At 42.0% G+C, this 121,896-nt stretch overlaps 2 protein-coding genes across 6 annotated transcripts; both read left to right on the top strand.

Moving 5' to 3' along the window:
- The first annotated feature begins 1,611 nt into the window (after nucleotides 1-1,611).
- On the top strand, nucleotides 1,612-94,406 carry MAP3K20 (mitogen-activated protein kinase kinase kinase 20). Of its 5 annotated transcripts, none has more exons than XM_034065386.1 (20): nucleotides 1,632-1,747; nucleotides 8,211-8,400; nucleotides 32,582-32,669; nucleotides 36,633-36,734; nucleotides 37,482-37,547; nucleotides 38,518-38,546; nucleotides 38,648-38,785; nucleotides 44,890-44,976; nucleotides 48,545-48,619; nucleotides 53,920-54,026; nucleotides 59,445-59,580; nucleotides 70,647-70,691; nucleotides 71,624-71,654; nucleotides 71,764-71,903; nucleotides 73,073-73,135; nucleotides 74,141-74,233; nucleotides 85,214-85,330; nucleotides 86,856-86,930; nucleotides 87,947-88,097; nucleotides 93,439-94,406. In XM_034065386.1, exons 2-20 carry the CDS (start codon nucleotides 8,242-8,244, stop codon nucleotides 94,116-94,118), a joined length of 2,382 nt encoding a protein of 793 aa, XP_033921277.1. In that variant the 5' UTR covers nucleotides 1,632-1,747; nucleotides 8,211-8,241; the 3' UTR covers nucleotides 94,119-94,406. The 5 variants fall into 5 exon arrangements, with proteins under 5 accessions (XP_033921279.1, XP_033921277.1, XP_030908037.2 ...); XM_031052177.2 differs by lacking the exon at nucleotides 1,632-1,747 and adding an exon at nucleotides 7,760-7,948; XM_031052175.2 differs by lacking the exon at nucleotides 1,632-1,747 and adding an exon at nucleotides 7,830-7,961.
- A 9,476-nt stretch (nucleotides 94,407-103,882) lies between these two features.
- CDCA7 (cell division cycle associated 7) lies at nucleotides 103,883-113,531 on the top strand. The gene is made up of 10 exons (XM_005152598.4): nucleotides 103,883-104,029; nucleotides 105,557-105,679; nucleotides 106,233-106,343; nucleotides 107,831-108,082; nucleotides 108,335-108,412; nucleotides 109,144-109,332; nucleotides 109,741-109,881; nucleotides 110,328-110,477; nucleotides 111,064-111,200; nucleotides 111,415-113,531. The coding sequence occupies exons 1-10, from the start codon at nucleotides 104,009-104,011 to the stop codon at nucleotides 111,443-111,445; spliced, it is 1,233 nt and encodes a 410-aa protein (XP_005152655.2). The 5' UTR covers nucleotides 103,883-104,008; the 3' UTR covers nucleotides 111,446-113,531.
- The last annotated feature ends 8,365 nt before the right edge of the window (nucleotides 113,532-121,896 follow it).

The following is a 121,896-nucleotide window of genomic DNA, read 5'->3' as shown; positions in this document are numbered from 1 at the left end:
ACAATTACTGTATATGATTCAATGTGATGCTGCACAAGTCTTTGTGATTCACTGTGCTAGACAGCTGTTTTTTATATGGCAGATCTGCACATACATATAACAATAGTCAAGTATGAGAGATAACGAGGGGCCGAGGCTCTCTAGTGTGTGTAAAACCTGTGTACAGACACCAGTAGATGAGCTGGGGAGTGCACAGTAAAGCAGTGATGGACACTGAATTTGGCATAACACCTATACAAAAAGTGTACCATCTCAGCCATGTGATGTGTTTGCATTAGTAGAAAAATTGTCTGGCGCTGAGTCTTTTGAGTCATTTCCTTTAGGCATGACTGCTTATTTTCAATCTGCAACAGCAGAGTATATGCCATTGAAAGACTGGATAAGGAAGGGTCTGGGTTGTCTCTCTGTTGAGAGCTGAGGAATATGGATGGGGGAGCTTGTACTTGCCAGTCAAGCCATCATGGAATCAGAGTGGTTTGGACTGGAAGGGACCTTAAAGCTCATCAGTTCCAACTCCCCTGCCATGGGCAGGGACACCTTCCACTAGACCAGGTTGCTCAAATCCCCATCCAACCTGGCCTTGAACACTGCCAGGAATGGGGCAGCCATAACTTCCCTGGGAAGCCTGTGCCAGTGACTCACCACCCTCACAGTAAAGCATGACTTCTTATATCCAACCTAAATCTCCCCTCTTTCAATTTAAAGTCATTATTCCTTGTCTTACTGCTACATGCCCTTGTAAAAAAGCCCCTCTCCAGCTTTCCTGTAGGCTCATTTTAGGTACTGGCCGGCCTTCTCTTCCCCAGGCTGAACAAACCCAGCTCTCTCAGCCTGTCTTCATAGCAGAGGTGCTCCAGCCCTCTGAGCATCTTCGTGGCCTCCTCTGGACTTGCCCCGACAGGGGCACATCCCTTTCATGTTGAGGATGTGTTTCCAGAAATGGATGCAGTACTCCAGGGGGGGTTACAAGAGGAAGGGTTGAGGGTGAGAATCACCTCCTTTGAGGTCATGCTCCTTTCGATGAACCCCCAAACACCGGTGCTTGCAGAGCTGTGGCCATGCCCATGCAGCACCATGCCCCATCTCCCTCCACCTGCAATAGCAGGGCCTCACTCTGTGAATTGGAAACACCTCAGCCGACAGGTCTTGCCCAGTTCATAAGTCCCTTCCTAAACCTGGCACAGTTAACTGATATGCAGGCACCCGGCCTCCGTCGAAGCCATCCCCTCTGGTCAGCCCAAGCTGCCCCAAGCTCCCTCAGCTCACCTCACACCAGCCCAGCCACAGCAGCAGACACCATCGCTAGAGGTGTGCTGGCTGTGAGAGGCCAAGGTGTCCCATTACCTACAACGTGTTGGTGACTGGTGGTGGGCACACGGTCCCTCTCGCCAGCCTCCCCTGCATCCTGGGCCAGGGCAGAGGCGCAGCCTGGGCCGCATCCACACCGGTCCCGGTCACCCATCGCCCCACACGTCAGGCCCGTCACGTCGCCCCCTGCAGGCAGGGCGCCCGCGGTGCCCGCACCCCTGGGGCGGCAGCGGCCTCGCCTCCCCCGCGGGGCCCGGGCAGAGCGCGGGGTGGCGCCGCTGCGAGGAGGAGCGGGGGCGGCGGCGGCTCCGGCTCCCCGGCACCAACCGGAAGCGCGGAGGACGGAGCGGGAGACGCGGTCGCGCCGGTTCCAGCCTCCCTCGGCGGCTCCGGGATCGGCGCCGCTCGCGTCCCGCCAGCCCGGAGTCCCTCGGGAAAGGTGAGGAGGGCGACGCGCCCCTCGCCACGCCCGGGCGGGCGGGGGGCAGCGCTGGGGCGGCCGGGGCGCGTGTGGCCGGGCGGAGGGAGGCGGCGGGCAACAGCGCAGCGCGGTCGGGGAGCGGAGCGGGGCCGGGGAGCGGAGCGGGGCCGCGGAGCGGGGCCGGGGGGCGGAGCGGGGCAGGGCCGCGGGGGTCCCCACCGCGTTTCGCACCCGCTGAAGGAACTTTGAAAGTGCTCGGAGGGCAGCGCCCGCCCGTCCCGCCGCTCGGCCTGACCTTGCGTCGCCCCGCGGGGCAGCCGCGCCCGGCCGGACCCCCCTTGAAGCGCTGGTGGCCACGCGTGGCCGGGCGGGGGTCCCGCTGACTACGCCGCTGCGGGACAGGAGACGGACCGGCGCACGGGGGTGCCCGCCGTGGTGCCTGCCGAGGGGCAGCCGGGGCGGTGGCGAGCGGCGGCCCCGCGGACGGTGCTGACAGGGTGTCTGCCGTAGGGGTGGCCGCGGGACATCGGCGTCTGGCCGGAGCCGCTGTTCTCGGCCACCCCTCCGCTTCTCAGTCGGTGTTTGAGACGTGCACTTTGAGTGCACCTGCTGCGTTTTCATGTTCTTTCGGGCGTAAAATCCCTCAGGTTGGATTTTGAGGTGTGACTTCCCCTCCGTTTTCCTTTCGTTTCGCCCCCCTCCTAATTTTTTATGTAAGCCGTCTTTTTTTCTTTAATATATATATATATTCTTTTTCTATCTTTGTTTAAGTTAGTTCCTTTCCCCCAGTATCCGCTTTTTATTTAGTGTGTGTGTGTGAGCCATCGGTTACCCCTCTATCCAGCATGCTTTGCTGTGAGTTTTAGCGACAGAGTCATCGGGAAAGCCATGGATCATTACTTTTTCTAAATTCCAGAAGCAGAAATAATTTGAAAGCACTGGATTAACTGGGTCACTGCCTGAAAACATCATAGCTTTCCGCTGGAGGCATGCGGATAGATGTTTTCAGGACTTTGCCCTGAAATTGTAAGTCCTCAGAAGCCTACTTGTTTTATCTATCCATAATGTGCTTTGCATACCAGTGGCATTGTGTGAAGAATGGTAACCCTGGAGAGCCCGGCTCGCTGACGGAGGAGGAGAAGGCAGAAACACCGACAAAACCGGGTCCTGCAGTTGTGCCCGTGCAAGGACGGAGCAGCTGTACGGGCCGGGGTGCAGGGGTAGCTGCCTCTGTTTTGTGTGTTGTCGCAGGCACACTCCTGGCAGGCATCACTGGCGAGGTATAATGTAAGCGAAGTGAGCAGTTTAGGGTTTCCCCGAGATAAAATGTTTTCTATTTAAAGTGGAGCCTTTAAACCCTTCAGTCTCTGCCATTGACACAGCTTGAGTCGAAAATAGTTTGTTTCCTGAAGTACTCAAACTGTTCAGGCTGAGTTGAGCTCTTTTTTTCCGTAACAATGGTTGTATAAATTCAAATAAAATTAGAAGTGTTATTAATGGAAATTATATGGAATTTTTAGGTTCTGACAAAGGACAGGCTCAAATGTTGTTGCTCCTGTAACTAAGGTAGGCAGAGTCATGCGTGCCTCCAGTCTCACCATCTTCAGGGCTGCTGCTCAGTCTGGTTCAGAAAGTTGAGGAATTGTAGGGGTTCTTGACTTTGTTTTAATTTATTGGGAGGTTAGAACATTAGGATATATGTATGTAAGTTGGAGTTTGCATCTTATTCATCAGCAGTTCATTATATGCTGATAGGATCTTGTATTTATAAAAATGTATTTCTTCTGTATCACTTGTAGCTCGATATCACTGTAACTCCTTTCCTGTTTTGTGTTTAGACAAGACAGTAGTGACCCATGTTTTGGCATCAGATTATTTGGGGTTTTTTTTGTTGTTGTTGGCCTTTTTCTTTTTTTCTCTCTTTTTTTTTTTTTTAAGCCTAAATATATATGCTGCTGCAAAAATGCAGGTTGATAAGCTCAAGGACTGTAGGCCATGTTGGATACAAAGGATGATTTGGGTCTAAAAATGGATGGTCAAAGATCCTGAAAGCAAATGAACTGTTTTGCCAAATAAGGAAACTTGGCACATTCAGCTGTGTATTTTAAGATAGCACAAGTGTAGTGTGCTACTACTTTATTGGCAATATGTTGGCAGCATGCCTTCCTGAAAGAAGCTCTGAATCCTGCTCCATGGAACCATGCGGTGAAGTGAGGGCAGTGAGTTTCATGGTGGCTCCCTTTAGTAAATTACAAAGGGTTTTTCTGAAGTAATTGAACATCGAGGCAGCGTCAGGTGCATGTGCAACATGAGGGATGCAATTTTCAGTGCTGCAGCCACGCACTAAGCAAAATATGAGTTGCATTTACTGTGCAATTTGTACTAAGTTCTTTCTTGCCTCCTGTCTAACTTGTAAGTCCCTCTGTACTCCAGGAACAGTAGCTGAATGACAAACAGTAGAGTCTTCCGGCTTGTGCATGGAGTAAAGCAGAGAGTTGGGCATGGCAGCACTTCCCTTACATTGCAGACTGTTTGGGGGATCTGGAAGGTGCAAATGAATATGTTGGGTTCATCCAGCATCACTGTGCCAGGATGCAGGGCAGGGCAGCCTGCAGCAGGGTCAGTTTGCAACCCATCTGCTTGGGGGTTCCCTCACTTTGGAGGGGTCTCAGGGGAGCAGCAGTTGTGGGACCTCAGCAGAGTCCTGGGAAGGGAAGCCTGGGTGGGTTACTACTCTGAAGTGCTGTAATCACAGCAAGCCGTTGATGGTGGATGGTTTCCTACACTGAGCACTTACTGCTGTACAAATCTGAGCTTGTTTTGGCATAATAGGCTTGTTGCAAAGTGACTCTGTGTAATAGATTCCTGACATGCCAAATACTAATGTTAAATAATAACTTGATATGTTAAATACTGCCAAACCTGTCTCAGGTCTGTTTCTTTTTGATGTGAAATGAACTTTTAACAGTATGCTCAAAGAAGCTACTATGAGGAAAAAAAAAAGACACAGGAGAAGGTGGAGATGTTGTTGCAAGATTACAAGCTCATGTTAACCATTAGAAATGAAATAGAAAAAAAATTCTTCCCCTCCCTCCCCCGACTCCCAAGCTCCCATAGGAATAATTGAAATAACCAACAATTGGATAATTTCTTGAAATACCTGTTTCTGATCTGTCACATTTTCATTTCATTGACAACAAGGAACAAGGTCAGTCGACACAGCCTTCCTTACTGCTACATGAAGACAGTAGTTAAACACTCAAAACTGTTAGTGAGAACGGACAGTACTTGACACCAAACCTTAACTATGCTGTGTGCCTGTGTGTGGGGGGATTGCTGTAATGCCCGCAGCCCTGAGCCCTGTTGCAGAGGACTGCTCCTCACTGCAATGCAGAGAAGTGCTGTATGTTGTTGAATGATGCGCTTTTTTCAGATGCAAGTGTATGATTATGGAGTTTAATGAAATACCTGATTTTTTTTTTCTTAACCAGTGGTATAAACTCTGATTGTTAAAGATCTTTTAAAACAGGATGACAAGTTAATAACTGTGTGTGGATTTGTCATATGCAGTTGTTACTCTAAACAGTTGTTTTCTTAAACATAACAAAGAGATTGATCTGTCTAATTGTGGAATAACTACCTTGCATCAGAAAACATGGAGTGATACTTAAACAGGTCTGTTCTGCCATCCAGAAGGAGCAAATGTAGACCTAACTTAGGCTATCATTAATTACGGATCTCTAAATGAGAGTGTCCCATGTGAAACTCCTCTAATTTCTCTAAAGAGAGAAAAAAAGCACCAGAAGAACCCAACACAATGTATTAATTGCTCTTTAAATAATATTACTGTATTGGATGCTGGTGCCTGCAGCTGATTGCTGTAGATAAACTTGAAATTGGGAAGTTGTTTAAAGAATGAACAGCAGCTCCTGCAAATGCTTGTGTGCTGGGCACTGCACTATGATTGCATGAATGTTTAGGTAAAGTTTAGGTAAAGTTTTAAGCAGCAAGGCAGACCCATCAGAAAGTACTCACTTGCATTTATCAAGTGTCTGGCGTACATGTTGTACCATCTTGAGGTCGGTTTTTCTGTGAAATCTTGGAGTAACATCTTGTTCTGTGTTAGCCTCTCAGAATTCGACTTTACTTGTGTATATGGATGATTTGGTTCTTCTGGATGAACAATAAATTAAAATGATTTGACAGCTCTTCAGAACGATTGGATTCAGATAGAGAAGGCCAGAAATGTTTGTTTCCTGCGATGTATTTTTCTTTGTGCTTGGTTTTCTGTTCCTTCTGTCATCCCAAAGGCAACCATCTGTTATCAGCTGTTCACGCTTTCCTGTCAAAGTTATGGTCCAGTCAGTGCATATGCTTTTGCCTATGAGTAAGGTTATTCTTCTGAATAATTCTGTTGTCAGTAAGGAGATTATTCACTGGAGCGTAATTATCCACGTGCATAAACGTCTTCAGGGCTGTGGCCTTAAGTTGTTAGGTGTCTGGGTTGGGAAGCGGACCTGTTGTATTTGTCTATAAAGTGTCACATACGCGTGAGACAGCATGTATGTGGTGTTAACTTGAGGCAACTACTGGAGTAAATGAGCTGGAGTAATCAAGGCAAATGAGCTCCTGTTTCTGAAGATGTCCAATTGAACAGTACTGGGAAAGAGCAGAAAGTTAAACCAAGCTTTGCTACCCTCCTGGTTTACAGGAGTGACCAGTTTCCTTTCTCTTGAGCTTTCTTTCAAAACAATATGTGCAGTGCAGTGCAAAAGATAACTCTGGGATGGCAGGAAACCTAACAAGAACAGCAACCAGGTTAAAAAAGAACAAAAGGTCAGCAGAAGAGTACAGGTACTTGTACTGGGGAAGGAGCCAGCAGGGTACTGGAAGAAGGAACTTTATTTTATGTCACATGCTGGGGAAAGAGCATTCCTGTTCCCTCCCTGAGAGTTTTGCAGGCTGGTTGTCAGTAAAAGGCATGCTTGAAGTCTGCTCCCTCCTTAATGTGTTGTCTTCTGTAAACGTAGTAAAGTTGTTGTGGTCTGGTCAGCGCTTGCCTTTACCCTCACAGGTGATGAATTGATACAAAACAAAGCAGGCAGTTTCAGAAAAGGCTCTGTTATCTCACGCAATATGTAGGGAAAAGTTGGTGTCTTCATTTCTCATTGGGAGAATAGCTGCAACCAGATAGTGCCAGAAATTTCTGGTCAAATGATACCTCACAATTTTAATCAGATTAGCTGCACAGTCAGGAGAGCCAGTGAGGGGGGTTAGGGAATGATGTCCATATTTGTTACAGAAGGGACTGGTGTAAAGGGGTTTCGGGGGTCAGCAGTGCTAGTTGTATTACAGATGCATTTCCCAGCACCGGGCAACACATAATGTATAGACGTCATCTCAAAACCCCCTATGGATTGGAGGCTTCAGGACAATGCAGTATGCTTTAGTACAATAGTTATACCAGTATAATTGGACATAAAATCAGCAATTCAAAATCTCTGTGCCTTTTTCTAACTTGTTTTATTCAAATCATTCTCATTTTATGCCAATAAGTTTACTTTCATTTATTGCAAAATTAGTGGAAGTAAACTTAGTTTAAACTGGTGCATCAGAAACAGTCCGGCAGCAGGCTCGCAGCTGGTTCTGGAAGATGCCCTATCCTGCAGGCCCACTGAGGACCTGAGGCTTTCTGAACTTACACTATTAAAAAAAAAAAGAAACCTGAAATTACTCATTGTTCATGCATTTAGGTGATAATGTTCTTGAAATTTGCTACAGCGTAAGCTTTATTGCTGTGAAATCCCTGAGAAGGACGTTCTGTTCCCCTTGCCGCAGACATGGGATCATCTCTTGAAACTGCCGACACCGGTCTTGGCACAGGCTGCAGAATTTCACATATTGTAACCCAGATGAATTACTGCGTACTTGCACTGTGTTATAACATGCAAACAGAACTGAGTCACTCCGGAAGAGGCATTTACCATGGCCAGGTTTTTCCACATCCTTGCGCGAAGCACAGCCCGGCGTGCCGGCAGCGCGGGTGCGTGCTGCGGTGCGGCTGCCTGCGCGCCCTGTGCGCGGCCATCGCGGAGGGAGAGCCGGCGTGCCTGGCGTGCCTGAGCTCCGAGGCAAGCTCATAGCGGAGAGCAAGTTTCCCGTCTGTTGCTGTCCGGAGAAGGCAGCGACGCGCCTGCCTTTCCCAGAGCCGCTTCCAAGGTGTTCGGGAAACGTCGGTATCACACTGAGGAATACTTTTAGTTGTTTCTGTGTCCCAGCTGCTCCTAATAGCCCGTGCAAATCACGCAAACATTTGCGCAGCCTGTTGGAGTGAGAGTTCCCAGGCCTCCTCCTGTGCCCTGTGGATTTTACTGTAGCATGTTTATGGTGATGGTTCCTGGTTTTGGGGTGTCTTGAGTGCTGGTAAGAAATTCCATAATCCGTGGAACATACGTGCTAATGAAAGCTTTTCTCTTCGCAGGTTTTGCAGTGGTATATTTTGTCATTATGAGATGTCGTCTACCAGTGCTTCATTTGTGCAAATTAAATTTGATGACTTGCAGTTTTTTGAGAACTGCGGTGGAGGAAGCTTCGGGAGCGTCTACCGAGCCCGATGGATCTCTCAGGACAAGGAGGTGGCTGTAAAGAAGCTGCTCAAAATAGAAAAAGAGGTAAGAGTTTACTTTTTCAATTCACTGTGCTGCAGAAACAAGGACAGAAATTCTTTCCTAGTGTCTTCTGTCTGCTAATTGAAGTAAACTACCTTGGGCTTTTTATTCTTCTAATTACAAAACCCTGTAACTGGATGATGTTACAATAAAGACATACTGAGGGGGCCGTGACCCAGGGTGTCTCTGATTTAAAACGTTACTGTTTTACTCTTTACTGTCCTGCCTGCTTTTCTTGTCTAGCAGCTCCTCTCTGCTCCTCTCTGAGGAGGAGGAGAGATAGCTGCACCTGTGGAGCTAGTAATTTCCCTTTGATACTGCTGGGCATGTTGCTAGATAGGAAGAGGTAGTGTTCACTTTCTGCCTGCTTCTATTTTCTATCTATATGTGCACTGTAGGCTTAGCATGTTGCTCAGCGTTGTCTCTTCCCTGCCTGCTGCAGGTTTTGATCTGGGGCTCCACTAGCTCTGGATTAGTCATAGCCACACTTCAGCTTGGTCTCATCTTGCAGTGCGGTTTAAGTCTAGCTATTCTACGAGTCATCTTCCCTCACAGTATCCTGTGCACCTGGAAAGATGGACAGGTCCTTGGCAATCCTGTGGGAAAATGCTGCACCCTTACCAGCTAAGGTTGTTTTAAGTGGTGTTTTTATTTTTAAAAAAGATTTTTAGGTTTGCCTAAAAATCCTCTTGACCCTCAGCTGTGTACAGGCCTGGCACAGACACAGTGTAGATGGTCCTCACCATGCTCCAGTCTGCCCACTGGTCTGATGTAGCAGCGGGGAGACACCAGTATAGTGATGAAGAGCAGTTACTGGACTGCTGTTCCAGCATGACTATATCTAACTTGTGTACAATACCCTCAAAGGTGTTTTAGGAAGGCAGTTATAAGCTGGAGGACAGCAGAGCAGCTGGAGGGATGATACACCTAATCAGACACCAAAGTTCCTCCACTGCTTCTGCAACCAAGTTAGCAAGATTATGTTATGCTTAGTGATGTGATGAGTGTGTGTGACTGTGGTTAAGCAAGCTGCTGTCTATAATAATGTGGGAGAATCTCATTTTTACAGGATGATTGGAGATTTATTCCTTCTGTCCAATGTCAGTTTGTAATGTTCTCTTTATTTTTACTATTCGTTCATATCAAAAGATTCAGAAAGACAACTAAAATCGATGCTATGCAGTGTTAGTAATGCACTCTTTAAGAAGTCAGCTGACTGACGGATCTCATTAGTGGCCAGTGAAGTATCTTTATTGCATAGTGTATTTCTGGTGGGATTACACAGGAGTGTGTGCTAGACCTGCTGCTAGCTGCTAGCATTTTTGAAAGAAAACTTAAAACCAGTACTACTACATCTTGTAATGGAATCAATCTCAGTGGAATGGGAAATGATGGAGAAAGTAGGACAGTCGTATGTAGTGCTTGACACAGTTGGACTATTTTAACAAGTTTAATTTTTTTTTTAAACAGCTAAATACAATGTTCAGCTTGTAGTGACAAGAAACACAGGCTGTGCATTAGGAAAATTGAACTGTATGCTGGAAAGAATTTAGTATAATTTAAGGGTTTATTTAGGGATTAATGAAGACTTGCAGCTCATTAAGAGCTCATATCTTGGTACTGTTAGGCAAATTAGGTTACTGCCCTTGCATATCTAAGTGAGGATCAAGGCATTTGTAAGAACCAGGTGTGCTTTTACCTTGGCATGTGGCTCTGGGAAAATGGGTGTTAGGCAGTAGGTGCAGACCTGGTTCTCTTGTGTTTAAAAGAATGTAAATGAACCACAGGGGCAGCCCAAGGGGGACTGCAAAGCAAAAAGAGTGGAGTCAGAGGGCTGTGGGGGTTAGTTTGTTAGAATGGGGTGATGAACATCATCCATCAGGATAAGCTGACAGGAGGGGAGCAAGTGCCTTCCACCACAACAGTGTATTTTACTCTGGAATGGTCATTTTCTGCTTAAACTAACAAGATGGGTTATAGCTGGGACCAGTTTGGTGTGGGCACCTTCTCTTTTCTGGGGAGGCAGCAGGGAGGCAAGTGGTGATGCCATAAGTAAGTCTAGCAAATTTTGCCAGAACTTGTTTGTCAAAACCATAGAGAATTAAAAAATAAGAGCTTGTTTGCAAAAATTTTGTTTTCATATGGAGAAAATGCTAGTCTCGTTTAATCTAGTGCAGAAAGTTATTACAAGAACTAATGGTTGGGATCTAAAGCCAGGTGAATTAGAATGGGAAATAAAGAACAAGTTATAAGGAGTGAGGATGAGTAACGCTTGGAGCAGACTACAAACAGAAGGAGCAGAGATGGAGGATCCTTTCCATCTTTTCATGTCTGCACATTGGTATGGTTTGGGTTTCTTTGACAATTGTTATTGTTAAGTTGTTGAGCTCAAAACAAGAGCAGCTTGCTGAAATATAGTGGCCTGGGATGTACCAGAGGCTGGCCTCTGTGGCCTAGAAGTCTCTTCTGATTCTTACAGCTGTCAGTCTTTATATATCTAGTATGTTTATCTGTAATGATGGTAATAATAAACATCTGTGACTGAACTGCACTGAAAGTCATGGTGAGTCAATGGCTTTTCTGATAGCAATAGAAAAATAACTTGCCGTAACTGTATGTGTCTGTGTTTAGTAGATAGTTGGATGGTTTGCATTTAGTCCGGAAAAGTAATTATTACTTTCTTGCTTATTTGAAAGGAAGTGTCATTTTAACTCCATGACTGGTTGTGTTGTATTTCTGTTAACTGCTGCCAGTAATCCATAACAACTGATTAAAAAGAAAACAGAGGAGAGTGGGGAAAAGCTTGCTCAGAGGAATTTCGTGCTAGCAGAGTCCAAAGGCACAAGCCAAGTCAATAGAACTGTGGTATCATTCTGCAAATATGTTGTATCTGTGTTTAATTTTGCTAAACAAGCCAATGAAAACCAGCAAAGATCTTGGAGGTTTTATATTAGCCAAGTGGCTAGCAAGTTCTAACATGTTAAACAAAGCAATTTTTGTTTCAGTGTATAGCAGCATATCATACTAAAATATGTGCTCAGAAAAAACTTACAAATACTTGGGAGAGTGTTGCTCAGACAGATTTCTTCGAAACTCTTTAGAATTTGAGAAAAGGGAAGACCTCTGCAAGGCATTAATTTTTTATGGAGAAGCAGTAAAATGTGGCTGTATGGGAGGGGGTGTGTGTTTATGTGAATAAAATACAGCTAAGCAGATGTGCAGAGAAAAATAGATGTGCTGCAAGGCTTTGATTAGGGTATCAGATCTGAAACTCTGGAAAGACTTCTGATTAGGTAAACCATAGGAGTGTCTTGAGTGATTAAATAACAGCAGAACCAAAATTAAATTGACATTTTACCATCTACTCCAAGCCCTTTAGCAGTTTTAGTTTTTAAGCAAGGAACAGGAGTCCCCTTGTGAATTGTTTTATGGAAAAATTAAACTATCAGTGTGATGTTTATGGTGCATGTGGTGGGAGGTGAAAGATCTCTTGTAGTAGGATATGTGCTTGCTCCTTTTGCCCTAAATGACAATTACGTGCATTCATTGAGGAAAATCGTGTACCTGCTACTCAGGGAGTTATTTGGTATTTTTGTGAGTGATCTATATGATACTGGATAAGCCTGTAATTTGACTTCCACTGAAATAGATGGGAGAGATTGGGCCCAAAGGCCTTATTCGGCAAATTGCGTGCAGTTCTTTTGACTCCGTTATCTTGAGCAGATAACTGCTAGAGTGAAATGTTACAAACATTGGTTTATTCCTTGCCACATTAGTTTTTCACTGAATAGCACTCACCTCCTTCAGTTGTCTGTACATCTCTGAAGTTCACCTGCTCTTTGTTACTGCTTTTGAAGGCTGTACTTTTGGTGGCTGGTTTTTGACAGTTGGCATCCGGAGTGTGGTTCTTCACTGGAAGATTTATTACTGCCAGAATTTTACCAGAAATTTGAATTTAACTTTAATGTCACTGTTTTTTGGAGGTACTCCATGATCTATGAACTGCCTCGATGCTATTGATGGACAGCAGGATTGTATCTGATGTGCTTGCTTCAGCTGTCAGAACCATGACGCTTAGGTACAAGATTGTTTGGTTTCATGCAGTACAGCTGTCCCTGGATTCCTTCAAAATGCTGGAGGTGGTCTGTGCAAGCTGCAGGAGAGTGCTGGGGAGAAAAAAAACCCCAATAGCATGTAATTGTAATCTTACTGGGAAATTCTTCTGGTGAACTTACACAACTAACTTGTAGATAAAAGACGTTAAATTGAGCAGGATTAACTGTGCATGCTTTGTTCAGTCATGTCTGTGTGATGCATTTGAGTTTTACGAGACTCAACAACAGAAACATGTTTTTACTAGTTTTGATGCTCTATTCCTGAAGGCCTGACTACCGTAGAAATTAATTTTGTATTGTCAAGTTTACATGTATGCAATACATGTGCAGTAAGCTTTAGGGGATCTTTTAATGCTTCATAAAACTTTTCATATGGAATATAAGGTAGCTTGTTCACTTACTTGATTTTATGCTCCACTTCTGAAAGGGACTGTCCGGAAAACATGGATTGCACCCGTGCCTTCCGAAGGGGATGAGTTAAGTATAACCACATGCATGTCACTGGACTTACCTCACTCATGTTTGTAGTCCTAAAAGAGAGCATGTGGTATTTTTAATGTGGGTCATGAGAGTAGGGACTGGGAATGACTTTCAAGAGTAACAAGAGAAAAACAACAGAGTAAAATAGAGCAAATCAAACCAAACCAAACTGAAATTGATACTTATCTCTGACAGGCCTAAAAATAGCAGATGTTCTTTTTGCAGTTTATAGCTGGTATGGGTGCTTGGGTGCCAGCTTGAATGACTCTCCACACTGGGACCTGACTGTAATGAAGGTCAAGTTTGATGGTTTTTTTTATTATCTTACTAGCTCTTTCTAGGAGCTCCTACTCCCTTACCCCTCTCACGTCTGAGTCAGCAGGTATTGAGTGATTCAGGTAACAGCTGCCAGGAAATGGCTGGATTTACTTGGTTCCAGCTCAAAGTGGGGAGACCATAAACCCCATGTTTCCAACCCATGGTCCTTTGGTGCAGGTGCTGTTGTTAATGAACAGGGAAGGAGGTCTTAGACTATGTGCTGTATAAAGGTACATTAGGGGTTACAAGTTAAGTATATGAACTTCCCAGAGATATCAGTGCCTATATTGGGAAATTACAGAGTTTACAAAAAAAGAAAGATTGTATATCCCTAGAGTAAGTGATCTCATGGGAGCCCTTCCAACTCCGTATTTGTTTGGAGAAATATTGCTGTATTTTGTTAACAGCTAATAGTGAATAAAATTTCATTTATTATACTAGAGGGGTGTCTCAAAATGCCTTTGTGTCTAGTTTATGGAGTGGTTATCTTGCAGAGTTTTCTGTATATTTTTAATGTTTTGGTAAAGAAAATGGCTTAGAGTACTCCTCTTGGTGCTGACAGGGGTATTCCCAAAAGGTATCAAGAGGGTACTCTGTACCCTTTCTAAACTGTGAAAGTTGTCAAAATGGGTTCAGATGCTCCAACTGCTATATAGTCTATGTCGTGCAGAATAAACTAGTTTTGGATAGCACTAAAATAAATCTCTGAATGCTTTTGAGTTTGCCCTACTCTTGACTTTTATTTAAGGGATATTACTTTATATTTTGTAAGTGAATATCATGTTTTCAGGTGTCAAGAAAGTCACTGCCTTAGATTTTCTTAGTACTTTGTATACAACTGTATCCTAAGTGTGGAAAAACAGGCTTTGAGTTCATTTTGTGGTTTTAAGAAGAAACTTTATTCCCCTCCATCTCTGCTCCCCAGGATTATCTCAGAAATGTAGCAGTGCAGGCACAGAATCATCCATGTTTGTATTTTGCTACATTTTAGTGTAGCTGATTTTTTTACTTGTGTATTTAAACATTTTTATACCAAGTTTTTGATTTGATGAGTAACGTCTTTCAGATTTGCTTCATGTAAATAATGAGCATTTGTATTCTGAGTTGTATGGTTTACTCAGTTTTTTTCACGAGCTTAATTTGAGATTCTTACTTACGCAGACTTCTGTATACGCTTTCTTTTAAATCAAGCCAATTTTGGCTTAAATTAAAGTAGACATCAGCTTCAATGAAACTGGCGTGTCAGGACCTGGACTGGCAATCTGTGGCTTCAAAAGTTATTTTTGGCCAATTGAGACATAGTGACTGTCAGCATTGTCAAATTAGCTTGCCATGAATGAAAAGAATTTCACAAGTGCTGGGAATCTTGCTGAAGCCATACTTAAGAAGTTACCCTCTCCTTTTTTGTGTCAGCTAAGCCACCAGATTTTGTACTGAAATTGTAAAGGTTTGAGTGCATATGGCCTTCTGTTGACTGGTGGGCAGCTTTGCACAGTTACTACATAAGCAAGCTTGATAAACAGGTAAATTAATAAGCTAAAATGCACCAGGTTTGCTTCTTTTCACTTGGCTCTTAAATTGCCCTAAACTTTGCCAGCGTGAAGCAAAATTACCTTATGTGTGCGGCTGGTCAAGAACACATAGACAGTTGCCATAGCTTGATTGAGGTACAGGAAGTTACCACCATGTGCCTGATCCCCTGGGTTAGGAATATCTCTGTGAGGTTTAGACCCTTTTACCTCAATTATCTTTAATTCTGTTTTGGTGTTTGGTTTTATTTTCAGAAGGTGCAGCATGTGCAGGTGAACAAGTTTTTGTACCAGTTTCCTGCAAATTATGAACAAATTTTGTTAAGAATAGAGGGGAAATCTGTCTCTCTTGGTTCTTTAGAAAGCAGTCTTTCTTATTCTCTTTGCTATCCACGATGTGCAGCCTATTAGGATATTGTTAAATATCCTTTAGTTTCATAATTAAGTTTAATTCCATCGCATATAGTTTTAAAAATTATTCTGTCAATCTACTGCAAGTTTTTGATAGCGGGTTGCTGGAGTTGCCAGTACATACTTAGCTGCAATTATGGGCATTTTCCTAGTTTGGGGATTTTGTAGTTATTTATTTATTCTTTATTTTATTTTGCTGTAGATAATGTTTCCTTTCTGTTTCTTTTTGCATGGGCTCAGTTATTATTTATAATTTAGAGGAGAGGCTGTGTTGCTTATTTCTCCATGCCAGCAACCCTTGACATCAAAAGGCAGCTTTTTTCTTTCCCCTCCCACGACATTCTCTGACCTTGAGCTTCTGTTGAAGTGATCAGCTGCAAAATGGTATTTTGGGATGTTTAAGATGTGCTGAAGCTTCGCTGTAGAAGCCTCATGGATATGGAAGAGATCCTTTTCTCTCAAGGTGGTGTTTTAGGCTGTTGTAAGCCCAAACAGATGAGGATTAGTTCAAGTCAGTCTTTTCTCTATATTTAGTTAATTATATAGTTTTCTTAATACAAGATTACAGTACAAAATCACATGTCAGGTGAGATTTAATGGTAACTTTAGAGTATGGTAAGTGATTGCGTGTTAGAGTCTCGAGTGCTTTGAAGGACAGCTGACAATGTAAATGCCTGTGATCTGCAATGAAATTTGTTGGTGTTGCAGACCCGGGGGGCTCTTAATGAAATAATTTACATTGACTGCAGCATCTGAATGACAAGTTTTTGTTTCTGATAATACCAAAGTTGCTGTTGAGGTGTGAGGAGGTATTATTTGAATCTAACATAGTTTCTGGCTTGTTACACACTTGTGTGATGGTTCAGATGAGTTCAGGTATCTGTGCTGGAGTTGATGTGATCTGAGTCTGTGATCATTGGTCTCACTTGGAAGCTGTTTTTTCACAGGTGTGTTCAAAGTTGAGCATGGGGACCACAGTCTTTGGTCGGGGACCAAGCTACTCTTCATGCACATGGTAGCAATGGAATTTTGAACAACATGTTTTGTCCTCTTAAGAGGGCGGTAAATGCTCAGCAAGGCTAGATGTGCTGTCTTTTACTTCCTTTTTATTTCCCCTCCTTTACGTTCCTCTTTGGACTGTGCATGAATTGCATAATGGTCTGGGATGCAATATTTCATTGAAAACGAAGTGGAAGAAGAAAAAATAGATAAATAAAAAATATCCTAAATTAAGGGAAATATCAAAATAAATCTTTTTAATTGTAATCATGCAACCAAGACTGCAAAAATAATTTCACATTTACCTATTGCCACTTACTAAGGTGCTGATAGAGAAAGTTTCCTTTTTAAGAGGACAGTGTAAACAGTCATAGGGAAACATTCCGACCTGTTTATGTTAGCTGGAGGCTGCAGAGGAGCCCAGATAGCAGCTTCAGCCTTAACTCTTTCTCTCATATTTAGTTAATTGTGCTAACATGCTGGGAAAATGAGGCCAATAAAGGCTTTTCTTATCCAGCTGCCTCCAAACTGTCCTGTTTGTTTAAATCTGTTTCATCTGTTCAGCTACGGGGAAAGACTCATATTCGCAAATGCATGTTCATTTATTAGATTAATGTTTAGTGAATCTACATTCTGCATAATTTCTGTTAGAGAAAAGCAGCTCTGCAGGGAAACTGGGTGACTGGAGTAATAGTGACAGTTTCTGTGCCTCCTCGGTCCCTTCTCCAGGGTGACTGCCTGAGCCTCTAGCACACAAGGGGGGCTCCTCTGCTACCTCACCTCCTCAGTGAAGTAGTGCCTGGCCCCTGCATGTTGCTGAAAGGGGATACTGCCACACGTCTTCCACTTGTCATCTTCTGCCTCTAGTTGCTAATTTATTTTACTCCAAAACTTCTAAAAATTGAGGTTTCTTATGGTTAAATATTGTAAGCAGAGGAAATTAAAAATCGTGTCATGATGCACTCCTGGACAAATATCTGTGTGGTTTGTGTACTGGACATATAGTGAGTTTCCAATAGCTGCTTCAAAAATAAGCACAGTGTGTAAAAACCTTTGAGCTGCTGTAGGAGAAGTGAGGGAGCTATTGGTAGGCACAGGAAGACAACATGACATTTCTTTGTATGAAGTTCACCTTTGGAAGGTGGAAAACCCGAAAGGCAGACATGCAGCTTGGGTGGGTGTCAGCTTCCCAATGAAGGCTGAGGCTCTCTGCAGATTTTTACCTGGCAAAGGCAGACTCAGAGAGGTGGGTAGGCTGTTGTTCTGGAAACTTGCTAAAATAACCTAGTTGCTTCACCCTTGAGGGAGTGAGTGACATTTTCCAAGAGGATATGTTTTCCTCTTCCTTGGAAGAATCACAGAGCAGAGAAAACGTAGTGCATGCCTGTGTGCAGTTAGGGGCAGGGGAAAGCATGGTAATCACTTTTCATCTAATCATGTAATAACCATTTTAGTAATGTCAGATGCATTTGAGGCCATTGTATCAAAGATGATGGCTTAGAAGCAGTGATTGGTGGTTTTCCTTTTTGGTGAACTGTATACTTGTTATCTCATAAACCAAGGAAAAGTCTTTTTACTTCAATCTCTGTGATGTGTCCGTGTGTGCTGAGGTACTGTATGTGATAGATGTACGTAGCGACAGGGGGATAAAATTTGGAGCTGCTGAATTGCTCTTTCTTTTGGATGTTGTCTTGCCTGTACCCCCTGTAAGAGATTGAGAGGGTCCAAAAACAAAGTGCAAAATCCAGAGCCCTGCTCATTAGGAGCACATGTTTTGGAGTTCTGCTCTTAAGTTTTGCCTTTTCAGTTGTTTATGTGTTTGTACCAAAGTCTTTATTGTAAAACCTTGTCTCTAAGCCTGTGTCTCATCTGTCCTCTGCAGAAGTTGGCAGTAATGTGGTTTCTGGCACTGTGTCCCAAGTGGTTTACTCTGTTCCTATTGCAAACTGCTTCCCAGTTAGTCCTACAATTCTGGAAGGAGTCCTGCAATTTTTCGCTGGCTGGGAATAAAGCTTTATCCTCCCGGGGTAAACAAGCATACTGTTGTTACTTAATAGATTTGAAATCTGCAGTATGAAACCTCATGCTTTTTTATTACTGCGTTTCTGTGCTATACAGTGTGAGGGGAGCAGTTCCCTGCCTGTTGCGGCTGTTGCTGAGGTGAACGGTGCTAATGGGGTGCCTAGCTCAAGAAATTCAGGGCAGGTGACACTTGATGCTGTAACTGGCATTGGCTGTTAGCTGTAGTGACATGGTTGTTGTCTTGAAACTGACCTGAGTTCCCTTTTTGGGAAGGAAAAAACCTGCAGACCCATTTCAAAGAAAAGGGCAGCTGCTTTGTTTGTCTTTTAAAATCTGTATTTCTGCCTTTTTGCTTGGTCAGTGTTTAGAATCATTAAAAAAGTAAACGTGATATGGGGACTGAGATCCTGCAGCTTGAGCTCCTTTATAATTACATATTCAGCTACAACCGTACAAAGGAAAATGAGAGTCCCCTTTCCTTTATGTACCATATTTCAGTTTTCCCCTAGGTTTAAATTGGCATTTTGGACTATGTTCACTGGAGAGCCACTGAAGAGCTTATCAGAAAAGGAAGGAAACAGAGGGAGGGAAAGAAAGATAGATTTCCAAATGACAACCTTTTGAATAGGACAAGTTCAATCCCTAAAACAAAAAGTGGAATCTTTTTTTTTCTAAATAATGTGCTCTACAGTCTCACCTCTCATCTTGAGAAACATGAAAGAGCGAGTAAAAGAGATGACCCAAATCACAGAGTTCCTTTGAAAGAAGAAATTCAGCTGTTTTGAACACTTACAATCAAAGGAAGTGGTTTCCCTAATTACATGAGCTATGTGAAAGCTCTCAGAATAGCTCTTCCACCCCAGGATTCCTTGCACTTTAGAAGTTTGCATAAAAGCTCACATGGAGAATCAGATGCAAAGTGTTTGATTCAAATTTTATTAGGCAGTAGCGAGCATACATTCGTATCTGGGTTTGACAGCTGGTTGGGTTTGGACCACAATCCTGGGTTTGATGGATTTCAGTCCTGTACTTTAGAATCTTTCATTCTTCATGTTCTCTGGTGAGACACCCTTTTAAAGAGAAAGATGGAAATGAAAAAATGGAGAAGGGGTAGAGAGGTCCTTTGTGAGCTTTCAATTAAGGCTTCTTCACCCTGATTAGGCTGTTCAGTGTTGTGAAAATCCATCCCTGTACACAGCTTTTAAGAGTGAGGAATTTTGCTTCTTCTCATTTTTTTCAAGAAGCTCTATGTGTTAAAATACATATTTGAAGGAACTTGGATCTGAATTCTACAACCTCAGTATTATTCAAGCATCACTGTTTACTTCAACCTATCAATATTCTGAATTCGATAGAGACTTTGAACAAAAGAACAGTGTTTTCAGAAGGCTGTTAACACCTTGTGCTTTCTTTCTGTACATACGCAATAATAATAATAATAATAAGGTATGTTAGTCTAAACCAAACAGATAATATGAAAAGATGCACGACATTTCTAAAGGTATAAGATCACTGTTCCTCAGCATTTCCTTTCAAAAAGAGTTTTGGTTATTTGGGAGTAATGGGAGCAAGCAATGGCGAAATTTAAATATAGGTGCCTAAAATTAGACGCATCATTGACCCAATTGAATTGCTGAGTTTTTTCCAAATTTTGGCGAAGTAAGAGAGTAATTTTATTTTTGCTCTGTAGGAAATGGCTTCATTTCTCAAACAGTTTATTAGCTAAAAATGTAGTCAGATTTTTAGCAAGAGTTGCGAGCATTCATCACAAAATTGTCTGTCCTGAAAGTGCTGAAGAGAGGTATCTAATCTTTACCTAGCTAAAGCTAAAAATGATTCTTCCTTTGAACTAGCAAGGTGCTGTCCTTGAGGGTACAATATAGAATAATTAGTGGTTGAAATGCTAATAAGTAATGTTTGCAAGGTTTGCAGGAATATGCAAGACCATTACAACAGTAATCCCCAAATGGTCTTACGTTCTCCACTCAGAGCCAACTACAGTGATTATATCCAGATTTGCTAAAGACAGAGATAATTGATGAAATTGGCCGTGAGGAGAAATCTTGAAGTCCTCTAAACTGCATCAACTCAAATTCAAGAAGGAAAAAATGCAGAAGGGTAATGATTGCATTCCAGATATATAGAGTCAGCCAAACCCTCTTTATAGTAACACTGAATACTAATAACAAGATATTGCTAACTCTACAGTTCCTTCCAGACAGAAGGATGGACTTTCCCTGGAGTCAGGGAATTGTCTCCTAGAAGTGAACAACTTCAGCCAGGCCAGTGGTGTTGCAAGTAAAATGCACAGCACAGTAGCAGAACATGTGGAAAGGGAGGGGAATGTCATGTAGCCATGTAGCTCTCAGGGTAGAAAAGAGTTCTGGCTGTGCCCTCTGGACAGATATGTCTCAAGCACTGAAGCTTTGAGATCAGTATTGTTAGAGGATGATTTTGCTTGGACAAAGAAGAGTGCTTAAAGTCATCCCAATCTTGCTTGGTGTGAAGGTGGCATGGAAAATGACATTTGCTCCTTGGTGGGAGTTGATTTCTTCCTACATGTAAATTATAATGGTGCTCAGACAAGTTTTTGCACACATCTGGCAATGGAAAATAGAAAACTGTGGTATACGGGATGCTGTTATTCTTCCACACCAAAGGAGATATTGCAGGTTTGAATGTGCTCTGTGACACTTCAACAGCACAATTCATGGTGGTGAACTTTGCCAGTCTAATCAATGTTGCACTCAGAGTATAAATAAAACAGTAATTGTGCAAGAACTTTGGGAATTACTAGAACAGGAAGAGATGCAAATTCTTTCTTTCTGCTGTGCTCCAATTCAGACTGGAATCACCATCAGCTGCAGCATGATGCCTCCTTTTCTGCTTTTCAGGTACAGCCTGTGGAAGAGAGGTTTCATTGGTACACTGCACGACATGTCCCCAGTCCTGAAGTGCCTTCGGGCTCATGTAATACAGCTTTCCAACTTCCTCATTGCTGTTTCATTTATTGCAGGTCCTCGGGAAGCACTGTGCAGGGTGATAGAGGAAGTAGTGCAAGTCTGTTGTTTTGTAATCGCAAAATAGATGATCTCCATTTCATAACTGGTCTTAATTGAATTAAATTATCTTAATTTAATTAATTAATTAAATTATCTTAATTCGCCACTGGGAAACATGTGTGATGTTCCTCATGGTTATTTCTGATGTATCTGGGATTTTTCTAATAAAATGATGGAAGAGAAAATTCAGATTAAGTGAGAAGGTGCAGATTGCTGGTGTGGAAGTAGAAACTCACAAATGGAGAAATGCCAAAGCTGGATGTGATTGCAAGATGTTCGTTCCCTTTACATGTTTACCCTGAAATATATTGTGGTTATGTAGTGGATTATTATTGCAGTCATGTTATTTTTGCTTCCAACTGTCTTCTATTTACCACTTTTACTGCATTCTTCTGGGTTTGTTTTTCTGCTCATATGCATGAGTTAGAGCGGTTCTCAGAAACATGTTAGGGAATGAGAATTAATGGCATGTGTGATGCTGTGTTTTTTCCACATTTACACCTCTGCCTAGAGGAAATGCTCCTGGCTTGCATGTGGTCTGCTCCACGAAACCATTGCAAGGTAGTTGGAGCAGATCTCAAGCTTTGCATTCTCAGTTTGGCTCATTATTCAGTTTTGCTCTCCTGCTGGTTTTGAATCACAAAGCCAAGGTTGCAGCACAGACATGGATAAAAGCTGTGGTACCCCTGGTCATTCTGTTGGAAGTTTGGGGCAGGAACCAGCTCAGGATATTACTGTTTCACTGGAGAAAACCAATGGGAAAATTAGGCTTTTGACTTAATTTGGTATCTTGTGTTGGTACAAAAACTGTGCAAGCTTTCTGCTCCTTGTAAGTCTACTGTTCATGGAACTCAAAACCACTGCGTTCATAGGATACCAGGTCACTATGTAATTGTTCTCTGTCACTCTTCTGGATAGGTACTTCTAGATCTCCACTTTGTACAGAATTCAGAGATACTAGTAATCAAGGTATTGCCTTTTTTAACAATTTATGTTGAAGCTGACCGCTTGTATTTTCATATAGATATGATGTTAATTTAAGAATTAAAGGGTTTTATTTCTGATTTTTTTTTAACAGCAAGGGTTAGAAATGAAATAGTTGTTACATGTCTATGTAAGCAGAGTCTAGATAAGATGAGTTCTGTGTACAAGGAATTCATCAAAGAGAAGTAAGGGAAATGCTGAAGTTGGAAAGTCGAAAATGCGTATTAAAGTAATACTAATTTAGGGTTATGGCACTAAAAGCAGTTTTTAAATATTGCTAGCTTTTCTGTAGGGTTTTTATTTTAGATATTATTTTCTTGGAAATTTTTTGTTCCAAATAAAAAAAGACAGAGGTGTCATGAAGGTAGCCTGAAAAATCCCAAGAACAAAATAAGCAGTGGATCTACTTTACATAAAGATAAAATTTCAGTTTTGTCTAGTTTCATTTTTTGACCATTGCTACCCAGTAAGGGTAGCATTTGAGCCAATTTTCTAAGTAAAATACAATTTTCAGTCTTAGACAAATAGTAGCTTTTCTGAAAAGCAAGTAAGGAATTTGTGTCCTCCTGAAACTAGTTTTGTTGGGAATGGAGACTGAACCGTAGTGGGCTAGGTGTTAGTGTGGACATAGCCAGGGAGCTGCTGTGAGGTCTGTTGTCCTACCTGTTGCTTGATGATGTGCAATACTTAGTTGGAGAAGATGCAACTCAGATTTTGGTGGAGTTGGAAGTCCTGTGTTTCCAGAGGCTGTTCTTGCAAATCTCAGCAAGGTGAAAAGGAGATATGGCTGTAACCTGAGGAAGGATGCTTACTGCTTAAGTCATGATAAGGAGAAAGAAGACTTGCTAAGTCACAAGAGACAGCTTGCTGCTCTGGATTCAGGAAGGAGGGTTATCTGTCGCTAATACATGGTAAATCCCAAATGGGAAGCAGATTCATCATGAGAACTTCACCATGATTCATGGTGGATTCTTTGAGCAGTTGCACATAAAACCATGATATGCATCATTCAGATAATGCACAGCATTAGAGATTGAGATTATGGTGATAAATTATTTTGTGACCTAACACATCTTGTGTGTGAGGGAGCCAACACTTCTTGTGGTGTGCGGCTTTCATGAGGGTGGGCTTAGCTAGTCTGGTTGAGGAACATTTTCTGGAATTATAAAAATCACTGGGATTCCAATGAGAGGGATCCCCATCAAGTGCTGTCCCTATTGTTCGCTACAGTAGGTTGGGTTTATCTACTCTAAGACAGGCTTAAAGTGAGTAAAGATGACAAATTTTTTTCCTTGGTTAAATTACAGTTTTCACGATCACGAGTGAGAAAACAATTTAGTGGAAAGCTACTTTAGAAGAGGGGATCAGCATAGTATAGCTGCTGCTGTCTCTGCAGGAGACACCTTGGGAGGGGATTGATTTTGCACGTCTATCGTAGAATGTCTTTACAACAAGGTTCTCATGAAAGTTACAGCAACTTTGATTTTGGAAATAAGTTCCTTGAGCATATTCCCATTTGTTGGGTCTGGAAAGACTGAGGTGTTGCATATTAGCCATGATACTTACCTGTGGAGTAAGTAGGGAGGCAGAAAGTTTCATATTTTGTTATTCCCTTGTCTTTTAGATGTGTTATGGGTTTTGTTGCTGTACTCTATAGTCAAACCAGATTTGTGTTCAAAATGATTGTGAGTAAATGGGAAAATGTCCCAACATTGAGAAGAGAAATTATGATTGCTGAAAATAAACTGCTCTATAGGAGCTCAGGTATTTCAAGCCTGCTGTTTAGTCCACTCGTCTGTTGTTTCTATTCAATTGCTGGTATTGCTTTGCTGCTGGAGGCAGCTTCTTACCTCTAAATCTTCCTGAATGAAATATTTATAGTATTGAAGGACCTTGCTTATTTCTAAACTCTTACACCATTACAAATGCATAGTTTCTGTGTATTTTGATGGGTTTCACTAAGTGCAGATAACACTAGTGAAATCCAAACTACTCTTCTTGCTCTTGGCAGATCTCCTTTTATCAGGTACCTTAATATTAAATGCTTATATATTCTCAAGCTGAATGCTGCCAAATGGAATGTTCCTGTGGGATATGTTTGGATACTGTGGAATTCTAGCTGAAATCTGTGTTAAATGAGTTATTTGCCTGTGATCTTTGTGCCTTTTGGTTAGTTGAGTGTTTTTTAGTTTTGATTTGTTTTTTTTGGGGGGGCATGTGGTAAATGGCAGTGCAGTTGTAACTCAAGATGTTGGTTTTGAGATTAAACCTTCTGTAAGGATTTCCTGCAGAAAGTACACTTACTTAATTTTATCCTAAATATCACAGCTTCTGTTAAAAGTCTCCTCTCACCAACAGCAGGTTTTGAGACCCCTTTGTGAGGAAGACCAACACCATGATCCTGCAATTGATTGGGTACTGCTGGGTGGGCTCCATGTGGCTGTTGTATTGGGCTGGTGTATGTCAGCCCAGGATCGAGTCAGTTAGCTTAATCTAACTTACTGTATAAGGCAGAGGGTCTGCTGCTGCATCATAAGGGCTAATCTGCCTGTGATTTTTGGAGGGACAAGCCTGCTTTCCATGAGCTGGCAAGCCTTTACGGTGTCTTGAGGGGCATGTTCCAGATTCACTAGATAATGCTTCTGATCCCATAGCCTTCGAATTATCCTTAAAACTGCAAAATTATATGCAAAATTTGCCATAAAAGGTTATAGTGGTGTATAAAACTCAGTATTATTTTCAAATGGTCAATATCCAATACATTTTATTACATGTCCTGTAGAGTTCCTTACCTTCAAAATTACTCATATGCATTTTCTATTGCATTATGCAAATGAAATATTTTGAAATAAATTACGTAAGATGGGGTGAAGCTGTAACAGCACGTAATAAAATTATGTCCATATTCTTTCAGCGCAGTGTGTTATGACAGTTTAACAGAATTGAAGTGCCTTGGTAATGTGCTTTTTCTTTCTTTCTTCATGATTGCAACCTAGAAGTCAATACTAGGTATTTAAAGTACCTGTTTCTACCACAGGATTTCCAAAAATAAGAATTGTGTGGTGATATAAAGCAGATTTAAAATCATAAGATGATTATGTAGCAGTAAGAACTTATTGCTTTCCCTATTATTTCCACTTTTAATCTCTGAGACTTGTAATGGTGTAGGACATAATTTTGGATGCAAAGTTGAGGCTTTGAAACATGCTTAGTCAAAATGCTTAGGAGTACATGTTTTGTGTGTCACTATAGATGCATTTATGAGAATTTAATTCTGTTATTTGCAGAAGTGTTGGTGGCATTAATCTGAGAATGTAATTTAACTCTTCTGTGTGGTTTATGAGACAGTATCCTTGTAACACCAAATATACATGGATGTCTTCTAAGACAACAAATGCTGGCAGAATTTTAACTTGTTAACTGGCTATAGAAAATAGCTTTTATTTGGGATAAGTTATCCTCTAAATGAGTACTAAAATAGAGCTCCATCTTCACAGGGCTTTAAGTGATATTCAGCCGTAGTTTAAAGGACTGTGATTGCCTTCTAAAAGAGGTGGTAACTCATTTGTGCTGGGAGGGTGCCCACAGCACTCATCAAAGCATGTGATAACTGCTTATTTGCAGCTAAAAGATCTCACTGAGAATTCTTTGGCTTTGCTGTGTTTGTGTGGTTTTCCTCTTGCCTCGTTAATATCAAAGACAGTTTAATGAACATTACCTTAACTGGGTAACATTATGCCTTGCTTATTGTTAGCCTTCTTCTTGGGGACCCCAAAGCACAAAACCTTTCTAAGTTTTTGGTTCTTTTTTTTCTCTCAAAACTTTGAGGACAGACAAAACAATAGGCAAAGTCCTAAATTTTATTTTGTATCTGGTGGGTTTTATTTTTGATGTTCAGAACTGTAATAAAGGCGTAACAGCCCTGCTGTGTGATTCTTACTTGTAGTTTTATATTTCTACAGTTCTTTAAGTATCCCTTATTGCATATTGGGAGGATCATTTGTTAGCAAAGATAGAATGGTAGTTACCTAAGACTGTGGCATGATAATAATATAGAAAGAGCTAAATTACGTAAATTGTTTCTCTTTCTTGCTCATTAAGAATTGTATTCAGTGTAACTTTCAAAAGAACAGAAACAATGAAGTAATAAAAATTATCTGCTTCTGTCAAAACCTTAACGTGATTTAAAAAGAATCATCATGTGAACTCATACTGTTTACATTAAAGCATGTAAAACATAAATATTTTGTGGAAAAGTATGCCTTTTTTTTCTTTAATGCTTAATGATTTGTCAACATTACATCAAAATAAAACCCATAAGCCTGTAGGATTCTGAGTGCTTTCCTAGTGTGTTGTAACTGAACTGTAGCTTTAAATGCTGATTGTTTTAGTGTTATGTCTGTAAAATGATGGTTTGGGTTCATCTGTGTAAAGAAACGAGTGTATCATAAGAGACATCATCCCTTATTAGATATCAGTGAATTCACAGGAAAGCCTTCCTGAGATGCTGAAAATATCTGATACAGACTGCATATAATTTTGAGCAGGGACCTGAAAATAAAGATTTGGAACTGATTTCTATTAGCATTCCATATCTTTTTTTGGTTTTGTATGTGGTTGTCATTAATAGAATAATTTTAATAAAACCAACTGGCCTTTTCCAGCTCTCCTTTTATTAGACTGTAACCCCCTCTGAGAGTAGCTAAATTGCAACCCTCCCAAGAACATGGCAAAGGTCAAAGCCTTTAAAATGCTACAAGACTTAGGAAAAAAATGTCTTTCCAAAGCTGTCTTAAGTGTCTAAATATCCCTTTAATAAACATGGCAAACTTTCATTTGGAAAACCGAATAACCAAACTATTGCACAATGTAATAACAAATATTCTAAAGTAGTTAAGGAAGTTGTGTTAATCGGATTCCTTAAGTAGCTAACCATGTCTAACCCTGTAATTTTGCACAGAGCGAAGGTGCCTCTTGCTCTGCAGTTAACTGGTTTATTAACAGGAGAGTCGATTGGCTGCACCTCTATCCCATGTTAATCCTAAACCAGCGTGCTCAGACCAGGGTAAGGATGGCAGTACTTTGTCCTTTCTTGCCAGCTGCTCCAAAGGAACCTGAAAGAAATTGAGGTTCAGTTGCTGTGGGCCCAATTTGCTGGACCCAAGCAAAAAAAGTCTTTTTGATAATGAAGAACTCAGTGGACAGATGTTATTTTGCAGATCCAGCTATGCTACTTCTACAGGCTGCTAGCGCAAACCCTTGGTAGCTTCCCTTTAGTACAAGTGTAGCAACTTTCTGATACATTTCCTAGGAGGACCACAGTAACTCAAATACGCTCAGTTGTTCTGTCTTTGCTAACTTCAGCTGCCTTGGGGTAGGGAGCTCTAAAAAGAGCAGCTGTGGCTGGCACAAGTAGCTGACGGGGGACAACACAGCTGTACGCAAAGTGCCTCCATCCACATCCTTACTGCCTTTGCGGCTGCAATTATAGATGTGACGATATGGCCTTGTCTGCGTTCCTGAGTAATGCCAGCTCAGCATCAGGTGGCTGTTGCCCACATCTGCAGACAGTGCCGACCTTGAAGATCTCATCAGAGCTAAGCTGTGTCTGCTGCTCTTGCTGCGCTGCTGCTTTGGCACTGGACAGAGCAAAAGCAAGTCCTCCCAGTGAGCAGCGGTTTGTGCTGCTGCTCATAACAAGACCATGCTCTCCAGGTAGCTTGGTTTGTCCTCTTGTCTGCTGCTGGCCACATTCAGAGTCTACATGGTGGTTTGTTATCCAGCACTTGCTGAACACAGACAAGGCCTAGAGGAAAACATTGTTTTTGCCTGCTGAAAGTACTGAAGATATGATTATTCATGGATAGTTTTTTGTACTGGAAGGTGCAAAGAGCAGTACTAGGAGGTCCAGAGGCAGCTGCAGGGTGATGTCTGTCACAGCTGATGTAATTGACATTTTCACATTTTTCAATATGAAAACATGAAACAGGCATAAAAATAAATTGCCTTTTAAGCACTGTGATCCATGCCATGGCTCATAGGATACAATTAGTTTGTACACTGAGAATGACATAAGTCTCATACTGCACTTGTGAATTGAGTTTGATTTACAGTAAGGCCATAGGAGCCAGTGAGAATTAAACTAAAATGTTTTCAGTGTAATTTGCTCTGACCTTGGATTTTGTGAGAGTTTTCAGGTTATATAAACAGTCAGTTAGGTTTCTTTAGGCTCTTGAAACTTTACCTTCAAGAAATGACATGTAGTCTGTAATTCCCTTCAGCAGGACTCGATCAGGGGATGTAATATCACCCATACTTGTGGTGTAAGTGCAGGGTAAATGGCTTTAGTGTGATATGATCATCAGTACCAGGCTGTGACTAAGCTTATCATAAGACTAAGCCTAATATTCAACTCTGTTGCAGTCATCTTGTGTGCCTTGATGTTACATCCAAAGAGTTTATGTGTTTAGGTTGCGTCTTTCCTTCAGCTGAGTTCTAGTTCTAGTTCTGCTTTGATACAACATGTAAGAAATAAACAAAGTCTGTTCTTCACACAAAGAAGTGATGTAATGAAGTAATTGAAGACTTGTTATTTGCGATTGCCGTGGCTACAGGAAGGAAATTGATGCTCATTTAAGTTGTGTAAGATAGGTAGAAGCTTTACTGAGGGAAGTAAGTGTGTCATGCCCAAGCCAGTGAGGGCTGGCTTCTTCAGTGGCTTTTAAGCAGATACATGCATGGCAGGATTTTCTTGAAAGCATTGAAGTACTTTGGATTTAAGTATGAGTTTGATGCTAAAAGGTGATTCCAAATATTCTTGTATGTGCCTAAGAGGCCTTTGAAATGCTGGTCTTTAATCACCACTTTGTAATTTGCTATCTGACAGTCTTTTGTTGAAATATGGCACCTTCTTGTAAAAAAAAAAGTACAAAAGCTTCAAAGATGTGGATTGACTTGCATCTAGTTCTTATTGTAAGGAATAAGTGGTTTTAAATTGGCTAATAGAGTTCACAGCTGAGTCACACAACTGAAAAGAATAAAACATGAAAGGAATAGTCTAGAATCAGTAGTGCTAACAACAGCAGACTGATTAAAAGTGTTTAGAAAGAATTTCTTTTAGAGGCAGTGGATCTTAGAAAGAGTTGTCATTTTTTCTCCCCAGTGCTAATTTAGGATATCTGTGGGCAATTAGTAGCTGCCTTTCCTTATTCTTAGATGGAAGCTTGCTTCGGTGTCTGTTAAGTCTCAGTTTAGAGTATGAGCATCAATATGAAGATGATGGTATTGGGTATGGCAAGCACATAATTTCTTCATACTCCTAGAATGGGATCTTAGTGTGTAATATATTGTAAATAAGATAATCTTAGAAAGTAATTGGTTTTGAATCTCCAAATAATAAAACCACGGTGTCAGTATGCCTACAGCAGTGAAGGACTTGTCCTCTTAGCCTGGTGCTCCTGTCTTGCTTGTTGTCCATTTCATGGTAGCACTGGGTCATTGATAGGCCTGGGGTTTGCTGCTGGTGTTGCTGCAGTGCAGCCCCTCCTGTTGCCCAGTGGCTCTCATGGGCTTTAACTGAATCCAGCAGCATCCAGTGAGACAGTCACTGAGTGCTGCATGTTGCTGCAGTGGAATAGGGAGCTGTGGTGCTTGGATGTGTTCATTGTGTGGCATTTTTAATTGTTCTCTAAAAAATTAATCTAGTTTTATTCTGCTCCTCTTGACTAAGGTGTTCAAGAAAAGATGGTTTAGATAGCTTGTGTAGTGTTTGTGGACAGGTATTCCTGTATCATTTCTAACAACATTCAGATAGGCAGTCAAGGCGTATTAGATATCCTGGTTATCCAACAGGAATGCTGGTAGGAATTGGAGGACATTCCCCAGTTTATTATTTCCTGATGAAAAAATTACAACAGTTTTTGAAGAAGAGGAGTCTTGGGTTTGCTAACCCATGGAGATGGAGTTTTGAATGACTAAGCTGTCATCTGTACCCTCCAGGCTACTGACGAGGTCAGTGTCAGTGCTGCTGCTGCTGGACTCCCCTGCCTCGCGAGGCTGGTGGGGCTGCAGCTGGAGGGTAGAGCTCCTGCCACTGACAGATCCTGTGCTGATCTGACAGATCCCTTCCTGTTTGCTTAGATGGTTGCCAGTTAGATCATTTTGCAGGCCTGCAGGTGAGTAAGTCTGCAGTAAGTTCTGCTGAAAACAGTGAAAAATTACTTTTCTGGTATTGTGAAAAAAGATTACTCACTTCATGGTAGCATCTCTTCCCTTGCTGAGCAGGCTAAACAGCATGAAGAACTAGTGCAACTCAAGTTCAAAGCTGTACTTACAGATTTAATTGAATATGTGTAATTGTCAGCACATTAGCTAAGGATAAGGGTCTTAATTCAAAACTGTGTTGAAGTTACTCAGAAAAGGCTTTAAACAACAGCAGCAAAAAAAATGAGCCATATGATGCCTTCATCTGTAATAATGCGGTTATGCGTATGTACCATGGTACCAACTATAAAACATAGGTGTCATGGGTTCAGCAGTAGCAGTCATTTTTCTCCTTCTTGGTAGCTGGTGCAGTGCTGTGTTTTGAGTTCCGGGCTGGGAGCGGTTGCTGGTGGCGCGTACGTTTTGAGTTACTGCTCAAATGTTTGGTTTTGTCCAAGGCCTTTTCTGAGCTCATGCTCTGCCAGGGAAGGAGGGGAGGCCGGGAGGAGGAGAGATAGGGCGCCTGGCCTGAGCTATTTGGGGAGGTATTCCATACCACAGCACATCATGCTCAGGAAGGTAACTGGAAGTTGGCTGGAAGGGGGGGTTAGCTCTCTTCTGGGTTGGGCTCATTTTGGCAGGTGGTATCGTATTCTCTCTCCTTGCTTATTTCCTCTAACATTGATTTATTAGTGGTAGCAGTAGTGATTTGTGTTATACCTTAATTGCTGGATTGGTTTTTATCTCAGTCCATGGGAGTTATATTCCTCCGGTTCTCCTCCCCATCCCTCCAGGAGTGGGGAGGTGGGAGGGAAAAAGCGGTGTGTGGTACTGCGGGAGACTGAGGTGGGGTTTTAAACCATGACAACAGGCCAAAAAATACTGGTTTGCTATGGCTATACATTTATTACAGCAGCTAGTGCTAATGTACCATGGTTTTCTGCATCAAAACTGCTATAACCCATCTGTTTTCAGTGAAATCTACAAGGCCACACAATAATTTAATTGACAACTATATATGCAAATGTGGGAAGACTCCTCTGCAGATAAACAGCAATGCTTACCCTACAGTGAGTCGAGGAATCCGGGAAGGGATCTGTCAGATCAGATACTTTTGATAAGATCAGAGGAATTAATTGTTATTTTGATCTTGTTAGATGCTCCTGACTGGTATAGAGTTACCAGAATCTCAAAGTCTTGAAGTAATGTGTTGTAGAGAAAAATATATGATCGTTTATATCTTTGTTTGCATAATATGTATACTTGCATGAAAACGTGTTTAAAATCTCTAGAATATTTAGCATACTACAGAGGCAAAACTGCTGAGATCTCAAAGGCAATACCTCACTTTTTTTCCCTCAAAATCTGCTGGGACTGTATGTTGCAGTTTTGGTGGACACATTCTCATTGTCTTGCAGTCTGTTTCTCAGACCTTGAAACATTGTTCAAGTGAAGTATGAAGGTTTTGCGTATTTTTCCAGTTTCCCAACATCTGCAGCATGCTCCGAGGGGCAGTTTCAGCTGCACTGCTGGCTATTTGGCAATCTCAGGCATGCTTGCTGTGCGTATTCAATCAGACTGTACAGCGCATGACTGGAAACCCCACGTTTCCAGTAAACATTGGCTGGAGCTGTGTGTGCATGGTATGCTCCAACAGCCTCAAGTGCTGGACTTGCTGAACCCATAGTACTTTGTGCATAAACACAAATTCTGGGTAGGACTGCTGCAACTCTGCCAAAAATCCCAGCTCTTTCTTTGAACAAAGTTTTCCAAGGCCTTCAGTTTTTCCTAAGACTTCGTTTCTACATCTGCGCTTTGGCCATGAAAGTATAGTCTGAAAACTTTCCTGTTTTTTTTCTCTAACATACGAAGCATTCATCTGCCAAACTCTCTTCATTAGGCTTTCAAATGCCAAGCATTTGTGAACAGTCTTCCTAGATACGTGTGTTTATATATGTATATGTTATACATGTATATTTGTATACCCGCTTGGGTATAAAATAAACTATTGTAGTAAATGCCTCATTCTTAACTGTCTGACTTGTTTGTTTGTTTTCAACAGGCAGAAATACTCAGTGTGCTCAGTCACAAAAACATCATACAGTTCTATGGAGCTGTCATTGAGCCTCCAAATTATGGCATTGTTACAGGTAAGGACTTTTGTCTGACCTTTGTCTTGATTCTGTAAAACTCCAATGTTGCAAGGTGTTAACTTTACCCAGTTTCAGAGTTCTGCTAATTGTTCTGGTCTTCTTTGAATGTTAGAACACTTGGCACCATCTGCCTCAATGTAAATGGAGTGCTGGAGGTGGGAACCAGGCTGGGAGCATGGCTGGTGGCAGCACAGAGGCAGCACAAACTCAGCACTCCTTTAAACAGAAGCTTTCACTGTGTTCTCTTACCCTATTCTATGAATTGCTTTTCCATTTTAACTGATGTGTGACAGAAGTAGAGTTTTCATCATATGAAGTTCTGGCAAGTTATGTGAAAAGGGAAGGTTTGAGAGTCTGCTCAGAGCAAAGCTGCACTGTGAATTCTGCCTGTATTGAACATAAGAGAATCTGCATTGGGAACTTCCCAGCCATGGGAAGAGCTTGAAATAGAGCCAAGGGTCTATTAGACACCATAGGAGAACTCTTTATTCACAGGAAGCTAGGTTTCATTCACTCTGGCATTCCTAGAACTATGCAGAGGTTGAGGTTTGTGGTAGTTTGTTGGGTTTTTTTTTTCCCATCACCACTTCAAGCTTCCTTCCCTTATCCTGGGGGTTGGTCCAGATATAAAATTACATTACAGATAATGTAGTTTCTCCCTGTGTAGGAGAAACTAGGTAAGAGAGTAGTAGAAAATAAACCCATTTGCTGAAGTACATGTTTGGAGAGGTAAAAAACTACGAAATTGTGGATTAGGAGACACGTTTTGGTATGTCTGTAACACTTTAAAGAGTTTGGTGAGAAGTGTAGCCTTCACATGTGGCATAGTCTAATACCAGTTTGAAACATTGGCATTCAGGATTTTATTCCTTCTCAGGTGGTGGACATAACCTGTGAAAATTCAGTTATTTCTACCTGTCTGTCAGACATCCAATTATCACAGTAGATGGCAGTGTAATCTGGTGGGAGCACGTCTGAGGTACAGCCCAGCACTACTCAGAGCACAGGGAGCTTTACTTACAGGAGTATCAGCCTGCTGGAGCTCACTTACAGTGTTGCAGCCAGTACATCAGAGGTGTATGGGGGTGTGATCACAGTCTGCACCACTCAGAGGACGGACTGGTGATAGCATATAGACAGAAACTTGAATACCTTCTTGAAACAATAAAAGTAAGAGAAAGCTAATAAGTAATGTAATTATACTATAATTCGTAACATAATTGTGAACAAGGAAGCAGTGTAACAAAAGAGATGTGTAATCAACAACTTGGGGTGATGTCTGGATCAGACAGTCCTCAGTTTGTTCTCACAGAAGGTCAGTGTTCGGAGGGTATTTGACCTGCTTGCCAGTCACACAACAGATGGCAGCCGGAGTAGTTCATTATGTCATTGGGAACGGGGACTCTTTAACAATCTGTGAGAAGGAAACTGCATTGTGTAGTCTGACCACTTTGTTACTCAGGGAGCTCTAATTCCACCTTGGGTAAAGAAAAAAAGCCTTTTCTGTCAAACTGTATTGGTTCTCCCTACAACTTCCAAGGACAGTGGAGTCCCGTGGGGTGGAAGGGAAGCAAGGCTCCATTTCCCCGTGCCATTTTCACATGAGAGAATGGCTGCTGAGAGCAAATGTTAATTGCACTTGAAATCCATTTCTTATGAGGGAATATCCCAAACAAGAAGAAATCCCACAAAACAGACGTTTCTTCAGAGTGATGCAAATGAGGGCATGCAGCCAGGTACTGGCATGTATTGAGCATTAGCTGCACGTAACGTCTTATGTGGGATTGTCAAAGAGTTCTGTGAGAAAGGCTACATCTGCAATCAAAACATGTTTCCCTGATGGGATGTATATCAGTGTTATAACTGATCATCCTGTCCGGTAAGCTGCTAACATGGATCACGTCATTCTAGATGTCACTGCTGTCTCTGTCAACAGCAATCTTGATGTCTTTCAGATCTGTTTTATGACCACAGCTGCCTCCCAAAAGATTCTTGGAGCCTGTGCCCCCTGTCTGCACTGAATAATATGGTGTATCCTATAGTCCATCACAGGGTGGGTCCAGTCAGGCATTCAGAGCTTTTATTTCTAAAACAAATCTTTTCTGTTATTGACAGAAAATTATCCCTGCAATATGATTTTCAAATCCATAAGCTCCTAGTAAAAACCTGTAGCACAATAAATATGTAGAAGAAATACTAACAGATTGAGCTTAGTTGATTGAAGCTTGCTTGCCTCTGTTCACACAGTGGCAAAGGGCTCGGGCAGCTGAATTGTCCCTGACCCTGGTGGATCAAATTATGCATTGTAAAGGCATGCAAAGCGTGCAGCCAACCTATTCCTGAAGAATCCATTTATAAGACAGATGATGACATCATGGGTAAAAAAAGCTGATGTTTTAATTGCGGAAATGTGCAGGTCAGCAGCTTACTCCTCTTTCAGTGACATCAGAAGTGATGCTTCTGTCTCCTGCAGAGGCTCCCTTCAGCAGGAAGTCCTGCAGTAATGATCCAAACCTAACTTGCCACTAGAGTGTTTACTTCCAAGGGACTTTCTCTTTTCTTCCTCTTTCCTTTTATTTAGTTTTGGAATCTTCTCGATGGCCTGACATGTTCTAGGCCGCAAATTCAGTCTCATCCCAGAGTTTTCTTCCCCATACAGCTGTGTCCCAAGGGTTATGATTTTCTTGATGAGAAGCAATGTTTGGCTTTTATGCATTTAACTCATTATGTATCTTTCAAAATGATTTAATATCATGATTGGTATTATTATTAACAACAACTTGGATATATTTTATGTAGTCTTAGAGGGAATTGTTTCATGGCCTCTTTGAAATGGCTGAAATTAAGCATTTCAATTGTGCAACAGCTGGTTTGCCACCTTGGGTAAGAAGATTTTGTGAGTCTTGTAAGAAGGTTCTAAATTCTACCTAAGAAGCACACTGAATAACCTTGGGAGAGAGGAAAAAAAGGCTTGATTTTGCTCCTTGTATCCCTCTGGTCTTCGTGCTACTTCGGTCACATGGGGCAGCACATGCCTGCTCTGTCTTGGCAGCCTGATACAACAAGGTGTATCATCCACTTCAACTCATGCATCTCCTGTTGTGTTTTTGGTGAAACATGAATGAATACTAAATAAGCATAAAGGTTCCTTAATAAATACTAAGAAGAGGAGATACAGCCTTTAAACTGATGAACATGACCTACAGTATGTGGCATTCTGGCCTGCTTACCTCAGGGTTAGACTTCTAGTTTCATCCTTCTATTTTGTCATGAACAAAAGATCAGCTATTCTGTTCTTCCATGGGGAAATAGGAAAATAGAATTTTAATTTCCCTTCTACTTGCAAACCTTTTCTTCCTAACAGAACATCATACATTTAACATCTGGTTTTATGAATAATGATTATCCTTTGTTATGGAGCGCCATTTATACAGTGCTTGCTATGCCAGCTCTCAGCCCCATGAGCTCTGACAGTTGGATTGAATGCCATCTGCCACACTTGCAAACACCAACAGCCCCCAAAAGCCCTTGTTTGTTCTCATATAATCCTGCTGTGGGCTTCTTGTAGGTGTAGTTGAGAGAAGTTGAGAAAAAGGTCTGTTGATCCTGAACAAGGAACATCCAAAATGTTTTACTGTGGAATTTGAACTGCTTTGCTTGAGCTTTCTAATGCCAGACCTTTCTAATGTCTTTTCATTGTAGTGCCTCATACATATATGGTTGTATCTTTTGCTTTTTTGTTTCCCTTAGTAGTAGATTATGTCTGTGTTGAGATAATCAGAACAATCTACAACTCTCTTACTACACTACTGATAATATTAGTTGCTGAACCTAAATTCTCTGTCATTAAGCCAGAGGTTGACTGCTTTCTGGAACTGGCACAGTTTTCATTAGAACTTTCATTTGAGGTGCAGTGTTTTAAAATGTCACTTGAGATTGTTTGTTGTTGTTTTTTAACAGAGTATGCTTCTGCTGGCTCACTGTTTGATTACATTAATAGTAACAAAAGTGAAGAGATGGACATGGATCATATCATGACCTGGGCAACTGACATAGCTAAAGGTAAGCAAGAGGAGCAGTGCATAATTAGCCTACACAGCCAGCAAAGTGCACAGCTGGAGATGCTTTCCTTATGAAGTCAGGGAAACCTTCCTGTACTTGCTCAAATTAACAAAAAAAATCAACCAACCGTATGTAAAAAAAAGAAACCCCAGTCACAGTGCCTTATATGTTCCTTGGTTATTATTAATCCAGAATAATTTCTGGAATGAAAATGGCTTCTGTGAGGCAGTTTTACTTCTGGTTTGCCCCTAAGTCCCAAGAGGATAATTTTGCTGATGTAGAGTAATTATGAGGTAAAGTACATAATTATCATTATATTTGATTTGAATTGGGATGTTTAAGGAAGCTAAGGGCTTATTCTCAGCAAACATACTGAAATTCTCCATATAAAAATGCAAAACAAGTTGGTTTATCCATTGTGTTCTTTGTGACTACACAAGAATTAGTGTAAACTAATGAACAAACAGTAAATTAATAACTTGGGTTCCCTGTGTAGGCACCACCTTAGAGAAATGATGAAATAAGATGTTAAAAAGCATAAACATTGCCCATGTAGATTCTCTGAATAATATATGAGCTTTGCTTAGTATTTTTTACTCAAAGTAGATTATGAGAAGCTTTGCTTCTCCTGCAGCCTGTATGCCGATTCATAATGAGTGCAATTAGTGGGAACCAGAAAATACGACTGCTGACATATGATGGCCATGCTTAGCCTGCCTAACAAGATTATTCCCTTGTTTTGTGTAGGAATGCACTATTTACACATGGAAGCTCCAGTCAAAGTAATCCACAGGGATCTGAAGTCCAGGAATGGTAAAGTAGCAAAACACTGAAAACGCTCTGCTTTTACCTGTTAATGTAGCATTTAAATCTGTACCTGAGCTTTGTGAACAAGTAGAACTAATGCACTGGCTGTCATAAAGCTGCTCTTGTTGAAGCAGAGAAGGGCATGTTGACTCCTCCAAATCCTGCTCCTGTCTGAGCTTCTTTACAATCCTTGGTTTCATTCAGAGCACTGTGGAGGGCTCTTTCAGGTTGTGTCCTGCTGATCATGGTTTTACCCATCTTGCCATCTGTCAGCATTGCCTGGGTGCTCTTCACTTCATTTTTCTATTTGGAAAGGATGAGTACCAGGAAAGGCTGGTAGATGCCAGACAAAATAGACTGGATAAGGCTTATTATTTCTTATATGAAAATCTTGTCTTTACTATGGCCTGTTTTGAGGTTTGACAGATAGTTGTGCTTTTGAGTAATATGTAGTGTGGAACTGCACTAGTTAGTTTGCATTTGGTGGTTGACAACCATTTATGAAATTTGCCTAAAATTGCCTTTTAATTGAAACTTTTCTCACTAGTGGTAGTGGGATAGGAGGGAAAGAGATTTTAGTCATGCACATGGGGAGCTTATAGTCAAGAAAAGTCTAGATCTCCCCACAGTTGTAAGTTTTCTCCTTTTATTAATGAATCTTTCAGAGAGTTTCTTGTTAAGCATAGCTACATTGGGGAGAGTGGAGTTTATCTGTATTTTAGCAATAGTCATGTTGCTGTCTTTGAACTCAGTAAGGTGTGAAAGGTTTTGCATTTGTTCATAGGCTTGCAGGTATTCAGCAAACATTATCTAAAACTATTGAAAGAAGCCAAGACAACCGTGCATATGTGCATGTTCAAGCACTGGCTCACTGTAGGATAATTTTTCTTGGTAAAAACCAAAGCCTTTTGCTGTGAAAATGTTTTGTCTTTGTTTACAATAGCATTCTTGTAACATATTGTTTTTTCATTTTCAGTTGTTATAGCTGCTGATGGCGTATTAAAGGTATGAACACTAATTATTTGTAGAGAGCTGCTGCTTGACTCAATGTTTTGATGCCTAGTAAATGACATTGAAACTCTAATATCTGTTTATTTTTCTGCCAGATCTGTGATTTTGGAGCCTCAAGGTTCCACTCCCATACAACACACATGTCATTAGTGGGCACTTTTCCATGGATGGCCCCAGAAGTTATCCAAAGTCTCCCAGTGTCTGAAACATGTGACACATACTCGTATGGAGTGGTGAGTGCCTCTCATTTCCCTGCATCTAGTAGCGGCTGTCTAGTGTGACAGAATTTGTGTGATGTAAGAGCAACAGTTCCGAAGAACAACAAAAAAGTCACACTTTTTTCAAGGCTGAGCCGTAATTTAGAATTACATTATTGAAAACAAAAGGAAGAACGGTGCCTTGCCCAGTAAGATCCTTATCTAATTAGATTAGCAGCATGCCAGTGTGGGAAGTGCATGCTTTACCTCAGGTATTCAGCATATGTCTGAAGGTTTGCAGGAGCCACTGAACAATCTGCATCATTAATCTACACCTGTAGTTTTTTAGCGGAACAGGAAAGAGTTGTCTTGCAATAGGTGTGTAACAGGGTGAAATTATTAGGATTCCACTTTCCATAAAATGGAGTGTTACTGAAAAGTAAGCTGCTTCTCCATGCTTTATTGTTTAAAAGACCCTGCTATCACTAGTTGTGAGAATAGAGACTGCACCCCATGTGAAGGTGGAGGCCTCATCTAAAAATCTAGAAAGACCAGCATTTTTCTGAAGGGGGAACAATCAGTTATAGTTCGTCAAAATGTCAGGTTTGCAGGTACAGTAATGTCACTTGTTTCACTTGTCCACAGTTAATTTCTCATTTGGCTTTGCTCTGCAAAACAAAATAGGCTAGAAATAGCCCTACTGAGCAGACCAATTGTATGCCTAGCCCCATAGCCTTTCTCTGACAGAGAATAGTAATGAATACTTTTTTGGGGGGGTGGGGAGGTGAAGGAAAAGGATTGTAGTTGGGATTGTAGTTTCCATGCATATCTGAGTATTAACTATTTTTGGATTTGGATTCAATGATGGGTGGCAGAATGAGGAAGGAGTTCTTTCAGTACGTGTCAAGCATTGCCTCTTTCTCTTTAAGGGATGGGAGGAGATATATGTGGGCTGGCACTATGGTTCTAAGCTAGCACCTGTAGCTGTACATAGGTATGGTGATGTCCCAGTGGAAGATGATTTAAACTTGTTGCCAAACAGTTGTTTATAGTGAGGAATAAAACAAAAAGAGAAAGATATGCCATTGCTTATAAATGAAAGGTTTGCAAGGAGGGAGAAAAAGCCTGTATTGTTGGCAGATTCAAAATGCTTGCTTGCTTAACTGAACTGGGTCACAAACAGTAAGAGAACATAAGCTAACAAATGTAAATGTTAATGTAAACTGTTACTGGAAGCAATCATGTATTATCCACTGAAGGGCAACATTCCAGTTTCAAAACAAAGCAAAAACGTTAGAGGAGAAATTCCAAACATGGTCTTATAGTTCAAACTGCTCACATAGTTATCTTGGTGTGAACTGACTATAAGTAATGTTCTAGAAGTGGGAGAAGGTAAGAAATTGTTTAATATCTTATCCTGTCAAGTATTACCAGAGCCTTGGGAACAGTATGTCACACACAGTTTATTTTCCTTGTCCAGAAAGTAAGGATCCTTTGACAGCTCTGTGCTTGGAAGTAAAACTCAACTGCCCTCACATGAAAACAGCTCAGTGTTACTAGAGTATTTAATGCTGTTATGTGTGTAGAGTTCTAGTTTAGTGTGCCTAATAATATTTGACCCACATTTTTTAGTGTATTGGTTTTGAACTAATGTATTCTAATGTGGGTAGAAACTTATAAATTCATAAGCACTTAGGAATGAATTTGTCTTTTTATAACTCCAGTCTTGGAACACCGTCGTTGAGGAGATACAGGGATAGAAATGAAGAATGGCAGTAGCCCAAGTTCTCTGTTGATGAAATTACTGACATAATGGGGTTATACCAGCAAGAAATTGTGCTAATATAACATTGAAAGTTGGAATTTCCCTATAATAAGTGTTAGACTGTCAAAGAATTAGCTAGAAGACTGAAAACAAAAAAATCTTAGAAACAATATTTTTGTTTCTTCAAATTATTATCATCTAAGGAAACAAAATTTAAAGAATCTCTTTTCAAAGTATAACACTTACCAGCAGCTTTTGTGCTAGAGAGACAAATCTGCTTTTCTTCAGTTAAAGTCCTGTTAACAAAGAACAGAATCCTTTCAAATGTAAACTAGTAAGATGCTAGGAATAGATATTCTGTTTGCAACATATGTTGCCTTCCCCACAGTAGTCTTTAATTTCTTTTCTGCTTTTTTTTCCTGACTGGCTTTTCTTCCTCCAAACCAGTTGGTGATGTTAAATATTCTGCTTAAGGTGTGCAAGAGCTTTTTTTCATGAAGTGTCAAAGTCCTTCTGCAGCCTCATAGGTCTGAATTGCTCCTCAGCTGAAATGAATTTTCCTCTTTCTGAACAGTTGCACAGATGCTTATAGCTAACATTCAGATTAATTTGTCCTGCTCTTCATGAATAGTTAAACAGGCCCATATATTCTCTTTGAGATATATAGCAAATAATTTGTAATACTGCCATGAAATGTTAAAGCTAAATGTTCCAGATTTATTACAACACAAAGACTGGTCTTATGCTTTAGCTCAGCCATGCAGTGATTCCCTTTTTTAAACCATTTACCAAATCCATACTCTAAACAGCAGACACCAAGTATTCAAGTGATCAACCCAGAAATGGACTCACATGTCATTGTGTATGTTGCTCAAAAATGGTTCCTTGCATCTCTTCCAGATATGAAAGTGTATGTGGAATGATAATGTTCACTCTAAAAACTGTTTTCGAATCATGAAGATACATGGTCAAAATATGTTACACTGCAAAATTGTCGTGCACTGCAAAACAAAACTGCAGTGTGTGTTTGTGTATCAGTATAAATGCATTTAATCATAGAAAGCTTATGTAATGCAGCTGAACTATTTTAACACTTAAAAGAACAAAAACTAAAACCATTAATTGGCTATTGGTAGCATAGAGACTGCCGCTAAACGTAGCAGCTGTTATGCTCCTAGCAATAGCTCATACATTGCTTTAGCCATGAGAACATAAGTTATTTATAGAGGGAATGTTGGCCAGCTCCAAGGGTTATCCCTTACTCTTTTTGAAAAGAATTATGGGATCTTTAACTTCCACTTGGATCAATGCAGAGAAGACTGACCTAATTTTGATGCCTAAGGACAGTACCTCTAAGAATGCATCACTTTCTGCTCATGCTGTACTTCTACTAATTTTGTGGCTCCTGACCCTCATCTGTGAACACTTTCCTCCTGAGAAAGCATTTCCTTTTCTCAGTGAAGATGTTCAGAGAGTTTTCTTTTTGTCAAGTTACTCATTTGGATGTTCCTTCTCTTATATGGTCCTTCGAATCTTTATTGACTTTCCACTGGGGTGGGGCTGCAGGGGTTTTGTTGTTTTGGGTGTTTTTTTTCCTTTTGGTTGTTGTCACATAGTTGAGAGGATAAGAATTGAATTGCACAGCTGAGCTGACTGAATTGTGGGTATGAGCTTTTTCTGAAGACCATGTAATTGTTATTCTCAGCTTCATGTATAGCATGAATGTTCATACATTTGTCTCTGTTTCTCTGTGTGTAAAGAGAAGTCCAACATCTTCAGAGGCCACAGCTTACAAACCTCTACATTAAATGATCTTGCTTTGTTTTCCATCATTGCATCTAGCTTGGATGTTTCTCTGTGAGCACCTGCTGTCTGTCATCATAGGGATGTGATGTGATCAGGGAGGCAGGTGATCCTTACCATCTGAGATGGGAGGGGAAGTGTCAGTCTCAATTAAATTACACCAGAAATGGAGGATAGATTGATTTCCATATGAGGTGAGCTGGGTAGCCAGCTCTAAAAATGAACAGAGTGTATCTTGCAACAGAGAGGCTAGAGTAAGTCAGATTGAAATGATTTTTCTGCTGCTGAATGACCCTGGGAATAGGAAAAGTCAAATGGGAATATAAAAGATACCCATTTGCTCCTTTCTTAAAAGCCTGATAATGCAATCATCCACCTTAACTGATGATTCAGGGTAGCTAATTTATGAGATGGAGTTAAAGCTCCTATAACACTGAACATAAGAGACATGTCACCACTGGTGGTGGTACTTAGTTGCTGGCTGGGCTTAAACAACAGACAGAAAGGCTTTATCTATACCATTGGCCCAAATACAAAGTTTTAATTGTTATTAGAATATTTTCTAAACCCATACAATTAAGTACAAGGATTTCTGACAACCCATTTTTGTATCTTTTACTCTCTTCTACTACTGGTAAAACAATAGTCCATTAAGAAAAACTCTTAATGTTGTGTCAGATTGCTGTTTTTCTTTTGAACTATGTGCAGTTGGGAAGTGTTTTAAACTAGCACTGTTGGTTTAGGAAGGCAGTGATCTGTACGGGCAGTTAAAATAAACACTAAAGGTGTCATGATAAAGGAATTCAATGTAAAATGTTCTGCATGAACTTGTGTGCATGAATGAAACAAGACAACCCTTAATAATATCTTCTGAAAGAAAGATAGCAGACCAGTAAAGTTTGTCAGCTCAGGGCTTTTGGAGTCATTTAACTGATATTTCATTATGTTCTTTGCTTGAAGATGTGTTTAGATACTGCTCTGTCTGATATGCAAACTTGAGTTTCTTCTCTGTGGTTTCATGGTACAGCCACACAGACGATGTGGTTCTGCAAGGCTGCTAAACTCTAAGTTAGATTTGGTCCAGGGGCTTTTGTTTTAAACTGGCTGTTTTGTACACTGTTTTTTTGTCTGAAGTACATGGAATGGCCAAACTATTTCCTTCTCTTGCAGTTAAATTTCCTTCTCTACCAGTAGAGAGGTGATAATTGGCATTACAAATTCAGGTGCCTTTTTTCCTTCTAATAGGAATGAACTAAGCCAAACAAGATAGTTGAATACCTTTATGATAGCTTTCCCCAGATTTGCCTTATTCTCAGGAGAACTGACCTTTTACTTATTTTGCCAAGATACCTTAACCTTTACTAATCAGTCTTTTGACTCAAGCAGAATTAGTCAAATGGGTCTACTCATGTAGTACCCTGTTCATTTGATTAAATGCCCAGCTCTGCATTTTTTTTCTGGTTGAGCTGCATCTGCCAATATTCTTGCATTTTCTTTCCTAGCTGGCCAGAATCCATTCAGTATGATGTAGCTGGAATAAGCTTGGTACTAGCCCAAACAGTGAGGATATACAGACTTGGATATAGAGACTTGTATAAGAATCGTAATGCATTTGTTCAGATCCTACATAAATAATGTCAGAAATAATGTCTTTTTTGGTGTTATGCTTAGTATATGAGCAGAAGAAAAAGTCTGTATGTAGGTATTTATAATGATAAGTATAGAAAGGTTCTGATTAAAAACAAAGGGGGAGGAATAAATAAAGAGACATATTCAAGTGAAGGTACAAAGTGCCTGTTAATTTGGTTGAACTCCAATATGTAGTCCCAGTGGCAGAAAAACAAGTTGGATTCATTGACTTGAAGCCTTTTGGGTGATGCCAAACTCTTTTCTACAGAGTAGCTTAGATTCTTGGATACAGTGCTACCAAAATGCTAAAGGCATGTGAAATAGGAGATCATTCCCTATTTAAGGACAGCGTGTTTATAAGATATTGAGGAGAACAGAGTAATTTTCTATATGGTGAGGTTAACGTAATTGCATACTTTGAGATAAGGAATTACAATTTTGCTCAGAAAATTATATTTAGTGTTTTCATATGCATATCATAGGAGCAGAATACCTTTTGGATCATATTCTGACTACTGAGAAATGCTAGTTGCAATCATATAGAAATATTTTTAAATGCAAAATGACTACAAAGCAAAGATGTGTCTAGTTGGGGCTTAGACGGAGAGGAGGAATTCATTGTCTTCCCAAGTTTCACCAGCCACATGTGAACTTAATAGTGTACAAAGAAAGTAAAAAGCATTTTCCATGGCTCTCACAGAATTGCAGGCATTACACCCCACACAACCCAGTTTTTAATCTTATTTTTTCTGTGGAGGAAAAAGCGGAAACATTCAAATTAATTTAGTGAGAGGATCTTGCACACAAACACTGGCCCAAGTTCCTGCAAATGGAAACTGGTTGCCTGATAATTGGATACAGAATAGTGCTGTATCAAGGTTTAATAATGTATTTAAAATACAAAGTACAGAAATAAAAATTCTTTTCTTTTTTTCTGTTCCAGGTTCTCTGGGAGATGCTAACAAGGGAGGTCCCCTTTAAAGGCTTGGAAGGATTACAAGTAGCTTGGCTTGTAGTGGAAAAAAACGAGGTAAGACTACGTTTCTACATTCAGGTACATAGATCAGAAAACAGTATTGGGGTTTTGCAAAAGACTTTTTCATCTTCTTCAAATTGAAAGTAAGTTCACGCGTATGGAAAGATTAGCAGTAGGAGCTAACACAAAGGGTCAAAGTGATGTTATTCCTCATGAATGGACCCTTTACATCTAATTGTTGCAGCTTCACGTCGTGATGCTGTAGATCAAAAATTGTACAAGTACTGTACTAGTTTCTCAGTCTCAATTGTAAAACCTAGGGGTTTGTTCTTAGTGATGAAAGAAGCCATTGCGTCCAAGGTAGGGGAACAGTTTAACTCCATCTCCTGCGTTTAGGACATCTTTTTACTGGCCGGGAGTTGATATATCTGTAAGAGACCTTCAGCTACTTCAACTTAACTCTCCCAGCAGGAGTCACTATAGTACAAGAAACTGCCGCTTAGATGAAAATTTCAAAAATAAAAGAAGAAAAAATAGTTTTAAAAAAAGAGAGAAATTACAGTTTTGCCACCTACGTTCAACACTACATTGAAGATGAGCTCCTCACTGGTATCGGCAAGGCTGTGGCATAGCTGCAAGCCTCCTCATGCAGAGTCTTTCCATTTCAAAAGCACTTCAGTGGTGTAAACACCGTTTGTACAGTGTCCCCAGCCTCGCTTTTCTTCTTCTCACAAATTGAGGCTTTCAGTTAGTTGGACATGTGAGCCTATATCTGAACACGTAGTCCCTTGATATCAAAGACAGTAACTACATTTAAAAAACATTTAAAGTTGTGACTGTACCACACACAGACAAGCATGGAAATCCTCCACAAAGATGAAACCTCCTCTATCTAGACACAGCGGAAGCTTGGGAAACATTACAATGGTGAGGCAGTGGCTGTACAATACAGATTCCTATTATTCTGCATAAACTCTTTCTCAAAAATGTTTCAGAGTTAAACAGAAGAGTTAGGTTTCCTCCTCTTAGTTTAATATTTTTTATTGTTTTTTTTTTCACCACCCCACCGCACCCCCCCCCTCCTCTGTTTTTTCTTCTATTGGAGGACTTGATTAATTCCAGTGAGTGATACTGTGATGAACTGATTAGTTGGAAGGGCTATGCCAACAGCATGAGGACTATGAATGTGGTCTTCTACAGCATTTATCAGAGCAGGAGGCACAAAGAGGCTCTTTCTCCTGGTTTAGGAAAAGTCTCATACTTCATTTTGAAGGAGAAACCATAAAGTCTTCCATCAACAGTATTTGTTTCCTATGCCTACCACGTGCAGTTTTATGTAAGGAGTGCAGAGTAGCATTGGGAATGTTATAAAGAGTTGTAGTCATACTCTGAAAGATGTCAGAGGGTACAATACACATTTCTCTACAGTTTTTTTGGATCAAGGAACTGTGTAAAATGCAATATGAACAAGATGTGGACATGACAACTCTTTTACTCATGGCTGAAGAAACCTAAGGGGTGACATTTTCAGAGACAGCCTTTTCTCTGCCAGGTACCACTAGCCTCTTGCTACCATCTTCTTTGGAAGGGTGCCAGGGAGCTTAGGGGGCATTAACGCTTCTATAGTTGTTTTGGTTTTATTCTGGCCATGACTTAGTCAGCTTTTGCTATTTTCCTTCATAGTTTCTATGTCCCAAAGCAAGTGTGAGGGGTCATGTTCTGCTCTCAGTTCAATCTGTTGACATTGGTGGGGTTGCATGGTTCTAGTTCGCAACAGATTTCAATAACTGTTGAGCCAGTCCTTAATTTTTTGCACTGCAAACCCCTTGTTAAAACCAGTGTGGGACTGAGGCCAAACTGTAATTGCTTAGGGTGAAAAATCCCCCTTGCAAAGCCTCAGCCCAACAAATAAAGTGGATTCTAATTATTCTGTATGGGTCTTTTTTGACTCTCTGCATAATTTCAAAGTATTATTTTTATTCTGGTAGAGTTTCTATATAATTATATATTTAATACAGAAAAGGAACGTGAGAGTTCAGATTATACTAGGCGTGATCTCATAATAAATTACTACTGAGAAACGTCATCTTTATTATAAGATGACACTTTTGGAACCTGCTACCTCTGTATTACATGACAGATAACATTTTGTACAAGTGAGACACACATAAATGGTGACTGCAACTGATTTTCCACCTCCTAGAACAGTGAGGGTTACAAACAAATACTGTAGCAAGACTACCCAGTGTATTTTTAGGCTAGTGACTTAACCAGAGATCAAGCACCAGTACAATTTGTTTATGCATTGCATAAATTTCTGTGTATTTCTTGCACATAAAGCTTTGCACCTTAAGGTATTAGATTATTGTAATAATCATACTCCTGCAGTGTCCTGGCTCTGTATCTCTTGTTTTTGTGGTGTTCAAATGCTTGTGGAGCAGAATTTGTTAACTCATACTTTGGCTGCTGTGGCTTGTAAGGCTTTGCAGGTCAAGTTGCAATAATATAATGGTACAGTTTGTCACAACTTGCTCTGCATTGCTTCTGAAATGGCAGCAGTATGACAGATCAAGGGGTCTTCCTGGCAGGCTGGTCTGAACACAAGTGTAGTACCTGGTTCTCACCTGTTACAGGACAAGAAGCCTTTTTTCCAGCTTGACCCCTCTTACGTTTGGCCTTGCTTTCACTGAGGAACTGTTTCTCATCAACATAATTTTTTAATTTAGTATGAACATCTGAAGTCATCTCACTGCCTTAGTGAGAGCAGAGGCATCTCCTTATATGTGTAGTGTTGTTGCAATGCACATTTAAATCAACTGGAGAGGCTTCAGTATCCGTATGTGTGTGTATGGGAAAGGATTTGCTTTTAGGCTTTCCAGTCTGGAGGCAGAGCCTTTAAACTGAAAGTCCTCTAAGACAAGCTGAGGTAATCTTTTCATGGTTTAAAACTTGCAGCAAAGCAAACTAAACAAACTTCAGACTAATTCTCTGTAGTCAGTGGTTCTGGCTATAACCAACAACTCCTTGTCTTCAGTCATTATGAAGTATTTATATGAGTTCACTGTGCTCTCTGAGTGCTTTCTGAGATCTGTGTGTCCTCATTAATCCTTCTGACCACAGGCTCATGAAGTCTCTTGTGTCATGTAGAGTTTTACTTAACTCTTCCTAACTCCCTTATTTTAATATATATTTCAGCCATTTGTTATATCAGAAGTGATTATAGTATTGTACAGCTGGATCATCTATGTGGGAGAAAGGAATTAATGCAGGCTATGCATTATACCTATCTTGACAAGCATCTTGGAATAGCCTGCAGTAACCTGCACAAACTATTACGTTTTAGTATTAAAAGCTTTTAGCCTCGTTTTTACTTCTTTGTCTCCAAGCTTTCTTAAGGAACAACATTTGTGCATTTGTTCCATTCCTTCCTCATGGGTCAATTAATTATGTATCTTGCTAGTGTTAGTAATTTGATTTTTTTAATATTTCAATCCTCAGTTTTTATACTGTGTTAAAAAAAGAGTGTTTTACTGCTTCTAATTCCATTGCTCTTACAGTAAATCTTGTAGTAGCAGCTTAAAGTGAAATACTTCCAATAACTGGTACATTCTCTTTCCATTAGAGATTAACCATTCCAAGCAGTTGTCCCAGAAGTTTTGCAGAACTGATGCACCAATGTTGGGATGCGGATTCAAAGGTAATTTAATGTGTGTTTGATTTTCATACCGTGACCACTCACACCCCCCTCCTTGTTTTGGTAAGTGTGTTAATATTTCCTTGGGGAACAGCACTGACTGACCATTGATGCGCACTGATAGACACATTTCTTCACAAAGATAGTTGAGAATGTCTTTTTTTTTTTTTTTAAATGGGCTTACGTGTTTATACCTAAATGTCTCTCTCTTTTAATCAAGAGTTAACTGTGCTACTATTAACTTACCTGACCACTAAAGACAATGACAGTAAACAGGTGAGATAGCAAGGATGTAATCATTTTGGAGCAAGAGAAAAATTGTTCTTTTCTATTTTCTTTCAATAGTCTTTCTTGGATGTATGTGAGCATCACATATTTCAAGGTCCAATTTTGATGCCTTCCTTGTCTTGAAAACATGTAAAGTTAATCCATAAAATGTGGGTAGGAACAGCAGTCTAAATTAACAATAAAGCTTTCCTAATCTTTTCTGTTTGAAGGATATGCTTTATAATTATTATACTGTAATAATATAATGATAGAAGTTCTGTAATATACTAGTTAACTGTGAAAACACAGTAAAAATACAAGTTAAAGAGCCAAACCACTGTCAGCATTAATCTACCCCTGCAAGAATAAACTGAAAGGGAAATTGAAGAGAATATTTAGTTAAAGCTTTTGTAGATTATGGGAGTTACCTTCTTTAAATGGACTCTGCTTCCATCCTGGTATGTATAAAATGTCTGGAAAGAGCCTGTGGGCATCCTAGCTGTATTAACAAGGATTAGCATCTATTTCCTTTGCCTATGAAGGTATTTGAAAGAGTGAAGGATAGTTAAGGAAAGAAAATTATGCTTTGTTTCTCAAGTAAGGGCACCAGGAAGAACTTCATACCTTTAAACTCAGGAGAAAGTTAGCTACTACTTCAGAGAGACCAAGACTTATCCCAAGACAGATTATAGCCCTTAGATGCTCTAGAGCTAGAACTTGTTATCACCAGAGAGTAGCCATAGAAGAATAACATGAGAAAGGAGATTTCCCATCTTTGTCTCTTCCTTTTAAATTTCTTTGTTTTTAAGTGAGGTGTTGCTTTCCTATGGAATGAATATAGAAGGCTGAGATCCATCATCAGCATGCGTTTTCTATGTGAACACCCATTTAAATGCCATTCTCTTAGTATCTCCATCTTTAATCTCTCCTCAAAAGGGAGAGGAGAAAAATGCTTTGGGTCTTTGAATATACAAAGAGGCTGTGTAAGTTCTAGGCCAGTAATTACTGAAAAGCACTTTCCAGTGTCAACTGCGTAAGTACTCCCAAGCATCAGCATCACTAATACCACAGAGTAAAATTATTTGAGCTTCTTTTCTGTAATTGCAGAACATACTAGGTCAGCTCGCCCTCTGCCTTGCTCTAGCCACATATACACATGTCCAGAAGTCTGTTGCTGTCTTTCAGGGAGAGGAAGGGATCTGTCTTTTGTAGAAGAAGGATGCCCAACCAGCAGGCTGATTTCTGTCTGCCTGAATAATTCACCGGGGTGTGGGCTGGTTCCTGGGAGCACTGTTCCCAAAGGAGTCTCTGATGTGTGCAGAGAGTGAAATCTCATGTTATACGTGTTTTCCTTGCTACTTTTTCATGCAGCTTCTCTTCTGTTAAGCAATTATAAATGCTTTATTCACATGACTGAAATGGAGTAATCTCTGGTCACAGTTTAGGCATGTGACTGACTTACTCTGTCACACGTTGGGAAAGGATTGCTACTTGCAGCTCTCAGAATGCCTTGATAAAGGCTGTGTGGCCTGCATGAGCCAAAAGATGGAGCACATTCCTCTAAAATACTGCTCTGTGCAACGTTTCCTTTTTGCCAGGGTTAGCTTTAGAAAATCAGATAGTCAATGCATGAATAAGTTACTGAAGGTCAAGCAGGGGTGAGCTTCAGGATCTCAGCTGCTCTAAAGCAATCGCTAAGGTGCATACTTTTAGCCCACAGAAAGTATGAAGTATCTTTAGTGGATTACCCCTGCTAAAAGAGGGATGTGCATTTACTGTAGGACTAAGGAATGCACTGTAAGAGCTGCTGCAGAGCAGCACTGCTTCCACTGTACCTTCCTCATGGGAATGGGCACAGTTATTAACTTTGCTTTGAATTCTTAAGAATTTCTTCATATGCAGCAAAAAGTGTCCACAGTGCATTGCTCTGAATGGTATTTGTAATAGTTGTCTTTATACAGTTTAAACTCTGCTAGTTGAAAGAAACAGTACCCAGTCTGTTCAAAGTATTTTACTAAAATGTTAATTACTAATTATTTTATGTCAGTAATTATGAAAGAACAATCTCTGAGGTAACGAAGTGTCTTAAATAACTACTTCCGCATGTTAAAATCCCTACCAAACAAGCTGCTTCTGCTTGGGTACTAGATAATTGTGCAAACAGGGTCACTCATCACTGGTGCCTCTGTTTGCTGGGGATACTTGCTTTTGAAACACAGGTGAGTGGTTCTTTCTCATTCCATCTGTTCACTCAGTTTGTCCCCACTTTAACATCAAAAAAGTTTATAAATTACTGAATCTTTTAATGGAAGTCAGAAATCTGGAAGCAAGGAGGCAGCAAGGAAGCAAAGCCATATGGATTAAATATCCTGGTTTTGTGCAGAGTGGAAGGAAACAGCTGAAAGCATTAGCCAGAATTATTTCTAGAGGGACATATATTTTAAAAATTTTTGTATGAGACATCACAGATATAAAGGGAAACAGTTTTCAAAGGCGACTCATGCCTCGATATTTTAAGCATCTTTCATAAGGACTGACTTGAGATGCCTGACTTTCTAGAAAGTGCTAGGCACTCATCCACCAAAAATAAGACTTTTTTCAAAAAAAAGCTGCTCAGCTTGGGCTCCCAGTTTCAGCAGTCACTTCTTGCCAGTTTTAACCAAGCTGTCAGACTGCACTTAGCGTGCATCTATTAAATCTGAAATTACCCTTGCCTAGGGGCAAGAAACCAACAAAACCCACATAGCAGGGCAGGCTTGTGTCTTCCTGTCAGCTTTGCCTCCAGGGAAAGCTGGTACCTGTAAATCTGGCAGCTATAAAGCTGGCAGGGTAGCTGGTGGCTGTTCACAGAAATTGCACAGCCAGAGATGTATGGGCTTTGTCAGTACAGCGTGACTGCTTTGTTCCAGCTCCAGTTGCACAACTCAACAGCTCCTTTGCCTGTAATGTAGGACCTGAAGAGTTTGTGTTGCTGAGTCTCCCAGGTCAGTCGATGCTTTCACCTGTGCTTAGTAAAACCCTGGTTTCTGTCATTGTCTCCACTCCAGTTCCAGACAAGATGCAGTAGTGTTGACTGTGTCACTTAGAGTCAGCCCTGCCCTATCCTTTTCAGTACACCCACAAGAAAGAAGGAGCAAGCAGAACTCATGGAAGTGTTTTATAAAAGAATCCTGAATAAGCCATAAAGCATTGTAATTAATGCAGCATAGGGATGTTTGCCCTTAATCTCTTCCTGAAAGTAGAATTACTTTATTACAGCCACATTACACACCTGCCAGTCTGTTGGAGAGTACTTAGCAGTAGCAGTACCCTGGTGTATTGTTGGGGAACCACTGTCTCGTCTCACCCTCCTCATCATCTGGGATGGTCTTGAAATCCCCTCAACAGTTTGCACCCACTGGGGTGGTTACAGGAGATGCAGCTGTCACAACAAGAAGGGCTGTTGGAAGGTTCTCCTGCCCCTAAACTGCACCAGATTTTTCTGCCCTGGCTGGTGCCAGGGATGGACTTTGAGGTCTGTACCCCTGACGTGGCACAGTCCCTGACCAGGGAGGTTGGTGCTGTTTCAGAATGTGTTTCTCAGCCATAGCAGGTCTGATGGCATCCTGCTTGTAGGGGGAAGACTGCTGCTTTCCTCAGTGCCCCATAAATGTACGTTTCCACACTGGGACTGTATCAACAAGTGCAAGGAATGTGCTGCTAAATAGGCACCTGCTGCTTGATGCACCCAGGTTACCAGTCCATGGACACTGGGCTGGGGGCCAAATTGCATAAGTACGTGGTGGCTGGGGCAAGTGCTGTCTGTGTGAAGAAAATCTGCATAGCTTATCCAGCTGCCCATTGCCTTGAGTCATGGAGATGGACCAAAAATGACAGACAAAGCCGCCAGTTACAGCTGAACAGTGCAGCATTACAGTATAAGAGAGATTGTCTTTTTTTTTGTTATGCATTTGACACATTTTCATGCTGTTTGACATTTAAAATAAAGAAATTGTCTTTCTTTTATAATGTGGAAATCACTTGGATCTTCCAGGGAGAGACACCTCAGCATTGTTCCTAATTGTTTTTGTGCTTCCAAATTAAAATGCACGTTTTAATTGCGGCATCTGTAATTTTAGCAGAAATGGTATAATTACTGGCGGGATAGAGAGAGAATGTGCATCATCCCATTATTATGTATCTACGTTTTGTTTCAACCTTTTGTCTCAACCTTGTCTGAGGTCTGTCAAACAGACTAACAGAGTCAGTGCTCTTTCAAGAGACACATTTAACTGTGGCGTTTTCAGTTTTCACTTATTATCCTATTTCATAGCTTCCCTCTGGGGCTAAGGGGAAAGTAGAAAATACAAAGAAGTTTTAACCACTGTCCATGACCAGTGAGCACAGTGGGTGCTGGATGAAGAGTATCCATCAGTTAAGTCAGTGAGCCCAGGACAGAAGAGCACAGGCACCGCTGATGTGAGCTCAGCTGCCAGGCAAGACATCCTCGTCTGACCTCAGCCTTCACTTCTTTTCTGGAAAGTTTGTCATCATCTGCAAGAGGGGAACCGTGGCCAGAAACCTGTTTTTGATGGGCAGCTAAATACTTGTTCACACATTAAAGAGTGTGGGTTACTACCTGTAAAAGGACATCTAATTACCAGTTGCTAATGGGTCCGGCCTTCTCTTTTTGGCAGTATTTTCCTTAGCTTGTGGAATACTTTAGAATCAAGAATCTTGATGGTTATTTATGCTACTAATGTTGTTTAATGCTCTTATTGAATACCAAGAGGTTTAATGGTAGATATGGGAGACTGAGCTAAGGCTTGATTCCCACTAGTTTATGTGGCTCTTATCAGATGAACCTTTTCTTCAATGGGAAGAACAAAAAGAAAGAAAGTTTACACATTTAGAGCCCTCTTGCAGGATATGGTGTTCAGAAAGCAGCATCCCAGTTTCTGTTACTGCTAGTCTTTTAGTTGAAAAATTCCTGCAAATAATTTTGCACAGTAGTAGTGTATGAACATAAATGATGTGGGTTTGTTCTTTGTCTTCAGAAAAGGCCATCATTCAAGCAGATCATTTCAATCCTGGAATCTATGTCAAATGACAGTAACCTTCCAGACCAGTGTAACTCATTCCTGCATAACAAGGCAGAGTGGAGGTAAGTTTCCTTCTTCCTGAGATGAAATGATGTGGTTTTCCTTTTAAATAGTGTGAGTCCATATTCTTTTCAGAAAGACATCAGACTCCAATGATGTATTAGTAGAAAATATCTGTGCTTGAGGTATTTTTAGAACATAACTTACCTTGTTTTTCAGGAATGCTCAGAATGCTGTGAAACTTGTATTAGGAGCCAATACACTTAGCTGTACCCTGTATTTATTAGTACACTGGTTTAGGTATTATGATATTTATGGTTTTGTGATTCACATCTTAAAGCCAATTATGTGTTTTCAGGGAGCAGTGTGAGGGCAAAACAGCTCAGGTATAAGTGTGTTTGATGCAAGTTTCACAGAAAGTGTGTAGGCATATGTTAAAAAACCCAACAAAATAAAAACAAAAGGCATAAAAAGATTAATTTTCCAATCAAACCTCAGTTTGTCTTCACTTGTGTGTGTTCTGCCATTTTGTGCATCCTCTCTTTTGCATTGACTTTGTGTCCATGCATTCAGTGTATGCCCAAGCCAGCCCTGGTTTTGCATGGTATACCAGCATTGCTTGAGCATATGATTGCACCTACTGCTATGGTAATTTTTATTCATAAGTGATTATAAATGGAGAGCAGGTTTGAGAAAATGCTATTACGTGGCACTCTTTTACAGTAAAAGTTTCAGCCTGGTTTTGGTACATGCCAGAACTTTTAAAACCCTGTCCCCAAAGCGTGTGTGCCAGTCGGGAAGCTCACTGCTTCACACTGCATCCTTCTGTTTGGGAAAGAGAACTGACAACAGCTCTGCATAGGCAGAAGATTTTTACCAGTGCTCAGTCTATATTAAGCAGCGCTGGCCCTGCTCCAGGTGAGCTGGGAGCAGAAATATGGGACGGTTCCCTGTATGCAGTCGGAGCAGGAATGGAAGAACCCCAGCGCAGGAGGGCAGGGAAGACCCCGTGGAAGTGGGGCTCGTTTCAAAGCCAGCATCCCGCATTTCCTCCCCAGGCTTCCCTGGAAAAGCGAAACGTGTAGTTTTAACCGGGCAGTGGAAAAAGTGAGCGGCCCTCGCTCACATGGGCGGACTATAAATAGCCGGGGCCGGGGCCGCTCCTGCCCTGACTCAGCACCGCGCCGGCTGCAGCCCCGCGGCCTCGGGCCCCGGCGGCGGCAGCGGGGCGCCACCTGCTGGCCACGGCGCCCACCTGCGCTCCCTGTCACCGGGGCTGCCCCCTGCTCGGCGCCGCTGCCCTGCGGACAGCGCTGCGAGGTTCCGCTGTGCTCAGTGCCTCCTCTTGCCGCTTCCCAGCTCCCAAGTGTTTACAACGATTTCATCCGCGGTGTTGCTTTTATAGTGTTATCAGAGTGGCCTCTTGACCCCAGGCCTGTATTCTAAGACTTGGCATAAATGTCGGGTATTTAAAGTATAAAACCAGATTTCTTGGCTGCCGTTACTGATGCAGACTGGATGTCATATTGTGATTTTGGCAGCAGACAGAATATAAGGAGGATTGGAAGAAAAATATCCCCAGTGAGGGGTTTCTTATACACCCCTGTATAGTAAAAATATTTATTTAAAGGATGAGAAGAGTCACAGAATCATTTAGGTTGGAAAAGACCTTTAAAATCATCAAGTCCAACCATTACCCCAGGACTGCCAAGTCCACGACTAAACTGTGTCACTGAGGGCCTCATCTACACAGTTCTTGAACGCTTTCAGGGATGGGGATTCCATCACTGCCCTGGCCAGTCTCTTCTGATCCCTGACTACCCTTTCAGTGAAGAAATTTTTCCAAATATCCAGTCTAAACCGTCTGTGGCACAGCTTGAGCCCATTTCCTCTTGTCCTGTTGCTTGTTACTTGGGAGTACTCAAACTGCTTTAGGAAAAACAAGTACCTTCCTAAATCTTGCCAATGCAACAGAATTAAAGCTGTGCTAAGTGACATTTGGTAACATTAAACTTCTATTTTACAAAATTCATTTATTTCTTAGAGAGTGACAAGGGTAGCCTGTGGATTTCTGGCATATTTCATTTTGATGTACCTGCATGGCTCAGATAAGGAATGGCTAACAAGGCGTTAACAAAAAGCCATGTAGAAACAAAAAGTTCTTTGGCACTGTCAAGCCACTGAAAAACTTGTTACCATGCAGACTTGTATTAAAGGTAAATTTGGCTTTTTGTTTTTGGAAGAATAAATAACATGCAGACAATGAAATATGAGAGGGAAAATACAAATTCATGATGGGGCACGTTTTGCCTGAAAGCAAACGTGGTTTCTGAATTAAGTTGAAATGAAAACACGAAGTGCAGAAAGAGCATGGTCATGTGGGGGCTTGCTTGCAAGCTGGATGAGAGGCAAACTCTCTTACCTGAATTCTGGTATGGGCTGTCATCCCTGATGTGAAAGCCACATCTGTATGGGGCACTCATGAAGGGTAAGCCAGATTAACAGAAAGTATGCAAAAAAACATGCAAGTTAAAGTGGGTGGAAGACTTCCATGCATAAAGTGATCCTGAGAGATTAAGACAAAGACCATTTCTGAGACCAGCTGCACAGAAGCTTAATGTGGTTTAACTTCTGCATTGAAAAGTCTTTGGTTTTACTTATTGCTTGATTTTTTACATATATTTTATCCCATTGTGATTTGCAAAGAGAAGGTTAAACCAGCAATAGGGAAAGAATGAGATGTGTTACCAAGAAATAGGGAATTCTTATGAAGCCTGGCTATTGCCCTGGAGAAGGGTGGGCTTGGAAAAAGCAAAGGTTACACTTTTCCCTTGAGGGTCCTCCAAAGTAGTGATGTAGATCCTGCACTTTCACAGGGATGCTGCACTTACCAAAGGAAATGAAAGCTCAGATGAGCCAGGGCTACATTTTTTCCCCACTCTTAAAAAGAGGCAAGGTGAGGTTCGTTTCTTATAGAGACTTGCAAAAAATGCATCTCTAGTAGTGAGTAACCAGAGTCTTCAATGTCCCTGGCTGGCGTGAAAACTGAGAGTGGGCTGAGTCTATACAAGACAGACAGAGGTGATAAATGACACTTCAGCCTGTCTTCAGCGTGGTCTTATTTGCAATATTTACAGGTCTTCATGTTTATATAAATAATACATTTCAATTTGCCTGTTCTGTCATTTCCTTAAAATAATTCAGTGTGTTCAAAACTGTTCTACCCTTTATGTTTTTATTATTGAATCGAGTTGGGGCGCTGTCTGACAACTGAGCTGCATGGCTCTGCCTCATGTTCGAGTTCACATTCTGTGATTTTTTTTGGAGCTCTTCCTCAAGTCACTTTTATTACAGTAGGAAAAAAATTACTATTGAAATAATGATGTTCCAATTCAGTGAGAGATCACATTTGTCTGCATTTAGTCTTATACACTGACTGCATTTCTCCTTCCTTCCTCTTCCCTGCGAGCGGCTGTTCTAATGATTAAAATAGTCTATTAGTGATACTTTTATTAGCATATCAGTAGCAATTCTGATTATTAGCCATATTAAAAACAATGACTGGCATTTGTTTATCTGTGACTGTTTATCATTATAGTTTCTAATAATACAGTATACGTTCTTCAGTGTCACAGAATGAGATTATTCTAGAAAAGCCAGTAAGCTCAGACTGCAGAACTACAGAAGCAAACAAATCCACATGCCCTACCATGTATAATGTTTCAAGCTGCCTCATTTATGAGGTAAGACTCATTAACTGGGCAATGTACAGTAGCTTTCTCTTTAATTACACAGTTTTATTATACAGTGGAATTATTTTTCAGAATGCAACTGTTTTCACAGACTGACCTTTTATTATGAGAAGTTTGTGTCTAATGAAGAGAGGTAATTACAGCACAAAACTGACTTTTGACATACAGAAAGCTATAGTTACCAGGAGCTTGCTAGTGCAGAATGTTATTTAAAAGATAACTTAATTTACATATTTTAAAAATTATAGAGTTGCATATAAGTAGCAGTGATGTTGAGAGACAAGCTAAGAAAAGCAGCACTTGTAACCATCTTCAGATTGCTCCGTAGTTCCCACAGTAGACTGTGTAGTATATGTTGCACCTGTCAGACGGGATTTATGGTAGCAAAATGAATGTTTGGAGAGGAGTCACTTTCTGACCTTCTGGCCAATTTCTTCCTTTATTGTCTCCTTATTAGGATGCATGACCGCTTTCCTCCCAGCACAGAGATCAGCCTTGACCTTTGCATGCCTAAATACGAGAGAGAATTTTGCTTGAAATCTGAAGTATAGTAATTGTGAGGGGCATTTGTTCTGACCACCACATCGAACAGCTCACTCAGCAGGATTTAAGTGTGATAAATGCCCTTGCCCCAGGTGGCTGATTTTTGCAGTAGAATTAAGCATGGTGGTAAGAGTTTGCAGTAGAGTTCGCTAGTTATTCCAGCTCTGAATCTTTTTGCTGTACTTTGTAAGCATTACTCTCTGACAGAGATGTCTCATTAAAATAAGGAATCTATAAGATATGGAATATTTAAATTATTTAATTTACTTAAATAGGCTATTTAGATATGCATTTCCCACATTGAGAGCCTGAACTTCTTTTAAGTTGATACTGGAGAAGAGCTTAATCATTCCATGCTAGGAATGAGGACAGGAGTTTTACAGGAAGAAATCATTCTCCCCACCACCACCGTTTATTTTCTTTTTAAAGCATCAGAAGGAGCAGATTTTGTTTGCAGTGTGTTTATGAAGGAAAAACATTGTGAAAGTTTGAGTAGAAGATTTGGTATTGCAGAGCCTCCGTTGCTCTCTCCAGAGCTTTCTTCAGGATCTTTGCCCCTTAGGAGCTTGCTCGCTCTTAGGTGGAAAGCAAACTGCTGTGATTGGCTGTCCCCACAATGTGAACAGGAAACAGTTGAAGTAAAATTCAGAACACAGATAGCAGGCAGTACACAGTCTCCCAGACAGTCACAGAAATGGTTTGTTAAATGCAAATACAACTTCTGATACAAAATGGAGTAGTTTTGGGGTGGGTTTTCTTTAGTTATCCCACAAGCATAGAAGTATAGCTCAATTTAGTGACATAATTATTACAGACTCGGGCAAATGTGCTTCTTAGACTGCCCATATTGTGTTGCTAATAATGGTTCCATTAAGGTTAAGGTTGTGTTTCATGATGCTGAGGGAAAAGATGAAATTCTAGTTTTTAAAGTGTTGTTACGCTGTGGCATTTTACTCCTTTAAATGATATCTTTCTTCAACTGAAGGTATTATGGTTATTCTCCAGTATAAACATTTCCAGCTGTTTTTAAAGCTCTGAAAGGCTTTGCATTTGGTAATTAAATGAACTGCTTGAGTTGGTATTGTACTTTTCAGCCTTTCTCATTTAATTAACATTCAAGTAGAAATTATGAACAATTTATATCTGCCAGGAAAAGACAAGACGTAACAAATTGTCTCCGTGCAGATGTGAAATTGAGGCAACCTTAGAGAGACTAAAGAAACTGGAGCGTGATCTGAGCTTTAAGGAGCAGGAGCTAAAGGAACGGGAGCGGCGTTTGAGGATGTGGGAGCAGAAGTTAACCGAACAGTCCAATACTCCTGTAAGTAGATGATAATTCAACCTTTCATCTTACTTCAGAAAGTGTTTGGAGCTTTGTGTGTATGTGTATCTGTGTGTATCTAAAGACACACCAAAGAAATAGTGCCCCCGTTATCTTTAGTTGTTCCTTTGGGCCAGTTAAAGTCTATTTTATTACATCCCTGCAAATAACTATACTGTTTTTAAAAAATTTGGCTAATCCATCTGATATCAGATATTGCTGATAGTTCAGATGGTGCCATGGGCACTTCAGTAGTTTCCCATTGATTTAATTACAGTTCTCAGCTTTAAAAGTTGACTGCACTCAGTAAATTAATTTTTCAACTAGAAAGTTGTTGACTTTAATGAATGCAGGATTTGGTCTTAAATGTAAGAATCATTTTTTTTCTCAAGAAGAAGGTTTGAGAGACCTGTGTAAATTTTTTAATTTCTGTCCTTTTTCTTCGAGAAGTAAGTTTTCATTCTGGGAAAGAGGGGGTCAAAATTTGAAGTGTTAATTTAGGGCTTTGTTCATAAGTTGTACTGCCCAGTTACTAGCTGTTAGGATTGCCACATTTCTAATAATAAATTGGAACAAAAGCCTTTCTTGGATGATCTTGAATTTCTTTATGAAGTGTGATGCTCTTAAATACTGATTGGCAGAGGGAGGACCACAGGGTTGGTGCATGGCTAGACATGTTACAACAGAATTGTTGAGAAAAATACCACATTACTTACTTGTTTTTAAAGCACTAGCCAAAACAAGTACCAAATTGACATTGCAGCAGCATATGATTTTTCCTATGCACAGTTTTATCTGACTTACAGCCTTGATTCCAGCCAGACCCATCTATATACAGCTTGTTTTTAAGGCATAGCTTATTGCTGTTGTTTGAATGAAGTTGCATTTGTGTTCCAGCTGTGAACATGCAGTAATGAAATAATGACGAATTAATGTTTTCCTATGTATTGTTCTCAGTAGATATCTATATGCCTGCTTTAACGCTTGCAAACTTCCAGTAACTGAGCTGTGGGCCATCATCTGTCCTGAGCACAGCATGAGACACAGCCTTAATGAGCAAATCTTTTCACGGGCAAGGCCCTAGGGTTTTTTATGCTGTACTTGCTTATGACTTCCACTTTTCACTTAGAGCTGGCATTGCTGAAAGAATAAAGCACTGTGCTGCGGCCTGTTGTGCTAAGCATGAGCTACCTTTCTGCATAACATTAACCCAACTCTTCTATTGCATTTAAATGCAATTTCTTCTAATAGAGAAATACAAGTTTGTTTTTTTTCCATAGATCTTTATCGAATTGTTACATGGAACAGCTTTTAAAAAGCCCTTGTGTTGGAAAAAAATTGGCATAGTAGCAAAAATTGGCTTGTTCAAGCAGGGCTGGGTTTGTTTTTTTTTCATAGCAAATAAAGTTCTACAAGGCACTGGTTACAAACACAACTATGTTTTAAATTCATAGCTGTAAAGCATTTGAAATGTTGAGCATTATGTTTGCAAGCTGTAATCCTTGGAGTCAAGTGTCTCTCTCCATCCCTTGGTTCAGGGTATGTCTGCTCAGCAGTATCCAGCTGGAGGACTGCAACAGGGAGGGGCACTGCTCGATTTTAAGCTACATTTGCTGTAAAAACAGTAGTAAGGGTAGGACAACCAGAGCTGATAACACAGCTTAGAGTGCCCACTAGGCTTATACCAGGTTCTTAGCCAACACTAGGCCTTGCTGTGTCTTAGCTGGTAATGTCATCTTAATTTTGCTCTGCAGTCAAGACCAGAGGCCAGTAAATACTATTAAAGTGGTGTTCAGGAGGAGAAACTTGAACTAAGTGAAAGGAGAGCAGAGAAGCTGTCTCTGGCAGTTGATTCTCCAGTGTTCTCTAGTGTTGGTAGAAGCTTCATCCTGTCATTCTGCATGGTAGGTGGCTGTAAGTGGAAGGCTGCTCCTACCCCATAGAATAAAGTATAGCTTTTTACACATGTTAGCATGAGAGAAGTATGAGACTAATCTTTATAAACACTTATGTGAAAGCAGTGTTCCTCCTTGCTCTTGTTTTGAACCTGTTTCTTCTGTCTTATAAAACAGACACCTTTGAGTCTGATCTCTGCAGATTCCCTTTGTGCCAGATCTCCAAGAGCATCTTGCACAAGGGAATCTGGAGCCTTTTGGAGGAGTAGAATATATCCACAGCTGCAGTGCAATGGGAGACTTCTTTTGAAAGAGAACCTGACTTTCAGAAGCTGATATTTAGAGGAAGACTGTGAGCAAGGCATGAAATCCAGATATTTATCTGTGGTGACCTACACCTACAGGTTGTCATTTAAGAACAGTGGCTTATACAGAGACTGGGGGAGCCAGCCATCTATAAAAGTCCCTTGAAGATAGTTATCATGAACTGCAGTATCACTGCAATACCAGCCAGGTCCTGTCACAGAGAGCTCCTAAGTTCTCCAGATAACAAGGTGGCAAAATATGGAGGAAGTATGGTGATTGTAACTCATAAAATGAGCCACAGTTATGGCTCTTTCACAGCTTACCCACTGCCAGGCATTACACAAACACTGACCCAGAAATGTGTTTTAGCAGCAGGCTGGTTTGCAGCTTTGTTTATCATCAGGGGATTCTCTTCTGTGGATATAAAGTGACTAAAACTCTAAAGTCATGGAGGACCTACCTGGCACTGAATTGTGTGTGCTGGGCATCTCATTTCTGTGGCTAAGTCTTGCTTTTAAAATACTCCTTTTTATCAGAAGGAGCTTTTGGTTTCCTTGATCCAGGTGTAACCCTTGATCTGGTGATGGTGTAATTGTTTCTCCTGTACAGAAGCTTAGCCGTAGGATGTATTTTATTTTCATTTCTTAAACCATGATCACTAACTTCTGTTAAGCACAACACAAGTAGAAAGCCCATGTAAGCAGGGGAAATTCGAGAGGAACAAAATACATATTTTGTCCTTTTAATGATTGTCAACTTGTCAGTGTAAGTGGTTTTGCCAAGAAATGAGCACTCTTTGGTTAGCCTAGCCATGAAGTCTTGTTACCGGCTAGGTCATCACCATGGTGACCCCTGTAGACTGTTGTGACAAACTGCCGTTTGCTCTTTGGTCAGTTTTCTGGTTAGGTTAACACATACATGGAATGAATTTTGAACAGGTGATTTTGCAAACAGCTTTGGGAAGAAAGGCCAGTTCAGTTGTTCACACACAGATCCTTTGCTGTTGGTTTAGTAGGTAGCTTAGGATGAAACTCCCAAGTTTTTACTCCCTGTGGACAACAGGCAAGCGTGTCACAGAGATTACTAGCCCAGGCACTCTGAAGAGGCATTAATCATTATTTAGCTGGAGAGGACACATTTCATTTGTTAATACAAACAGACTGGGTCAGGAAAATGTCGTTATCTGTGAAAATTAAATCAGTAGAGATTTAACATAATATATAACCATATGGTAGATGTCTATTGATATCACTAAAAGAAAATGAAAATGCAGCTGACCTGAAGAAGCTGATAAGCTGACCAAACAGCCCCTCTTCCCTGCCTGCTCCTCCCTGGGACAGCTTCCAGAAGCAAGGCACTGGTGTGGGCTGGAGGCAGTTCCTGTTTGTCCTTTGCATTGGTGAGAGGCTCATTTCTGATTGCGGCTGTTGCAGGGTGACCCCTTCCTCTCCTTTTGAGCATACGCTCAAAACCAGTCTTTGCACAAATAATACTGCTGCTGTTACTTCTGATACTTAGAGGGCTGCTACTTCTGCACCAAACTCTGGGAGCTTGTTTGGGTTTTCTGATCTTAACGTGATTTATTCTTCAATCCTGAAAGGTTCAATTAAGCAACTCGCTGACTTCTGTTGTACCCACACTGCCTTGGGAGCCAGTCTGCCTGGCTGGGAAATGCCACTTTCTGTTTTACACTGTGCAAAATGAAGGATTAAAGAGTTTGAACCTTCTTTTGTCATGAAAGCTCTGCTACCTGTGGTTCTTGCCATGCAACTCAGTGATTTTGCACTTTAGTTTAAGAACAATGACCCCAAAATGAAGCTGTCTGATTTAATGAATTCTGACTTGATCTCCATGTTTAGATTCACTAATTTTGTGCTTTCTGTTGATTGCCAACTAATCTGGTGGTGTCTTTTCCCTCAATTTTTAAATTGGTTCTAACTTTCACTTTTGCTCTGTCCTTTCCTCCTTTAAATAGTTTTTCTTACCTCTTGCTGCAAGAATGTCTGAGGAGTCTTACTTTGAATCTAAAACAGAGGAGTCAAACAGTGCAGAGATGTCATGTCAGATCACATCAACAAGTAACGGGGAGGTAGCTGGCATGAACCAAAGTCTGAAGGCCTTGATGATGACGGGCTTTGGGGATATCTTCTCTCTGAACAAAGCAGGATCTGTCCTGCATTCTGGAATGCAGATAAACATGCAAGCCAAAAAGAATTCTTCTAAAACCACCTCTATGAGAAAAGGAAAGAAAATCAACATGGCTTTGGGTTTCAGTGAATTCGACTGGTCAGATGACGATGATGATGATGATTATTTTGATGACACAGATGATAGCAGCGAATGAAATCAGTTATAGAATTAACCCTGAAATCAGTTTTAGCAAAGCAAAACAATAAAGTTTTAGAACGAGAATCCTGTCAGTTTGGTCTGTTTAAATCCTGTAAAAGAAGAAAAAATGTGAGACATTTTCCAGGCTGAGCATGTTTGTGTGTAGAAAGACATGTTGTTTTTGTTTAGATTGTGCTGACTTATTTCTGCTTTGATTAAATTTGGAACTAAACTTTCCAAATTAATTGAGATTATTATTATTTTAAGAACCATGATTATAATTCTTGATGCCTGATTACAGAAACTGTGGCTTGATAAACTTAAGATCTGAAAACATTGGGGGAAACTTCAATGCCTTTAATGCCATTAATGTACTTCAAATTTTTCTTTTGTGTTTTTTGTCATTTCCCTTACTCCTTTAATTGTCAATCATATGAATATGCTTGTACTTCCAAATTTGCTATTCTCTACCATCCATTCTTTCTCACTGTTGCAGTGAAGGGGTTTGCTGTGTTTCTAATCTAAAGAATTTTTTCAAGGCCACATTGTGGGAAGTCACAAATATATTTCTAGGAAGAGAGAAGCTTGGTTGGGGGAGAGAGAGGGGTTACTTAAATACACAGTTTAAAAACTGAATAGCAGCGAATTCAGGTAGTCCCTATTAGTAGGTGATTTGTATAAATGTTCTTTTTTCTTCTCACTTGTATGTGCATGTGTATATAATTCACTCTAGCAAAGAGAACTGCAATCAGACCTGTGCATCTATTATCAGATATTGTGATCTAGAAGATAATTTTCAGTTATGTTGATGTAAATCCAGGAAGCCTCATTAACTCTGATGGACTTATTCTTGTACCTGAGTTTAAAATCAGTGTCAGTAAATTTTGATTCTGTTGCATCTCCTAAAGAGGGTGCGCTACCCTTATGAAAGGACGAAGACGAGCCACAGTGACATTTCTGCTCGGGCCTTACCACTGTGGCTTGTGTGACATTCTCACATGTGAGGGCAGTAACATGAGGGACATTTACTAGGCTCTGTGTACCTGGTTTTTGCAGCTAAATCACTTTTAAAGTACTGCCACTGCGGTTATGACTTACTGTAAAGCTTGGTGTGTAACAATCTGCTGGCAATAATTGCCTGCCAGGCACATAATGTTGAGAGCAGTGAGTATGCTTCTCCTGATGACTCCTTTAGTGATAACGCAGAAGGTGGGAGGGAAAACCAGTGCAAACACAAATGCAGGTTAGAAAGCAAGATGTTGTTGTAAAACATTTGCCCAAGGAAGAAGGGCAGCATTTCAAAAGAAAAACTAGTTCAGCTGTAGTGGGAATAAGACATCAAAATTCCATTCTCAATTACTGGAGGGGTTTCTTTTCAGAAAACTTCAGGTTTTGAGTGGCTTCTTTAATTACAGGCTTGCGTGTTACACAGCTCTAACCTACATATTATGGTGAGTGTTTTTGTAGATAGCTTAGAGAAAAATGGATACATTAGATAACAGCAGGCCTGAAATCATTACATGTTCACTCAACAAAAGAAAAAGTTCTTTAAAGGAGTTCATCTAGAGTGACAAGTGGACATCTCTTTGGGTTATGAGAGTTGATTTATCCTTAAGCATCAACACTGGTCTGGTAACCTGCAAGGCAATGAGTGCTGCGCTTTGATCTAGCCTTCTCCACTCAGTTCACACATGATTAGATCCTCCAAGATGCTTAATTTCTGTAGGATGTCATCCCACATTCCACCTTCTTCATAACAGTGGCAAATCCATTGGCTTTAAGTTAACCCTCTTGTATCAGGAAACTTTTCTTATGGCAGAATTGTAATGTAAATGATGCAAGAAGTTTACAGAGTATCTCAAGGAGAAACTTGTTCCTTTGGCACAGGTAGCGATGGCTTCTTAGGTCCATTAAAGCAACCTGATTTTAGGGAGAAAAAGGGTCTGAGCAGCAAATAATGGAAATAAGATGGAAATAAGAGCAAATAAGCTTCTTTCCAGTGCAGTTTTGTACTGTTTTTGTAAGTCTACGTCTGCTAACACCCACAGCAATGATACTATTTTTGTATATACCCAACAAAATTTGATGGATTTGTGTAATCTAATAGGTGCACTTTAGATCTTAAGATGTGTGCCATTGTGCATAAATTACCACTGTAGGGTTGTACAGCTTTAGCTGAAAATGAAATGTGGTCCATCACATTTAGTAGGCAAAAGAAAAAGCAACAAAAAAACCTGTCCCTAGCACTGATATTTTGCACTTCCTTAGCTTCTGACAATCTCAGAGCACTTCATGCACATTTATATTTGCATGGGTTTGTAAATCCACTCCCTCAGTCTTTACCAAAGTGAAAAATAGTCCCTAAGTAGTATGACACAGGGTTTCATAGCTGCAAAATCACTATCACAGTTGCAAGATTTAAGTCTGTCTTTAAGGTTTTGTGCTTACCCAGGAGTGTAACTTATTTCAGCAAAATACCAGAATTTGGGAGCATGCTCGCAGGAATTCCTGCCATCTACATAGTTCCAGTATTTTGTAATGAAACAAAGATGGACTTTCTTCCCCCCTCTTTCCCCTTTCTTTCCCCATATAGCTTAATGTGCTTTGACAAATAAAGTATTAAGGAAAAATTTGAACTCTTGTAAAACTTAACCTCTGTGTTCAAAGAAGCAAAGGCCTCTGAAAAAGGGATAACACAACAAACTCTTCTAATGCAGTTCCCTTGAAGACACTGTTATAATTACTATATTGGCTAGGCTTCCTAAAAAAAATAGTGGTATTAATTGCATTTTTACTTTCCTGTGATGACTTTCATATCAGATGTCTCCTGTTTGCAAGCCAAAATCATGAGAATCAAGCTGTGTTGTTTCTGCTTCTGATATGCTTCTCACTAGATTAAGGTTTTGAAAGTAGCTCTGGTGGGCAGGTGTGTTAGTTGGAGAAGGTCAGAATATTTCATCTTCCACGCCTGATTTTGCTCTGCAGTGCAACCCAGTCTGTCTTCTACCTGTATTATAACCAGGCTATATAGATTTCCACAGCAATCCACAGACAGATAGTGTGTCAGCTTAAGAAAGCATTAACCAAACCGAGAAGGTGCTAATGTGGCTGCTCTGAGCTGTGAGCAAACCCACCAAAAGCCTTCCCATGCTTCGTACACCTCTCAGCTCACTAGTCCTCACCAGGCCTTTTGAGATCCCCGTTTTCTCTACCTTCCATAAAGCCCTGGAGGTATCCACCACAAAATAATATTGCTGCCTTTGACAGAGGAGAAAGGTAAGAACAGGAGGCCTGAACCTCTTGGTTTTACTGTACAGGACAGTTGCAATGCCAGCATTGACTTAGATAGGTAAATGGCCCAAAAGAAGAATGGTGATCAGCTTTTGGCTTGCTTAAAGATAGGGGGTGAGCTTGGGACCAAGACAGGGTGTCCAACTCCCAACTCCCTTTCTTGTCCTTCAGGAAGAAATGGATGGGGGGAATTAACAGAGGAAAACCTTTAGATGTGGCAATCACAGGACTAATTCCTTGGAGTAGCAAGTGTCCCAAGGTACCGTGTGTAGGTGTGCTGAATCCCAGTCCATTGTGCGCTGCCTCATAGGAAGGGCTTCCAGGAAGTGAGGTCGTTTGTTTATTGTTCCAGTAGTTTTGTTAGATGTCGAGTCCCTTTCCTTCTGGGTTTCAAAGCGGTTATTCTGCGTTAAACATTTTCAATAATGATTTATATTGCTGTCAGCAGTAGCAGTAAATCCATACTGTGCATGTCGCTGTTAAGTATTCAGCAGCGTTACTGTGTGTCTTTAGAACTGTAGTGCCTTTTTCTGTAATCAGGCAGCTTTTACAGGTTTTTAATAAGACCTCTACCTTGACAGAGGTTTTAACTACAGTCCTAGGCAGAACGTTCAGGTAGAAAAATAAGTTCATTTAGTAATTTTCACAGCCCTTAAAATGCACTGGTAGGAGCCTGGGGGAGAAACCTTCCCCTTTTCCCCCAGACTTTGACTTAGTGTACACTGTAAAATCTGCACAGAGATTTCTGATGTGTGAAGATTTAATTCTAAAACTGTAGAACCAACAACTTTCTTTAAACATTTTATATTGTGTGCTGAATATTCATATGCCTTTTAAAGTCAGATATAGTCCACTGCATTTCTTGCTTTTGCACTACCGAAGAAGTTTTGTACTGAATAGTAGGAGTCAATGCTACTTACACTTCAAGTGTGAACCGATGAGATTTGAATAGAAAATATTTTCACAGTGTTAGAAAACTTCATTTTCCCTTCTGAAAAACAAAAGCTGAGTGCAACGCCTGTGCCGAAACTCTTGTGCTGTAAACTGAATATATCATTTGTGTGGAACATGCAATGTTACACTTCTGTGTGGTAAAACCTTGCAGCGTCAGTTACTCTCTTTATTGCACTTGACATATGATGTCTTGTTTTATTCACACTGTGGATTTGATTTTCCAGTGTAAAACCAAAGCAAACAAACAGAAAGAAATCATGCAATGTATTCGATTTCCTCAATTGGTGTCATAAACTTTCTTTTGATGTGAACTTTTTCCTTTGCTTCATTTTGTTCCAAACTTCTATTTTGCAATAAACATTTTGACAGTAAATTTTATGCATCTGTGTCCCTGTGTAAAATGCTGGTGTTTCAAGAGGTTCCTTATTGTCTGTTGGTTTAGGTCACTTTTTATATTACTCACGGTGTGACACTTCTTTATTCTTCCATCTTTAAAAAAGAAAAAACTGAAATAATACAAAACTGGTTATATTTAAACATGGGAAAACCCAGAATACTCCCTTATGCAACTAAAAATGCAGTATTTGACTTCTGCAGTAAATGATTCAGTTGTACAATTATTGTGCCAGGCTCCTCCCACAGCACCAGCCGGTTTGACTGTAAGTACCTACAACAGGCATGACCCGTTGCCTTCCTAAGGATGTTTACGATTGCCACCTTTCCTCCCATGTGCTCAGGTGTTGCCACAAGCGGTACTTTTGCCCCACAGTGTCCTACCCAGGCTATGGGTAGCTGTTAACATAGGGAATGCCTGACTAAGGGTAGGTAGGTCAAGAAGATTTGCTGGTAGTGTGGTAGAGAGAAACAGTCTGTAAGGTCTCTCTTTTTTCCCTGGCAGACACATCTTCCTTTCTGCCACTTCACTCTGATGCCTTTGGCTCTGCCCCCTTTGGCGAAGCACTGGGGCAAAGGATGGGTTTGAGGGCCCACTCAGTGCTCCTCACAGAGGTGGCTTCAGCTGGTCTCATGGATTGTGCCCAGCAAGGTTTGGTGGAGACATTTGTGGAGGAGGATGAGTCCCTGAAGTGGGGTGGGTAGCAAAATGTCATAGATACTGAGGCAGACCAAGGGGTGGCAGGCAGTCACAAGTCCTTCAATGGGAGTTTCAAGGGAATGACACAAAGGATGTGTTACAGGGATGGCTGGAAGTTGTGAGAGGATGACACTATACGCTGGTCTCCTGCCTGGAGAGCCAAGGAGCTGCTCAGGCACATGAGGGCAGCTCTGCCCTGGGCTTGGTGCTCAGGTAGAGACAGGCAGGGGTGAGTGCCTGCCTGGGAAAATGCCTGGCTGGGGAGAGGGGAAACTGGAGAGCTCTTGATGTCTCTGGAGCAGGTAACAAAGCCTTGGGGGCTGGTGAGGAACTGAGTAAGTCAGTGTTATGTACATCAAGTAAGCTTGCAACAACATCATGGTGTTGAGCCTTTGGGAGACACAGTCCAAATACATACATGCCAGTTAATGTTAACCCTTTAGCCAGATAAAAATGCCAAGAAGGTGATGCTTGGGATACTGTATACTTGAATGTGTAAAGCAGGGACATCTCTGTGTCAGTTTTCCAGTCATTTCAGAACTTCACTTAGCGCAGCCATGCTCCTGCACCTCCATGGTTTCCTTGTGCTTCAAGAGCTAACACCATCCTGCATACAACAAAGCATGCCCTGTGTGGGCTACAGCACTGGAGGAGGCTGGGAAGTGCTGCACTGCCCCAGCCCCAGGGGAGCAGTTGTGAAGCACTGCCAGAAACCAAGAGACTTGTTTGCACAGGAAGACTGGCCACAGCAGCCCGACTCCAAATTCTGCTTCACTGCTGCTGAGTGACAGTTTTCTTTCCTCTTCCAGAGAACACCCATCTTTTGGGACAGTCTCAATCACAGCAATATTTTCATTGCCATAGCAAAAGCCTTCCCGTAAGGCAAGAGCCAAGACGAGAGGCAGGTAGAGAGTCCTTTGCCTTCTTTTGCTTCCTAATTGTTTCTATCAGAGATCTACTGATAATTTTATCTACATAAAGTGATGGGTTTAATTTAGCATGGCCACCGTGCTGTTGGAGCCAGCGAATGGCCAGTGTGAATCCAGGGGTTTAGTATGTCAGTATGAGAGCTGCAGCCTAAAGTCCTGCCCTTTGCAGGAGTAAAGGGACTGCATAAAATCGGACACCAGAGTAAAATTTGGATGAAGGGGAGAAAAATGGTCAGATTGTTTTCTTTTCAATTCGTATCTCTCACACAGTTGCTGCCCTCCTTTGATATTTGTGCATGGACCGAAGAAGATGTGGTGAGTATTTTGTGTTAATGTGGCCAGCATTGCACTGCCAGAACTTTCTAACAAATGACAGTGGGTACGGAGGGAGGGAAGGCCAGATCAGAGCATCTATGTGAGAGTTTACTGCTGTCTGTTTGGTGAACTTCTGTCACAGAGAGGCTTTAAAATGTCCATCAGTAAATTAAGAACTCAAACGGCCTCCATAAAACAGCCACATACTCCAGCGTCTGAAATTAATGGGAGCTGGGAGCTGTCAGCCGACAGGAGGGCATTCCTGAGTGGTCATTTAAGGAACATGGAAGTGCCTGAAGACCTATACAAGCAAGACCTGTCCTACACAGGACAAAATTGGTTTGAAGGTTTAATCCCACTGTGTGCCACCAGGATTGCAATTAACTGAAAGTTAAAGGGTTTTTAAGGTGTGGGATTTCTATTTAATATAAAAATAATGGCATTAAGTCTTTTTTACCTTTTTGTTCAGTTAAAAGGCTAAACATGAAACATGAATGACTGATGTCCAGCACAGTGATGTGTCACAGTGATTTTAACCTCCTATCTAGCACCCTCCTTGTGTGTTGTGCATCATGGGGTTGTTTAGCTCACATTTACTGAAGGTCTGTGGAAAGCCAGTGCAAAAGCCATAATACCCCTGGCTCCTTAACTTCAGCCCCTTTGGCATGTGACAGATCACTAAGCTTCTGTTCCAGTCATTTCTGTTGCTCTTCATAACGATAAGCTGAGGAAGGTGGCTGCAAAATAGAAGCAGTTTCTGAAAGCTAAATAAAAGCAGTCGCTTGAATTGGCAGATCTGGAGTCTTTTAACCCAAAGGTAGAAATACTTAAAATTTTTGTTTTAAGAAAGAGTGATCTCTTGTGAGCTCCAAATGACTGTAATCCACCATCTTGATAATGTGAACTTCAAGACTGATTCCTCTTTTTTGCAGTTTTTCTGGATGCAACAACTTACAAGGAAAGGTAAAAGTGCCTTCATATTCACATGTATGAATATACATACATTTGCTTATCTTTTTCTCCCTCCAGTAAAGCACCCTATGGATTTCTGAATAACCTCTCTTATCTTAAGGAGATGCTTCTGGTGAAATGAGTGTATATGCTAGCTTGTTTAAGGAACATCATATTACTGGGAAACGATTGCTTCTTCTAGAAGAAGAGGATTTAAAGGACATGGGAATTGTTTCCAGAGGACACATCATCCATTTAAAGGTATTTAACAGCGTATGTTTAATGTTGCAGTAACTTATAGTGTGAATATAAGAAAGGAGTCTATGGGGTTTTGGTAGTATTAACAACAAAAGAAAATTATATGTCTAACTAGAGAGCACATGCAGCATAAAAAAAGCAATTACAGGTTCATATGGATCTAGCACCCGAAGCAACCCGAACATTCTATGGGGTATGAAAATGTGTTGTGGCCTTCACACTCCTCTGCAGTTCTTGGTTATCTTGTGCACTGGATCATCAGTACTGCTGAAGAGTTGCCTAGGAGGGCTATTCCCCTTGCAGAAAGCTTTGGGTATCTTCAGAGAGAGTTCTCCCCAAACTCTTCTCCTCTCTTTGAGGGAGGAGCAGGTTTGAGAGCAGTTACTTGAACTGAAATCTCCAAACTTCTCAACTTTCACAGCTCATCTGTAGCTTAAAACATGCTTTGACTAACAAAACAACCTTAAGGTTTGTTGACAGCCTGGTTGCTTTTCTCTTAAAGCTTTGTTTCATGGTGTTTTATATATCTAATGTTTGTAATGAGTTAAGACAATCACGGTCTGGAGAATGGAATCACAACAGCAGTGGTAGTAGCCAGATAGAGTTCAGTTTCCTGGCTGTCAGCCTTGGAAAAGGATTTCTCTAAAAGCAGCATCTGTAATTCTGTTGGGTCTCAATGATTTTATACCATGATTTACTAGTAAGATATAGTTGTATCATAATTGCTAGTCCTACAAGTTTAGCTTCATAAGTCACACAGATTTATTCCCCTTTTTCTCATCAGCCATTTTTTCCGTGCCACACACCATTACTGATATGCTTAATTTACATTTCCTACAGGGAAAATTATTGAAACTTAATAAAGTCAATAATGCCCAAAATGAAAGATTTCAGCTTCCTGGGTTGATTGAGCGTAAATAAAAGCAACCAAAACAACCCCCCAAACATCTCTTTCTCTGATTAAGCTGATCTGATTCTGAATGCGAAATGGGGCCAATCTACCACGACAGTTTCCAGAACACTGCTGTATTTTAAACTCTTCGTACATGCCCTGATGTATCCACAATGGAAAACACAGTGCACAGGGAGCTATGCTGTTTTTCATGCTGGTATTTGCAGTATGAGGTACTGAATAACTCTCATCTGATTTTGTTGATTTCTTTTTTCCCTAGACTGCCATTGAGAAGTTGACCCATGACTACCTAAATCTATTTCATTTTCCACCATTAATTAAGGCAAGTCTCACTGTTTATATAAGAAGGGCTTCTCGTGTTAGTATGAATATTTTACTGTTCTCATGTCTCAACTTCCCTACCATTCATGGGAGGGTGAAGCAGCAGTTCCTGCAGAGGCTTGTGATAAATGTGGAGGGTCAACAGCAGTGATGGGTCACATTGGGACAAGTAATAGGATAATAAAAGTTGTTTTCAAGGAGGCTCTAAGATTTTATCATGGAACTGGTAGTATTAAATTAAAAGACTTAAAGGTTGCAATTCCTTTGCTATCATTAATCAGAAATTACTCTTAAGAGCCATTCCTCTGATTGGTGCCACCAACTGCTCACCACTGAAGGACAGCAGAACCCTGGCCCAGAACGAGCATGTCATTCCTCAGTTTGCTAATGTTGCAGGAGAGAAGGATGATTTACAAAGTCTGGTCACCCTTGTGTTAACCTGTTGGTTTTCTGGTATCAGTAACATGAGGCGTACAAAAGGGAGAGAATGTTTGGGAACCTCAGGGCTGCCAGAGCAGATAGTTGCCTGATTTAATCTGGTGAGCTAATCAAGCAATTCTAGACCCTGAAGTAGCTTTTTGAGTCATAACTTATTGCACATCTATAGAGTGAATTCCACTTAAAGTGAATTTACGTACAGTGAAACTCTGTTCCCCAAAGGGGTAAATGAAAGTCAGGGCTTTGCTGCTATGCTGTGCTAGCTGTCATTCCAGTGGCAGTGGCTGCCACGATGTTGACAGCGGCACTGTGCTGCACTGGAGTGGCTTGGCCAAGAGCAGAAATCACGCAGCATCTCCCAGGTGCCTTCCACTGCTCGCTGTAAACCCATGCAGAGCCCCTTGCCCCTCTTGGAGCGGTGTGATCAGGGCAGAGTCATGGCTCCTTCTGGCTTCCTGCCAGGCTTGCAGCATCTGAAGGACAAATCCTGTCTGCCGCCAAAGGCTTTTCTCCTGTCTCCCAAGGGGTTGTGGTAGGTGTGAAGTCTCACTTTGCCTCTTTTTGGCAGGATTCTGCAGGTGGAGCTGAAGAGAACATAGAGAAAGTAGTGAATCTTGAACTCGTTTTTGGTTATCACTTAAAGCCAGGAAGTGGTCCAAAGGTAAGCTGGGCATGCTGGATCGGTTGGTTTGGTTAGCAGTCACTACACAGAGGGTCTGGTATCTTCTGGACACAAAAGATAACTTGCTGTGAGAATCCTCTTGTTTCGGAAAGCACTAACAGAATGTCAAGGTGGAAAATGGGGCTACATCAGTGATGGAGAACAACACCCCAGAGCAGGTGAGGAAGGAAAGAGCAGCACGGAAAGCTTTTGTTTCCTAGTGAACAGTTTTAACTGTAATTTTTGTAATTTGGGCTTCCGCTTTGTTCCTTTTATCCCAACGGGTGTGAAATAACAATCCATTTACGCAAAAAAAAACCATTCACGCTTCAGCAGTGGCACACACCTGATGTTAGTGGGCAGACTTCTGTCTCGGCAGAAAGGTGCTGTCTTTTCATGCAAACACGAGGAGTCCGGAAAACATGTGGTGTGCATGGCTGCTAGCTGGGGAGGACGGGACTGGTCCTGGTGGTGACTGTGTTCACTCCTGGTTCTGGGGAAGGAAGGAGGGGTAGGTGCAGCACATTGCAGATGGCAAAACTACTGTGCAGCGGCTGGCAAAAGGCAATTACCAGCATGTCACATCCTAATCAAACCTCAGCTCCAAGCCGAGCTGGTTCAAGGATCTCTTGTTACTCCCTGTGTAATGGGAGCATTGACGACTCCAGATGCTCCAGCAAAGCCTTTCCACCACGTTGTCTTTTCTTGAGAGTGAGGTTTGTCCCATGCTTTTTGTTTTCTTTATCCAGCCTGCCGTGGACTCCGAGTTCAAGGGTTTTAGAATTAATCATCTATGTGGAAATGGTGCGCAAAGCATTTCTGAGTTAGAGTCAGGGGTTGTGACAGCAGGATTTGTTTCCTTTTGTATTTGACAAATCTGCATTGTGTGTCCACCCTAAACTTGTGGGTGGTTGACTTTCATCTTGTCTCATCCGGCTGCTTTGCTTTCAGGGCATATTGTTTGCAGAAGTCTCTTGATTTCTGTACTTGGTGGTGCTTGCAGAGAAAGCATTTAGGTTTGTACTTAGTAGGAACTTGGACTCGTACTGAAATCATTTCATCAATTTGAAAAAGCTTTCTGCTTTTTGTCTGGAGATTTCCCTTTTTCATTTGTTTCTTTTATCCTAAGCACTTTTTTTTCCTATGAAAAATCTTTATCACTGTGTGAATTACTTAGTCTGTCTCAGTGTTCTTGAATGTATGAATGTATGTAGCTTATGATGCTGTACAGCTGCTCTTTTGTAGGTGTGCATCTTTCTACCCTGTGTGCATCTTTCTCCCCCGTGTGCAACTCTTCAAGGAACTAAAAGTCCATGAAATAGCTCGTATCTCCCTTCCATTTCCAATGTGGGTTGTGAGCTGTAGTGCAGGGAGGTGGGCAGCCTCCCCAGGAAAGAGCAAGAGGAGTGAATAGACCTCTGAATGTTGGAGAGAAATTTAGGTTGCACTAACACCTCCTAAGTCTGAAGACAAGCAGATATTTTAGATGTGATGGCAAATTTTGCAAATGAGACAATGTGACAAAGTCTACAAGGAAGAAGCGGAATTGTTAGCAGAGGACGGGGCTAGTTCAATGGTGCCAGTATAACCTTTGCAGACTTCTGACATGCCAGCTGAGAGTGCTTTGTATTGGTTCTGCCTTCCCCATGACCTCCTGTTCGGTCCTCTTTGCTCTGAGTGCTGCCAGGTCCCTTCCTAAGGCAGCCATTCCCTCCGCAGCTGTGGTGCATGCCAGGCATGCCTTCCCTGGCACCCACACCACCACAAGACCCATGTTCCTGGTGCCATTCCAGGGAATGCGTAGTTTGTCACCTGAGTTTGTCTGGGCTGGAAGCTTCTGTCCGAGATCTGCTCATTATTAACTCCTACCTGCCTTGAAAGGCATTGCAGCTAAGCCAGTTTTAAAAAGTGGACTGGAAGGAGTAGACTGACAGAGCTTTAGGGCAGGATGGTAGGGCCAACACGAGCAAGGTAATCTGCATTAAACATAACAGTAACAAAGACCATTGTGGGACATATAACATAGAAAATTTGGGCAGCTTGCTTCTTTGAAAATCCCTGGATACAATCTTCTAGCTCCCCTAGAGGCTGCTTTAAGCCAACTATTGCTGCTGTCCAGATTTGTTCCAGAATGAATTGGAGATACTGGGTAAACCAGGATTGAAAGGTTTAAGCTTCTTCTACTGTCCCATTTTTGTAAAAGAGTGGTTCCTGTTCCTGTAAAACTGGGTCAGCAGAAGCACTTGGGATCATACCTTCCACCATCTTTATAGCTAAAAAGCTGGCCTACATCAGTTTAAAAATAAATCTCTCAAAGGAACTTTACCCTAATCAGCCCCTATAAGTGGCTGCCTTGCTAAGAAGCATTTCTCCTGTTTTAGCCATGAGGAAAAAGAGGTGATAAGCACAAATCTGGGTTACTAGTTGAGAACATGTGTTCCCCAGGTGATGTGTAGACTGCTAGACCTCTGTATATCAAGGCAGGCTATTAGGCTCAGCTGGGAGCTGGTGCAGCACAGTACAAGTGCTATGGGCAGAGGAACAGGTTGTGCAGGGGGGTTTCTCCCCAGGCTGGCTCTGCACTGGTCTCCTGGGCTCAGTTCCATTAGTCATTGTAGTGCATCTTCTGGAGTAGTCGCACCTGGAAGCAAGCCTGTCCATGCGCTTGGAGGCAGCTCTGCCAGAGCATGGGACAGGATGGATACATGGGACAAAAGCACAACTCCTGATCTGAACTAAAGCTCTGGTGTGGGTGCAGCCTCAGCGTGCAGTGTGACATACCGCAGTGCCACAGGGCATAACAGCGCTGGACGGGCTGGTCCAGGACCCAGGAACCCTTTGAGGGTGCAGGTTACTTCAGATGCGTTTGGTTGGTCAGAGCACAGCGTGGTCTTAGGTGTGAAGATGGTTCCTCAGTGCACAGGGGTCCTCTCCCTGGCCTGCAGCAAGCCCTGTCAGTACAGGCAGTGCACCTTCCCTATAGGCAGGCACATAAGGGCCTTTGGAATGGCAGCACCTTTTAGCAAGGATCCTGATGAATATACTTCAGGATGGCATTTGGATGTTCAGCCGTGCCTGTACACTGAATGAAACATGGACTTCCTAGTGCGCACCTTTACCAGCCTCAGATTTGTTATCTAATTTAAACTGCATCTTCTAGTGGGATGATGTTGGTTTCCACCAGGTGACAGACGCAGTCATTTCATTACTGTTGCCTTCCCTTTTTGCTTTATCTTTGGAGGTTATGAAAGCTCAGTTGACCTTTGTGCTCTCTGAATGCATCAGGAGTGAGCGCTGCAAAGCTAACCTGGTTTTTAGAGGTTTCTTTCCAACTCTTGTAGTTCGAGTTATGTGGTTACTTCCATTCACTTCCTTTTAATGACCTTTCTGTACACAATTCCCACTGAGCTGAAAGGTGATAAGATTTAGACACTGTATATGAATTTCTTCCACAAATTGGAAAAAAAAAAGGGGACACACACACATACACCAATTAACTCCAAGATACCAAAGAGGGTAAAAAAACAAACCCTGGCAATTGTGGCTTGAGCTGATTCGCAGAACTGCAGAGGGAATTTTCAATGGCTTTCTCATCCTAGGTGGCTCATTAAAATTTCCCAATCAGGGCAAGGTGTCTGAGCTGTGTCAGCTCCACACTGATGAATCACCCAACCTCTTAAGAAGGATGGTTCACAGTCTTTTTGTCTCCTGTTGATGCATTCTTTAGTTTTGGTCCTCAAAAGGGCAGATTTCACCATGCCTTTGAATGTTTTCAATTTTTACCGCGTGTGGCACAATCTGACCTATATCCGAACACAAAGCCTTGAAGTTGGCTCACCATTTTGCCTTATTTTCCCCCAGTTAACTCTCCTTCCATTTGACAAGGTAAGGAGCAGAGCCTCTTCAAAACCACTTGCTAACTGTGTGAACTATTTTCTAACCTTGAATATCCAAACTGGGATATATTTTAATTCTGTTATTTGAATGTATAGTGCAAAAGTGACTATAATATTAAGCCTACTTTAGAGAGACGTTGTGACCAACTCTACATGTGGAAAAACCTGGGCTGGCAAAATGGTGGCAGCACCAGACAAAACAGTACTGAAACAGCAGTTGTAACTGGAATGCAGTTCACAAGTGCTTTGGGACCATTTCTGCTGCTTCTTCCTCTCCACCCTTCCACTACATCAACACTCATAAACCCTCTTTCCTTTCTTAATGCATAGTTCAGACAGACACGATGTAACATCACCAGTTTAATTTGCTCCTTGCATTATGAATGTGGCAAAAAAAATAAAGGAAGGGCTGAAATCTAGAGCTGAAGACTCCAGTTTCATAGTTTTCCAGTTGTACATGCTCCCCATGCTCTGTAGGTGCTTCATCCCACTTCAGCAAGTAAAGCTGGCAGAAGAACTGGATTTATCTGACCCTTCCTTTGAATGATACATTCAAGTACCTTGACTTTCTAATGCTGGGTTGTTTAACCTTATCTCAAAACCTCATCTTCTGAAGCCCGTCTCTTTAATTACATCTCAAAGCACAATGCTTTCACTACTAAAGGCTAATGCAAGAATCAGAGTAGCTGTGCTTGTGTGCCATTTTCATAGATTTGCTCCTATTCTAATAACTAATCAGTAAATGGGTGAATACTTTGTGAAGGGGGGAAAAAAAGGCCCCACAAAAACCTAACCTGTAAAATAAACCATCCATGTCTGAATAAACCCAGCATCATTAATAACTGGTAGGGTGTTAGAAGTTTAGTGCAGGTGATCTGAGCTCCTTGTATTTTCTTTCAAAGAGGCTTTTTTGGACCATATATTGTTTTTACATGAGGTGGAGCTGGTATAACTCCATTACCTCCACTGGGATTACTCTGTCTGTAGCATCCATATGTAACTGAGGTCAAACTCAAACCAACACCTTTCAAAATCCTTGTGTAGGCAGTGCTGAGCCAGGGATTCACATCAGCAATGATTCCATAATCCTGAAGAGTCATGTAGTCTTTTCAGCTGTTAATTTCCTCACTTGATTTTCTAGAATTTTAATCTCAAGCTTTATTTTTATACCTTGGCCACTCTGAATTAACTTGCTGCCTTCCACACCTTGTCTCTCACATGTACAGCCAGTCACAGATGTGTCTGCAAAAGCACAGACCAGTTCCCAGTGTCTGTAGGCTTGGCATGTCCTCTCTAGACAAAAGCCTGGAAGGAGAGCCTTTGTCCCTGGTAAGCACAGGACATGTGCAGCATTCCTGCCATCCCAAGCTCCTGCCACCCTTGTTCCCATGGCTGACATCATGTAAGCCCCCATGCAAGAGCTGTAGCCTCCACATGGCCCCTCACCATAGGCCACATCGCTTGGTGGCACATGGTGCCTTGCAGGGCTCCTGCATGTTGTTCCCATGAGTGGTCCATGGGAAATACCACTGGAGGAGAGGGCTGGCTCAAAGAGCATGGCAGGGCAGCCACACAGCCATTAGGCTCGTGTTAGTCTTGTGTTTTTCATGCTTCCACCTTTACAGTCCCACTGTCACAAGCAGGATGCTTGTGTGGATGATGATGCCTGAGATCACATGGCAAGGTCAGCTTTGGTAAATATTATGGCAAGGCTCAGGACCACTGTTATGGCAGAGCTCTCATCTCAGCTGCTGCAGTCTGTTCTTCTCAGGGCACCAGTCCCCAGCATGTAGCAGCACCTAGTACTTACCATTATGTTGTCCTTTGTGACAGCACAGATCTTCACAGCACTGGATGTTAAAGAAAGGTGCTGTCAGGGGACAGGGACAGACATGTTTTGTACCACTGAGTGGTCTGTATAGCTATTGGAAAGGCCTCCCGCTTCTCCAGGTGAAGCTGCAGCCAGGCAATGCCTGCTCCTGCTGCCTTATGGAGGAGTAAGGGCTCTGGCTTTCGGAGGAGGCACCCAGGCAACTGATAACATAAATATATCTTTCACTTGCTTTGTTTCTGTGTGTTTTAAGACCATCTCTCTCGAAGGCCTCCCCCCCACCCCTGTTTTTTTCTGCCTGCACAGCTGAAATAAAACCGGCGGTGGAGCCACCTTCTCTTGCTGAAGTCTGGCTGGCAACAGCCTGCCCTGACCTGAGACACCAGCCATTGTTAAGGGTATAACACATTTACATATTTTGCAATAAAACATCAGTTATTTGCATTACTGTGTCAAGTTTTATTTGATTCTTTCACCTAAAAATGACTCATTTTCCTTTCTTGTATTTTAAAAACCAACTACTCTAAGCTTGTTTGAGAATAATCAAAAATTGCCCATTTAGCTAGAAGTCATTTTCTTTTCAAAAGGCAAATGTTATTTAATCTTTCAGCTGTTCATTGTGCCATCATAAATACTTTCTTTTCAGCACAGTTGTGGGGACTGAAATGAGCCCACTAATTGCCTCCCATTTCGACTGACATGTGGTGGTTTAGTGGAAAGAGAACACAGCGGGGAGAAGGAAATAGGAGGCTGAGAAAATGAGAGCTAATTATTTTCACTGCCTCATGTCAGGCTCTGTGTCAGCCTTGTTTTTACAAACTGGAAGGTTTAGCACTAAATAAAACAAACTGGCGTCATGTTTTTATATACTGGCAGTGTCATGGAAGCAGCTGCACATCTCAAAGACAATATAATGCCTGCATTCGCATGGACACCATCTGACAGCCACTGTGAGCCACTGCTAATGAGGATATCACAGTGGTGCCAAGTGAAAGGTGCTGAATTATGTATGATTCTTCATCAGTGCAGCAATAGTCCTGTACATCATTATGAGACATTGTTTTGCTGAAGAGATTAAAACATTCTTAGTTCCAGACCCTGCAACCTATACAAGCTACAAGAGGTTATTAATGGAATTTTTAGGGAGAGTTTCTTGTGGATTTCTTTTTGGTTAAAAATATCTCATGGGACAAAGCTGTGGTGGGTCATGACACTATATATATAAAGAAGAGAAGCAAATTAACCATAATTGTGTTATCTTCCTTTAAATCCAGAATAATAAAATATAGTGTAGCAGGGTGATACATAATGATAAATAACCCAAGTGCTGTCACTAGATGTTCAACTCTAATGCCTTTATAACAGCAGGTTTCAGCAGCTGAGATAGATAATAGCTAAGAATGTAAAGGAGCTTCTGGGGACCTAAATCATCAACATGCTACTACTTTTAGTACCAGCATGACCAGCGTTTTTTTCATATTTGTTTCATCTTGCATTATATCCTACTTTATTTCTAATAGCCAGTTGCCTGCTACAATGCTGTGGCTTTTTTTTTTCCTTCAGTCCTAAAACCAAACAAACCAACAAAAAAAGAAGTTTATTGCAACCACTGATTTTGAAACAAATCCTGGATTTGGGCCTCCTGGAAAAATGAGGTGTCTCCCCAGTGGGAGTTTGATGCTGTTGTTGCAGGAGGCATGTTTGTTGTTTAAAGCCCGTGCCTGGTCTTTTTCATTCCCCTGTTGGTTTTTGCTGCAGACCTTAGCGCATACGGGGTTAAAGGAGTATTGTCACCACAGTAAGCTGAAGGCTTAATTTTTAAAGTGTTCTTATTTTCTGTTCAGAAGCTGAGAAGTGGTTCCAAATACCTGTGTGTGATTTGCGCTTTTTTTGTTCTACAATCATTTGCAGAGGCTGCTGATTTATTGGCTTTGTCAAAGGGTTATTCGGAAATGGTTTTGACACAAAGTTTTGCTGGTCGTGCTTCTCAGGTCTGAAACTAGGCATTTTGTTTTAGAAACAAAACCTTGAAATTCTTTATTTACCTCAAACTCTAGCAGGTAAATACTGAGAGGTAGTTTAATTGTTGAATTACAAGATGTCCAGGGAAATCTCTTTGAAGGACTCGTGTAAGTATATTTACCAATCAGGCATTTTGAACAAGCCATTTCCAGATTATTTCCCCATATACATCTGGCACTAAATGTAGTTTCAATTCAGGAAATCTTACAGCTCTAATTCATCAAAGAATTGGAATTTGTATACTTGGTTATTCTAGCCAAATTTTTGCTTAAGTGACTGAGCATCTCTCTCCTATTAATTGCTAAGTAAGAACCTAGAACTCGACTGAAAAACAGGAAAATATGTCTCTTTGCAGCACACCAACCTTGCAGTACCTGCTGTGGGATTAACAAAATGGTTACCAAGTTTGTAAGAGGAATAGCCACCTCTTTATCTTAAATAAGTAATATCACAGATATTTTCCAAGTGACTTGATTCTTAAGTCACCTAGCTGCTGTCTTCTTCCTTTTCCTTCCTTCCTTCCTTCTCTCATTTTATCTTTTGTATTCTTTATCCCAGACTCTCCTTCCCTCTCTCTCCCCTCTTTATTTCCCTTTTTTTTTCTCTCCCTCTTTCTCTCTTTCCCCTTTCCACCAATGATTTTACAATAATACAAAATGAAAACCTGGCGTGTTTTTGAGTGAGCAGACAGGTTATGCTTAGCGTGGTAACTTGCCCTTTCAGTATCTGCATGGTGAGGCTGGAGAAGACTCCGAGGAGGACCGGAGGTTTGGGGGCTGGATTTGAAGGACAGGAGAGTGCATTTCTGTCTCTGAAGTGGCAGTTCGGAGCTGGGGAAGGCGGTGTTTGTGCAGGGCTCCTGCATCCACAGCTGCGTGCGGCAGCCTGATTCGTTACTGCACTGAGAGGGCTCCTGCATGCGCGGCACATCCGGAGAGGGGCCGGGCGCTGGCAGGTGCCCACCGCCTGCCAGACCCTGGGTTTACACAGCTTGCCAGCCTTTTCTTTAGAGTTAGTCGTTCTATTTATGTTGTTTATTAAAATGAGCTCAGGTTTGTCAGACCGGGTCTGTATGGAGATGTGAGTGAACAGCACAAAATTATGAGTTGTGAAGGCACAGAAGCTCTGGCACAAGGTGCGGCTCAAGCTCTCAGGTGCGTGACACTGGTCTCATGACAGGATATGTGCTGAATTAATTGGAGGATAGTATGTTATGTCAGTGCTTTGTTATTTCCTTGGCTCAGGTGTTTTTATAAAACTTATAAATGTCATCAAGCATCTTGTCTCTAACCTTGGGTTCAGTCTGCAGTGGGGAACCCAAGTAGCGTGAATTTAGGAAGTCCTGCAAAATTCTGGCAACGAGGAGGGTGTGGGCAGGGAGAGGAGCATGGTTTGAGAGGCAAGGAGGAGTCAAAGACAGCTTGCTTCGCTGTTGCTGTTCAGTTACAGTTCTCAGATGATGTCAGGGCCAGTGCATCATGCCGTACCTACCTGGGAAGAGGCAGGCGTAACCCTGGGTTAGCTCACAACCTGAAAAAGGAGCACAGAAAGAGGTCTTGCAAACACATACAGGAAACAGAGGCACAGGGCAACTGCAGCACCTTACCAGGTTTCACAAGTCAATGGCAGAACAGGAAACTGAACTCAGTGCCTGAGTCTTGGTCTGGTGCTCTGGCCACTGGACCGCAGTTCCCATCACGCAGACTCGCACAAAACCTAACTCATACGTCCACTCTGCTCGTAAAACATGCAAGTTTTCAATGGGGACAGATGGACACACAGGGCCAAATGCTTTCATAAGCATAATCTGTTGCCGCAGTTCGGAAGTGATTATGCTCCAGTTTTCTTTTATCTTAGAATTGCCAATTCAATGCCTGATTGAAAGCTTTGAGACTTCTGAGGGCTGAGCTCCTATGTTACATTAGGAGAGATGCACGTGCAAACACCAGCAGATAATCGCGTGTGCGAACGGATACTTTTTAGGCTGCTGTACATTTGTGTGTGCAAATAGCTGCTTACGCAAGCCCCTGGCCGTAGGCGGCCATCTGTGTCCCTCCCCATTGACAGTTGTTGCATTTTCTGAGCAGAACAGGGGAGCAGACTGCCTCCCACAATCACTGAGACCTGACCTGCCCAGCCAGTGGTATGCAGTGGGCACAGACTCTCCTGAGCCCCTGGCATGTCTGGAGGAGCTCCTGTCTCTGTGAAGGGCACATCCCCTGCTGCCTGCACGGAGATGGAGACACTCTGCTTCACTGCAGCCCTGTTGTCCCTCAGGGTACTGATCTTTGGATGAACTCAGTGCACTGCACAGTATCTAATCCCCAGACACACCAGCAACTGTTGGCTGGTTTGCACCATGGACAGGTTGTCTCCAGCCCCCAGTGGGAGCCTCCCTGGGAACAAGCATGAATCCCAGTCCCAGGAGTCAGAGCCTGCAAGGGATGTCCTACAGAATGCTGCCAGAGCTGTCAGCTTCTGCAGGCTCACACCTGTGCAAAGTGTTGGGTGTTGGCCCCATGTTCAGCTCATGGGATGATTTAAGGATACTTTTCATTGCTTTGGTTTATTAGTCACTACGATTATTTTCTAAACTGATCTTGCTTATAATTAATAGTGCAGCTGGAGGTGAGCAGAAGCTGAGGGTGCTTAGTGCTCATTGGGCATTTAATATCTGAAATAATTGAGCATCCTCTTGCCTATTATTTGAGCGACTGTCTTAAGAGTTTCCTTGACTCTCTGGTCGTTTGTTCCCGGGTTCACTGGGTAGATGTCCTTAGGTCTGGCTGCTGGCACTGGCTGTGAGCACGAGTGACGGCTCCCACCACTGCCCTGTGCCCCCACCAATGTCCGGGTGTGCAGAGCTCCATCCAGATGGGTGAACCTAGCTCCTGGAGCCCCTCAGGGGATCCATAGTTCTAAAGACATCCAGACCTATCAGTGTGGCAACTGTCTCCCAGAGCGAGCTAAGAGAAGGGTGAACAAGAGAACCAGTGAATTTTCTATTATCAACACTTTTTCTACTATCAACACATTTAGAAAATGTGCATATCCTAATATATGTATATGTTTCTTATCTCTCTCACTGGGTTATTTTTTTCCCCACAGAGTTAGGTTTTATAGGATGAGGATTGGGTTTTGGGTTGTTTTGGCTTTCGGTTTTTTTTCATTTTGCTGGGTTTTTTTTATTTGTATTCTAACAATCCAGCTTTCTTCCTTTATTATTCATAGGATTGTAAATGGAAAATGTACATGGAGATGGACGGGGATGAAATTGCAATAACCTACATAAAAGATGTGACATTCAACACTAACCTACCTGATGTAGAGATTTTAAAGATGACAAAGGTATTTACAGCCTTAAAGCTTTCACAAATTCACAGATCTCAAACAAAGACATTAAAATACCACAGCAGTCGACTTTTGTGCTTGCGGAAGCTCAGTCTCTTGACAGCTTTTAAATAAAATGCACATTTTAAACAGATTTGTATCATAATAGGAGTTAGGTATTTTGGTTCTCTTTTTAGCTGACAATAATGTTAACAATAGAAAAATAAGAGAAGGAACTAATTTATATTTTCTTCTTTTAATTCCATGTTATATCCTCTGAATTTATTACCCCTTTTAAAGAAAAGAGTGTTCAAAAAAATTACTTTCTTTTTCAAGAGAAGAAACTGATTTAAACGTTCCAGGTTGAAACTTTGTGTGATTTGTCTGGGTTTGGATGTCATCCCCCCCTGTATTTTTCCTGTTTTAAACATGGGTTTAGAACTTTAACATCGTTCTAAAACTCCCTCTGTCATGCAACGATGGGCTGCAAAAACTGAAACCCCTCAGCAGACAGTGCAGCACTGAGCATCTGCAATTCAGCGTCACTGGGCATTTTACCTTATTTCAGAACCTGCCTGCAAATAGTTACCAGCCAGCATTTAGACTGCTTTTACCGTAAGCAACAGAGGCTTTGTTAATTCAGAGGGCATTCTGTTTGTTGTTATTTGAATTGTTTGTTCTTATTAATATGCTCCACTTGATAATAGCTCACAAAATAAATTTCTAAATGGAAAAATATAGAGCTTGATTGCCAATTAGGATCCTGCTCTAATGTGCACTGACAAAACCCCCCAAACTCCTGAATGATTTTAACTCTGATTATTTTGGCTACAACTGGGGGGAACCTTTATTTTTTCCTACAAGAAAATCTGAAAATCAGATCATCAACAGTCAGAATTTTAAGGAAAATGTGATAAAAGAGTATGAAAGTCAAAAAAGGATTTTTGTATTTATTTCATGCTAATACTGTTTTTATAGTTAGTGACTTTTGGAACAGCACTTGTGATATTATTATTACTACTATTATTACTATTACTGCCATTACTACCACTATTATTATTCCCTGCTTAATTTTCATCTTGGACATTTTAGATTTTTCCTTTAAAAGAAAAAAGGGGATTAAAGTTAAATAAACTAATAACCAGTTACAATAGTATTAATTTTTCACATTAACATTTTTATATCTGTGAGGAAATATTTCGAAGGATCTGTAGATATTTGTTCTTGCTGGCCTCTGTAAATCTAGCAGAATAAAACCTGCACATGCACAACAATGAAAAAGGTTTGTGCCCTCATGAAAACACTCCATGCTGTCTTACTTACTGTCTGTTATTTACAGAATTCTCAGTTTGCTTTTGGAAAAAAGGAGGTAAATAATTCCAAAATATGTTGCTTGTCTCATAAGATTTTAAGAAAGGTATTGATGTTAACAGTATGGAAATGGATGAAAAAAAGGCAAATGTTGAAAATATCTTTGGGATGTGTCAGAAACAAGTCGGGAGATGAAGAGCACCTTATAAAACTTCCACCGTATTTTTTTCAGCCACCATTTGTAATGGAGAAATGGATTGTGGGGATAGAAGAGCACCAGTCTGTAGAATGTGTTGTTACATACGAGGTAAGCTCTAAGAAACAAATAAAAAAATTGTTTACCTAAGATAAAACCTACATGGGTGGTGTGGAAATAGCATCCTCTGGCTTTGTTATAGCCTATAATCATGTCTCGGCAGCCTGTAATTAATTGTAAAACTAAAGTTCAGAGCAAAAGATGAATGAAGTTTACAGAGACTGCTGCCTGGCACAGCTCTTCTCAAGGACAAAAACTTCTTTTGCTTGAAGTGCAATGGACAGTGTTGTTTGCATTACTGGAAAAGACTGTTTTTTTACCTTTCCAGTAAAGTGCTGATTGGAAGAGCAGAGAAACAACAGGAGAAGAAACAAAATAAGAAGTCATGAGTAAAGTAAGATAAATAAAACCCAGAAGGCCATTTTATGTGATAGAAATTAGCCTTTGTAAAAACAATTTGCAGTTCCTTACAAAAGTGTTTGTAAAGACCAACACTGTGTGTCACAAGAAGGCTAATAATTGCGATTCCAGCTCTGTCCTGAGCAAGGGTTCAAGCAGTGATGGAGAGACAGGACCTTGCTTGCCTGTCTCAGAAGTGAACAGTAGTTTTCTTTCAGCCTGAAGTTTCTCACAGGATTCATAGGCCCTTAACAGCAAACTGAAGAGTGTGATACTCCACTAAGCATTTGTGGAGGGTTCCCCTGCAAAAATACCTGCTTAGTTCCACCTCTTCTAGCAAAAAGCACTGCCCATATGACACTCACATTAATATAACCACTAAAATATATTTTTGTGTTTGTAGAGGAAGGCCTTCAGATCTTTCCTCCACATGGTGCATGAATTGAAAGTTATTCACTACCACATTTTTAGCATAATCACAAAATGCCAGCCAAAATTATCTAGAGTCTAAAAATACTTGAGAACTGGCTAAGTGGTTTTGCAGAATAGACTCTATATGGAAAATGCTGCTGCCAAGGCACTAGTGGAAGTTCCCTTGTGGGATAGTTTAGTGGGTTGTGTCCTCATGTGCATTATGTCCTCATGCATGTTGTGTCCTTCCTGAGCAGAGTGACGTTAGAGCCCCCAAATCCACGAAGCACATCCAATCTATCTGCTGGAGCAAGGTGAAAGCACAGGACGAGGTCGAGACCGTACAGCTCATGATACACACCTCACTCCCCAGCTCAGAGGGGAATTCACGGAGCAGATCTGACTCAAGTAAGTCAGTACACATGAAATTTATTTCTGACATGGGCAAGGTGTATATGGGGAGAACAGCAAAAAGTCAAATCCATTGTTCTGTTCCAACAACAGTGCACATCTTGCAGCATCAGCTGGCATGGTGGCCACTGTGATGTCTTTGTAGATGTGTACAGGAGCATGGTGGCATGCCTGACTCAGCTTAAAAGCTAAAGTTTGGATAGTAACATATTCTATATCACAATGTGATTTAAGGGGGATGACATGTATGCTCCTATAGGAAGCATGCCAGAAGCAGTCCATGGTGATTAGCTACATGTCTTTCATCTACTGTCATCACTTGCAGTTACACATCAACAGCAGACAGAGCTCAGATATTTTTGCTCCAAAACCCTGAATGCTTCACATCTTCCAACAATAAGCAGCCTTAAATCCTGACACTTTTTCAGCCCCTTCCTTGGGTTGGCTTTGGGTCAACCTTTCAACCCCATCCAGTAGCAGTTCACTGGGAGAGGCGTTTCTGCCTATGGTCCAGGCTTCTTTCCCACTCTGTTGGCATATATGTACATGTCCATGATAGCTTTCCATGATGACAGGTCTGCTTTTCTCCAAAGTCTGCTTGGGGATGCTGCATCAGGGTATCAGACAGCAAATTTTCCATTCTCCTCCAAATTCACCCCTCTTCACCAAGACAAGAGCATGCTCAGCTTTGTGGAGTCATAGCAAAAGGATTTATATGGAATTATAGCACCCCCAGAAAGTATGCAAAGCCTGGGGTGAAGATATGTGTTCCTCAACCAGGATGCCAGGAAGGCATCTGCTGGGAAGGAAGATAATCTCACACATCTCTACTCTCTAACTGCTGGGAATAATGAAGTTTTCCACAGCTATTTTGACAATTTCGGGAGCCAGTGCTTTCAGCACATCTAAAATGGCTGCTCTTACTCCTGAGCAATTGGGATCCACTTGCAGCACGACTGCGATTTGTCATGCAAGTGGGATCTAGAGTACGTCCTGAAAGATATGTCTTCTCTGCAGATTACCTCTGTTGATGGAGGTTATCTTAGTTTCGAGATGATGAGCCATATAGCCATACCAAATTGTGGTCTTGTACCTCTATAGGTTTGCTCTGACACAGTAAACTGAGCTGTTTTCATTCTTTTGTGGTGAGCAGTGGGAGAGCTTTAGCACAAGGAGCTGTTATACAAAGGCACTAATGTATTGTCAGTACCCAGGTAAATAGGCACAGTTCAGAGGAGATGTGTTACTCACCAGCGTGAAAGTTATGCCTCAGCTGTAGCAAACTTCTTGTCTTGTCTTCTTTACAGACCCCCTTGCCCAGGTTTAAAACACCACCAAATCCAGGCACAAAGGTGAGGGTAATACCTGTCTAAGAGGCTAAAATAACCAGCAGTGAAGGTACTACCCCTGGGGACTGCCACAGACAGGATTTACAAGAAAAAAGAGGCTTATAAAAGGTGGAAACAAGGACAGGTGGCCTGGGATGAATACAGGGATGTTGTCAGGGTAGTTAGGGACCAAGTTAGGAAAGCTAAGGCCCAATTGGAGCTAAACTTGGCAAGGGATGTTAAAGATAATAGGAAGGGATTTTATAGGTATGTAGCGGCTAAAAAACAGACTAAGGACAATGTAGGCCCCCTCCGGAAACTTTCAGGAGAACTGGCTACACAGGACTTGGAGAAGGCTGAGGTTCTGAATGGCTTCTTTGCCTCGATCTTCACTGGCAAAGGCTCTGACCGCAGCACCCGAGTCTCGGAAGGTGGACACAGGGACTGTGAAAACCTAGACCTTGGGCCCAATGTACATGAGGATCTGGTCCGAGACCATCTTAAGAACCTGAATGTACACAAGTCCATGGGACCTGATGAAATCCATCCACGGGTCCTGAAGGAGCTGGCGAATGAAGTTGCAAAGCCACTGGCCATCATATTTGAAAAATCATGGCAGACAGGTGAAGTTCCCGATGACTGGGAAAAGGGAAATATAACCCCCATTTTCAAGGAGGGGAAAATGGATGACCTGGGGAATTACAGACCAGTCAGTCTCACCTCTGTGCCTGGCAAAATCTGGGAGCAGATTCTTTTGGAAGGCATGCTAGGGCACATGAAAAAGAGAAATGTGCTTGGTGACAGCCAGCATGGCTTTACTAGGGGAAAATCCTGCCTGACCAATTTGGTGGCCTTCTATGACTGGGCTACAAAAGTGATGGACAGGGGTGGAGCAGTTGACGTCATCTACCTGGACTTGTGCAAAGCGTTCGACACTGTCCCACATGACATCCTTGTCTCTAAATTGGAGAGACATCAGTTTGATAGGTGGACCACTCGGTGGATAAAGAACTGGCTGGATGGTCGCACTCAAAGAGTTGTGATCAACGGTTCAATGTCCAGCTGGAGACCAGTAACGAGTGGTGTCCCTCAGGGATCGGTGTTGGGACCAGTCTTGTTTAATATTTTTGTCACTGACACGGACAATGGAATTGAGTGTGCCCTCAGCAAGTTTGCCGATGACACCAAGCTGTGTGGTTCTGTTGATGCGCTAGAGGGAAGGAATGCCATCCAGAGGGACCTTGACACACTTGTGAGGTGGGCTGATGCCAACCTCATGAATTTTAACCATGCCAAGTGCAAGGTCCTACACCTGGGACAGAGCAATCCCAGGCACAGCTACAGGTTGGGCAAAAAGGAAATTCATGGTAGTCCTGCGGAGAAGGACTTGGGGGTGTTGGTCAATGAGAAAATGAACATGAGCCAGCAGTGAGCACTCACAGCCCAGAAAGCCAACTGTATCCTGGGCTGCATCAAGAGGAGCGTGACCCGCAGGTCAAATTAGGTGATCCTGCCCCTCTACTCTGCTCTCCTGAGACCTCACTTGGAGTATTTGTGTTCAGTTCTGGTGTCCTCAACATAAAAAGGGCATGCTACTGTTAGAACAAGTCCAGAGGAGGGCCACGAGGATGATCAGGGGACTGGAGCACCTCTCGTAAGAGGACAGGCTGAGAAAGTTGGGGCTGTTCAGCCTGGAGAAGAGAAGGCTGCGTGGAGACCTCTTAGCAGCCTTCCAGTATCTGAAGGGGGCCTACAGGGATGCTGGTGAGGGACTATTCATTAGGGACTGTAGTGACAGCACAAGAGGTAACGTGTTGAAACTTAAACAGCAGAGGTTTAGGCTTGATATAAGGAAGAAATTCTTTACTGTTAGGGTGGTGAGGTACTGGAATGGGTTGCCCAGGGAGGTAGTGAATGCTCCATCCCTGGTAGTGTTCAAGACCAGGTTGGATGAAGCCTTGAGTGATATGGTTTAGTGTGAGGTGTCCCTGCCCATGGCAGGGGGGTTGGAACTAGATGATCTTGAAGTCCTTTCCAATCCTATTCTATGATTCTATGATTTAGCTCAGTGTAGACAGCTGGTAGTTCAGAATTCATGTAAGGAAGATGCTCCCGAGGCCAAGAAAGGTGAGAGGCAGCCCCACAGGACACACTGCGAGGTCTCTAGGCTAGAGACCATGGCTGGCCATAATGAGCAGGGACTGAACAGCTTGAAGGCACTGAAGGGAGCCCTTCTTTCAGGACAGCATCAGCCCTGGTGGCCACCTGAGAGTTGATAACAAACAAAGACTCAAACTCAAATTATGAGCCTGTTGCTTCTAGGTTTATAAAGTCTGTGTTTTATATCCACAGCCTTGGTAGGAGGGCACGGGAATGGCAGAGGAGGTGGTTTCTTGCAAGTACATTTCAGCATGCATGTTTCTTTGGAAACCATGACTTTTAAGGAGGTTAAGAAGCAGAGAAGGCAATTCCCATCTGTCTTTCCATGAAAGGAGGTTAATCTCTCAGTGCAGCTGGAGGTACCTGTGTGGCACTGTCACGGGAAAGACAGTTTCCTTTTGACATATTTTATATTAAGTTGAAGTGATTTAAATCTCTTGGGATTCAAGCAAAGTCTGGGGAAAAGAGGAATGGAAGAGACCATCCCTTGCATCTGAACAGGAACAATCTCCGCGGCAAAATCTTTTAAGCAGCACCCCATGTTTTTTGGCCAGAGCTGTGGCCTCGGATAAGAGGAATTCCTGGTCTCTGCTCTGCCCATAAAGCAGCAAACCAGGCAGTCTTCAAAGTTCAAATGGAAAATTACAACTATTGAATTTGCTATAGGCTTTCATGCAAACCACAGGACTAACTTTCAAAAGCACTTCAGTGATCTCTGAGAGCTACAACTTTTGTTATGACCCCAAGGCTGTGACAGTAGGTGTGAGGGAACTGTAATGTCCTGAGTTGCTCACAGTTAAGCACTGTATAAGCTATCCTGGCTGAAGCCAGTTGATTTTCTGTGTGAAGCCACTGTGATATAGCTGCAGCTCAGACTCAGTATCTGGAGCATGCAAAGTGGATTGACTTCTGAGTTTGTAGTAATAATAACAACTGAAGTGGCTCTAGTTGTTGTGGTGTGTAGGAGTCTGAAGAGAAAGTAGTGACTGGAGGTCAGTGTGGCTGCCGCATTGGGAATTTGCACTGAGGGTCTTCACTGCCTCTGTATCTGTCCTCAGTAACAAATGGCTTGACCACAACTGCTGCGAGAAACCCAGGTAGAGGGTGATACTGCAACAGTGCTGGCACCTTGTAGCGCCTGCTCCATGCCTGCTGTGCTGATCTCCAGGCTCCTTTGCAATGAAAGCTGCAGAGAAATCTGCCGAGGCTGCCAGGAGCATCACAGGAAATGTATAAAACCAGCTTGCGCTAAAAACACAGAGGAACCTGAGAGTGAAAACCTACCTGAACAGCCAAATAGATGGTTCAGTGTCTTCTAGTCTAAGCTCTAATCTACACTGGCATCAGAAATATTTGTATCACTTGCTACACTTGTTATTTTAAACTGTAGAATCATTGAATGGTTTGTGTTGGAAGGGATGTTAAAGATCATCTAGTTCAAACTCCCTGCCATGGACAGGGACACCTTCCATGAGACCAGGTTGCTCAAATCCCCATCCAACATGGCCTTGAACATTTCCAGGGATGGGGCATCCAGAACTTCCCTAGAAAACGTATTCTAGTGTCTCACAACCCCCACAGTGGTTCTTCCTAATGTTTAATCTGAATCTACCCTCTTTTGGTTTAAAACCATTACCTTTTGTTCTCCTTTTACTACATTAAATGTCTAATATTATGTAACATTGAATGTACTGAAACCTAGGACTATTTGCTGCACGGCTGTGAAGGGAAGGGTGGTTTGAGGTATGCTGAGGTTCTTCTTAAAGAAACCCTGGTACCCAACCCCACACCATGGGTAAACCAGTTCACTGACGTTCACAGAAAGCTGACTGTTTCCTTTTCCCTGCCAGGCATCGACAGCCAGTGGATGCAGACGCTGCGGATGCACCAAATAGCAAAAGCCATTTCTCATCAGCACAGCCACCCCCACAGCCCAACCACTGTCACCCACTACCTGCCCTACCTTCGCAGCCAGGACTCCTACGCCGCTGCCGTGAGGAGGACACGCGGTCCTGTCAGTTACCAGTTCACGTCCATCAGCCACTCTAGAAACTCCTCTCCCTTTTCGCACAGTCTGATGAGAAATCTCTCAAATCTGCACCTGAACTCGAAAGGCAGCAGCACCTCCAGCACAGCCTCTGAAACCCCTTCAGAGAGGGACAGGTCTGCCAGCAAAGGCAGAAACACTTCTCATGGTGCTAACTCCCGCAGCTCCTCGGACGGGCGGCGCAGTGGGACCAGCTCCCCAGTGCCCCCACAGCTCCCGAGAAGAACCTGCAGGACTTCCTCACCAGCAACCCCCCAGTCCTCCCAGCAACGGAGGTACTCCCGCAGCTCTCCCCAGCCCAAGGCCATCCCGGGCATGCCTCCACAGGATGAAAGCGAGCCCAGGAGGGGTGAAGTGGAGAGCAGAGTCAGCGAGGGTGGGTGGATAAAGGTGCAGCATGCAAAGAAGTCCAGCAGGCAGACTGCCAGCAAGCCAGGGAAGGAGAGGCCCCGGGGGGGCTGGCGGAGCCGGAGGACGTTCTAAAGAAGGAATTTGCCCCTTTATTTAACTGAATGTTCAACCTAGAGAAGATACACCCTATTCAATTTGTCGCATCGAAGGCAGGACACCACCTTCCTTGCTGGCCCAGTGCCTGCCAGCAGAAAGGGAGAGATGCCTGCCTCTTCTCTTGTCATGGTCAGTGACAAGGGATTTCACTTGATTTTCTCCCCTCCATTTGGCTGCTCATTCTCAGGTGACTTGATATCCACTGTTTTGCTTAACATGTCAATAATAAAAATCAGTAAGGCACAGCTGGGTGCCATAATGAAAGGCTCTCCATTTCATCCTTAGGGAAGGAGTTGTGCTGCTACCTCTCCCCTCACCTTGCTTATGTCCGCAGGAGGTGAGTCAGGCTCCAAGTGGGGTCTCCTCACCCTTGTTCATTCTGCTTCTGTCAGGGCTGTAAGAAGAGGTGGTATGTTATCAGATCAGTGTAGTCTGAAAATACAGTAACAAAGGGTTATTTCTATTCAGGTCCACTCCAGTAGCTTCTCTTCTGGACTTCCAGCTTGCCATCCCCTCTCAGGAATTTCTCACCTTGCTCTTTACTAAAAGCCCCAACACCAGCTACATGACACCACTGAGCACACTTTGTCATATACACAGTTGTCATAACCAAAAGGAGAAACAGAAGCAAGGCTTTATTCTCTCTGGGGGGAGAAAGTAAAAACAGAGGGAGAAAAAGGCATTGCCTTTATCAGTTACATCTAACCCGACTGAGGCCTACCATAATGTTTATCCCTCGGCAGCAGGCATTTTTTAATTGAATTTTTTAATGTGGCCAGACTGTGTCGCTTTTGTCTTTCAGTCTTCAGGTAGTAAAGACAAGGTCAGCGAAGTTTCTGATTAATGTGGTCTTTAGCTCCACCGAGAACAAAGCCACAGCTGTAGACTCACTCAGCGTCAAGAAGTTTCTTTGTGGCCTTTTCACTCCAAGTTGATTTCACACAATTAAAAAGGGAAAAATAAAAAGTGTAGAAAAAAAAAAGTTAGGGTTTCCCAAGATACAAGAAGCAGGAAAAAAAAGAAGAAGAAACAGATAAAGGAAGCTGAACCCAAAGCAACACATGGTACCCACTGAAAGCCAAGAAACTGTAAATTAGAGATGCCTTTGAACAAGGTGCTACATACCATCCACATGTGCTTTCTGGCACACTGCGGATAGCGATGCTGGTGCATCAACCCCTCAGTTACGCCCATCACCACAGCCCTGGCACTGGACTGTCTAAGGGACACAAATTCCCTACTCCACACAAAAGCTGCTCCTGGGTGCACATGCAGCTCTGCTCCCTCTGATTCCTACCAGCCCCAGTGAGGGCTGAGCCCCATGGTGAGTTCCCAGTACCTACCAGAGTGAACTGGGATTCCCATTTCATTAATTCAGGACAAGGTCCATAAGAACCAGTGGAGCAGAACACAGTGGATACCAGGTGTCAGGAACTGTATCGCTGTCATTTAAGTACATTTTTCTCTGACAACAGGTAAGAGCAAAAAAAAAAAAAAAGCTTTACCTGGAAGTGAATGGGGCTGCATGTGAAACTGTGGTAACAAAGCTTGACACTTTCTTGTGGCTTCAAACTGGTTGAAAGCTAACCCAGCTTCTGGCCCTCGTGTACTTAACCTGACAACTAATCTGGGGGACGTGGAGACAAGCAACGAGTGGATGTTTCTTTGTCACAGCTTCACCGGAGACTGATACTTTGCCTAGGTTGGGAATCCTTCTGTACCCTTTTTTGCCGTGACCAAAATGGGCTGGAGGCTACCAGCTGCTAGGAACTTGCTAGAAAGGAGCTTGCATTACTGAGGTTTGGATACACAGAAGTGGGGCCTTGTTCTGCAGTTGGGCCTGTTCGGATCCCAGGCAGCAGCTGGACATTTTGAAGGGCTTTTGAAGGGTTCTGCTGACAGCTCACAGGGGGCGACGCCAGGAGGGACTGCAGCGCCCTGAGCAGGGAAAACCCACCCCAGGGAGCCAGGGCTTGGAGCTCTGGCCTGGGAGCTCTGCCCTGACAGTCCCGGCGGTGGCCGGCGTGGGCACCCAGACAGAGCTGACGAGAGGGGAGGCTGCAGCGCGGAGCAGAGGGCGCAGAGTGTCTGTACTGGTCTGTTGAGGAGAGGGTGAGCAATGGGCAGGGCTGCACTCGGTGGAGGTCCTCCTGCAGCAGGGGCTGAGCCTCGGGACACTGTCAATAGACTGAAATGTCAGGGAAGCTGAGAGGAAGCAGGACTGCTTGCTCCAGGCCCAAACTGTGCAGGGGCCACGAGTGTCCACGACAGCGCATACAGGAAAGGAGGAGGGTGTTAATGCAGGAAGCTGGGAACTAGTAACAAAAAATACCAACAAAAAAAAAGGAGGAAGAGGGCAATTAAAAGCAAGGGGTTTCCTCCTAAACCTGTTGTCCCCACTCAAGAACTGCTTTGCAGTTCTGCAGGGGACTAACGAGGAGAGGTATGCTGCACCACATAATGAGGAGAGGTATGCTGCGAACAGCCGGCTGATGCACCAGTAATAAGGATCACTACTGGTGCTGCCAGGAGAAAGCGGTAGGCCGCAGTAGTAGGGGAGTCTATTTTGAAGGGTACAGAGGCACCCATCTGTCAGCCTGACCCAGTCTCAAGGGAGGTGTGTTGCTTACCAGGGGCTCCTATCAGGGATGTTTCTGAGAGGCTGCCTGGTCTAGTAAGTTCCAGTGACTACGATCCACTTCTAGTGGCCCGTGTGGGTGCTAGTGACATAGGCAGCAATAGCCTGGGAATCATGAAGAAGACTACAGAACCCCGGGAGAGGTAGCCCTAAGGGCTCTGGGGCTGTTTTTTTCATTGATCCCCTGGGTCAAAGGGGAGAACCTTAAAAAGGCTAGGTGTATTTGCCAGGTTAATAAATGGTTAGTACAGTAGTGTCATAGTCAGGGGTTTGAGTATCTAAAACATGGGACTCAATTTGGGAGGCCAGGTCTACTGGAGGCTGGCAGAGCTGGTCTGACAAGGGGAAGAGCTGCTTTGGTAGGAGATTTGCCAGGCTGGTCAAGGCAGCGTCAAACTAGATGAACTGGGGAAGAGGGGCATCGATCCATTCAGTTGCCAACACCTATAATAAATGCTTGGAGTGATGCAGAGCTATTTCAGCCACTCCAGCTAATGAGTCGGCTTTATTTGGAGCTCAGCTCATATGGCTCTGTACAAATGCCTGTCATATGGGGAATAAATGAGAGGAATTAGAGATGTGTGCATGAATAATCCATCTCCCAGCTCAACCCCTCACACAAGCCTTTCCTTTTCCCATGCAGCCTTTGCACAGAAGGATGTCTGTTTGCAGAGGTGACAGCCCAGTGGAGAATCCAAGGGGCCCCAAAATCATAAACAACCCCAGGCTGTTCCTCACCCTAACCCCGTGGGACATGAGTAGATTGACAATCCATCCCAGGGCAGCAGAGCTGCAGAGGCTTTTTATGGCCTAGCCAGGAATTTCATCCAGCTCAGTGTCTGATTTGGACAGGACTGTAATCTCTCTTGTAACATTTCTGGTTGTTGCTTTGGCCTCATATTGATTTCAGAGGACATTCTGAAATGTTACGCCTGTACTGTGCTGAGCTTCCCAGGGAGATAAACAGAAGCAATGGTCAGAGATGGGAGATGGGATGGCTGGCTGACCCCTTTTCACTGAGGAATGTCTGCCAGGTTCCAGCCTGTCTGTGTGTTCCTGCCTTTGTGTGCTAGGGAGGATGTGATCATCCTGACTGGGTAGGATGGAATGACTGTGGGACCTGGCCAGCCAGTGCAGCAGACCTGCCTGCAATGGGGTGGATGCCAGTGGCCCCTCTGCCTCCTCATCTACACCTGATCTCAGTGATGCCATGCCAGCAGATGAAACACTGCCACACTCTCAGGAACTACAGTTTCCAGGGCTGAGGTTCACAGGGGTTGTGGCTGGGTTATTTCTATGAAATGCTGGAGAAAGCAAACCCAGTTCCTGTTCAGCTGGGAGGGGACCGTGCCCATTCTTGTCTGCCCCCAGTACTGCCATGAGTGAGCTAAGACACTGTAAGAACCTCCTTTCTCACTGGCATCACTGTGAAACAGGAATGATGTTTTGGGGCACTGTTTACTTTTTAAAGAAAGTAATTGCTGTTGCAGCAGCTTTGCTCTTTTTAACCTGTTCCCACTGATTATTTTCTAGCAGTTGGCCATGTCTGATACTAATGCCACCGTCCCTGGCACAAAACCCCATATGCTTTGCTGAGCTGATTTAAGGAGCAGAAGTTGCTCAAACCCCCTGGTTCTCCCCTCCCTCCTCACTCACAGCAACAACCCCTGCCTGGGCATCCATTACCACTGTCCTCCTCTCCAGGTGAGATGAAACCCCAAGTGTTTGAAGACCTTTCTATGAACTTGCTGCCAAGAATACTGGATAAAGATATTCTCATCAAAGATAAGAAGTCGCTTTTCTTATTTTTTTTATATTGTGCTAGAGAATGCACTTTGACCTAATTATTATTATTATTACTTTAGGCTGGGAAAGACAGGCTGTTATTTTTGTGGAAAAACCCCAAACCAAGAGACCTCCTGACATCTCGTGTCACTAAAATGGATTAAAATAGCTGTGCTACCTCTGAAAATTACATGACACAATTATTTTCTATATATGTGTCTACCATAGAAGGGGTTTTAACATAATATTCTTATCTAATGAAGTGTCAAAGCATAGCAGTTCAAGCCAGTTTGTTGCAAAAAGTTAGAGGTTCTGGAGGAGAAGTCTATTATGGCACTAACACTAATTAGCATCTGCCAAGATCATGTTTGAGTACATATAAATACAGGGCATTTGAGATGACCATCTCAGAGGACAGAGGAACAGTGCTGGGAAGTGGCAGCAGCCGAGAGTGGCTGAAAGCATGCAGCTGCTCTCTGCAGGTCTCACCCCAGCACCACTTCCATTTCCCACCACTTCTGCCCCAGCCTTCTGCCTGCCCTGAGGGTTGGTGCCTCTCCACTTAAGGAGGTGGTTTTGCAGCTGCCGACAGACTACAGACAGAAACACTGTGCAATGTAGGATGAAGTGGCTTAATATACCTGGGGCTCAACATGCATGTTTATTTTCCTGCCTTAGCAAGAAAGATGAGGGCTCCCTGCAGCAGAGAAAGGGCATTTCCCTCATGCTGTGAAAAACACAGGAAGGGCCTGAAACCTTATGATGTGCTGTGACCCCCACAGCAGGCAGTAGTGAGCCCTTAGAGAGGCTTTCTACCGGTCACGCTGCTTCCTCCCTCGTGCTGATAGAGAGGTCGATGCAGAGAAGGTTAAGCCTTTCCTCTTGCTCCTGTCCTCTCCCAGCAACCGCCGCTATCTGAAGGCTGGTGAAGACACTGCAAATAACATTCACAAACTGGCAGTGGCAAAGCTTACATAAAAGGGCAAAAAAACAGACTGCAGTAAGCATTTTTTATTATTTTCTGATAGCCTCCTGTTTCCTACAGCTATGCATTTGCAGAACATTTTCAAAGCAATTTCTTTATGATGTGACTTAATCTATTTTGTGTTTTCAAAGGGAAATACAAATCAAAGCCCAAGAGTGAAAGGGCTGGGATCTCAAGCTTTTAAAAGCGGCTATTGCATATCAACAACAGCTACTTTTGATCAACAGCTTTTGCTACGTATTTTGTGAAATGGCCACAGAATACTCAAAAGAGCATTGAAATTACACTTCCATAACATGCATCACAATGCTCTGGGCTCTGAATGATCTGCTATGATGTCTATTTGGAATAATCATTAAGCTTTCTACAAAACCTGACCACATTTCAGCCATTCTCTTAGTGCACTGACTAATATAGTTTTCTATAGGCATTTGTCAACTGCACTTTTTTGTCTCCCTGGACTGTATTTATCCCTTTGGTTTTCCTTCTCTTACTCTTTTCATTTTTAAGGTCCCACCAGTTTGCGTCAAAGAAACACAGTATCAAATAGAATGGGACATGACCACCTTTGATTCAGCATGCAGGATGCATTTCCACCATGCCTTTCCTAACAAGGAATATATAGCAAACCACAAGGAGATACAAACCTGTTAAATTAGAAGGGGAGAATCGTTTTTCTGTGAAGAGGGAAAAAAAAGCAAAAAGCACACTAATTGCATTGCGGAGGTATTTTGTGGAACTTGTACAGTTGGTCTCGGCTGTAAACTTATTATAAATGCTAAAAACTTAAAACTTACATTTATTTTACAAATTCTGGTTCAACCTATCAGAGCACTATGTCGAAGTATTAACAGTAAAATAGTACTTCATTAAAATTCATGTCTAGCAAACATATAGAGGTCTGACTATAATGAAATCTCAAAAAGTGGCCATCCTCATGCTTCTGTACAAGGTAAGTGTCCTTTCTGGGTTGCAATCAATAACAGTTTACCTGATTATACACTTTATTATGTCTCATACTGTAAGGTTAGCCACTGGAGGCTGACATATGAACAAATACACGTGCTCGATCAGATCTTTTACAGCAACACACCTTTCAAGAGAGAAAAACAATTAGTGTGTGTTATAGGTTACCGATTTACAATTTACATCATAAATCAATGTCTGATTATTTTAATGTGAAATGTTTTTAGCTTCATTTTATTGCACTGACGGTTTCAATAACACTATAATTTGCTCAGATGAAGAGGTGATTGGACAGCTCTTACAGAAATTTTTAATTACTGTCATTAGTGGCTGCAATCTTACTCTTTTCTATGGAGCTTAGATACATGTTATTGCATTGTGCTACAGGTACTCTGGGGTCATGAGAATCCAGACTCTCCCTTTCCTCTGAAATACTTGCATCTATAAATCTGTGTCACTGTGCAAGTCCCATCACAATAATTATGAGCATCACACAAACATTAATTAATGTATCCACATGCTATTTTAGGTAGGTAGAAATGTACTGCCCCAGTTGGTGGGGGGGAGAGCGAGGGGGGAAGGAAAAAAAAAAGAGAAACTAGAGCATAACATGTGTTGTCCATAGACCGGAAGCATGTAGAAGAGCCAGCAGGAGTCCTGTCTCCAGAGAGAAAAGCTGTGTTGCAATGCCAACAGCTGAAATCTACAGGGTGACATGGAAGACAGCACTTGTCCTCCATCCCAGCAGACTAAAGGTCACATTTACTGTTTCTGTTTGTGACAATGGAGCTGTTGTTGTTAGAGGTCCATGTTCTTGCTGCTGCTTGAAGCTCCCAATATGTAAACAAGTTTGATTACCCCAGATGGGTGCAGAAAGCACTGCATGCTCAATCTACTACAGAGCCCTCTTTAATTTCAGCAGATTCCCTCAGTAGGCCTTCCAAGGGCCACTACCATGTACTGGCAACTCATTTCAAGGACAGATGAGAATTTAAAGACTGTGTTTTTGGAAACTTCTGATTCCTATATACTCCAGATAATCTTTGCTGACATGTGAGGGGTGAGCTCGCTCCGCAGCTGGGCAGCAGGGAGACGGACAGGCTGGTATCACTGGACAGACAGTGCAGAACCTGGACAAATGGGCAGAGATGTTTTCTCCCACTCATGTTAGCTTGAGTTAAATGTATCTGAAAATGAAGTGCTCACCTGGATTCAGCTCTGCATGTCCTCAGCTAAAAATAAATAAATAAATAGCTGGATATAGGACAGTGGTGCTGGCTATGTCTCAACAAACATTAAGGAACTTTTTCTATCATAGTACAGCCAGTTGATAAATTTGTTCTGCCCATCCACTGAGGGCATCTGGGCCCTGCGTAGTAGAACAGGGGTGTGAAGAGCATGGAGAAAATGTGAAATTAAAACAGTGGAAATGATTGCAGTGCACTTCACAACACCCATCTCCTGAGTTACAGACTTCTGTTTTCTGGTACCCTGCACTGCACCATGGGAAGGTAAGCCCCTGCCCTTCACATACTTACCATTTATTTTGTCCCTTTCCTGCCCCCTTCTCTCCAGTCCTCTGCAAAATATATGAGTGACATACACAATTTTCAATAAATTAATCCTTTTTCACTTTTTTTTTTAAAGCTGAAAATATGGTTCACAAAATGTCCTGTCCGGCGTCCACACAAAGTCCCTGCTCTGGCCTATTAATTTTAAAGCCATTTGACTACATATATTGTTTGAAGAATGCTGTTTCCATTAAGCATTAAATGGCAAATTAACTGCAACCCGAAGTATGGATTCAGCTGGCCCCATCAGTATTATGTAACATTTCATATGATGCTCTTTAAAGCTGTGAAGGTCTGCCACTTTTTTCATAGAATCCTGATCATCATGATTCAAGATGTTAAGGGCTGTTACTGTTGAAAAACTGGATCCTTTCTTCCATGTAAGTAAAATGTATTTGTAGATTTTTTTTTTCTACAAGAAGTAAAACTACATCAAAGTTCAAGAAACACCTCTCCTTCCCATCTGAGCTGTCTTGGTTGGAAACCATCTGGGTGTCAATCCTCCACTAATGTGGATTTAGAGGAATTGAGTGTGATCTGGTCTCCAGAGAACTGGGTTTAGTTCATCTGCTTTTGTGCATGTGCTGAGAAGCCAGTGGTGCAGGTAAGTATGTAATTACAGGCTTGTTTAAAATGGAGATTTTTTTTACACGACAGATTGCAGCATGCGCAGGAAGAATATAATGCCCACAGAAAACAGGAAACCTCCACGAGGGCTCTTGTACTCTATTGTGCTGTAGCCGATTTGCAGGCTTTGGCTTAGAGACAATTCGCGGTTTGCTTTACAGCAGCGCAGGTTTGCGTGTGGGCTGCATGTGCATGGGGCCTCCTTCCCTCAGAAGGCACCTGGAAATGCTGAGCAGCTACAGTTGCACTGGTAATGAGCCCTGCTGAAACCACAGGATAAGCAGGGGATTATAGCAAACACCAGGGCCGCAAATCCTGTATAGCTTCCTCAAGGCTTCTCCCATTACTATTGCTGCCAAATACTGGTGGTGCAGCAGTTATTTTGCTATGTTTAACAGCTGTATCTGATTTAGTATTACATTACAAACACTACATAAAATAGTTTACAATGACTGACGATCTATTTTCTCCTGGCCTGCCTTCAAGCAATATTTTGTTTGCAGAGCCAACATCTTTGTAAACCTTTGTTGTACTGCTGTACTCCCACGGGAGCAGAAGTAACAGGCATCACCCAAGGTCCCACTCCCAACGCTGAGCTGTGCTCCTGCTGCACTGGCAACTAACACTGCCTTTACTGAGGGAGCACAGTGAAGCGAGTGCGTTTCTGGGTGTCTTTTTTTTTAACCCACTGCACCCCGCTTTGCAAGGCCTCACTCCACAGGCACAGGGTGCCCAGGGGATGCGGGGGCTGCCAGGACAGGCCTTTCCTCCGTGGAGATGCTCGCTCTGCTCCTGAAAAGTGGCGGCCTTTGGGGTTTACTTCAGAGCGGTGGAAGCAAGCCCAGGTTTGCCGTATAAAACTAAACTGTTTCTAAAGCGGGAGTGCTGCGGCAACGCAGTCACTCCGACCCCTCATTCCCTTCAGCTCGGGGCGGTTCTTCCCCACCGCGACCCGCCCCTCTGGCTCCCGCGGCGTTCCGACCGGGCGCTTTTCGCGCCACAGGCCAGGCCCTTGCAGCTCCACAAACCCCGCACCGCAAGCAAAACCAAACCCCGTGTCCCCCATACCGGCTCCTCCGTGCTGCCCCAGGGAGAGCCGAGGGAGCTCTCAACAGAGGTGGGCGCCGGGCGCGGGGTGAGCACGGCGGGAGCCAGATCACAAGGGGGGTGTCAGCTGCATCTGCCAGGACGCGGGCGCCAACGCGGGAAAAGCTCCGCCGAGCCCCGCCTCCCGCAGTCTCAGCCGCTTTGGCGCGAACCTTCAGTTCCCGGTGGTCGCCCAGCAGCTGCCAGCATGGGTCTGCCGCGCACGCAGGTGAGCGCTGCCCTGCGGCCAGGGGCTGCCCTCCGGGCTCGCAGTACGGCTGCGGACCGCTGCTGCCGGCGGGGCGGCGGCGCTTCGGCCCCGTTCTCTGGGCGGCCCTACCGGGGTGGGGGGGATCTCATGACCGGGGCAAGCCGGGCTGTGGGGAAGTCGTAGGGATCGGGCACGGCGAAACTTCGGGCTAGGCTTCGCTGGGCATTCCAGGGTGGGGGATGAGGTGGGAGCAGCCCCGCTATGCAGACGGCAGCCTCCTGCCCCAGCGCAGTGCTGTGGGTCCGTGTGCATGGCTGGGACTTGGGGCACTGCTGCGCTGGGCAGGAGTGTGGGGGTGAGTACGCGCTGCCCGGCAGCAGCCTCACTGGGCGCGCCCGCCTCGCCGCTGCCCCACTACGTCTGGGGAGCGAGGGCGGCCGTTGGGCAGGGGCGCGCGGGGCCCGCTGCGGGTGGGAAGGAGAAAGGTACCTCAGGGCTGGGGTAGGGAGCCGCGAGGTGCGTGTGTGAGGGGAGGGGACGGCACCATCATAGCAGGGGAGGGAGGCGGGGAGAGCTGCCCGCGCCCCGGGCAGGGGAAGGGTGTGTTTGCCTGCTGGGGCGACACCGGGTCTCCTGGGCTGGCCTCACAGCGTGGGCGGCCCCGCGCTGCTGGAGGCCCTCCAGGGCGAGCTTCCTCCGGCTGGGCGCTCCCTCAAGCGGTGTCAAAAGCGGCCGGTTTTGTGCCTGGGCCGCATCCAGGCCGCGCCGAGTAGTCTCCGCTTCCTGTCAGCACCAGTAAAACTGAAGCGTGCGCAAGGCCCAGGGGTGCTGCGGTGCTGCTTCAGCGACAAGCAGTGAGCCCAATGGTGTTGGGGAGAGGGCGGAGGGCTTCAAATGGCCTTGGCTAGTTGCTGCTTGAACCCTGTTTATGAAGTACTTGGCACAGTAGGCAGAGCCCGTGATCTGGTACTGGTGAGAGCGCTTGACTTGGGCAGCGTCTTAAGTGTGCGTGCAGCAGGCTTCCTTTGCGTCCCTGTGAAATGAAAACCTGAAGACCATAAAAATGTATTTAAAAGTGTTAATAAAATTAACAAAACAGCAAGTTGTAATGTCTAGAGCAGTTGTGTTTCAAAGTTCCTCTTTCCTGTGGATAGGATCCTTAAGAGCTGCAGTGCATTTAGTGTTTGCTTCAAACTAAAAGTAATTAGTAAGTCAAAGCAGATTGCTAGGTACTGCTTGTGTGCTTGTATTTTTCCCCAGCATGGTCTATAGTGAGTGGGGAAGGGTATGATTTTTGTGCATATTGTTTAAAAAAAAGATATTTCTAAACCCTGAACGGAACTCATTTGTAACAATGAGCAGAAGTGTATCAGAATAGAAACTATTCCTGTTTCTAATTCTGGGAATTATTTCAGAGCTGATGATAATACAGTTGACTTGTATTCAACATCCTAAAATGTTCAAACCTCCTAAACTTCAATTTAAGGATCTAGTGTGCTGGAATAGGTCTCTTTTAATAATGGTGTTCCTGTTGTCCTTTTGCAGCGCCGACGTTCAGGAAGGAAAAACTTAACAGCATTCAGAAATACAAAACTGATCCCCATGGAAACATCCTCATCCTCAGATGACAGTTGTGACAGTTTTGGTTCTGATAATTTTGCAAACACAGTAAGTACCATACCAGAACAAATAGAACTGAATGTGCAGTGCTAGTAAAGCTTGCAAACATGTAAAGCTAGTAAATGTTTTTTGTTCATGATTAGAACAGTTTGCATATGTTTTTGTAAAGTAATTACAAATCTATGCTTTATGCTGTAATTTCATTTCACTCTTAATTTGTGCTTCTGTGTGGTAAGTGTTGGAATCATATTAGCTATTTATTCTAGCCTTTGGAATGTCACCTAACCTGACATGCCTGAGGGTGGTGAGGCAGTGGACTGTGTTGCCCAAGGAAGTTGTGGATGCTCCATCCCTGCCGGTGTTCAGGGCCAGGTTGGATGGAGTCTTGGTTTGACATGGTTTATTGCAAGGTGTTCCTGCCCATGGCAGGGGGTTGGAACTAGATGATGTCAATGTCCTTTCCAACCCAAACCATTCTATAATTTGCAGCTGTGGTTCTGAAACCCCTTTATTTAGAAAAAAGTTATTTGCTTATACTGCACTTGCAAATGTGAATAACTTGCTGTACAATATAAGTTAAAGGATGTTTTATTCTTCACAGAAATGCAAGTTTAGGTCAGATATTGGAGAAGAACTGGCCAAGATTTTTCATGAAGCATCTGATGATGAATCGTTCTGTGGCTTTTCAGAAAACGAGATTCAAGATGCATTGGTAAGACAGCTGATTTTAGTTTGCAATTTTAAATTTAAGTTATTAATAGTTGAGAAATAATGGCAGCTTCAGCTTGAAAGTCAAATGTTGTCAAGGAGCAGCATTGTCTTGTTTAATTACATTTATTTAATGTACAGTCTAAAGAGCCATAGCTTCATTTTCTTTTCGTCTCCATAAAAAGCCCTCAAGCTCCTGAGCTTTGCAAATTCAGAATAAAATCTGCTGTACAGATTTTGAATTATAATAACTCTTACAACTATCCTTGCTGGATGTTACTCTGTTAAACTCAGCATTTCTGGTTTCCTCAATATGAAATGTTGTGCTAGCCCACAGACTCCAGCAAACCTGAGAAAAATTTCTGTGTCTATTGACATGCAATCAGACCTGCACTCTGATAGTGTAACAGGAAATGCTGTTCGACTTTAGCAGTAGAGAAATAGTGATAGGTGGTGAAACCACCTTCCTGCTCTTCCTTGACATCAGTGCAAGAGCAGTTCTATTGCTTAGAAAGATCAACAGTTGGTGTTTAGTAGAGAAAACAGAAGTAGTAGCATGTTTCGTATAAAATAGTAAGTTCATAGTAACTTTAGAGCTTGCTGAGAAACTGCTAGAAAAGAGTAAGGTCTGTCTGGAAGAACAGAGTTCAGTAAGACACAACTGTAAAGAGTGTAAGTGGGAGACAAAGCTCTAATAGATGTGTAAGAAAAAGGAATCAATAACTACACACAATGGGCAACCAGAATTGCATAGGTGGTTTAATAAAAACCCTGTGCAAATAAGGATTGCCATTTGAGATTGATGGTCTATGCATATGAAGCAAGAAGCCTATTTTTACCTATGACCAAAACAAGGCTTTCTTATTGAGTGGAAGCCTGAAAGTCAAACACTGTTGCAAAATGGGCTTTTCACTAAAAAAAAAATCATTTGTCCTCACTGAACCCTTGGTTCTTTCCGAAGCTATAAAGCAAAGTATCAGAATTCAAAGAAAAGAGAATACTAGAATTTTATTCATAATTATTTTGCTGACTGGCTTGAGAAGGAAGTTTTCTCTTAGTATCTATCACTGATACTGTAAGATGATTGTTCTTGATAGCTTACAAACTTGAGTTTGACCCTTTGCTGAGAACTCCATAGTCACCTTTCCTACAGCCAAATACGTTACAAAATCAAACCTTTTAAATGCAGTTCTCCTTCTCACACTGACACACAAACTGTCTTTGCTATTAGACCTGCAACTGACAGCAAAGATTGCTGCAGCTGAAACCAGGCTCCTTTTTCTGATGTGCCACTGCAGGAGTGTGGCTCCCCCTGAGAGTTTTTTATCTGCATGGTACCATCTCCTCCTGACCTCTGCTAAAACCGGAGATTCAAACATCTAGGCTTTGACCAGATAGCCTTTTAACTACTCCCAAACAAAAGATTGCTAGACTATTTAATTGCAGAGCAATTCACTTGGATTTATATGCTTCTTTTCTGTTTGTTAACAGAAACTGGAATCGGATTCAGAGGAGAATGATTTAAACTCTGAAAGTGAGATAACTCAGAGAAGGCAGAAATGCGCGATTCCTTTAAAAGTAGCCATGAAATTTCCACCTCGAAGGTCAGAAAGAAGGAAGGGTGAGATGGAACCTCTTGCTGAAAAGCTGATGCCTGCTCCAGATTCAGACTCTGACTCTGAAGAAAACGGCGCAATGTTTTTGGAAAAAAGAGCTTTAAATATAAAGGAAAACAAAGCAATGGCAAGTACTCACTGTCTACCTTGGGTCCTCCCCTTTTCTCCCCTTTCCCCTTGACTTACACAACTCTTTGGTGGTTCAGATTAACTCTAATGAGAATTTAGTTACTAGAACATAAATAAGACATTGAAAATAAGAGGGACTGCCTTTCCTAAAAGTAACTGTATTTCTAGCCAGTTGGCCTATTCTAATAGTCTGTAATAGCACATAAACACTGTTTTAAGGCTATGCTTTTTTCCCTTTTTCTCTTGTTAGCTTGCAAAACTAATGGCTGAGTTGCAAAATGTTTCTGGTATCTTTGGTGGGAGAAAATCATTGCCAACTGTCAGTCATGTAAGTATATACTTAATATATTTGCCCTCAGATTTTGGAGCCAAACTCTGACATCACAGAACAGGATTCTCAATTAAAAAACTTAATAAGCCGTGTAAATCAAAGTCCAGTTAAGAATTTTATTGCATCCTAAAACAGGCATCTGCATTGTGCAATTTTCTTTTGATTTGCAACTGTATAAAGCAGAGCAGATTAATTCATAAAGGTTAGGTGTCTGCACAGGCCAGTAGAACTAAACAAGGTGCTGTGTAAAGAGGTGTTTATATAAAGGCTGCAGATAAGGGGGCAGCTCAGACTTTGAAGCTCAAGCCTGAGTATTTGATGAGTTTGAAGCCTTAAAAAAAAAACTTACATTTTGCCTAACTAGGTCCTTAAAGGAGGCTGGATTGTAAGTTGGCAGTGTAATGAATTTCACTGCTAATTTATCTGTAAGCTATGTGAAGATGGGAACAACATTAGAAGTCACAACTTCTCATAGACACAGGTTCTGCTGCTGCTGCTTGGGGGAATTACTGTGTCATGTGCCAGTGTGGACACAAACTTGCTTTTGACTATTTCTCTGCAGCTAGCAGGTTGACCAAGATGAATGTGCCTAGGGTGGTTTTTGCCTTGTGTTTCATATTTGAGACAGGCCAGAAGGAAGGCATGTCTGTTGGGGATGGAATTGATAGTAGGGACAGCAGCTGCCTGGTGTTTTGCCTTTTTCATTGGGGGCTTTTAAATTTTAGCAGGGGTCAAAGCGACTTCCACGGCATTCAGTGCCAAGAAGTGCTTTGAGGAGGAACCCAGACCGAAGTTCTCGGCCTCACACAAGATCCAGGTCACTGATTGAGGGTCCTCCTACTCTTTTACAAGAAGAGGAAGATGATGACCCATATGTGTTAGTGAGAAGAAGAAAGATGTCTGATGAATACCTGGAGGTATGTTGAGGTTGTAGTTCCCCTGTTACAGGTTGATTGAGAAGATGGTTTTCTATTGCTTCAAGAAAATAGCAATTCATTTATGAGTATGCTATGCCCTGGGAAGAAGTACAGAAAATACGATGTTGTATGTGTTCTTCATTTACCCTGCCTTATCCTTGAAAAATCACTTGCACTCCAGCAGGAATTAAGCAAAATCCAGTAGCATTTCTGCACCCTGAAGGTAACAGATCAAGCGAAGGTGCTAAAGCTGCATCCATATCATATATCTTTGCAATGAATCTGTTATCTCTTGTTTAGCTATATGATGGGTATTTGAGACTTTGACGCTGCTTTGAACATTCGCACCTTGTTTATGTAGATTTTTTGCTGAAACTAATACTTACTGCAAGTGTCTTCACTGTTCAGCGTGAAACCCGAACTCCCAGGAGGGGTCACCGTGGTGCCATGGCTTTTCCACATGTTGTGCGCCCAGTTGAGGAGATAACAGAGGAAGAGCTGTATAATATTTGTGGATCTGCAAGAGAGAAAGTATATAATAGAGCCACAGTAAGTATACTCAAACTTTGTGAAATACATACTTTGTTAAGTCATTTTCTTGTTATTCCCTGCTTGTGGTTTAGCATCAGATAGAACAGACTCCCTCTCATGGAAAGGAAGGGTGTGATTTTGGGGAGAAGTATGTGTGAGATCTTAAAATGTCATCACTTACCTTTTCCTGAAAGTATAGAATGGCCTTTACAAAGCTTTAACAGTTAGCTTGCTTCCATGCTGGAACAGTTTTAGTACTTAGGTGATATCAGCTGAGGAAAGTGATTCACAGGCAGTGAAGATGCAATGTTAAAACAGTCTTGGCTCAAAGTTGCAAGATGGCTTTCTGTTTTAGGATAGGTACTGCTAGCTGCTGAAGAGATTGCTTGTTAAATGTTTTATTCCCCTAACTAAAGAGCCATCTTAAATATCTTGTTTCCTGAACTACTTTCCCTGTGTTCTAGGGATCCACCTGTCATCAGTGTCGCCAAAAAACTATAGACACCAAGACGAATTGTCGTAACCCTGATTGCATAGGAGTGCGGGGCCAGTTCTGTGGGCCATGCCTCCGCAATAGATATGGGGAAGACGTCAGAACGGCGTTGCTGGATCCAGTAAGACAATTCTGAATGTTGGCTTTATTGTGCTTAACTTGACCAAAGAGGTGCATTGGTTACAGTGGAAGAGCTTTAGCGGAATAGCTGTTTACAGTGGTGTAGTACATAATGCTGTCCTGGTTTAATTCAAACTGAATTACACAACTTTGTGTTGTGTAGAACTTGTCGTTAGTTACTACTTCTGTAGGTTTATTTGCAGGAGTGAACTATGAGAGCAGAGCAGCTGCTAAAATGTTTTTTGTATTTGAAGCATCAGAATAGTGTTCTCTTTTGTCATGCATTAGTACTTAAAGCCCTATGGAAAGGAACTGTATTGTGGACAAAGGGCTGCTGTTGTGGGCTGTTGAAGTGGTGTGGGAGTTGAGCAGAGTGGAATGCTTCCTGTGGTTATGTGCAAGGCAGGCAAAGGAGAGGTCAGTCCTGTACAGACTAGAGAATTTACACTCTTGCGCTTCTTTAGACTGCTTCTGCAGTGCTAATGTTCATTACAGAACTGATGCAGAGCAGGGCCCTCTTAAGTTGCAGGTGTGGATTGTGTCTGGCATTTCAGTTCATCTAAAAGGATGCTGTCTGTCCTCTCTAGACATGGAGGTGCCCACCATGTCGTGGAATCTGCAACTGTAGCTTCTGCAGACAGCGAGATGGCCGATGTGCTACAGGTGTCCTGGTCTATCTGGCCAAGTACCATGGCTATGACAATGTCCATGCCTACTTGAAAAGGTAAGTATGCTATTGTGTTAGTGGCATGGCTGTGCTCTAAAGAGGGATAAGCAGCTTAAAACTGGGAGAGGAGAGCTCTCTGCATCCCGGTTTGTCAGGTAGATCTCAAGATAACTTCTCCTGTGTTTATTGTTGAGCCTTTCACTAATTTGTCAAAAGAATTTTAACACAATATTTTGCTACAAGCTAATTCATGTTTCTGCTTGTCTTTCAGTCTGAAACAAGAATTTGGAATGGAAGACTGAAGCCATGGTTGCCTTCAAATTATGTACTCTTTCCCTAATGTCCTGTTACTGCCTACAATTAATTGTTTAATCAAATGCGATTACAAAGCCAGTGTCTTGCATCCCTTCCCTTTTGGTTAAAAAAGGATAAAGAACTTTTACATATCTCAGTTTTTTTTGGGGAAAACTGTTTAATGAAGGTCTCTGCCCACAGGACACTGTTTTAAACACCTTTGCAAATCAGATAGCATCAGTCCTTGCTTTTATGCCAATAATTTTTTTTGTCGTTGTTGTTCCTGAAAGGAGATGGGGCTTAAAGCTATTAGAGTTTTATTCATGCAGTGAGTGAAATGTGCTGCAGGTTTATTTCTGCTTTGAAGCTGATCACAAAAAGGTAATGGATACTGTGAAAATTCAGGGCACTGTTCCCCACAGAACCAGTGGAAAGTACATGCTTAACTCCGGGCCAACTTCTGCAATACAGACTTACTGAACATAAATGATCAAATAAAAACTAAGAATTCTCTAAAATAGCATGCTCTTAAGTACAAAAAGGAAGCCCTAAAAGTTGCAGCTGAGCAGTCTCCAAACACTAATACTTGGTTTTATAGAGTTCTCAAAGTGACATTGGCCGTTTTAAGGGAGATTCTCCAAGTGACTTAAAAAGTGCAGCAGAAACAAGGGGTGACACTTTGTGTTTTTGCTTAGATGAAAGGAGGCTGCTGCTAATAGCTTTCACAGCACCAGTACTAGCATTGCCTAGTGATGACAGTGATGTGAACGTACTGGTGTACATTGTACAGCGACCACTCTTGTCTAAACCAGAATGTACCCTTTGATAAATTATTGGGTTTATATGTTCTCTTCCTGCTTTAGCTGAATCAGCATTGGTCCAGGGCATAGAGGAATGCCTCCAGGACCAGGGCTTGGTTAAGTAGAGGGGTAGTGGTTCATGTGGCTGTTGGGCAATGGCAAAATGGATGAAAGATGGTAACTTGTTGAATTTGGGTCTTTGGAAAGGGGATAATGACATATCACTAGAAAGAGAGCACTAGAATCTGAAGCCTGAATTTTTTTATCTCTAGAAAGCCTAAAAGGCGTGAGCTTTCTAAGCTACAGTCCAGCTTAAAGGGAGTTATTCTTCCAGTTGCATCGATCAGCATAAATGCGAACAGGTAACATTCTCAAGAGACATCCTCAACAGATGAGGAAGAGCAATTGCCTCATCAAAAAAGGCTTTTAAAAATAAAAGGAGATGTAATGAGTGGCATACGGTTTGTGAGCACTTAAAAATGTGGCTCGTGCTGTGGTTTCCTCGTTAACAGTCCAGCCATATTTTTGTACCAGCTCTGCATGATTGTAGGATATTTTGCATGGTACTAATGAAGCATGAGTATAATAAAAACTGTTGGAGCTGAAGTATTCTAACATGCTATGTGGATGGGATCTTGTATACTCAGTGCTGCAGAAAAGAAAGTGCCATAAAAATTGCATCCAGAGAACCACAAAGGGTATAAATGTGCTTAGTTTGGTTATGGATACTACTGTATAAGCTTCGTGTAAGGTTTAGAATGCAGTTATAAATGTACAGTCAAATAGCAGACTCAACTTGCTTTTATTGAGCACTAGAACAAAACATGGCTTTAGACTTCTTTGCTTGCACAGTATTTGCACTGTACATATACATAATGATCCATGGTTTAGACCTTTCTGGGAATTACACTGTGTGTTTGGAGGCGGGGGGGGGGAGAGAAACTTGGAAACAAAAGATATTTATGTCTCAGAATTGCAGTTCTGTTTCACAAATCTCTGTCCTTCCATTGTTTTTTTAGCGTGAATAGCTGTGCAGTCTGAGGTGGAGAGTGCTTTACCCTCTAGGTACATTTCATGAAGAAGGAACTCTAGAAATACATGTTCTGACAGATAAGGGCAATTTGGTTTTTTCCCTCCTAATTGCTGATCTTGCCTTCTGATTGCTGTGTGAAAGGACTCTTCTAAAAGCAAACGCTTGTGTTGTATCATGGAAACTGCTGTATTTAGATTTACTCAGATTTACAATGTTGTGTACAAAGATATATTTTGAAAATAAAAATTCTGTGAGATAGAATTTTTGCCTTACCTGTTTTTAAAAAGTCCCTTGGAGCTGTACTTGGAATTTATGACCTTTCAGGTAAATGTTTGTTGCAAAGTAAAGGAGTTGGCTGCTCCCCTTGTACTGGGGGGAATAGTGGGACTAGGACATCTTTCTCTCCCCTGCCCTGCTTACTATAATATTCATGCTGCTTAGATTCAATTGTTTGGTACCCAGTGACTAACTTGTGATGGTAGAAATGGTAGGTTCAGGCCAGATACAGACATTAAGCACATGTGCTATGTGCTTACCCTTATTCTATGTGCTTATTGTATATTTGGGGGGGAGGGGGGTGTTTAAGCAAGATGCTTACATACTGAGCTGAGAAGGATGAGGAGGATGCATCAGTTTGAACACAAATGCTGTTTGCTTTTGCATCAGCATAGGGGGTTCTAGAGAGAGGAGTTATGAGGCAGTGGCATAAGATTACACAAAGCTAACCCATAATGAGAGAGGAAACGGGAAAGAAGAGATTGAGCAGAGCATTGTCTCAGATACTCCTGGTAAAATCCTCATTTTAACTCTCACCAAAAGGCTTTTGTTTTAGATGTACTACTTTTCATCACACTGCTGGTGATGTGAGAATTTTATATGATTGTGTAGTGTGTTAGTTTATGGTTTACATGATGATTTTGAGGTGTCTCAACAACCCTTTTTTCCTAAGCCTCTGTACCACATCTACTTCAGTGCTGATATTAACTTGACATCATTGAAGAGCTTACGGTTTATATCTGCAGCAAGTGGCAGCAATTTAAGAAACTTTGTGAGGAAAAGATCCTAATTCTGCAGCTTTAAAAACAGATGCATGGAAATGGAGTATCATTGTTAAAAGATGAACAGAAGAATAAAGCTCATGTAAGGCAAAATGATGGTTAATTTTTTATTGAAAAAGGCTCTATGAATTGATACTCCCTCAGTACTCTGCTTTAGAGCCAGGTGATCTTGTGTAGTTTCTATTTATTGTTTTGTTGTTGGTTTTTTTTTTACCAGTTATAATTTGTAACTTCTAGAAATAGAATACTGAGAAGATCAATAGACAAACTTAAATTCCTTGAATCTTTGTGCCCTGTGATGAGAGGTGTATGGGAAGGGCATTTGTGGCTATGTGTTTGTCAAAGTGACTGTGCCAAAAGGGTGAGTGATAGCTTCTTAAATATGTAAATGGAAGCCCAAGCTTGCTTATGAGTAGGCTTTTAATTACAGTGAATTGGCTAAACCCACCTTACTATACGAAGATCCTCTTAGATTAGTATGTATGTTGTTTCTTCCCTGTCTCACTTGCTTTTTAGGTAAGGCAAATACTGAAGCATTAGATCTCTTAAAATCTTGAGAAGGATTTTGTTTTCCTTACTTATTAAACAAACCAGGGGTTTTATGTTGTTTATAAGTTACAAAGCCAGAAATGAAATGTTGCTTCACAGGCTGATGAAGTAGCATATACTGTATGTTCCAGAGCAATGCACTCGGCTACTTAACCAGTTACATGTACATTAGTGTAGGGAGCTGCACTGAAAATTTAAAAAATAGGCATTAGCTTTGGAAACTACCCCATGCTCCTTCTCAGCCTTAAGTATATCTTTATTTTGTCTGCCAGACACCTAACAACATTTTGAAAAGTGAAGGAGATGGTAACAACAAAACATCACCATAATTTGCCTTGGGTAGGCTAACAGAATCAAAAAAGGCAAAATGGTTGCATCTAGTCAAAGAATGGCTTTCAGTGTTCCAGGGTGAGGGAACATACCTGATTTTAAAACCTCTGTAATAGCAATGTGCATCTGAACCATTGGCAAGAGAGTCACCCACTGACCTCTGCTGGCCTAAACCAGTTTGCTCTCTTACGGCTTTTTGCTAGTGCAACTCTTGCATGGCCAGTGGCATGAGCTAGTATGGCGATTTTGGAAACCCTGCCTGTGTTCTTTCGTGTTCTTTCATGTTCTTAGCCTCACAACTGAAACAGAGCAAAAGATAGGGCTTTCTCTGTCAGGTATAGGCTAGCCAGTCTATGGTATTCTAAACACCATCACCCAGGTAATGGTGGACTGTGCTGGAGGTATAAGTAATTGTATAGGCTCCAAATACTAGGGGAGGGTAGCATCACACTTTCATCTTTGGGTTGTACCTTTCTTCCAAATAATAAGCCTGAGGCTTCTTGATATGTGTAAAATTCTCCGCAGTCCCTTTGGGGGTAGGGCTGGCATCCAATAGGTAAATTGTATATTTGAACCCCAAAATGGAATGATTAATGCCAGTGGTAGGAGTCCTGAAACTGGGAGGTGAGGGGGGAATTGAGAATCTTACTGTGACTGGTATTTATGAGAATTCGTGGATACTGAATTTGTATGAAAACCCATCAAGAGCATAGATCTACAGTCATATTAAACAAGAACTGCTTGATGCTGCTTGGTACAGGCTTTCTTCTAGCTAGAATTGAAGAAGCTCTGGTTGCAAGGATGGAAGACAGTTCTGTTATGTGAAAAAAAAAATAATCCCAAAATCATGGTCAGGATGGGGTAAGAAGGCATTGTATCTGTCTTGGTAGGAGTACTTTAGTAGTGTTTGTGCTGGTTTATTATGTTTTTAGTTTAAGTGATCAGCTGAAATGTAGATCCTGCTGCGTTGAGCCTTACTCATATAATATTTTCCCTGGAATATGTCTGCAGGTAAAACTTCTGTATCCTAAAACTGGAAACAAAATGTTACTGAAATTATAGATTTATGTTTGGGTCCAAGTTAGCTTTTTATCCCTACCTGTCTTTTAATATCATTGCAGGCAGGGAGAATGAAATTGTGTGCTAGGTTGTGTCAAGAGGTGTAAGTAGCAGAAGCTTACGGCAAACATCCACATTCTCTTTTAATCACCTATACCATAACAAAGCAATCCTACTGGCACTCCTTTTGGCCTTGTTTTACTTCCTTTTAATTTGAATGCCGGTCTAAAAGTGGTATGCTTGTGAGTTGCTACATAAACCGAGCATACACAATTGACTGCCACCAGGGCTGAGGGTGAGAGGGCTTCCACAAATATAGAAATTAGTATTGTTCATGTTCTAGGACAATTTGCAGTTATATCTCCTCCCCGAATATCCCAACAGACTCCTTTTTGAAATAGAACTACTGGAAAGACTATACTGAAACTTTAAGCATTTTTGACTTCAGAGATATTTGGATGTTTTCTATTTTATTATATAGCTAAAGTAAAACAAAAGTTCAATCAGTGTCAACCATTTTGTTTAATACTTTGGAGATTCACCATCTTTCGATGTGCTCTAAAGTTCCAGATCTAGAGGCTTAGCTATGCTACTACTCAAATGTGAATGAACATAGGCACTCTTATGTGATTCTCTTCTTTTATAGCTTATTAGCAGAATTTAGCAGTAGGAAAGATCCTATTTCTCAGTGCTTTTGTGCTATGGGTTTTTTGTTGTTGGGTGTAGGGGGGGGGCTGGTTTTGGTTTTGGGTATTTCTTTTTGAGGCTGGTTGTAGTGTGAATACAAGTGATAACAGTAAATCATCAGGAAAAAAACCTTTGGAAATAAGCCAGAGCCAAATTCTTTTCTCGTGCTCTGTTCAATCTGCTTCCTCTTTAAAAGAAAACTTTCACATTAGCAGAAAAATAAATGCTTAGCCAGAGTTCTTTTTGTGTCCCTTTCAGCAGGGAGAAGGGGATGAGTGTGCCGAGCTCAATGCCCATGCTGGCTTCCTCCTGCCGTGGAGAGTTAACACTCTAAAAGCTTTTTCTTCCCCCTTTATTTCTGTTTCCATTTAATTCTTATGAAAAAGTTGCGATGTTAGAATTTTGGTATTGGAAACCAAGCACAGAGTTTTGTTGTGAAGAACTGAGAGGAACAGAACTGCTTTGATATAATCCCAATTTTCTCTGGGAGAAGCAACTTCTGGTTTCTAAATGGTTGCTGTTGCTAGAAAACAGCATCTGCATTACAAAGCTCTGAAGGGTTCCTCCAGCATTTTATAATATACCAGTATATATGATATCTATATGCCCATTACAGTATACAGACACAGTGTTCTGTCAAAGCCCTCTGGTATAATCTTAAACAAGTCACTTTTCCTGCAGTTGTAAGACCAAAACCCCATTCACCAACATAGCTAAAGCCTACTTTAGAAAAAAAACCCAAACCAACAACTGAGTATTTTTAACATGATTACAATTAATTAATTTTCATCAAGACACACAGACTTACTCACAGCAAGGAATAATGCTTTGTTTTTCCTGTGTACCTTCTAAGCACAGACTGGAGATACACATCCTTTCTCCTCGCAAGCAGAGTTAGGCTATTTCTTAGACATGCTCACTATCTGTTTCCTAGACATACTCACTCTTAAGTATATTGTGTGTTATAGCTGAAACAATGGAGTTGAGAGTATTGCAATCTATTAGGTACCATTTTCTTCTTTCTATCTGTTTGTCCAGTTTCCAAAAGCTAATATCTAGCACCTGACATTTGGGGGTTTTTAAGTTCTGATGAAAAGTTATAGATGAGATGAATAGTTTGGCTGGTATTTGGCTTAGCTAAGTTGCTAATTAAGCCTGAGAGCTGAAATCTGGCTTCTGTTTTTCTCTGTGATAAAATAATGATCAAATAATTCTTTAAACAAGTTGGGATCCACAAGAACATGTGATTCCTGCCACATCTTACTATTTCCTACTATCTAGTGGAACAGCCAGCTTCACTGGAGTCCTCTGGTACACCATGGCTTGCTGTACACTTTGCAAGAAGATTTGGGTTTTGATAACGGATTCTCAATAACTGACTTAGTTTATATAAAACACTCAGTTCCTCCCCACAGTTAAAAATTCCTCTAAACCTTTCTCTGCCTCAGTTCCTGAGGAGTGTTTTCTTGCTGTTTGCCTGGCATCTAAACAGTTTTGACCTGATCCCTCAGAAAATAAAGGGGTTGGAGTAGAAGAGAGATACTGGAGGTGTCCAACCGCAGTAGTGCAGAACACCATTACTGTTGCTTTTACCTGTAGTTCTATTGAGCTCTGCGGTGCTGTAGTCAGCATGGTTTTGGGATGTGGAGCACCAAAAATACAAAGGAGGAAGAGAAGCTGTCTTGCAGTTGCTCTTGTAGGGCAAGGGTCATTCAGCAAGTGCCACCAAATCCCACCACTAATGAGATGAGAGGGATTATATTTTATTGGACAACCTATCTGGAAGCACAGATATTTGTCAGCCCATGTTGGAGAGAGAGAGAGAGACTGAGGCTCTTCCCTATCTGTTACAACAGAAAACCAGGTACTACAGGGACTTTATGAAAGCAAATTTTAAGTGTCATGAAATACAGATGCTATGGAGTAAAGAGGCAACCAAAGTGGATTTAGTCCTAAGGTCCTATGTAGAGCTAATTGTCTACAGTTTACCTGCAGGTAATGTGTGCGGGGGGAAAGCTGCATGTTGGTGAAAGCCAGAGAGGCTGTTCTGATGACATAGAGTTGCAAATCAGTAACTGCACTGTATTCATGTCAGTGAAATCTGGTAGCTGCCGGATTGCAGTTCGGCCACAGCATAAGTGGGAGATACTGAGCTAACAATCTCAAGACTCGAGGGAGAAAATGCAGCTCATGCAAAAATGTTCATTAAATAGGGGAGGAAAAAATCGACTTAGGAATATGAATTACCTACCCTCAGTGACCCTGGGCTTGCCCACACACACATTTTCCTCTCACCCTAACTGAAAGACTTGCTTTAAACAAAAACGTGATGGCATAGGCTAGTAGTGCTATTTATTGATGTAGATAAATTCACTTAAAAATTAAGTAGTGCTCCAGCTGTGGAATTGGCTCTATCTAATGTGGTACCACATAGCTGCAGGGGCAGAAAACATTCTTAGATGATAAAAATTTCAAGGATTTTCTCCTGATGCTGAGCTTCTCTGATGTATATCCAAAGACACTGCCAATGCATGCCTTTGTTACAGTTCAGAGGGGTTTGTATGCTGAAGTCTGCAACTGCTGAAAAATGTGTAAATGATGCTGGAAAGTAAATACAGTTTGCAGCCTTGGTTTGAACTATAGGTTCTCGTTCAGCATATTGCATCTTTATGTATTTTTCTTAAACGTGTTAGAAGAATTGATCTAAAAGCAAGTGAAACGTAGCCTATCATTGTTTGCTTGCATTTTAGTTCTCTGAGATAAGATGCTTTGTTGTATCCAGCTAATGCAGCCTACATTTTTTGGTATCACTGACTTACAAATCAGAGACGCCAGACCAAAGCAGGCTGCTTTCTAGAGGGCTGGGAGACAGAGACTCACATTGGAGCACTTCTCCTTGACCTCTAGACAAACCCTTTATCTCCACTAATGTGCCTTATTTTACTTTTTGCAACAGATACCCCAATTTCTGTTTTGCCATCTGCTCCATGGCAATTGACACTCCAGAGGGCTGGCTATTTATTACTTGCTAGCCATGGATAGGAATACAGTAAATTCTTTACAAAATAAAAATCAATACTCACTGACATACTGCGTATTGAAGAAAATAATTGTTTATGGCACTCAGCTTAAGCTGTTCTGGTAATCACGTTGAAAAATACAATATTTATTCATTAGATCAAATTTAATGAGGCCTCCTGGCAGTAATTATAAAAATTACTGTAGCAGTAAATTACTAATGAGTTGTGATGTGCTTCCTACCTGTGAGGAAGGACTGGGGGTTGAAAAACCTGATATCCAGACAACACTAGGGAGGGTGAGATCTTGAGGCTAGGAGTCAAGCTCACAGCAGCGCGGAAGTTCTTCACTGCACCTGAATGGTAAAGAAGAAAGACAAAAAAAGAAGAAAAAATATAGCAGAGAGACTCATAATCAGGAGTTTCACTTTAAACAGACAGTAGCTCTAGGTTTGTTTCTCAACCAACATGCATAGGCTAGGGAACAATGTTATCAATGGGAGAAAGAGACTTCTTTGCTGTGTGTACACCATCTTCTCTACAAAAGCAGCTGAGGTGACCTAATTTACTGTAGTAGAACTTAGGCTAGGAACAGCTTCTTTCTTTCTGGTTGTTATGTCTCATGCAAAATACAGCAAATACAACAATGTTTTATTGGTGCCCTTAAATCTTCAGAACAGCTACCTAAGACGTGGAGCTAAGACAAAGGTTGAAATCTCCTACCAGCTTGCTTTGATGCAGGGAGTTTGACCCGGTTTTCTTTCTTCCTCTGAGACGAAGCTATAGTGAATTCAGAGGCTTTTGGTAGCCAATGGTACACAGAATGAATAACAACAAGGCATAAAGGTACAAAAATCATGCCGTTTCTATCAAAAGTCTGTGTTTCTGCTGAGTACTGGGTGTTGCTGCAGTAGCGAAGGCTGGCTAGAGAAAGAGCTTCTGCTGCATGCTAAAATTAATGCACAAGTGAATTGACATATAATTATGTTTCTTTCTATAGCTTGCAAAGGTGGTGTAGATTTGACAGGTGGCCTATGGTATTGTAAAGCACTGAATAGGCTAGCTTTTAGCAAATATTTGCTGCAAAATATTGTTCCTGGATTCAAACATCTACCCAAAAAGGCTGTAAAATTTAATGTTTTGCAGCACAGAACTGCTCTTAAATATGCTGTTGAGGCTTGAAAACGAGTGAAGTCTAGCACTATTTATCTCCTCCTTGTCCTGGTATGTTGCACTAAAAGGGACCACTGGGCATGGGTACTTCCACACATTCATTCACATTGTGAAGTTAAAGCAGAGAAAAATATGTCTGTCCAGCCTTGACTCATCTTCCAAACCCCTTGAAAGAAGCAGAAATGTAGATCTCTTGCACACAACCTACTTCTGTGCAGAGATGGTGGCTTTTGTGGAGCTATGGGTTTCTTCAGCTGAATGAGCCCCCAGGAATCAAGCATCACAGTACTGAGCCTAAGGCCCTTTGTGACTTTAGCCTCACACATAAATAAGTGTGTATACTGAAAAATATACCCAGTTGGGTCTTACAGAACCTTGGGCAAGATGGTAAATGCATGTGTTCTAGCTGTATGCAACAGGTCAGCATGCAGAAGGACTATTGTACAGTTGCCATAGGTTCAAACAAAAAGGTACACCTTTATTACCCCTTGTAAAAAGCCAAGATTTGAGAGAATTTAGGTAATTCATATTACCTATCTGCTTGTTACTGAAATAAGGCAAGAAGATCTTTTGCCATGATGCAATTACAAAAAGACAACATCTCTCTACTAACAAGAAATTAACCTTATCTAACTTCATTGCCACAGAACCTGTCTGTACTGTTATATTACTGGCAGAGCTAATGCAGTCATGCTGCAGAGAAAAACTATCCATTTGGGGCTGTGAAGATGGTATCTTGGCTGCTCGAGTGCT

The sequence above is a fragment of the Melopsittacus undulatus genome, chromosome 8 (genome assembly GCF_012275295.1).
Source record: "Melopsittacus undulatus isolate bMelUnd1 chromosome 8, bMelUnd1.mat.Z, whole genome shotgun sequence".
NCBI lineage: Eukaryota > Metazoa > Chordata > Aves > Psittaciformes > Psittaculidae > Melopsittacus > Melopsittacus undulatus.
Note: the sequence above shows the minus strand (reverse complement) of the source record. Positions and strands in the feature narration are given on the sequence as shown.

Coding starts and splice junctions, on each gene's coding strand:
- CDCA7 (XM_005152598.4), top strand. CDS start 104,009: ATGGGTCTGCCGCGCACGCAG. Junction 108,083..108,334: donor TAAAGGAAAACAAAGCAATG/GCAAGTACTCAC, acceptor TTCTCTTGTTAG/CTTGCAAAACTAATGGCTGA. Junction 108,413..109,143: donor CATTGCCAACTGTCAGTCAT/GTAAGTATATAC, acceptor AAATTTTAGCAG/GGGTCAAAGCGACTTCCACG.
- MAP3K20 (XM_034065386.1), top strand. CDS start 8,242: ATGTCGTCTACCAGTGCTTCATTTGTGCAAATTAAATTTGATGACTTG. Junction 36,735..37,481: donor GGCAACTGACATAGCTAAAG/GTAAGCAAGAGG, acceptor TGTTTTGTGTAG/GAATGCACTATTTACACATG. Junction 38,547..38,647: donor CTGCTGATGGCGTATTAAAG/GTATGAACACTA, acceptor TTTTTCTGCCAG/ATCTGTGATTTTGGAGCCTC.